General features: G+C 40.3%; 3 protein-coding genes across 12 annotated transcripts in view; 2 read left to right on the forward strand and 1 right to left on the reverse strand.

Annotated features, from left to right (window-relative positions):
• Positions 1-158, forward strand: part of c2h7orf57 (chromosome 2 C7orf57 homolog) — a 14,480-nt gene extending 14,322 nt beyond the window's left edge. Inside the window, exon 8 of the mRNA XM_057857106.1 lies at positions 1-158. This exon is cut by the window's left edge and continues 1,041 nt beyond it. The gene's annotated coding sequence lies outside the window, so the exon portion shown is untranslated.
• A 41,670-nt stretch (positions 159-41,828) lies between these two features.
• LOC130911866 (plakophilin-4-like) lies at positions 41,829-87,539 on the forward strand. 7 transcript variants are annotated; one of them, XM_057829478.1, is made up of 22 exons: positions 41,830-42,307; positions 42,836-43,000; positions 51,184-51,296; positions 53,816-53,850; positions 53,968-54,075; positions 56,654-56,808; positions 61,908-62,343; positions 64,235-64,405; positions 68,196-68,397; positions 68,662-68,794; positions 71,481-71,694; positions 74,032-74,215; positions 77,136-77,253; positions 79,815-80,006; positions 80,089-80,265; positions 81,700-81,850; positions 83,232-83,424; positions 83,501-83,585; positions 83,679-83,796; positions 83,876-84,007; positions 84,099-84,172; positions 86,199-87,539. In XM_057829478.1, exons 2-22 carry the CDS (start codon positions 42,890-42,892, stop codon positions 86,448-86,450), a joined length of 3,354 nt encoding a protein of 1,117 aa, XP_057685461.1. In that variant the 5' UTR covers positions 41,830-42,307; positions 42,836-42,889; the 3' UTR covers positions 86,451-87,539. The 7 variants fall into 7 exon arrangements, with proteins under 7 accessions (XP_057685468.1, XP_057685461.1, XP_057685465.1 ...); XM_057829482.1 differs by having other exon boundaries at positions 64,235-64,399; XM_057829483.1 differs by having other exon boundaries at positions 64,235-64,399; positions 80,092-80,265.
• A 1,567-nt stretch (positions 87,540-89,106) lies between these two features.
• Positions 89,107-120,270, reverse strand: LOC130912101 (methyl-CpG-binding domain protein 5-like). 4 transcript variants are annotated; one of them, XM_057829920.1, is made up of 11 exons: positions 120,046-120,193; positions 115,512-115,743; positions 115,210-115,344; positions 112,365-112,467; positions 106,928-107,099; positions 104,451-106,745; positions 97,697-97,893; positions 96,488-97,612; positions 91,886-91,959; positions 91,710-91,785; positions 89,107-91,622 (listed from the first exon to the last, which is right to left on the reverse strand). In XM_057829920.1, exons 3-11 carry the CDS (start codon positions 115,317-115,319, stop codon positions 91,560-91,562), a joined length of 4,215 nt encoding a protein of 1,404 aa, XP_057685903.1. In that variant the 5' UTR covers positions 115,320-115,344; positions 115,512-115,743; positions 120,046-120,193; the 3' UTR covers positions 89,107-91,559. The 4 variants fall into 4 exon arrangements, with proteins under 4 accessions (XP_057685903.1, XP_057685900.1, XP_057685899.1 ...); XM_057829917.1 differs by having other exon boundaries at positions 89,108-91,622; positions 115,210-115,743; positions 120,141-120,270; XM_057829916.1 differs by having other exon boundaries at positions 89,108-91,622; positions 115,210-115,743.
• Positions 120,271-121,896: the final 1,626 nt, after the last annotated feature.

Here is a 121,896-nt window from a genome sequence, read left to right on the forward strand (position 1 = left end):
ATTTCATCTGTCTGGCACACGTTAAGGAGGTGGGGGAGGCAGTGCTTATATAATACACGTGTTTTGAAGTGATACCACCAGATGTGATAGTCTCCATACAAACCTTTTATTTCAATAAATGAGCATGTGCATGTTCTGATTTCATCTTTCTTTGGCTTTTATTTCACAGACATTTGTAGGGGTAATTTGTTTCATTTTGTGTTAACATTATTTATGCAATGCTAAATTATTGTGATTTGATATATATGGCAGAAAACACAGACAAGACTGAAAAAGCAGTTTCTGCTCTTGCACCCCTCTTTAAAAGAAACGTCTGTATTTTAAGCCAAAAGAACTGTTGTCTAGATGCTGCCATAGCAGATTCATGGCTCATTAAGCTCACGAACTATTTTTAATTTGTCTGTCTCACCCTGAAAACCCCTGTTTACAGACGTCGCACAACCGCTTTTGTTTCAGCCCAGCCAAAAAATGAAGGTAATTAATATTATTCAAAATGTCATTTTTAGCTTAGAATCATTATTTGATGTCTAATATTTCGTTTAAAAAAAAAAAAAAAAAGATTTTAAAAAATTGACGTCACAATGAAAAAAATGGTGTCTGTAAAAAGTCACAGATATCATAACTATCGCTTATTTTTTTATTTTATTTTTTTTACTGTCGCATTTTTTCCGATATGTTAGATGATAAATAATTGATCCAAACAAAGAAAAATTGGGAAAAAAAACATTTAAAAGGGTAAATATCTGAAAAAAAAATCTCGACCACTTCTTGATGTCTGCGATTTCTGCATCGCGACCCTTCTTATATTACCACGTTTGACCCATAAAATCCCCCCAAAAATCCAGCTGTGGCCATTCACAGCTGTGTCATGACACTCGGTGATACATGCTACATGGAGTTTTTGGATCGAAACAAGTACGCGATAATATCTCATTAAAGTCATGGCGTCTGTAATTCTGCTCTCGCGTGCTCTCAACTCCAGATAGGGTTTTGCTGTTTAATTTTTTTTTTTTTTTTTTTTTTAAATGCCCTCTTGTTCAAAAATTTTCTTCCCCCAGAAAATTGAGATTTTAAGCTTTCCAATGATATCACACATGCATATTGGACAATTCTGAAATACGGCCAAATTGTGGGTCTCAGAGCGGAACTTCAAGTCAACTGAGTGTTTTCCGCCGTATATATATATTTTTAAGTCTGTATATAGCTGCCACTTAAAAATAGACCAAAAGTAACAATTTGTGGCAAAATAATCCCTATTCTGCTATGTGACGCACTGCACTGCTCCTGAAGTGCTCCAATACAGAGGTACCTCTACATCCAGAATTTTCAAATCAAGACACGCCTCAACGGGAAAATATGACTCTTGTTACGAAAGAAATTTTAGGATATGAGAGGCAAAAACAGTATAGCTGGTACTTTCAGCTCCCAGTTTACTGAACGTAACATACTTGTAGCTGCTCTGCCATTGGCTATTCCCCTAGCATTCCTGGCATTCAGTTGGCTAAGAGGGACCTCTACGGTATGTGTACAGTATGTGTGTATCACAGAGTCCTCTTCATGCGCCCCTCATGTTCCGGCAACTTTAGCTTTTAAACAAGAATAAAGTAGAAAAATGATTGTCTTTATTAAAGGGTTCATTGAGTGAGTCCACTCAAATCAGCTCAAGCTGCTCACTTACACAATATGAGTTGTCACAGCAACTGTTTAACAAGCTAAACGATGGTTGACGCATGCAGCACGTTGAAGTTTAGGCTTCCAAGCATCTCTGTCAAGATCAAACCTTAACTAGCCCTGCAAGCAGGACTGACGGGCCCTCGCGTATGGCGCAACTCGGACGTCAAACAAAGTCGGAGGGCAGGCAGGTCGGGGCGGTGGCAGTCGACAACAGACAGATATCCAGGCAGATATATTGCATGTCTGAATGTTTGGAATAAGTGGGGAGAGAAAATGGCGACGGTCATTACGACTTTCCTATCGGACCCCTCTGCTTTAACAAAACAAAATTTATTATTAGGCATCTGAACACGTTCATTATGACTTTCCTATTGGACCCCTCTTTTTTAACGAAACAAAATTGTTGATCAGGCACCTGAACACATGTCTTAAGGCTCCGCTGATTCAGGTTTGAGGTCAATAGATTTTTGACCCAGAGAATGAATGAAAGAAGCAGGAGCCTTTCTATTTAATTAAAAGGGTGTTTCCTGTTCCCACTAGGGGGCGCCATGCGTAACGGGTAATATTTCAATAAAGTCATGTGCAGGCTGAAATACTTCACATTCATGCCAAATATGAAAAAGATTGCACCTTCAATCAGGAAGTTATTACCGTATTTTTGGGACTACAAGTCGTACCTGAGTATAAGTCGCACAAGCCATAAAATGCCCAACAAAGAGAAAAAAAACATATATAGGTCGCACCGGAGTATAAGTCGCATTTTTGGGGGAAATCTACAAACAATTAGCAAACAGGTTCACATCAACGTAAATAAATGATAATTAGGTACTATTACAGCAATAACGTAACAGATTAGCATGTGTTCGCTAGCATTAGCACACCATTCAAACAACCACACAACTGGCTGTAAGTGTCCGCTCGCGGGTGGAAAACACACAACAACAACAGAAAAGATGATACACGCAGGCGTTGCCTCTGTAGAGATATTTTACAAGCATAAACAATGAACGTAGGTTCGCAGCCGTCTTTCCCTCTCGCTAACTCGCCCACTCACGCACTCACTCACTCACTCACTCACTCACTCACTCACTCACTCACTCACTCACTCACTCACTCACTCACTCACTCACTCAGAGCTACGTAGCTGTCTGTCTTCTTCTGGTGTGCGAGCGCTCTTCTTCACGTAAAGAAGTGCGAGTGCGCTCCCAGGTGGGCGTAAAAGCGCCACAAACTAAATGCATCCATTTCAATATAAAAAAGTCAATTATACAATTGAACATACATTGCCAAAGGCAGAACGCGAACGTGGCCATAGCTATTAAGAGTTATTCAGATAACTATAGCATGCTAACAAGTTTACAAAACCATTTGTCCAAAACACCAAAATAACATGGGAAATTTTATCATAATGTGTTAATAATTTCACACATAAGTCGCTGCTGAGTATAAGTCGCACCCCAAACCAAAATATGAAAAAAAACGCGACTTATAGTCTGAAAAACTACAGTAGTCATTTACTGAATGGTATTGTCAAAAATAAGACACATTTGCTCCCCTGCCCAGGAAAGGGCCGTCAATGAAATGTCACCATTTTGATAACCTAACATCTCATATGTGTCATGAACAATCTGACCAATTTTGAGGAGCGTTTAACTTACTGCCTCGGCGTAATCGTCTCAAACGTGCACGCAGGTTTTTGACAAAAAATGCCATGTTCTGCAAGATTCAATCCATAATACCTGATTTCCTGTTGGGTTTGGAATATGGGTGCAAGAGACTTTTTGGAGCAGTTTGGCACAACGTATCCACTCCCCAAATTTCATCACTCTATGTCGAAAAAAACGAATATGACAGGCCTTTTTTAAAAATTGAAGGGGGCGCCACTGAGCCATTTTATTACATCTTTTGGCAATGTTGCTAAATTCTTGAAATTTACATGAAGCCGCATGTATGTGCACATTTTGGTGAGTTTTCGACCATGTTCAGACCTTGAAATTGGCCATTTTGAGACAAAATGCCGAGGGTCTTTTCACTTTCCTGTTTGGGTACTGCTACATCAACGAAAACTCAATATTTTTCATCAGATACCTAAAGACATGTCTTAATGCTCCCCTGATGCAGGTTTGAGGTCAATTGATGTTTTTCACCAGGAGGAGGAGCCTTTTTAGTAAAAAAGGGTGTTTCCTCTTCCCACAAGGGGGCGCCAGGCCTAATGGAAAATATTTCAATGCAGTGGTGTTCAGGTTAAGACACCTTACATGCATGCCAAATATGAAAAAGATTGGACCTTATATCAGGAAGTTATTAATCATTTACTGAAATTGGCGCGTTGCCAAAAAAACACCCGACTTTGGTACCCCGCCCAGGTCAGGCCCGTGGACGAAAACTCACCATTTTCACAACTTAGTATCTCATATGTCTCATGAACACTTACACCAATTTTGAGGAAGATCCAACGTACTGGCTCGGCGCAACGGTCTGAAACGTGCATGCTGGTTTTCGCCCAAAATGCTATGTTTTTCAACATTCAATCCAGAATATCCCATTTCCTGTTGGGTTTGGAATATGGGTGCTTTAGACTTTTTGAAGCGGTTCTGGACAACGTATCCACTCCCCAAATTTCATCGCCCTACGTTGAAATACATCAAAGCAAAGGGCATTTTGAAAATTGCAAGGGGGCGCCACTGAGCCATTTTAAAATGTTTTTTGTAAACGTTGCCAAATTGTCGAAATTTTCGCGAAGCCGGATGTATGTGCAAATTTTGGTGAGTTTTTGAGCATGTTCAGGCCTTCAAATTGGCCATTTTCATTTGCCATGAAAAAAAAAAAATAATAATAACTAGCCCTGCAAGCAGGACTGACGGGCCCTCGCGTATGGCGCAACTCGGACGTCAAACAAAGTCGGAGGGCAGGCAGGTCGGGGCGGTGGCAGTCGACAACAGACAGATATCCAGGCAGATATATTGCATGTCTGAATGTTCAGAATTAGTGGGGAGAGAAAATGGCGACGGTCATGATGACTTTCTTATCGGACCCCTCTGCTTTAACAAAACAAAATTGTTTATTAGGCACCTGAACACGGTCATTATGACTTTCCTATTGGACCCCTCTGCTTTAAGGAAACAAAAGTCTTACCCGAGTATAAGTCGCATTTGTGGGTGAAATTTACTTGATAAAATCCAACACGTAGAACAGATATGTCATCTTGAAAGGCAATTTAATATAAAGATACAATAGAGAACAACATGCTGAATAAATGTACAGTGTACAGTGCATAAACAACGAAATGCGAATATACTGTCCTCACCAGGACGCTACCGCTCAGTCCTGGCTATAGACAGCGAACTCCAAAAAGACAATTCTGGATGTCCGCATAATTTGTTGAATCAATTTGGTCCTCGATAGCAAACAGGTTCACATCACCGTAAATAAATGATAATTACGTACTATTACAGCAATAATGTAACAGATTAGCATGCGTTCGCTAGCATTAGCACACCATTCAAACAACCACACAACTGGCTGTAAGTGTCCGCTCGCGGGTGGAAAACACACAACAACAGAAAAGATGATACACGCAGGCGTTGCCTCTGTAGAGATATTTTAAAGGCATAAACAATGAACGTAGGTTCGCAGCCGTCTTTCTCTCTCGCTAACTAGTCCACTCACTCACTCTCACTCACTCACTCACTCACTCACTCACTCACTCACTCACTCACTCACTCACTCACTCACTCACTCACTCACTCACTCACTCACTCACTCACTCACTCACTCACTCACTCACTCACTCACTCACTCACTCACTCAGAGCTACGTGGCTGTCTGTCTTCTTCTGGTGTGCGAGCGCTTATTCACGTAAACAAGTGCGAGTGCGCTCCCAGGTGGGCGTGAAAGCGCCACAAACTAAATGCATCCATTTCAATATAAAAAAGTCAATTATACAATTGAACATACATTGCCAAAGGCAGAACGCGAACGTGGCCATAGCTATTAACAGTTATTCAGATAACTATAGCATGCTAAAAAGTTAACAAAACCATCAGTCCAAAACACCAAAATAACACGGGAAATTATATCATAATGTGTTAATAATTTCACTCACCAGGGGGCACCAGGCCTAATGGTTTTGTAAACCTGTTAGCATGCTATAGTAATCTGAATAACTGTTAATAGCTATGGCCACGTTCGCGTTCTGCCTTTGGCAATGTATGTTCAATTGTATAATTGACTTTTTTATATTGAAATGGATGCATTTAGTTTGTGGCGCTTTCACGCCCAACTGGGAGCGCACTCATTATTATTTTTTCATGGCAAATGAAAATGGCCATAGCTATTAAGAGTTATTCAGATAACTATAGCATGCTAACAAGTTTACAAAACCATTAGTCCAAAACACCTAAATAACATGGGAAATGTTATCATAATGTGTTAATAATTTCACACATAAGTCACTGCTGAGTATAAGTCGCACCCCAAACCAAAATATGAAGAAAAAAAAACACAACTTATAGTCGGAAAAATACAGTAGTCTTTTACTGAATTGTATTGTCAAAAATAAGACACATTTGCTCCCCTGCCCAGGAAAGGGCCGTGAATGAAATGTCACCATTTTGATAACCTAACATCTCATATGTGTCATGAACATTCATTCATTCATTCATTTTCCATGCCGCTTTTCCTCACGAGGGTCGCGGAGGTGCTGGAGCCTATCCCAGCTAACTCGGGGCAGGAGGCAGGGGACACCCTGCACTGGTTGCCAGCCAATTGCAGGGCACAAGGAGACATACAACCATTCACGCGCACACTCATACCTACGGACAATTTAGAGTGCTCAATCAGCCTACCATGCATGTTTTTGGGATGTCTGACCAATTTTGAGAAGCATTCAACTTACTGCTTCGGCGTAATGGTCTCAAACGTGCATGCAGGTTTTTGACAAAAATGCAAGATTCAATCCATAATACCCGATTTCCTGTTGGGTTTGGAATATGGGTGCAAGAGACTTTTTGGAGCAGTTTTACACAACGTATCCACTCCCCAAATTTCATCACTCTACGTCGAAAAAAACTAATAGGACAGGCCTTTTTTAAAAATTGAAGGGGGCGCCACTGAGCCATTTTATTACATCTTTTGGCAATGTTGCTAAATTCATGAAATCTACATGAAGCCACATGTATGTGCACATTTTGGTGAGTTTTCGAGCATGTTCAGACCTTGAAATTTGCCATTTTGAGAGAAAATGCCGAGGGTCTTTTCACTTTCCTGTTTGGATACTGCAACATCAACGAAAACTCAATATTTTTCATCAGATACCTAAAGACATGTCTTAAGGCTCCCCTGATGCAGGTTTGAGATCAATTGATGTTTTTCACCAGGAGGAGGAGCCTTTTTCGTAAAAAAGGGTGTTTCCTCTTCCCACAAGGGGGCGCCAGGCCTAATGGAAAATATTTCAATGCAGTCGTGTTCAGGTTAAAACACCTTACATGCATGCCAAATATGAAAAAGATTGGACCTTGTATCAGGAAGTTATTAATAATTTACTGAAATTGGCGCGTTGCCAAAAAAACACCCGACTTTGGTACCCCGCCCAGGTCAGGCCCGTGGACGAAAACTCACCATTTTCACAACTTAGTATCTCCTATGTCTCATGAACACTTACACCAATTTTGAGGAAGATCCAACGTACTGGCTCGGCGCAACGGTCTGAAACGTGCATGCTGGTTTTCGCCCAAAATGCTATGTTTTTCAACATTCAATCCAGAATATCCCATTTCCTGTTGGGTTTGGAATATGGGTGCTTTAGACTTTTTGAAGCGGTTCTGGACAACGTATCCACTCCCCAAATTTCATCGCCCTACGTTGAAATACATCAAAGCAAAGGGCATTTTGAAAATTGCAAGGGGGCGCCACTGAGCCATTTTTTTATTTTTTTTGTAAACGTTGCCAAATTGTCGAAATTTTCGCGAAGCCGGATGTATGTGCAAATTTTGGTGAGTTTTTGAGCATGTTCAGGCCTTCAAATTGGCCATTTTCATTTGCCATGAAAAAAAAATAATAATAATAATAATAATCCTTCGAAGAACAATAGGGCCTCGCACGCTGAGAGTGCTCGGGCCCTAATAATAATAATAATAATAATCCTTCGAAGAACAATAGGGCCTCGCACGCTGAGAGTGCTCGGGCCCTAAATATAGGTCGCACCGGAGTATAAGTCGCATTTTTGGGGGAAATTTACTTGATAAAATCCAACACATAGAACAGATATGTCATTTTGAAAGGCAATTTAATATAAAAATACAATAGAGAACAACATGCTGAATAAATGTACAGTGTACAGTGCATAAACAACGAAATGCGAATATACTGTCCTCACCAGGACGCTACCGCTCTATATTGCATGTCTGAATGTTCAGAATTAGTGGGGAGAGAAAATGGCGACGGTCATTATGACTTTCCTATGGGACCCCTCTGCTTTAACCAAACAAAATTGTTTATTAGGCACCTGAACACGGTCATTATGACTTTCCTTTTGGACCCCTCTGCTTTAACGAAACAAAATTGTTGATCAGGCACCTGAACACATGTCTTAAGGCTCCCCTGATTCAGGTTTGAGGTCAATTGATTTTTGTCCCTGAGAAGCAGGAGCCTTTCTCTTTAATTAAAAGTGTGTTTCCTTTTCCCACTAGGGGGCGCCAGGCGTAATGAGTAATATTTCAATAAAGTCATGTGCAGGCTGAAATACTTCACATTCATACCAAATATGAAAAAGATTGCACCTTCAATCAGGAAGTTATTACCGTATTTTTCGGACTACAAGTGGCACCTGAGTATAAGTCGCACAAGCCAGAAAATGCCCAACAAAGAGAAAAAAAAACTTTTATAAGTCTTACCGGAGTATAAGTCGCAATTTTGGGGGAAATTTACTTGATAAAATCTAACACATAGAACAGATATGTCATCTTGAAAGGCAGTTTAATATAAAAATACAATAGAGAACAACATGCTGAATAAATGTACAGTGTACAGTGCATAAACAACGAAATGCGAATATACTGTCCTCACCAGGACGCTACCGCTCGGTCCTGGCTATATACAGCGAACTCCAAAAAGACAATGCTGGACGTCCGCATAATTTGTTGAATCGATTTGGTCCTCGATAGCAAACAGGTTCACATCAACGTAAATAAATGATAATTAGGTACTTTTGCAGCAATAACGTAACAGATTAGCATGCGTTCGCTAGCATTAGCACACCATTCAAACAACCACACAACTGGCTGTAAGTGTCCGCTCGCGGGTGGAAAACACACAACAACAACAGAAAAGATGATACACGCAGGCGTTGCCTCTGTAGAGATATTTTAAAAGCATAAACAATGAACGTAGGTTCGCAGCCGTCTTTCCCTCTCGCTAACTCACTCACTCACTCACTCACTCACTCACTCACTCACTCACTCACTCACTCACTCACTCACTCACTCACTCACTCACTCACTCACTCACTCACTCACTCACTCACTCACTCACTCACTCACTCACTCACTCACTCACTCACTCACTCACTCACTCAGAGCTACGTAGCTGTCTGTCTTCTTCTGGTGTGCGAGTGCGCTCCCAGGTGGGCATGAAAGCGCCACAAACTAAATGCATCCATTTCAATATAAAAAAGTCAATTATACAATTGAACATACATTGCCAAAGGCAGAATGCGAACGTGGCCATAGCTATTAAGAGTTATTCAGATAACTATAGCATGCTAACAAGTTTACAAAACCATTAGTCCAAAACACCAAAATAACATGGGAAATTTTATCATAATGTGTTAATAATTTCACACATAAGTCGCTGCTGAGTATAAGTCGCACCCCAAAGCAAAATATGAAAAAAACCGCGACTTATAGTCATTTACTGAATTGTATTGTCAAAAATAAGACACATTTGCTCCCCTGGCCAGGAAAGGGCCGTGAATGAAATGTCACCATTTTGATAACCTAACATCTCATATGTGTCATGAATCGTCTGACCAATTTTGAGGAGCATTCAACTTACTGCCTCGGCGTAATGGTGTCAAACGTGCATGCTGGTTTTAGACAAAAATGCCATGTTGTGCAAGATTCAATCCCTAATACCCGATTTCCTGTTGGGTTTGGAATATGGGTGCAAGAGACTTTTTGGAGCAGTTTTGCACAACGTATCCACTCCCCAAATTTCATCACTCTACGTCGAAAAAAACTAATAGGACAGGCCTTTTTTAAAAATTGAAGGGGGCGCCACTGAGCCATTTTATTACATCTTTTGGCAATGTTGCTAAATTCATGAAATTTACATGAAGCCGCATGTATGTGCAAATTTAGGTGAGTTTTCGAGCATGTTCAGACCTCGAAATTGGCCATTTTGTGACAAAATGCCGAGGGTCTTTTCACTTTCCTGTTTGGGTACTGCTACATCAACGAAAACTCAATATTTTTCATCAGATACCTAAAGACATGTCTTAAGGCTCCCCTGATGCAGGTTTGAGGTCAATTGATGTTTTTCACCAGGAGGAGGAGCCTTTCTCGTAAAAAAGGGTGTTTCCTCTTCCCACAAGGGGGCGCCAGGCCTAATGGAAAATATTTCAATGCAGTCGTGTTCAGGTTAAGACACCTTACACGCATGCCAAATATGAAAAAGATTGGACCTTGTATCAGGAAGTTATTAATCATTTACTGAAATTGGCGCGTTGCCAAAAAAACACCCGACTTTGGTACCCCGCCCAGGTTAGGCCCGTGGACGAAAACTCACCATTTTCACAACTTAATATCTCATATGTCTCATGAAGACGTACACCAATTTTGAGGAAGATCCAACGTACTGGCTCGGCGCAATGGTCTGAAACGTGCATGCTGGTTTTCGCCCAAAATGCTATGTTTTTCAACATTCAATCCAAAATATCCGATTTCCTGTTGGGTTTGGAATATGGGTGCTGCAGACTTTTTGAAGCGTCTCTGGACAACGTATCCACTCCCCAAATTTCATCGCTCTACGTTGAAAAACATCAAAGCAAAGGGCATTTTTAAAATTTCAAGGGGGCGCCACTGAGCCATTTTTTGATTTTTTTTAAAAACGTTGCTAAATTTTCGAAATTTTCGCGAAGCCGGATGTATGTGCAAATTTTGGTGAGTTTTTGAGCATGTTCAGGCCTTCAAATTGGCCATTTTCATTTGCCATGAAAAAATAATAATAATAATAATAATAATAATAATAACTAGGCCTGCAAGCAGGACTGAACGGGCCCTCGCGATCTAGCGCAACTCGGACGTCACGCAACTCGGACTGTGTGCAGGTCAGGGCGGTGGCAGATCCTCCTCTCTAATCATCTCATTAGAACCTAACATGCTCGAAAGTCGCCTATTTACATTCCCACACCCAAGAGATAAAAACCCCTATTGGAGAAAGTACTACAAAAAAGGAGCCACTACTGAGCTGTGCAGCCAAGCCCTTATTCAAAACTAAAATTAATCTTCTAACTGGGCCAATTCGACCAAGTGTGCCAACTATTGTGGCTCTATAAGCTGCCTGAGTCTCTGAAAAAAAATATTTCCTTTAAATGGCGAACAAAGGGTCGTCACGGCAACAGACAGAGACACGTGGACATGGGCCGTAAATAAGTATTTTAATAGGTCTTGAAACTACAATGACCAACCTGAAAAGAACTGGACATGTATTGGAAAAACGAGTGACTTTCTATTGCCACTAGTTGGCGCTGTAGGGTTGATGCAAATGACCCCTACAAGGCCCTTCAGGGTATGACTCTCAACAAGCACGGGAAGTTTGGCGCAGATATGTTGTATATCTGCCGAGTTATGACTGTTCAAAGTTTTTGGAGAGAAAAATTGTTGACAGTCATTTTCACTTTCCTGTTTGGACCCCTCCGCTTCAACGAAACTTCAATATTTTTCATCAGGCACCTGAACACAGGTCTTAAGGCTTCCCTTTTGCAGGTTTGAGGTAGATTGATTTTTTCCCTTTAGAGGAGGAGTGTGTCCCGTAAAAAAGGGCATTTCCTGTTCCCACTAGGAGGCGCCAGGCACAAATGGTAAATTTTCAATCCAGTCCTGCTCAGGCTAGTATACCTCACACACATGCCAGATTTAAAATAGATTGAACGTTGTATGAGGGAGTTATCAGTCATTTTCCGAATTCGGTGTTTTGGCGAAAAAATGGCCGACTTTGGCACCCCGCCCAGGTCAGGCCCGTGAATGAAAACACACCATTTTTATAACTTAAGATTTCATATGCCTCATGAACAGGCTCGCCAATTTTGAGAATGATCAAACTAATTCCCTAGGTGCCAAGGTGTAAAATGTGCACACTGTAAATCGATAAAAATTTCACATTCAATCCAAAATACCCGATTTCCTGTAGGATTTGGAATGTGTGTGCAAGAGACTTTTTGGAGCAGTTTTGCACAAAGTTTTGACTCTCCAAATTTCATCACTCTATGTTAGAAAAACCTAAATGGAGAGGCCTTTTTGAAAATTTCAAGGGGGCGCCACTGAGCCATTTTGTTAAATTTTTTCGTAACGTTGCAAGATTATCGAACGTTATCCAAAGCCGCATGTATGTGCAAATTTTGGTGAGTTTTTATGCATATTCAAGCCTCCAAATGTAAACTCTTACTGTGAACCCATGAAAATTTCACATTCGATCCAAAATACCCAATTTCCTGTTGGATTTGGAATATGGGTGCAAGAGACTTTTTGGAGCAGTTTTGCATAAGGTATCTACTCCCCAAATTTCCTTGCTCTATGTTGAAAAAACCCAATAGGAAAGGCCTTTTTTAAAACTTCTTTCTGTCGCCACTAGTTGGCACTGTAGAGTTGATGCAAATGACCCCTACAAGAACCTTCAGGGTATGACTCTCAACAAACACGGAAAGTTTGGCGCAGATATGTTGCATATCTGCCGAGTTATGACTGTTCAAAATTTTTGGCGAGACAAATTGTTGACGGTCATTTTCACTTCCAGTTTGGACCTCTCCGCTTCAACGAAACCTCAATATTTTTTATCAGGGACCTGAACACATGTCTTGAGGCTCCCCTGAAACAGGTTTGAGGTCAATAGATTTTTTTCCCTTGGAGGAGGAGCCTGTCTCGTAAAGAAGGCCATTTCCTGTTCCCACTAGGGGGCGCCAGGCCTAATGGGTAATATTTCAATGCAGTCGTGTTCAGGCTGGGATATCTCATATACATGCTAGAAATGAAAAAGATTGAACGTTGTATCACGGAGTTTTTAATCATTTTCTGAATTTGGTATTTTGCCCAAAAATGGCCGACTTTGGGACCACGCCCAGGCCCGACCCTTGAGTGAAAACACACCATTTTGAAAACTTAAGATCTCATATGTCTCCTGAATACTCTGACCAATTTTGAAGACGATCCAACTATTTTCTTCAGCGACAAGGTCTCAAATGTAAATCGATAAAATTTCACATTTGATCCAAAATTTCTGACTTCCTGTTGGATTTGGAATATGGGTGCAAGAGACTTTTTGGAGCAGGTTTGCACAATGTATCGACTCGCCAAATTTCATCGTTCTACGTTGAAAAAACCTAATAGGAAAGGCCTTTTTGAAAATTTCAAGGGGGCGCCACTGAGCGATTTTGTTAAATTTTTTTGTAGATTATCAAAATTTACGCAAAGTTGCATGTATGTGCAAATTTTGGTGAGTTTTCGTGCATGTTCAGGCCTCCAAATGTAAACCCCAACTGTGAACCGATAAAAATTTCACATTTGATCCAAAATATCCGATTTCCTGTTGGATTTGGAATATGGGTGCAAGAGGCTTTTTTGAACAGTTAGGCATAAGGTATCTACTCCCCAAATTTCATTGCTCTACGTTGAAAACCTGAGAGGAGAGGCCTTTTTGAAAATTTTAAGGGTAAAGGGGGCGCCACTGAGCCATTTTTTGACATTTTTTCAAAACGACACAAGATTATCGAAATTTACGCGAAGCGGCACGTATGTGCAAATTTTGGTGACTTTTCGTGCATGTTCAGGCCTCCAAATTGGCCATTTTCATTTGCCCTGAAAAAAGAAGAATAATAATAACTAGGCCTGCAAGCAGGACTAAACGGGCCCTCGCAATCTAGCGCAACTCGGACGTCACGCAACTCGGACTGTGTGCAGGTCAGGCTGGTGGCAGATCCTCCTCTCTAATTATCTCATTAGAACCTAACATGCTCGAAAGTCGCCTATTTACATTCCCACACCCAAGAGATAAAAACCCCTATTGGAGAGAGTACTACAAAAAAGGAGCCACTACTGAGCTGTGCAGCCAAGCCCTTATTCAAAACCCAAAATTAATCTTCTAACTCGGCCAATTCGACCAAGTGTGCCAAATACTGTGGCTCTATAAGCTGCCTGAGTCTCTGAAAAAAAATATTTCCTTTAAATGGCGAACAAAGGGTCGTCACGGCAACAGACAGAGACACGTGGACATGGGCCGTAAATAAGTATTTTAATAGGTCTTGAAACTACAATGACCAACCTGAAAAGAACTGAACATGTATTGGAAAAACGAGTGACTTTCTATTGCCACTAGTTGGCGCTGTAGGTTTGATGCAAATGACCCCTACAAGGCCCTTCAGGGTATGACTCTCAACAAGCACGGGAAGTTTGCCGCAGATATGTTGTATATCTGCCGAGTTATGACTGTTCAAAATTTTTGGAGAGAAAAATTATTGACAGTCATTTTCACTTTCCTGTTTGGACCCCTCCGCTTCAACGAAACTTCAATATTTTTCATCAGGCACCTGAAGACAGGTCTTAAGGCTTCCCTTATGCAGGTTTGAGGTCGATTAATTTTTTCCCTTGGAGGAGGAGTGTGTCACCGTAAAAAAGGGCATTTCCTGTTCCCACTAGGAGGCGCCAGGCACAAATGGTAAATTTTCAATCCACTCGTGCTCAGGCTGGTATACCTCACACACATGGCAGATTTAAAATAGATTGAACGTTGTATGAGGGAGTTATCAGTCATTTTCCGAATTCGGTGTTTTGGCGAAAAAATGGCCGACTTTGGCACCCCGCCCAGGTCAGGCCCGTGAATGAAAACACACCATTTTGATAACTTAAGATTTCATATGCCTCATGAACAGTCTCGCCAATTTTGAGAATGATCAAACTAATTCCCTAGGTGCCAAGGTGTAAAATGTGCACACTGTAAATCGATAAAAAATTCACATTCAATCCAAAATACCCGATTTCCTGTTGGGTTTGGAATACGCATGCAAGAGACTTTTTGGAGCAGTTTTGTACAAGGTATTGACTCTCCGAATTTCATCCATCTACGTTGAAAAAACCTAAATGGAGAGGCCTTTTTGAAAATTTCAAGGGGGCGCCACTGAGCCATTTTGTTACATTTTTTCGTAACGTTGCAAGATTATTGAACGTTATGCAAAGCCGCATGTATGTCGAAATTTTTGTGAGTTTTCGTGCATGTTCAAGCCTCCAAATGTAAACTCCTACTGTTAACCGATAAAAATTTCACATTTGATCCAAAATACCCGATTTCCTGTTGGATTTGGAAAATGGGTGCAAGAGACTTTTTGGAGCAGTTTTGCACAAGGTATCAACTCCCCAAATTTCCTCACTCTATGTTGGAAAAACCCAATAGGAAAGGCCTTTTTTAAAACTTCTTTCTGTCGCCACTAGTTGGCACTGTAGAGTTGATGCAAATGACCCCTACACGAACCTTCAGGGTATGACTCTCAACAAACACGGGAAGTTTGGCGCAGATATGTTGTATATCTGCCGAGTTATGACTGTTCAAAGTTTTTGGCGAGACAAATTGTTGACGGTCATTTTCACTTCCAGTTTGTACCTCTCCGCTTCTACAAAACCTCAATATTTTTCATTAGGCACCTGAACACATGTCTTGAGGCTCCCCTGAAACAGGTTTGAGGTCAATAGATTTTTTTCCCTTGGAGGAGGAGCCTGTCTCGTAAAGAAGGCCATTTCCTGTTCCCACTAGGGGGCGCCAAGCCTAATGGGTAAAATTTAAATGCAGTCGTGTTCAGGCTGGGATATCTCATATACTTGCTAGAAATGAAAAAGATTGAACGTTTTATCACGGAGTTTTTAATCATTTTCTGAATTTGGTGTTTTGCCCAAAAATGGCCAACTTTGGGACTACGCCCAGGCCAGACCCTTGGATGAAAACTCACCATTTTGAAAACTTAAGATCTCATATGTCTCCTGTATAGTCTGACCAATTTTGAAGACGATCCAACTATTTTCTTCAGCGACAAGGTCTCAAATGTAAATCGATAAAATTTCGCATTTGATCCAAAATTTCCGACTTCCTGTTGGATTTGGAATATAGGTGCAAGAGACTTTTTGGAGCAGTTTTACGCAATGTATCGACTCACCAAATTTCATCATTCTACGTTGAAAAAACCTAATAGGAAAGGCCTTTTTGAAAATTTCAAGGGGGCGCCACTGAGCGATTTTGTTAAATTTTTTTGTAGATTATCAAAATTTACGCAAAGTTGCATGTATGTGCAAATTTTGGTGAGTTTTCGTGCATGTTCAGGCCTCCAAACGTAAACTCCAACTGTGAACCGAAAAAATTTCACATTTGATCCAAAATATCCGATTTCCTGTCGGATTTGGAATATGGGTGCAAGAGGCTTTTTTGAACAGTTAGGCATAAGGTATCTACTCCCCAAATTTCATCGCTCTACGTTGAAAACCTGAGAGGAGAGGCCTTTTTGAAAATTTTAAGGGTCAAGGGGGCGCCACTGAGCCATTTTTAAAAAATTTTTCAAAACGACGCAAGATTATCAAATTTTACGCGAATCTGCACGTATGTGCAAATTTTGGTGACTTTTCGTGCATGTTCAGGCCTCCAAATTGGCCATTTTCATTTGCCATGAAGAAAGAAGAATAATAATAATAATAATAATAATAATCCTTTGCATTACAATAGGGCCTTCGCACGCCTAGTGCTCGGGCCCTAATAACTAGGCCTGCAAGCAGGACTAAACGGGCCCTCGCAATCTAGCGCAACTCGGACGTCACGCAACTCGGACTGTGTGCGGGTCAGGCTGGTGGCAGATCCTCCTCTCTAATTATCTCATTAGAACCTAACATGCTCGAAAGTCGCCTATTTACATTCCCACACCCAAGAGATAAAAACCCCTATTGGAGAGAGTACTACAAAAAAGGAGCCACTACTGAGCTGTGCAGCCAAGCCCTTATTCAAAACCCAAAATTAATCTTCTAACTCGGCCAATTCGACCAAGTGTGCCAAATACTGTGGCTCTATAAGCTGCCTGAGTCTCTGAAAAAAAATATTTCCTTTAAATGGCGAACAAAGGGTCGTCACGGCAACAGACAGAGACACGTGGACATGGGCCGTAAATAAGTATTTTAATAGGTCTTGAAACTACAATGACCAACCTGAAAAGAACTGAACATGTATTGGAAAAACGAGTGACTTTCTATTGCCACTAGTTGGCGCTGTAGGTTTGATGCAAATGACCCCTACAAGGCCCTTCAGGGTATGACTCTCAACAAGCACGGGAAGTTTGCCGCAGATATGTTGTATATCTGCCGAGTTATGACTGTTCAAAATTTTTGGAGAGAAAAATTATTGACAGTCATTTTCACTTTCCTGTTTGGACCCCTCCGCTTCAACGAAACTTCAATATTTTTCATCAGGCACCTGAAGACAGGTCTTAAGGCTTCCCTTATGCAGGTTTGAGGTCGATTAATTTTTTCCCTTGGAGGAGGAGTGTGTCACCGTAAAAAAGGGCATTTCCTGTTCCCACTAGGAGGCGCCAGGCACAAATGGTAAATTTTCAATCCAGTCGTGCTCAGGCTGGTATACCTCACACACATGGCAGATTTAAAATAGATTGAACGTTGTATGAGGGAGTTATCAGTCATTTTCCGAATTCGGTGTTTTGGCGAAAAAATGGCCGACTTTGGCACCCCGCCCAGGTCAGGCCCGTGAATGAAAACACACCATTTTGATAACTTAAGATTTCATATGCCTCATGAACAGTCTCGCCAATTTTGAGAATGATCAAACTAATTCCCTAGGTGCCAAGGTGTAAAATGTGCACACTGTAAATCAATAAAAAATTCACATTCAATCCAAAATACCCGATTTCCTGTTGGGTTTGGAATACGCATGCAAGAGACTTTTTGGAGCAGTTTTGTACAAGGTATTGACTCTCCGAATTTCATCCATCTACGTTGAAAAAACCTAAATGGAGAGGCCTTTTTGAAAATTTCAAGGGGGCGCCACTGAGCCATTTTGTTACATTTTTTCGTAACGTTGCAAGATTATTGAACGTTATGCAAAGCCGCATGTATGTCGAAATTTTTGTGAGTTTTCGTGCATGTTCAAGCCTCCAAATGTAAACTCCTACTGTTAACCGATAAAAATTTCACATTTGATCCAAAATACCCGATTTCCTGTTGGATTTGGAAAATGGGTGCAAGAGACTTTTTGGAGCAGTTTTGCACAAGGTATCAACTCCCCAAATTTCCTCACTCTATGTTGGAAAAACCCAATAGGAAAGGCCTTTTTTAAAACTTCTTTCTGTCGCCACTAGTTGGCACTGTAGAGTTGATGCAAATGACCCCTACACGAACCTTCAGGGTATGACTCTCAACAAACACGGGAAGTTTGGCGCAGATATGTTGTATATCTGCCGAGTTATGACTGTTCAAAGTTTTTGGCGAGACAAATTGTTGACGGTCATTTTCACTTCCAGTTTGTACCTCTCCGCTTCTACAAAACCTCAATATTTTTCATTAGGCACCTGAACACATGTCTTGAGGCTCCCCTGAAACAGGTTTGAGGTCAATAGATTTTTTTCCCTTGGAGGAGGAGCCTGTCTCGTAAAGAAGGCCATTTCCTGTTCCCACTAGGGGGCGCCAAGCCTAATGGGTAAAATTTAAATGCAGTCGTGTTCAGGCTGGGATATCTCATATACTTGCTAGAAATGAAAAAGATTGAACGTTGTATCACGGAGTTTTTAATCATTTTCTGAATTTGGTGTTTTGCCCAAAAATGGCCAACTTTGGGACTACGCCCAGGCCAGACCCTTGGATGAAAACTCACCATTTTGAAAACTTAAGATCTCATATGTCTCCTGTATAGTCTGACCAATTTTGAAGACGATCCAACTATTTTCTTCAGCGACAAGGTCTCAAATGTAAATCGATAAAATTTCGCATTTGATCCAAAATTTCCGACTTCCTGTTGGATTTGGAATATAGGTGCAAGAGACTTTTTGGAGCAGTTTTACGCAATGTATCGACTCACCAAATTTCATCATTCTACGTTGAAAAAACCTAATAGGAAAGGCCTTTTTGAAAATTTCAAGGGGGCGCCACTGAGCGATTTTGTTAAATTTTTTTGTAGATTATCAAAATTTACGCAAAGTTGCATGTATGTGCAAATTTTGGTGAGTTTTCGTGCATGTTCAGGCCTCCAAACGTAAACTCCAACTGTGAACCGAAAAAATTTCACATTTGATCCAAAATATCCGATTTGCTGTCGGATTTGGAATATGGGTGCAAGAGGCTTTTTTGAACAGTTAGGCATAAGGTATCTACTCCCCAAATTTCATCGCTCTACGTTGAAAACCTGAGAGGAGAGGCCTTTTTGAAAATTTTAAGGGTCAAGGGGGCGCCACTGAGCCATTTTTAAAAATTTTTTCAAAACGACGCAAGATTATCAAATTTTACGCGAATCTGCACGTATGTGCAAATTTTGGTGACTTTTCGTGCATGTTCAGGCCTCCAAATTGGCCATTTTCATTTGCCATGAAGAAAGAAGAATAATAATAATAATAATAATAATAACTAGGCCTGCAAGCAGGACTGAACGGGCCCTCGCAATCTAGCGCAACTCGGACGTCACGCAACTTGGACTGTGTGCAGGTCAGGGTGGTGGCAGATCATCCTCTCTAATCATCTCATTAGAACCTAACATGCTCGAAAGTCGCCTATTTACATTCCCACACCCAAGAGATAAAAACCCCTATTGGAGAGAGTACTACAAAAAAGGAGCCACTACTGAGCTGTGCAGCCAAGCCCTTATTCAAAACCAAAATTAATCTTCTAACTGGGCCAATTCGACCAAGTGTGCCAACTATTGTGGCTCTATAAGCTCCCTGAGTCTCTGAAAAAAAATATTTCCTTTAAATGGCGAACAAAGGGTCGTCACGGCAACAGACAGAGACACGTGGACATGGGCCGTAAAAAAGTATTTTAATAGGTCTTGAAACTACAATGACCAACATGAAAAGAACTGGACATGTTTTGGAAAAACGAGTGACTTTCTATCGCCACTAGTTGGCGCTGTAGGGTTGATGCAAATGACCCCTACAAGGCCCTTCAGGGTATGACTCTCAACAAGCACGGGAAGTTTGGCGCAGATATCTTGTATATCTGCCGAGTTATGACTGTTCAAAGTTTTTGGAGAGAAAAATTGTTGACAGTCATTTTCACTTTCCTGTTTGGACCCCTCCGCTTCAACGAAACTTCAATATTTTTCATCAGGCACCTGAAGACAGGTCTTAAGGTTTCCCTTATGCAGGTTTGAGGTCGATTGATTTTTTCCCTTTAGAGGAGGAGTGTGTCCCGTAAAAAAGGGCATTTCCTGTTCCCACTAGGAGGCGCCAGGCACAAATGGTAAATTTTCAATCCAGTCCTGCTCAGGCTGGTATACCTCACACACATGCCAGATTTAAAATAGATTGAACGTTGTATGAGGGAGTTATCAGTCATTTTCCGAATTCGGTGTTTTGGCGAAAAAATGGAAGAATTTGGCGCCCCGCCCAGGTCAGGCCCTTGAATGAAAACACACCATTTTTATAACTTAAGATTTCATATGCCTCATGAACAGTCTCACCAATTTTGAGAATGATCAAACTAATTCCCTAGGTGCCAAGGTGTAAAATGTGCACACTGTAAATCGATAAAAAGTTCACATTCAATCCAAAATACCCGATTTCCTGTTGGGTTTGGAATACGCATGCAAGAGACTTTTTGGAGCAGTTTTGTACAAGGTATTGACTCTCCGAATTTCATCCATCTACGTTGAAAAAACCTAAATGGAGAGGCCTTTTTGAAAATTTCAAGGGGGCGCCACTGAGCCATTTTGTTACATTTTTTCGTAACGTTGCAAGATTATTGAACGTTATGCAAAGCCGCATGTATGTCGAAATTTTTGTGAGTTTTCGTGCATGTTCAAGCCTCCAAATGTAAACTCCTACTGTTAACCGATAAAAATTTCACATTTGATCCAAAATACCCGATTTCCTGTTGGATTTGGAAAATGGGTGCAAGAGACTTTTTGGAGCAGTTTTGCATAAGGTATCAACTCCCCAAATTTCCTCACTCTATGTTGGAAAAACCCAATAGGAAAGGCCTTTTTTAAAACTTCTTTCTGTCGCCACTAGTTGGCACTGTAGAGTTGATGCAAATGACCCCTACACGAACCTTCAGGGTATGACTCTCAAAAAACACGGGAAGTTTGGCGCAGATATGTTGTATATCTGCCGAGTTATGACTGTTCAAAGTTTTTGGCGAGACAAATTGTTGACGGTCATTTTCACTTCCAGTTTGGACCTCTCCGCTTCTACAAAACCTCAATATTTTTCATTAGGCACCTGAACACATGTCTTGAGGCTCCCCTGAAACAGGTTTGAGGTCAATAGATTTTTTTCCCTTGGAGGAGGAGCCTGTCTCGTAAAGAAGGCCATTTCCTGTTCCCACTAGGGGGCGCCAAGCCTAATGGGTAATATTTCAATGCAGTCGTGTTCAGGCTGGGATATCTCATATACTTGCTAGAAATGAAAAAGACTGAACGTTGTATCACGGAGTTTTTAATCATTTTCTGAATTTGGTGTTTTGCCCAAAAATGGCCAATTTTGGGACTACGCCCAGGCCAGACCGTTGGATGAAAACTCACCATTTTGAAAACTTAAGATCTCATATGTCTCCTGTATAGTCTGACCAATTTTGAAGACGATCCAACTATTTTCTTCAGCGACAAGGTCTCAAATGTAAATCGATAAAATTTCACATTTGATCCAAAATTTCCGACTTCCTGTTGGATTTGGAATATAGGTGCAAGAGACTTTTTGGAGCAGTTTTACGCAATGTATCGACTCACCAAATTTCATCGTTCTACGTTGAAAAAACCTAATAGGAGAGGCCTTTTTGAAAATTTCAAGGGGGCGCCACTGAGCGATTTTGTTAAATTTTTTTGTAGATTATCAAAATTTACGCAAAGTTGCATGTATGTGCAAATTTTGGTGAGTTTTCGTGCATGTTCAGGCCTCCAAACGTAAACTCCAACTGTGAACCGAAAAAATTTCACATTTGATCCAAAATATCCGATTTCCTGTCGGATTTGGAATATGGGTGCAAGAGGCTTTTTTGAACAGTTAGGCATAAGGTATCTACTCCCCAAATTTCATCGCTCTACGTTGAAAACCTAAGAGGAGAGGCCTTTTTGAAAATTTTAAGGGTCAAGGGGGCGCCACTGAGCCATTTTTTGAAATTTTTTGAAAACGACGCTAGATTATCAAATTTTACGCGAACCTGCACGTATGTGCAAATTTTGGTGACTTTTCGTGCATGTTCAGGCCTCCAAATTGGCCATTTTCATTTGCCATGAAAAAAGAAGAATAATAATAATAATAATAATAATAATAATAATAATAATAATCCTTTGCATTACAATAGGGCCTTCGCACGCCTAGTGCTCGGGCCCTAATAATCCTTTGCATTACAATAGGGCCTTCGCACGCCTAGTGCTCGGGCCCTAATAATAATAATAATAATCCTTTGCAAAACAATAGGGCCTTCGCACGTCTAGTGCTCGGGCCCTAATAATAATAATAATCCTTCGAAGAACAATAGGGCCTCGCACGCTGAGAGTGCTCGGGCCCTAACTAGCCCTGCAAGCAGGACTGAACGGGCCCTCGCGTATGGCGCAACTCGGACGTCAAACAAAGTCGGAGGGCAGGCAGGTCGGGGCGGTGGCAGTTGACAACAGAAAGATATCCAGGCAGATATATTGCATGTCTGAATGTTCAGAATTAGTGGGGAGAGAAAATGGCGACGGTCATTACGACTTTCCTATCGGACTCCTCTGCTTGAACAAAACAAAATTGTTTATTAGGCACCTGAACACGGTCATTATGACTTTCCTATTGGACCCCTCTGCTTCAACGAAACAAAATTGTTGATCAGGCACCTGAACACATGTGTTAAGGCTACCCTGATTCAGGTTTGATGTCAATTGATTTTTGTCCCTGAGAAGCAGGAGCCTTTCTCTTTAATTAAAAGGGTGTTTCCTGTTCCCACTAGGGGGCGCAAGGCGTAATGGGTAATATGTCAATAAAGTCATGTGTAGGCTGAAATACTTCACATTCATGCCAAATATGAAAAAGATTGCACCTTAAATCAGGAAGTTATTACCGTATTTTTGGGACTACAAGTCGCACCTGAGTATAAGTCGCACAAGCCATAAAATGCCCAGCAAAGAGAAAAAAAACATATCTAAGTCTTACCGGAGTATAAGTCGCATTTTTGGGGGACATTTACCAGATAAAATCCAACACATAGAACAGCTATGTCATCTTGAAAGGCAATTTAATATAAAAATACAATAGAGAACAACATGCTGAATAAATGTACAGTGTACAGTGCATAAACAACGAAATGCGAATATACTGTCCTCACCAGGACGCTACCGCTCGGTCCTGGCTATATACATCGAACTCCAAAAAGACAATGCTGGACGTCCGCATAATTTGTTGAATCGATTTGGTCCTCGATAGCAAACAGGTTCACATCAACATAAATAAATGATAATTAGGTACTATTACAGCAATAACGTAACAGATTAGCATGTGTTCGCTAGCATTAGCGCACCATTCAAACAACCACACAACTGGCTGTAAGTGTCCGCTCGCGGGTGGAAAACACACAACAACAACAGAAAAGATGATACACGCAGGCGTTGCCTCTGTAGAGATATTTTAAAAGCATAAACAATGAACGTAGGTTCGCAGCCGTCTTTCCCTCTCGCTAACTCGCCCACTCACTCACTCACTCACTCACTCACTCACTCACTCACTCACTCACTCACTCACTCACTCACTCACTCACTCACTCACTCACTCACTCACTCACTCACTCACTCACTCACTCACTCAGAGCTACGTAGCTGTCTGTCTTCTTCTGGTGTGCGAGCGCTCTTCTTCACGTAAACAAGTGCGAGTGCGCTCCCAGGTGGGCGTAAAAGCGCCACAAACTAAATGCATCCATTTCAATATAAAAAAGTCAATTATACAATTGAACATACATTGCCAAAGGCAGAACGCGAACGTGGCCATAGCTATTAAGAGTTATTCAGATAACTATAGCATGCTAACAAGTTTACAAAACCATTAGTCCAAAACACCAAAAAAACATGGGAAATTTTATCATAATGTGTTAATAATTTCACACATAAGTCGCTGCTGAGTATAAGTCGCACCCCAAACTAAAATATGAAAAAAAACGTGACTTATAGTCTGAAAAATACAGTAGTCATTTACTGAATTGTATTGTCAAAAATAAGACACATTTGCTCCCCTGCCCAGGAAAGGGTCGTGAATGAAATGTCACCATTTTGATAACCTAACATCTCATATGTGTCATGAACAGTCTGACCAATTTTGAGGAGCGTTCAACTTACTGCCTCGGCGTAATGGTCTCAAACGTGCACGCAGGTTTTTGACAAAAAATGCCATGTTCTGCAAGATTCAATCCATAATACCTGATTTCCTGTTGGGTTTGGAATATGGGTGCAAGAGACTTTTTGGAGCAGTTTTGCACAACGTATCCACTCCCCAAATTTCATCACTCTACGTCGAAAAAAACAAATAGGACAGGCCTTTTTTAAAAATTGAAGGGGGCGCCACTGAGCCATTTTATTACATCTTTTGGCAATGTTGCTAAATTCATGAAATTTACATGAAGCCGCATGTATGTGCAAATTTTGGTGAGTTTTCGAGCATGTTCAGACCTTGAAATTGGCCATTTTGAGACAAAATGCCGAGGGTCTTTTCACTTTCCTGTTTGGGTACTGCTACATCAACGAAAACTCAATATTTTTCATCAGATACCTAAAGACATGTCTTAATGCTCCCCTGATGCAGGTTTGAGGTCAATTGATGTTTTCCACCAGGAGGAGGAGCCTTTTTAGTAAGAAAGGGTGTTTCCTCTTCCCACAAGTGGGCGCCAGGCCTAATGGAAAATATTTCAATGCAGTCGTGTTCAGGTTAAGACACCTTACATGCATGCCAAATATGAAAAAGATTGGACCTTGTATCAGAAAGTTATTAATCATTTACTGAAATTGGCGCGTTGCCAAAAAACACCCGACTTTGGTACCCCGCCCAGGTCAGGCCCGTGGACGAAAACTCACCATTTTCACAACTTAGTATCTCATATGTCTCATGAAGCCTTACACCAATTTTGAGGAAGATCCAACGTACTGGCTCGGCGCAACGGTCTGAAACGTGCATGCTGGTTTTCGCCCAAAATGCTATGTTTTTCAACATTCAATCCAGAATATCCGATTTCCTGTTGGGTTTGGAATATGGGTGCTTTAGACTTTTTGAAGCGGTTCTGGACAACGTATCCACTCCCCAAATTTCATCGCCCTACGTTGAAATACATCAAAGCAAAGGGCATTTTGAAAATTGCAAGGGGGCGCCACTGAGCCATTTTTTTATTTTTTTTGTAAACGTTGCCAAATTGTCGAAATTTTCGCGAAGCCGGATGTATGTGCAAATTTTGGTGAGTTTTTGAGCATGTTCAGGCCTTCAAATTGGCCATTTTCATTTGCCATGAAAAAAAAATAATAATAATAATAATCCTTCGAAGAACAATAGGGCCTCGCACGCTGAGAGTGCTCGGGCCCTAATAATAATCCTTCGAAGAACAATAGGGCCTCGCACGCTGAGAGTGCTCGGGCCCTAACTAGCCCTGCAAGCAGGACTGAACGGGCCCTCGCGTATGGCGCAACTCGGACGTCAAACAAAGTCGAAGGGCAGGCAGGTCGGGGCGGTGGCAGTCGACAACAGACAGATATCCAGGCAGATATATTGCATGTCTGAATGTTCAGAATTAGTGGGGAGAGAAAATGGCGACGGTCATTATGACTTTCCTATGGGACCCCTCTGCTTTAACGAAACAAAATTGTTGATCAGGCACCTGAACACATGTCTTAAGGATCCGCTGATTCAGGTTTGAGTTCAATTGATTTTTGACCCTGAGAAGCAGGAGCCTTTCTATTTAATTAAAAGTGTGTTTCCTGTTCCCACTAGGGGGCGCCAGGCGTAATGAGTAATATTTCAATAAAGTCATGTGCAGGCTGAAATACTTCACATTCATGCCAAATATGAAAAAGATTGCACCTTCAATCAGGAAGTTATTACCGTATTTTTCGGACTACAAGTCGCACCTGAGTATAAGTCGCACAAGCCAGAAAATGCCCAACAAAGAGAAAAAAAACATATAGAAGTCTTACCGGAGTATAAGTCGCAATTTTGGGGGAAATTTACTTGATAAAATCCAACACATAGAACAGATATGTCATCTTGAAAGGCAGTTTAATATAAAAATACAATAGAGAACAACATGCTGAATAAATCTACAGTGTACAGTGCATAAACAACGAAATGCGAATATACTGTCCTCACCAGGACGGTACCGCTCGGTCCTGGCTATATACAGCGAACTCCAAAAAGACAATGCTGGACGTCCGCATAATTTGTTGAATCGATTTGGTCCTCGATAGCAAACAGGTTCACATCAACGTAAATAAATGATAATTAGGTACTATTGCAGCAATAACGTGACAGATTAGCATGCGTTCGCTAGCATTAGCACACCATTCAAACAACCACACAACTGGCTGTAAGTGTCCGCTCGCGGGTGGAAAACACACAACAACAACAGAAAAGATGATACACGCAGGCGTTGCCTCTGTAGAGATATTTTAAAAGCATAAACAATGAACGTAGCTTCGCAGCCATCTTTCCCTCTCGCTAACTCGCCCACTCACTCACTCACTCACTCACTCACTCACTCACTCACTCAGAGCTACGTAGCTGTCTGTCTTCTTCTGGTGTGCGAGCGCTCTTCTTCACGTAAACAAGTGCGAGTGCGCTCCCAGGTGGGCGTGAAAGCGCCACAAACTAAATGCATCCATTTCAATATAAAAAAAGTCAATTATACATTTGAACATACATTGCCAAAGGCAGAACGCGAACGTGGCCATAGCTATTAAGAGTTATTCAGATAACTATAGCATGCTAACAAGTTCACAAAACCATTAGTCCAAAACACCAAAATAAAATGGGAAATTTTATCATAATGTGTTAATAATTTCACACATAAGTCGCTGCTGAGTATAAGTCGCACCCCAAAGCAAAATATGAAAAAAACCGCGACTTATAGTCATTGACTGAATTGTATTGTCAAAAATAAGACACATTTGCTCCCCTGGCCAGGAAAGGGCCGTGAATGAAATGTCACCATTTTGATAACCTAACATCTCATATGTGTCATGAATAGTCTGACCAATTTTGAGGAGCATTCAACTTACTGCCTCGGCGTAATGGTGTCAAACGTGCATGCTGGTTTTAGACAAAAATGCCATGTTGTGCAAGATTCAATCCCTAATACCCGATTTCCTGTTGGGTTTGGAATATGGGTGCAAGAGACTTTTTGGAGCAGTTTTGCACAACGTATCCACTCCCCAAATTTCATCACTCTACGTCGAAAAAAACTAATAGGACAGGCCTTTTTTAAAAATTGAAGGGGGCGCCACTGAGCCATTTTATTACATCTTTTGGCAATGTTGCTAAATTCATGAAATTTACATGAAGCCGCATGTATGTGCAAATTTAGGTGAGTTTTCGAGCATGTTCAGACCTCGAAATTGGCCATTTTGTGACAAAATGCCGAGGGTCTTTTCACTTTCCTGTTTGGGTACTGCTACATCAACGAAAACTCAATATTTTTCATCATATACCTAAAGACATGTCTTAAGGCTCCCCTGATGCAGGTTTGAGGTCAATTGATGTTTTTCACCAGGAGGAGGAGCCTTTCTCGTAAAAATGGGTGTTTCCTCTTCCCACAAGGGGGCGCCAGGCCTAATGGAAAATATTTCAATGCAGTCGTGTTCAGGTGAAGACACCTTACACGCATGCCAAATATGAAAAAGATTGGACCTTGTATCAGGAAGTTATTAATCATTTACTGAAATTGGCGCGTTGCCAAAAAAACACCCGACTTTGGTACCCCGCCCAGGTTAGGCCCGTGGACGAAAACTCACCATTTTCACAACTTAATATCTCATATGTCTCATGAAGACGTACACCAATTTTGAGGAAGATCCAACGTACTGGCTCGGCGCAATGGTCTGAAACGTGCATGCTGGTTTTCGCCCAAAATGCTATGTTTTTCAACATTCAATCCAAAATATCCGATTTCCTGTTGGGTTTGGAATATGGGTGCTGCAGACTTTTTGAAGCATCTCTGGACAACGTATCCACTCCCCAAATTTCATCGCTCTACGTTGAAAAACATCAAAGCAAAGGGCATTTTTAAAATTTCAAGGGGGCGCCACTGAGCCATTTTTTGATTTTTTAAAAAAACGTTGCTAAATTTTCGAAATTTTCGCGAAGCCGGATGTATATGCAAATTTTGGTGAGTTTTTGAGCATGTTCAGGCCTTCAAATTGGCCATTTTCATTTGCCATGAAAAAATAATAATAACTAGGCCTGCAAGCAGGACTGAACGGGCCCTCGCAATCTAGCGCAACTCGGACGTCACGCAACTCGGACTGTGTGCAGGTCAGGGTGGTGGCAGATCCTCCTCTCTAATCATCTCATTAGAACCTAACATGCTCGAAAGTCGCCTAATTACATTCCCACACCCAAGAGATAAAAACCCCTATTGGAGAGAGTACTACAAAAAAGGAGCCACTACTGAGCTGTGCAGCCAAGCCCTTATTCAAAACCAAAATTAATCTTCTAACTTGGCCAATTCGACCAAGTGTGCCAAATATTGTGGCTCTATAAGCTGCCTGAGTCTCTGAAAAAAAATATTTCCTTTAAATGGCGAACAAAGGGTCGTCATGGCAACAGACAGAGACACGTGGACATGGGCCGTAAAAAAGTATTTTAATAGGTCTTGAAACTACAATGACCAACATGAAAAGAACTGGACATGTTTTGGAAAAACGAGTGACTTCCTATCGCCACTAGTTGGCGCTGTAGGGTTGATGCAAATGACCCCTACAAGTTCCTTCAGGGTATGACTCTCAACAAGCACGGGAAGTTTGGCGCAGATATGTTCTATATCTGCCGAGTTATGATTGTTCAAAGTTTTTGGAGAGAAAAATTGTTGACAGTCATTTTCACTTTCCTGTTTGGACCCCTCCGCTTCAACGAAACTTCAATATTTTTCATCAGGCACCTGAAGACAGGTCTTAAGGCTTCCCTTATGCAGGTTTGAGGTAGATTGGTTTTTTCCCTTTAGAGGAGGAGTGTGTCCCGTAAAAAAGGGCATTTCCTGTTTCCACTAGGAGGCGCCAGGCACAAATGGTAAATTTTCAATCCAGTCCTGCTCAGGCTGGTATACCTCACACACATGCCAGATTTAAAATAGATTTAACATTGTATGAGGGTGTTATCAGTCATTTTCCGAATTTGGTGTTTTGGCGAAAAAATGGAAGAATTTGGCGCCCCGCCCAGGTCAGGCCCGTGAATGAAAACACACCATTTTTATAACTTAAGATTTCATATGCCTCATGAACAGTCTCGCCAATTTTGAGAATGATCAAACTAATTCCCTAGGTGCCAAGGTGTAAAATGTGCACACTGTAAATCGATAAAAAGTTCACATTCAATCCAAAATACCCGATTTCCTGTAGGATTTGGAATGTGTGTGCAAGAGACTTTTTGGAGCAGTTTTGCACAAAGTTTTGACTCTCCAAATTTCATCACTCTATGTTAGAAAAACCTAAATGGAGAGGCCTTTTTGAAAATTTCAAGGGGGCGCCACTGAGCCATTTTGTTAAATTGTTTCGTAACGTTGCAAGATTATCGAACGTTATCCAAAGCCGCATGTATGTGCAAATTTTGGTGAGTTTTTATGCATATTCAAGCCTCCAAATGTAAACTCTTACTGTGAACCCATGAAAATTTCACATTCGATCCAAAATACCCGATTTCCTGTTGGATTTGGAATATGGGTGCAAGAGACTTTTTGGAGCAGTTTTGCATAAGGTATCTACTCCCCAAATTTCCTTGCTCTATGTTGAAAAAACCCAATAGGAAAGGCCTTTTTTAAAACTTCTTTCTGTCGCCACTAGTTGGCACTGTAGAGTTGATGCAAATGACCCCTACAAGAACCTTCAGGGTATGACTCTCAACAAACACGGAAAGTTTGGCGCAGATATGTTGCATATCTGCCGAGTTATGACTGTTCAAAATTTTTGGCGAGACAAATTGTTGACGGTCATTTTCACTTCCAGTTTGGACCTCTCCGCTTCAACGAAACCTCAATATTTTTCATCAGGGACCTGAACACATGTCTTGAGGCTCCCCTGAAACAGGTTTGAGGTCAATAGATTTTTTTCCCTTGGAGGAGGAGCCTGTCTCGTAAAGAAGGCCATTTCCTGTTCCCACTAGGGGGCGCCAGGCCTAATGGGTAATATTTCAATGCAGTCGTGTTCAGGCTGGGATATCTCATATACATGCTAGAAATGAAAAAGATTGAACGTTGTATCACGGAGTTTTTAATCATTTTCTGAATTTGGTATTTTGCCCAAAAATGGCCGACTTTGGGACCACGCCCAGGTCAGACCCTTGAGTGAAAACTCCCCATTTTGAAAACTTAAGATCTCATATGTCTCCTGAATAGTCTGACCAATTTTGAAGACTATCCAACTATTTTCTTCAGCGACAAGGTCTCAAATGTAAATCGATAAAATTTCACATTTGATCCAAAATTTCCGGCTTCCTGTTGGGTTTGGAATATGGGTGCAAGAGACTTTTTGGAGCAGTTTTGCACAATGTATCGACTTGCCAAATTTCATCGTTCTACGTTGAAAAAACCTAATAGGAAAGGCCTTTTTGAAAATTTCAAGGGGGCGCCACTGAGCCATTTTGTTAAATTTTTTTGTAGATTATCAAAATTTACGCAAAGTTGCATGTATGTGCAAATTTTGGTGAGTTTTCGTGCATGTTCAGGCCTCCAAATGTAAACTCAAACTGTGAACCGATAAAAATTTCACATTTGATCCAAAATATCCGATTTCCTGTTGGATTTGGAATATGGGTGCAAGAGGCTTTTTTGAACAGTTAGGCATAAGGTATCTACTCCCCAAATTTCATTGCTCTACGTTGAAAACCTGAGAGGAGAGGCCTTTTTGAAAATTTTAAGGGTCAAGGGGGCGCCACTGAGCCATTTTTTGACATTTTTTCAAAACGACACAAGATTATCGAAATTTACGCAAAGCCGCACGTTTGTGCAAATTTTGGTGACTTTTCGTGCATGTTCAGGCCTCCAAATTGGCCATTTTCATTTGCCCTGAAAAAAGAATAATAATAATAATAATAATAATAATCCTTTGCAAAACAATAGGGCCTTCGCACGCTTAGTGCTCGGGCCCTAATAATAATAATAACTAGGCCTGCAAGCAGGACTGAACGGGCCCTCGCAATCTAGCGCAAATTCGGACTGTGTGCAGGTCAGGGTGGTGGCAGATCCTCCTCTCTAATCATCTCATTAGAACCTAACATGCTCGAAAGTCGCCTATTTACATTCCCACACCCAAGAGATAAAAACCCCTATTGGAGAGAGTACTACAAAAAAGGAGCCACTTCTGAGCTGTGCGGCCAGGCCCTTATTCAAAACCAAAATTAATCTTCTAACTGGGCCAATTCGACCAAGTGTGCCAACTATTGTGGCTCTATAAGCTCCCTGAGTCTCTGAAAAAAAATATTTCCTTTAAATGGCGAACAAAGGGTCGTCACGGCAACAGACAGAGACACGTGGACATGGGCCGTAAAAAAGTATTTTAATAGGTCTTGAAACTACAATGACCAACCTGAAAAGAACTGGACATGTTTTGGAAAAACGAGTGACTTTCTATCGCCACTAGTTGGCGCTGTAGGGTTGATGCAAATGACCCCTACAAGGCCCTTCAGGGTATGACTCTCAACAAGCACGGGAAGTTTGGCGCAGATATCTTGTATATCTGCCGAGTTATGACTGTTCAAAGTTTTTGGAGAGAAAAATTGTTGACAGTCATTTTCACTTTCCTGTTTGGACCCCTCCGCTTCAACGAAACTTCAATATTTTTCATCAGGCACCTGAAGACAGGTCTTAAGGTTTCCCTTATGCAGGTTTGAGGTAGATTGATTTTTTCCCTTTAGAGGAGGAGTGTGTCCCGTAAAAAAGGGCATTTCCTGTTCCCACTAGGAGGCGCCAGGCACAAATGGTAAATTTTCAATCCAGTCCTGCTCAGGCTGGTATACCTCACACACATGCCAGATTTAAAATAGATTGAACGTTGTATGAGGGAGTTATCAGTCATTTTCCGAATTCGGTGTTTTGGCGAAAAAATGGAAGAATTTGGCGCCCCGCCCAGGTCAGGCCCGTGAATGAAAACACACCATTTTTATAACTTAAGATTTCATATGCCTCATGAACAGTCTCACCAATTTTGAGAATGATCAAACTAATTCCCTAGGTGCCAAGGTGTAAAATGTGCACACTGTAAATCGATAAAAATTTCACATTCAATCCAAAATACCCGATTTCCTGTTGGGTTTGGAATATGCATGCAAGAGACTTTTTGGAGCAGTTTTGTACAAGGTATCGACTCTCCGAATTTCATCCCTCTACGTTGAAAAAACCTAAATGGAGAGGCCTTTTTGAAAATTTCAAGGGGGCGCCACTGAGCCATTTTGTTACATGTTTTCGTAACGTTGCAAGATTATCGAACGTTATCCAAAGCCGCATGTATGTGCAAATTTTGGTGAGTTTTTATGCATATTCAAGCCTCCAAATGTAAACTCTTACTGTGAACCCATGAAAATTTCACATTCGATCCAAAATACCCGATTTCCTGTTGGATTTGGAATATGGGTGCAAGAGACTTTTTGGAGCAGTTTTGCATAAGGTATCTACTCCCCAAATTTCCTTGCTCTATGTTGAAAAAACCCAATAGGAAAGGCCTTTTTTAAAACTTCTTTCTGTCGCCACTAGTTGGCACTGTAGAGTTGATGCAAATGACCCCTACAAGAACCTTCAGGGTATGACTCTCAACAAACACGGAAAGTTTGGCGCAGATATGTTGCATATCTGCCGAGTTATGACTGTTCAAAGTTTTTGGCGAGACAAATTGTTGACGGTCATTTTCACTTCCAGTTTGGACCTCTCCGCTTCAACGAAACCTCAATATTTTTCATCAGGGACCTGAACACATGTCTTGAGGCTCCCCTGAAACAGGTTTGAGGTCAATAGATTTTTTTCCCTTGGAGGAGGAGCCTGTCTCGTAAAGAAGGCCATTTCCTGTTTCCACTAGGGGGCGCCAGGCCTAATGGGTAATATTTCAATGCAGTCGTGTTCAGGCTGGGATATCTCATATACATGCTAGAAATGAAAAAGATTGAACGTTGTATCACCGAGTTTTTAATCATATTCTGAATTTGGTATTTTGCCCAAAAATGGCCGACTTTGGGACCACGCCCAGGTCAGACCCTTGAGTGAAAACTCACCATTTTGAAAACTTAAGATCTCATATGTCTCCTGAATAGTCTGACCAATTTTGAAGACGATCCAACTATTTTCTTCAGCGACAAGGTCTCAAATGTAAATCGATAAAATTTCACATTTGATCCAAAATTTCCGGCTTCCTGTTGGGTTTGGAATATTGGTGCAAGAGACTTTTTGGAGCAGTTTTACACAATGTATCGACTCACCAAATTTCATCATTCTACGTTGAAAAAACCTAATAGGACAGGCCTTTTTGAAAATTTCAAGGGGGCGCCACTGAGCGATTTTGTTAAATTTTTTTGTAGATTATCAAAATTTACGCAAAGTTGCATGTATGTGCAAATTTTGGTGAGTTTTCGTGCATGTTCAGGCCTCCAAACGTAAACTCCAACTGTGAACCGAAAAAATTTCACATTTGATCCAAAATATCCGATTTCCTGTCAGATTTGGAATATGGGTGCAAGAGGCTTTTTTGAACAGTTAGGCATAAGGTATCTACTCCCCAAATTTCATCGCTCTACGTTGAAAACCTGAGAGGAAAGGCCTTTTTGAAAATTTTAAGGGTCAAGGGGGCGCCACTGAGCCATTTTTTGACATTTTTTCAAAACGACGCTAGATTATCAAATTTTACGCGAATCTGCACGTATGTGCAAATTTTGGTGACTTTTCGTGCATGTTCAGGCCTCCAAATTGGCCATTTTCATTTGCCATGAAGAAAGAAGAATAATAATAATAATAATAATAATAATCCTTTGCATTACAATAGGGCCTTCGCACGCCTAGTGCTCGGGCCCTAACTAGCCCTGCAAGCAGGACTGAACGGGCCCTCGCGTATGGCGCAACTCGGACGTCAAACAAAGTCGAAGGGCAGGCAGGTCGGGGCGGTGGCAGTCGACAACAGACAGATATCCAGGCAGATATATTGCATGTCTGAATGTTCAAAATTAGTGGGGAGAGAAAATGGCGACGGTCATTATGACTTTCCTATGGGACCCCTCTGCTTTAACAAAACAAAATTGTTTATTAGGCACCTGAACACGGTCATTATGACTTTCCTTTTGGACCCCTCTGCTTTAACGAAACAAAATTGTTGATCAGGCACCTGAACACATGTCTTAAGGCTCCGCTGATTCAGGTTTGAGGTCAAATGATTTTTGACCCTGAGAAGCAGGAGCCTTTCTATTTAATTAAAAGTGTGTTTCCTGTTCCCACTAGGGGGCGCCAGGCGTAATGAGTAATATTTCAATAAAGTCATGTGCAGGCTGAAATACTTCACATTCATGCCAAATATGAAAAAGATTGCACCTTCAATCAGGAAGTTATTACCGTATTTTTCGGACTACAAGTCGCACCTGAGTATAAGTCGCACAAGCCAGAAAATGCCCAACAAAGAGAAAAAAAACATATATAAGTCTTACCGGAGTATAAGTCGCAATTTTGGGGGAAATTTACTTGATAAAATCCAACACATAGAACAGATATGTCATCTTGAAAGGCAGTTTAATATAAAAATACAATAGAGAACAACATGCTGAATAAATGTACAGTGTACAGTGCATAAACAACGAAATGCGAATATACTGTCCTCACCAGGACGCTACCGCTCGGTCCTGGCTATATACAGCGAACTCCAAAAAGACAATGCTGGACGTCCGCATAATTTGTTGAATCAATTTGGTCCTCGATAGCAAACAGGTTCACATCAACGTAAATAAATGATAATTAGGTACTATTGCAGCAATAACATAACAGATTAGCATGCGTTCGCTAGCATTAGCACACCATTCAAACAACCACACAACTGGCTGTAAGTGTCCGCTCGCGGGTGGAAAACACACAACAACAACAGAAAAGATGATACACGCAGGCGTTGCCTCTGTAGAGATATTTTAAAAGCATAAACAATGAACGTAGCTTCGCAGCCGTCTTTCCCTCTCGCTAACTCGCCCACTCACTCACTCACTCACTCACTCACTCACTCACTCACTCACTCACTCACTCACTCACTCACTCACTCACTCACTCACTCACTCACTCACTCACTCACTCACTCACTCACTCAGAGCTACGTAGCTGTCTGTCTTCTTCTGGTGTGCGAGCGCTCTTCTTCACGTAAACAAGTGCGAGTGCGCTCCCAGGTGGGCGTGAAAGCGCCACAAACTAAATGCATCCATTTCAATATAAAAAAAGTCAATTATACATTTGAACATACATTGCCAAAGGGAGAACGCGAACGTGGCCATAGCTATTAAGAGTTATTCAGATAACTATAGCATGCTAACAAGTTCACAAAACCATTAGTCCAAAACACCAAAATAAAATGGGAAATTTTATCATAATGTGTTAATAATTTCACACATAAGTCGCTGCTGAGTATAAGTCGCACCCCAAAGCAAAATATGAAAAAAACCGCGACTTATAGTCATTGACTGAATTGTATTGTCAAAAATAAGACACATTTGCTCCCCTGGCCAGGAAAGGGCCGTGAATGAAATGTCACCATTTTGATAGCCTAACATCTCATATGTGTCATGAATAGTCTGACCAATTTTGAGGAGCATTCAACTTACTGCCTCGGCGTAATGGTGTCAAACGTGCATGCTGTTTTTAGACAAAAATGCCATGTTGTGCAAGATTCAATCCCTAATACCCGATTTCCTGTTGGGTTTGGAATATGGGTGCAAGAGACTTTTTGGAGCAGTTTTGCACAACGTATCCACTCCCCAAATTTCATCACTCTACGTCGAAAAAAACTAATAGGACAGGCCTTTTTTAAAAATTGAAGGGGGCGCCACTGAGCCATTTTATTACATCTTTTGGCAATGTTGCTAAATTCATGAAATTTACATGAAGCCGCATGTATGTGCAAATTTAGGTGAGTTTTCGAGCATGTTCAGACCTGGAAATTGGCCATTTTGTGACAAAATGCCGAGGGTCTTTTCACTTTCCTGTTTGGGTACTGCTACATCAACGAAAACTCAATATTTTTCATCATATACCTAAAGACATGTCTTAAGGCTCCCCTGATGCAGGTTTGAGGTCAATTGATGTTTTTCACCAGGAGGAGGAGCCTTTCTCGTAAAAATGGGTGTTTCCTCTTCCCACAAGGGGGCGCCAGGCCTAATGGAAAATATTTCAATGCAGTCGTGTTCAGGTTAAGACACCTTACACGCATGCCAAATATGAAAAAGATTGGACCTTGTATCAGGAAGTTATTAAACATTTACTGAAATTGGCGCGTTGCCAAAAAAACACCCGACTTTGGTACCCCGCCCAGGTTAGGCCCGTGGACGAAAACTCACCATTTTCACAACTTAATATCTCATATGTCTCATGAAGACGTACACCAATTTTGAGGAAGATCCAACGTACTGGCTCGGCGCAATGGTCTGAAACGTGCATGCTGGTTTTCGCCCAAAATGCTATGTTTTTCAACATTCAATCCAAAATATCCGATTTCCTGTTGGGTTTGGAATATGGGTGCTGCAGACTTTTTGAAGCGTCTCTGGACAACGTATCCACTCCCCAAATTTCATCGCTCTACGTTGAAAAACATCAAAGCAAAGGGCATTTTTAAAATTTCAAGGGGGCGCCACTGAGCCATTTTTTGATTTTTTTAAAAAACGTTGCTAAATTTTCGAAATTTTCGCGAAGCCGGATGTATATGCAAATTTTGGTGAGTTTTTGAGCATGTTCAGGCCTTCAAATTGGCCATTTTCATTTGCCATGAAAAAATAATAATAATAATAATAATAATAATAATAATAATAATCCTTCGAAGAACAATAGGGCCTCGCACGCTGAGAGTGCTCGGGCCCTAATAATAATCCTTCGAAGAACAATAGGGCCTCGCACGCTGAGAGTGCTCGGGCCCTAATAATCCTTCGAAGAACAATAGGGCCTCGCACGCTGAGAGTGCTCGGGCCCTAATAATAAAGAAAAGCAGCAGGAGGTTGAGTGAGACTACGTGATCGGATCAGGACAGCTCATCTGTATTCATTTAGTTTTTTATTGAAAAAAAATCGCAATGGACTGAGGGCGTAAAGTTTGAAGCGCGAAGTAGCGGGGGATCACTGTACATGCGTCTCTACTTTAAAGAATTCTCAAGATCCGAAACTACTTCCAGAACCAATTTTGTAAGTAGATGCATGTGAAAATCAGTCAAGTATGACAAGCTAATGTTGACAATGATTCAGAAAAATGTACGTAACTATTTATAGGACCAAGTTAAACTGGCATTGGATAAAGGATATGAAGAATCTGTATAAAATACCTTTAATACAGGGCTGTCAGAACTTTGTTCTTCAAGGGCCCCTTTCAGAAAAATCAAACGATGCGAGGGCCAACTTGAAATCTTTCTACTTTAATTTGTTGAATTGAGGATTGGAATTGGGCATAAAATATCAGGTCATAAAAATGTATTTAATTTTTAACTCATTGGTTGCCATTGACGGCGGAAGACGTCCAATCCATTTTGACTGGGAGTTCTGACAGTGATCAAACGATTGCTGCCAGGCCCCCAGTCAAATTCCAGTAGACGTCTGTTGCCGTCAGTGGCAGAGAAACATAATCACTCAATGCCAGCCTTACAAATTGCAATTGATTTGATGTCGATAACTGTCAATGGCAGTGAATGAATTAAGGACTACGAGCAAGAAAATAACCCAGGGGTATAAGAATATTACTATATATAAAAATATATGGCGGTAAACACAGACAAAACTGAAAAACCAGTTTCTGCTCTTGCACCCCTCTTTAAAATAAACAGCTGTATTTTAAGCCAAAAGAACTGTTCTGTTTGATAGAACAATATGTCTATATGCTGCCATAGCAGATTCTTGGCGCATTCCCCGAACTATTTTTAACTTGTCTGTTTTACCCTGGAAACCCCCGTTTACAGACGTCGCGCAACCGTTTTTGTTTCAACCCAGCCATAAAAAGAAGGTAAGTAATTATATTTCTTATTGAAAGACATTTCTTAAAATGTCTTTCATTTTTAGCTTAGAATCATTAACTGTTGTCTAATATTGTGTTTAAAAAAAAAAAAGACTTTAAAAAAATGATTCACTCGCATATTTTAAACTTTTAAAGAAATTACGTCACAATGAGAAAAATGGCGTCTGTAAATAAGTCATGGATATCAACCTCATAACTGTGGCTTAATTTTTTTTTTTTTTTTTTTTTAATTATTACTGTCGCATTTTCCCCGTTATGTTAGATGATAAATAATCAATCCAAACAAAGAAAATCTGAAAATTTTTAAAAGGGTAAAGATATAAAAAAAGAACATCTCGACCACTCTTTTATGTCTGATTTCTGCTTTGCGACCCATGTTATATTATCATGTTTCACCCATAAAATCCCCCCAAAATCCGGCTCACTCAATGATTGACACTCAATGATACATGCTACACGGAGTTTTTGGATCGAAACAAAGACAGCATATCCAGTGACAGCAAAAAAAGTCCAAAATCATAACCAAGATAAGTAAGTTTATCACATTAGATTATTTTTTTATTTCGCTTTATTATGTGAAACCAAATACTGAAATTCTACACAGTTTCCTACATTGATTTCAATGTCAGGTTATGACGCCTGAGTTCATGAAGAGGACCTGTTTAAGGGACTAGCTGTAGTATTAAAATTGAGAAGTGCAACAGCATGTAGGCTGAATTTAAGCTTCTTGTGCAACCAGTTCAGGGTGTACCCTGCCTCTTGCCCATTGCTGGCTGGGATGGTCTCCTGCACCCCCCGCGACCCTTGTGAGGATAAGCGGTTCAGATGATGAATGAATATATAATTGCTAAGGCCAATAAAAACAGGGCTGCTGGCTGCAGTTGGCTTGCGGACGGTAGTTCAAAAAGTGCTGCACTAATGAGAAAATAAATAATGCCGATTTAATGAAAACTAGAGCATACAGAAAAAACAGGTGGCAGATTTAAAATCAGCGACCAACAATTGAATAGGATCAGTGAAAAAATTGTGCAACAGACAATGAAAAAAAATGTTGGCCAGTGTAATGTTTATGAAAAGAAATATTTCCATAGTTTAACTATAATATTTACAACAAGGCAATGAAAAATCAAAAATGATGCTACAATGCTCAAGTAGGTCGAAATCCAGCGTAGGGCTACTGCACCTTAAAACATGTTTTGTTTTCTCCTTGAGATCACTGTTGTTGTGATTTGGTCTTAACAAATAAAAGTTGATTTGATTTTATTTGATTTAGGACACATCCATAACTGAACAGTATGGACATGCAGGTGACAATGTTTTTTTTAGGTAACCTATTGTGGTTCCTCGGTTTTATTATTATTTTTATAGTTACTCTTTGTTCCGCAGCCCCTTTGAGCTCAATTTGACCCCCTTAGAATGCTTCCAAATGCACCAAAATCGGCAGGCAGGTCAAGACAGGTGCAATCTTTGATACCGTGTAAAGATAAATTCCAAATACACTATGTAGCGCCCTCTAGCAGTCATTCTTTGTCCCGCTGACGCTTTGAGCTCTACTTTGAGCCCCTCAGAATGCTTCAATACTCACCAAACTCAACAGCCAGGTGAACACTGGTGAAAACTTTGATAAAATGTTAAAAAAAAAAAAAAAAAAATCTAAATATGCGTAAATGTGTGTAGCGCCCCCTAGGAACAAAAACAAACATTACATAAACTAGTGATAAGAAAGATAAGACACAAGACGGATATATACATACAACATACTGTACATAAGTGCTGTATTTTTTTATTATAACAATAAATCCACAAATGGCATTATTAACATTCTTTCTGTTTAAGTGATCCACGGATAGTAAGACTTGTAGTTCATAAAAGATAAATGTTATAGTTACAAGTTATAGTAATTTTATATTAAAACCCCTCTTCATATTTTCGGTTTAATAAAATTTGTACAATTTTCTATCAAAAGTAGAGTTAATATAATAATAAGAAGAATAAAAATAACAATAACAAGAATTGAGTGACCAAACTCTGAGTAATGCCAGTTCACTTTGCATTGTTGTTTAGCTGTTTGAGAATAGGGCCTCATTACTACAGACTGAAGTGCTTTTCTTTTTGTGAACATTGTTTTTTTTTTGAGAAATATCAATATTATTTTTGTTGTGCTTTCACTAAATGATACTTCTGTTTGTTGTGAAGGAGTTGCAGAAGCTTATGCCAATAAACGGCGCAGCCCAAAGAACGCCAGTGTCCACTCACCTTTATAACAGATATATCTCTGTGCATATCTTACCCAAAATACAACAAGAGACACATAATTGCCACTAAAAGAAAGCAAACTTACCAAAATATGTGTGGAGCACGAAGCAACAGCATAAACGTCTCACAACTACTAATTCTCCCACTATTAGAAGGAATAACATTAGTATGGAACGGCGCTGTGCTGCCCCCAAGCGGCTGATGGTATTCTCTTCACTCTTAATGTCCATAAACGGCGTCATTGAAATCTGTTTGAGGCAATGCGAGAGCGGCTCATTCAGTGCATGCGTTAATTGCGTCAAATATTTTAACGAGATTAATTTAAAAAATTAATTAACGCCCGTTAACGCGATAATTTTGACAGCCCTTATATATATATATATATATATATATATATATATATATATATATTTTTTTTTTTTTTTAAGTTGAAAGAGGAGGGAACAACGCAAAGGTTAAAACTTAGAACGCATCAGTACTATATGAATGGGATACCATACGCGGTGCTCAGACTGCCGTTAGTAGTTAGTACTACATCCAATTTTCTATGGGTGGGCAGAGCGTGTCTGTGGGTGGGCACTGCCCCCCCACCCCCCAGTAACGCCCCTGGGCCAAACCGTAAAAAAATATCTTCTTTTTGCCAAATACCCTGCTACATGTGGACATGGCCTAAAAACCTGTACGTGATCGAATGAGACATTGCTATAAAATCCTGCATTTTTTTTTAATTGGGAAAAAAAAAAATGAAGCGAAGGATCACTGTATTTAAGATTCAATTTAGTAACTGGGGGACGGGACAAGAAGAAAATGAAATGTTGGAATTATTTGGTGTTTATTCAACCATTTTCTAGCATTATCTTTTAATTTTGCTCTCAGGACAAGGAAATTGTCTCCGGCAAGTTTTAGTATTTTGCATGTGGATTATTCCTAATTTGCATGAGTGAGATGAAAAATACCCTCCAATTCTGGAATGACCCATATCACGTCTCCTTGAAAAAAACAATTATTATTTCCCAATGTAATATCAAAAGCACTCTATCAAACGCGCGGGCGCGCGTCCCCTGCAGGCACGAATCGGCTCGCAATCGACCCTCGGATAAGAAAACAATCCATCGCCGCATGGTGACGTCACGCCGTTGATCGGTAACACTGGCTCGGCGGTTGGTGGGCGGGCGGCAGATTTTCGCGTGGACGCGCCGCCAGAGGTTGAAGTGCATACATCATTATTCATGGTTAAAACCCAAGCACACGCAGTCAGTCACACTATCGCGAGCAAACCCAATAAGGCACGGGGAGCGTGCGTCCGTATTTTTTTTTCATTTTGGAAATGCGGCCGCTGTCACGGATAAGGAGCATGAGGAGGAGGATGGATGCCTAACAGGACGGAGCGTGCCAGGTGTGGCCTGCTTCCAACAGCGACATCTGGCCGGTGAGTCGCACCGACAGCACCCGCTTTGCCAGGCGCACACCTCGGCGTGTGCAAACAAACGCGGGGAGGAAGAGGAGGAGGAGGGAGGCTCCGTTTCACCGCAGCCGCCTTCCTCGTGCCGGCCCCGGTGAGTCGGCGCCGACCTCGTCCTTGCATCGCCGGAGGACGCTCCGTCAAATAAAATGCCCTCTGTGCAGTATGCAGACACCGCTGCACATATAACAGTCAGTGCATAGATTATCATGGTTTGCGTTGCATTTCATATCGCCTTACTCGCATGCACAGCTCTGGAAAAATGAACAGACCACTGCAAGATTAAACTAACAAAAGAGCAATAAGAAGGATGGACTTTAAGGCCAATTTTTCCTGCTGCATGTCACATTTACAAGGAATGACTGTCATTTTAAGTTCTTTCAAATTTTTGCATGAAAATTGTCAGCATAAACTGATCATTTTGGTCTGTTCATTTTTCTCAGTGCTTCCTGATTTAAAATCTACATTGCATGTTTGGACATTCAATGAGGTTCAGTTCAGCCACCAATTTATTTCTGGAACGGGTCCAAGTAATTCCCAGCACAGTGGGATTATGACAAACACAAAATGGTCCCTGCTCTGTGTAAATACAAATATGACAATGTCCACACGTTCTTCACAGACGCCAGCTCAGCAGCAGCCCAACTCTGGACTCTTTAGCGCCAAGGTAGCAGAGATGGAGGAAGTGGACTCACATGCAGAAGGTCCGATGGCGAGCGGCCGTGGAAAATCATCGGACGCCAACTCAAACACCACCACCAACCTGCTGGCTTCTGTCAAAGAACAGGTGGGATGGTGACACACCTCTGCTTGTGAATTTCCTCCATGTCACTGCCTCATTAAATTTATTTGCATGTCCACGCTGCCATTTTTATCTCAGTGAAGAAGTTGCACATTGCACATAAAATTTATAAAGCAAATCCTACCGCTCCTCTCAAAATAAAACATTTTTGGGGGATGAGTCGGATCCCTATAAAACTGCTTACTATAAGGCTGACAGTTTAGTTGTTGCCTCAATAATTGGAAAAATAGATTTTCCACTGTTCCTAATTGAGGGTTTGGCACTTTTTCTGAAAAGGTAAAGATATTTGAAATGTGATTACAATTGATGATATGCTCTTCAAATTGGAGGAAATTCACAATAAAAGAGAGAAAATGGACTATGAGATGACTTTCAAAACCCATAGCAACCTTGCTTTATTCAAATGAGTAGACATCTTACCCTCATTTTGATCATTTAAGAAAAATTGGCGCTAGTATCCAACATTTAGCAGCTGATATCTGTGACATTGCGGACACCATGAGAAAACAGGTAACTTTGTGGTACAGTGGTACCTCTACTTATGAAATAATTGGTTCTGGAAGTAATTTCTTAAGAAAATTCTGTAATTAGAGACGCGTTTTCCATGTAATTGCCCTAATCCGTTCCAAGCCCCCCAAAATTCAGTCATAAATCTTAAAACTCGTAAATCTTAAAATTCCGACATAAATCTTAAAACCTACGAAAACATACAAAATTAATCGGTTCTGGAAGTAATTTCTTAAGAAAATTCTGTAAGTAGAGACGCGTTTTCCATCTAAATGCCCTAGGGCCTAATCCGTTCCAAGCCCTCCAAAATTCAGACATAAATAAATCTTAAAACTCAGACATAAATCTTAAAACTTATGAAAACTTACGAAATGTATTGGTTCTGGAAGTAATTTCTTTAAAAAATTCTGTAAGCAGGGACGCGTTTTCCATGTAAATGCCCTAATCCGTTCCAAACCCCCCAAAATTCAGACATAAATCTTAAAACTCTTAAATCTTAAAACTCAGACATAAATCTAAAAACTTAGGAAAACTTAAGAAATTACTTAACCAATTAATTTCATAAGAAAATTCTGTAAGTAGAGACGCGTTTTCCATGTAAATGCCCTAGGGCCTAATCCGTTCCAAGCCCTCCAAAATTCAGACATGAATCTTAAAACTCTTAAATCTTAAAACTCAGACATAAATCTTAAAACTTATGAAAACTTACGAAATTAATTGGTTCTGGAAGTAATTTCTTAAGAAAATTCTGTAAGTAGAGACGTGTTTCCCATGTAAATGCCCTAATCCGTTCCAAGCTCCCCAAAATTCAGACATAAATCTTAAAACTCTTAAATCTTAAAACTCAGACATAAATCTAAAAACGTACGAAAACTTACGAAATTAATTGGTTCTGGAAGTAATTTCTTAAGAAAATTCTGTAGGCAGAGACGCGTTTTCATGTAAATGCCCTAATCCATTCCAAGCCCTCCCAAATTCAGACATAAATCTTTTGTAATGCATAAAAATGCATCAAAACATGTTATAGATACATGTTACGATTAGATTATTGCACAATAAACATAAAATCTGAGCTGTGCATAATATAAAAAAACAAGAATAGAGTAAAGAATAAAAGTTAAAACCCTCATGTAAAGCTGTCAGAACACGAGGGGCGAATGAAGAGGATGCTGGGATATGCACATACACATACAGTAGAGCAGTGTTTTTCACCTTTTCTGAGTCATGGTACGTTTTTACATTCGAAACAACCAACAAGTTCAGCAACAATGTAACTGGCTTTGAGGGCTTTCTTATTTACCTTTATAGTTTTTCTCAAAAAAGTTTGCCTTTGTGAAAACACAGAAATACAGCAAACAAAATAGTCCATCAACTTGTTTTGAAGCGACAGGTGTTTAGTTTGGAGATGACATTTAAGTTTGCTTGGCACCATGGCGCTGTTTGATAGCATTCAAGAACTGCTCGGATTTCTAGCCATCAGCCACCTTGCTGTCTTTGACAATGTGTTGCAATAAAAGCGCCTGGCATCCCGGGCGTCCTCCCGGTTGTTCTGCTCGGTCGTCCGCCGCCTGGCATCCTGGACGTCCTTTCGGTCGTCTTCCGCCGGCGCCCCGGCCGTTCGTTCCGTTGAATCAGGTTGCGGGTCTTACCAAATGCGCTACTTCCCTCCAGTGGCCAGTTTTATTGCTTTAAAATTGATTTTCAGCTTTGTGTTTTGGAGCTAAGTTGAATCAGAACCCAGAGATGTCTCATGTGAAAAAAAATGTAAAAAGGAGCAAATGAGTTAATAACGGCGTCAGAGAATAACAGTGTTTCTAACGGCATGATTTTTTTCAGTCGTGAGTAATCTAATTACAGTAATTACTTTTCACATCTTTCCAACGCCGTTACCATTGCGGAGAATGGGAAGGAGCGCGTTACTACAATTTGGTTGAATGAAACGAGAGCTCTCTGATTTTGTCTCAGCTTCCTTGGAGGGCAGAGCGGGTGGGGGAAGAAGGGAAGAGGCTGGTGACGCCGTTGCAAACGCAATGATGATTGGCTAGATGGCTCAGAGCATTAGCATAGCATTAACGTTCTCATCAGCGTTAGCATTTAGCGTGGCAAGCATGGTCTTAAACTCTTGGGCAACTTTTTCTTACATACATTTTGTGACGTCCAGGTGCGTACAATTAATTGAAAATTATGTACTATTTTCTTCCTGAGTGTGCATTATCATCACCAAGTTGGCGTTGGCCTTGTCGACACTACAATAAATAATTTCTTAATCATATATGTATACTGTATTTTTTTTTTTTCACCAAAAACAGTCACATGCCCCAAACATTTCTTGAATGACGTATCCATGAACCTTGTGTGATGTTTTTTTATTCATTTATTTTTTAATATCAAAACAGCTAGAACAAAGATAGGGTTTGGGCAGGAGATTCAGAGCCTCACCTACATATTGAAAAATATATGTATAAATATATTAGGGGTGTGATGATACACACAAGTCACGGTTTAGTACGTACCCCGGTACGGGGTCACGGTTAGGTGCGGGTTCAGTACAACAGGAAACACAAACAGGCTTTTTTTTCCTCACAGCATTTGAAAGTTAAAGTTTGTATACCATTATGCTCTTATTTAGGTGAAATTAAAAAAAAAAAAGTAACTAATTACTCACAATAATGTAATTTAGTTACTAACTCAATTACTTATTGGGTAAAGTAATCAATTTTTTAAAGCAAGATTAACAGCACTGGTCTTAACATGAACATTCTGTATGTAGAGAAGTTCGTAAGTAGAGGTACCACTGTATTTTCAAGCTGTTTTCTCAATGGATGCTCATACACAACTTTAGGCTGCAAAATAATTTGAGGTTAATGTTCCTGACGTGAGAGTATATTTTGGAAATTATCATCATTATTGGCCGCAACATTATATCAAAAAAAAAAATGAAACACTGTACACACATTGCATTTAGGGGGCCTCATATATCATTTTGACATTGTCTGAGAAGCATCTAATTATGGAATGGCTTACGTTGCCACAGCTATTATTGTGCCGATTGTTGTTATCATGGGTGTAGGTTTGCATAGGGATGGTAGGGACATAAAACTAGCAACTTTTCAGGATGCTCAAATTGTCCTCACCAACTTTTAAGCAACCTTATTTGCATTATGTACAGTGTATAGGTCATTTAGACTGCCTTGCCATATGTTGTAAGGATAGAATTGACCCTACCAGTATGAAGTGAATTATTTTCATGATGTTCAGACTGAGATTTACCTCTTTTCACTTGCTGGTCCATTTTTTCCCCTCAAACGCACGTGTCATTGGCTCATGACTTGCATTTATTTAAAATGTATTGATTTATATTATACATTATTTTATTGAAAAAAATATTCTTATTTGCAGCCTATACAGACATTTTTTCAGATAATCATACATTAATCATAAAGTGAAAAGGTTTCAATTTTTGTTGAGTTTGGCTGTGCTTGTGGACAAAAGCAGTACTGTTTTAACTGAAGGAAGGCCCCATTTTTATTTATCTTTGTTATAGCCTGACTAAGAAGTTTTTTCAGTTCTATTTATTTTTTCCTGTTTATTTCAACAAATGTTGAGTGGTCTAAAGCAGGGGTCCCCAACCTTTTTTGCACCACGGAGCGGTGTGATTTGGGTCTTTTTGTCACGGACCGGTGTTCTGTCAAATTTTGCACCCTCATAAAATTTTGCTCCCAAAGCTTTTGTGGCGGTGAAAAGCCCTCTTTTATATTCAGTTGGACTCTCAATGTTATCCAACTGTGCAAAAAAAAAACAAAAAAAAACAAGTTGCATCATAAACATACATGTGCAACACGAAAATGGCGTAAATGAATGCTTAACGACACGGCGAAGTCGTTAAGTAAGGAAGTGGCGTGCAGTTGTTGTGTGCAGCTAACATGGCAGGATGTGTCTGAGGAAAACTTTTTACATGTCCGTCCATATCAAACGTACATTAATATTCCTTTCTTTAAAGAAAGTTTGTAGTGTTTACTTTGGTGTTTACATTTGCGGCAATTTTTAACGTTACGCGCATGCAAAATTTTTCAGAATACCGGTAATGTGCGGCAGAAAAACACAGGAAATATAAAATAACAAGACAGAGCTAAAAACAAATGTTAAGTGCAGGGAAAATATAACTCACCTGCTGAATCAGTGGGAGGCCTGAGCTTGTTTCGTTGAGACGAGATGGTCCCGTCTAGATGTGATGGGGGAGTGAGAGAAGCCCGCTTCACAAAGATACGATGTTGAAAATTGTAGCACGTTTTCAGGGCTCTCGTAGCGATGTCAGGAAATTCCTGAATGACTTTAATCCAGAACCTCGGTAGAATTGTTGTCTCAAATGTATGTTTAAGGTCGCCGTCATTTGCGATCTCTACAAGCTGATCCTCCTGTTGCACAGACATGCTCGAGTCACTCGGTTTATTCACAAACGGGTCGCGAATCCACTCCTTCACAGTTCGTGGGTCTTTAGTAATCGGGAAGTAGCGTAGATTTTGTTTTCTTCGAGGTTGTAGGCTCATTTTCTGGCTTGTCAGGTGCCCTTTTCCCCGTATAAAATCTGTCCAAAGACGTCTGTTTTTCAGTCGTTCTAGTGTGGGGGCAAACTATTTCCGGGAACAAATGTGATGCGCCCGCCTTACATCATACGTTATTATCGAGGACTAGTGCACATAGATATACAAAAGACGATGTACTGCTAGCAGTCCAATTAATGGATTTCTATGACGACATTAGTTCCTGTAGTATTATATCTAGAGTAGACAGGGTTTTGGTGTCTTAAGGGGCACAGGCCAAAGTTCATTCGGCCAAAATGCAGGCGTTAATAAATTATTATTTCTGTGCGGCCCGGTAGCAAATGCGCCAAGGACCGGTACCGGTCCGCGGCCCGGCGCTTGGGGACCCCTGGTCTAAAGAAAAATGTTTATGTTTTGCATTCCTGGATGGTTAAGAGATTATAAACAAGTTTGTATTTTTTATGTATGTTAATGTATCACTAGATAACTTTTCAACCTATATAAAAAAAAATTCATAACATTTGTGATGATATGGCAACTGAAAACTATTTGAATGACACCTCTTTTATATCTTGATGGGGTCTTTATCGCTTTCACCGGCACTAATTAACTTTGAGGATGGTGGCAGGAACCCTGCCACACAAGAAAAAAAAACTAAAAATGTGCTGACTGCTTTACAGCCTACGTCACTTCCTCCTTTCCCCATTCATTATAAAGACGGAAGTCGATGCTAACACTTTCACGTGAATTCTGCAAAGATGGCAGAGCAACAGAGACAAAAAGTTTTGTCTAAGGAGGGAAAAGAAAGGGAGTCTACAAGGATGTACACAATAAACATTGGCCCGGCTTTCACTCGCTGGTGTGACACCAGCCTCTCTCCCACACATACACTAAACTCGTCAGCAATGACGAGCTCGGGTGGGGTGGGGGGTTAGCCACACTAAGCAACACGGTTGCTAACCGTCATGTTATTGTTTAGCCACAATTCGATTCATTACCGTAGTACTTTTCATCCTTCACACAGCCACTGGAAACAGAAATGTCTAATCCATCTGCAGGCGACCATCATGATTTTACGATACTGTAGTTGTGCGGTGGTTTTCATGGGAAACGCAGCGCTGGTCCTAATGGGAAACACAGTCTTCTTTAAGGGAAAACACTACCGCTTAAGTCCACCAGCGTCGCTAACGTCGACCAATATCGAAAAGTTACCAAGTGTTGCTTTAAGTTACATTCAAATATTGCAATTAAAATTTGCTTATAAAATCCAGACATTTATTCTGAAACTTTCCAAAATGTTTCTTTAAAGTTTTTGAGAACAAAGGTTTGAATCGAATGGTGTTTCACTTGAACCAATACACATGAAAGTAAGTTTAAGTCAATACAGATTTATTTTGCATTGTTCATTTAGCCTATCAATTAATTAGGTCCATATTCGTGAGAAATGAACCCCCGTTCACCCAATTTGTTTGGTCTTATTAATGTCCTGTCCCCAGCAAAAAGTGTACATGCAGGTTATGCTGTTATATCGTCTACCAATGTTGAGACCAAAATCTACGCTCTTGGTTGTTTTTGTCCATTTCTCATTTGTAATAATGTAACGATACATCAATCTGGATTAGGCCTGCACAATATATCGTTTAAACATCGCAATCGCGATATGTGCATGCGCAATAGTCCTATCGCAGGATGTGCAATTGTTTTTTGTTTTTCTTTAACACGTAAACTTCTGATTTGCTTCATAAGCGTGCAAAGACAATGCCTCCTGTACCCCTTTTATATACATCAATCTTCATAATTCACAGATGAATCCCCTTAGCTTTCAGTAAACTGTATCATATGATTACAATGTGGTCATGGTGAGTCAACCAAAGACTTCCCAAACAAAGCCATTCAAGTCATCTGGTGAAAATTCTTCCACTTTTAATATTGCAACATATATCGCAAACCCCCCAAAAGTCGCAATGTAAGTTTTTTCGAATATCGTTCAGCCATAATCTGGATCGATATATTGATAGAAGGGGTCTAATGTTAGCATCTTGTTTAAACTAGGGGTGGAACGATACATCGATCTGGATTGATACATTATTTGGTAAAGCAATGATCCAATCCATTCAATCGAAATGCAAAACATTGATCATTATAGTCATCTGTCTGAAATGTTTTTTCAGCAACAAAATTGTCTAAAACATCAAAATTGCTTTGTATTTTATATTTAGGAGAGGTATAAATGTGTGTATACTTATTGTGTGAAATCGATTATAGCCGACTTTGTAATTCTGGCAAATATTGCATCGGTGTTCAAAGATGGATGTCAAATCTTCATGAAATTGGTAACTTACACTCCAAGTTAATACAGGTATAGAGAAGATAGGTATATCTGCTGACACAATTATTGATGAATTAAACATTGTATCAAGTTTTTTCATCTACTATGCTTAAGCCCGATGGATTCAAAAGTAGCAGGGATGGGACCTGAATAAATATCACTCCTTCAGAGAATGTTGGCAGTATGATCAAACACAAAGCTGATGTTGAATCTGGCTGACGTTTCTGGGTTGTTAATGTATTATTATGTATTACCAGGAGCTTCAAAGTCCCAAAGATTGCTGCTGCGTCTCGGGTTATTATCACGAGGTATAAGCAGCCATTCCAGGCTGCATTCAATCAATGGCACAATATCGCCATCATTCTCTCTAGTCAATATTTCACTCAGCTCGGATAAAGTAAAGCCAGTAATCTTTGATGTGACGGAAATGAACATGATGGTCAGCACGGTGCTCCAAAAAACAACATGCAAACTCAGCAAAACTCTTGAGGGGGTTCAATAGACCAATACCGGGGTCACGTCAGCGCTCACATCCTTGACCTTATTTGAACTGAGCTGGATGATTGGGTCTGACGTCCCGCTATAAGTGATGGGTTCTTGCTGACTTGAGGTCACATTGAAAGAACATTGCCATATGGTGAGCCATAACGGTACAAAAAAAACTAACATAAACAAAGTAACATTTGGCTGCCATGACGGTGATAGACGGCCTTTTCATTTGAACTGGGAGGTCTGACAGTGAATAATCTCCTCAAAGTTGATTAAATGGTAAAATGGTGATTTCAAAACAGGAGCTGCAGTTTGAACGGCTGACCCGGGAGTTGGAGGAGGAGCGTCAGATTGTGGCGAGCCAATTAGAAAGGTGTATGCTAGGAGCCGAGTCGCCAGTGGCCGACAGCAGCAGGTAAGTACTTACTGGAAGAAGTCCATTAGAACCTTTAAAGCAGGGGTCCCCAAACTACGGCCCGTGGGCCGGATACGGCCCGCATCCACATTTGGTCTGGCCCCCTGAACAATACCACAGAGCATTTTTTTTTTTTTTTTTCAATAGTGTTATTCATTTCCTGGCTTTTTTCTGTGAAGAACCCAGAGAGGGTTATTTGGTTATTATCTATTTAATTAATAGCGTTATTATATTATATTATATTATAATTTTTATTTTATTTACTTTTGTTCCGTGAAGAATCCCAAAAGGGTTATTTGATTATGGCTTTCTGAAAAACAATAAATCTTTACATTTAGGCGCTCCTGCAATCATCACACTTTTTCTGTTACAAACTGACCCCGGCCCCTCATCAGAGAGGGGAAAAGTTATGTGGCCCTCACAGGAAAAAGTTTGGGGACCCCTGCTTTAAAGTGAAACAAAATCCATTTTCGGGATGCTGATGAATTTGCATATGGCGGAAAACAGACAAGACTGAAAAAGCAGTTTCTGCTCTTGCACTCCTCTTTTAAAGAAACTGCTGTATTTTAAGCCGAAACAACTGTTGTGTTGATAAAACAATATGTCTATATGCTGCCATAGCAGATTCATGGCGCATTAAGCCCCCAAAATATTTTTAATTTGTCCGTTTTACCCTGAAAACCCCCGTTTACAGACGTCGCGCAACCGCTTTGGTTTCAACCCAGCCATAAAACAAAGGTAACTAATTATATTTATTCTTCAAAAGGTCTGTCGTTTTTAGCTTAGACTCATTAATTGATGTCTCATATTTCGTTTAGAAAAAAAAAAAAACGACTTTAAAAAGTTATTCATTCACATATTTTAAACTTTTAAACTAATTATGTCACAATGAAAAAAATGGCGTCTGTAAAAAAAGTCAGGGATATCTACCTCATAACTATTGCTAAATTATATTTTTTTGTTACTGTCGCATTTTCTCCGATATTTTGGATGATAAATAATAGATCCAAACAAAACAAAAAAAATGAAAAAAAAAAAACTTTTAAAAGGGTAACTATAAAAAAGAAAATCTCGACCACTCCTTGATGTCTGTGATTTCTGCATCGCGACCCTTGTTATATTACCATATTTCACCCATAAAATCCCCCAAAAATCCAGCAGTAGCCATTCACAGCTGTGTCTTGGCACTCAGTGATACATGGAGTTTTTGGATCGAAACAAGGTAAGTACTCGATAATATCTCGTTAAAGTCAAGGCGCTTGCAATTCTGCTCTCGCGTGCTCTCACCTGCATACAGGGTGACCCAAAAAAGTTTACACTGCCATAATACAACTTAAATGCCATGTTTATTCAGTTTAGAATTAGAATTTAATCACAAATTATACATTATTGTAAAGAACATGTACAGTACACTCTATTTTTCAATGTGTCCTCCCTTAAGTGTCACAACAGCCTCCAGGCGCCTGCGGAACGCTTGACAGGTCTTCTTTATGTAGGATGCTGTCATCTTTTCCCAAGATCTAACAATGGACCTCTCCAAGGCTGCCACAGAAGTTTGTGGCTTCTTACAGGCACTTTCCTCCACAGTTGCCCATATGCTATAATCCGGGGGATTGAGATCTGGACTCTGGGGTGGCCACATATCACCTTGTCAATCAACTTTTTGGTCCGCACAGATCGGGTTTTCCAGACCCAGGTTTTCATGAGGCTGTTCCAGTATCTTTCAGCTTCTTTTTAACTTTGTAGACTGCACATCTGGATATTCTCAGATTTGCTGCAATCTCAGTAGGTGTCAGACCGGCACGCAGCAATTCAGGTACAGCTAAAGTTTTCTTCATTTTCAGAAGAAGCACAGGAATTGTAGAGACGAGAGATTACCAGCTGCATTGACTGACCTTAATGAATCACTTAAGCATGACAACCTATTTAGATATGTTTCAATGGCTTTTAAACAAGCAGTCAACTGAGTGTAAACTTTTTTGGGTCACCCTGTATAGGGTTTTGCTGTTTAAAAAACAAACATTTTTTTTAAAATGCCCTCCTGTTTAAGATTTTTCTTCCCCCAGAAAATTGAGATTTTAAGCTTTCCAATGATGTATCACACATGCATATCGGACAATTTTGCAAGTTGGCCAAATTGGGGGTCTCAGAGTGGATCTTCAAGTCACCTGAGTGTTTTCCGCCATATGTTGATATTTCTCATCTTTTTCCCCCCATTAAACTAGTAATGAAAATAATGTATACACACCAAGTCTGTGGCAGTATTGGGAATAAAACATTTTCTATTTAAGAATGAAAACTAATTTTCTGCAAGAAACACATTCTGATTTCATAGTATTAAATCATGTTTTGTACTGTCATGGGTTTGTGACACATTTTAAGGACTTCATTGGGCAATTTTTTGTGGTGTGTGCTTATTTAAGCTAAGGATTTATTTATTTAGCTTTTTTGTTTTTGATTAACAGATGAATAATGCATATTGATGCACACTGACAGCATTCTCTGATTTCTTACTTAAGCTCATCCGAGAAGTCTTTTGCTTGGAGGACAGCAGGTATGATGATACACAATCATTACATTTGTCCGATTCAGACATTTTAAAGAGAAACAATGACAAGTACACTTTTATGCAATAAAGTGTCTTTTTGACCTTGAATGAATGCTTTTGCAGGAGACCCACAGGGCATAGCTGCATCTGCATGTCAAGGTCATCGCATGGAGGCAGAGGAGGGGGTCTACCCGCCTGAAGCGGACCGCGCATCCCTGCATGACAGTGAGGGTCTGTTGCTTGTGCACACACGGTCACGCTAGGGGAGAAATCTGGATTCTGAAATATGAATCTCAAATTCAAACGATTCCCATTTTGGTGTATATGTGTCATCACAATGCAGGTGGAAGACACCTTAAACTGGTGAAAAACCCATATGAAGCCACCACATGATTTTGTGTGACCTGTTACAGCAAATCATACACATCAAGTTCATGGTATCGCTAACATAGCAAAATTGTTTTTCTTGATTTGATTTGGTTTTTGTCACTTACTAAACATTGAGATGTTGTTGTTTTTTTTAATCAATGGCCTTTTTGAAATTATTGGAATATTATCTAACGTATAGAATGTGTCAAATGGCTTCTAATTTTAAATAACAAAACTGAAAAAAAAAAACAGTTATCAGGTCTCCAGACTACTCCTAAATGTGGGTATTTTGCTGCTAAAATTTGACACGATGCAATCCAGTTTCATATTCTTGCGCCTCTGGGACCAATAATTTTGCTTTTATGCAGTACAGGCCAAACATTTGAACATATCTCATTCAATGCAACAAATGAAGGTCCCAACCTCATTGATAAAGCAATAAATTCCACTAATCAACCCTGAAAAGGCATACTTGTGAAGCCCCAAAAAATTTTGGGTGGCTCCCTCATGAAGCTCATAGAGAACATGGCAAGAGTGTGCAAAAAAGTAATCAGAGCAAAGGGTGGCTATTTTAAAGATACTTGAATATTATACACGTTTTTAGTTATTTCACATTTTTTGCTCATTACATAATTCCACACGTGTTCATTCATAGTTTTATTACCTTCAGTGAGAATTTACAATGTAAATAGTCATGAAAATAAAGAAAACGCACAAATGAGAACGTGTGTCCAAACTTTTAGCTAGTAATATATACTGGACTGTCTCAGGAAATTAGAATACACAATATTCTAATTTTTTGAGACAGTCCTGTGTATATATACAGGACTGTCTCAGGAAATTAGAATACACAATATTCTAATTTCCTGAGACAGTCAGGAAATTAGAATATTGTGTATTATCTAATTTTTATGCAGCAATATGAGAAATTCCAAAAGGTTCAGATACTTTTTCATACCACTGAACACAACAGTTTTCTTCTTGAAATGCTCAAGTTTCAGGTTATTTGTTTAGTTCTTGCAGGAAAAGAATCGTTTGGAGGCCTGGCAATCATTCAATTTGTTTTGTACATGCAATCAGGGCCGGCCCAGCCTATATGCAGACAATGCAGCTGCTTAGGGCCCCTAACTAGTAGGGGGCCCCCAATCTGGCAATTTTAAAATTTATATTCTATTTTGTTTACTACAGTTTGCTTTATTTGACTTTTGTGAGTTTTGATACTTGATTATAAGCTTAAAAAAAATAAAAGTTCTTCCTTAACTTCTTTCTTTCCTCTTTTAGAAAAAGGTTTGGCACTATCTACTGTAAGTACTGACAATCATTTGGGGAGAGAAGTTTGAAGTATGCAGTGCAAGAAAATCTTGATTAATATACAAAATATGGAAGTATGGGTTGGATTGCATGTATGGGTTTCACAGTACACTGTGAAAAAATGGTGGGCCAAAAGTATGGGCCCCTTTGCATTATTTTGCTTAGGGCCCCCAAATTGTCTGGGCCGGCCCTGCATGCAATAATACTGTATGTGACCATCATACTTTACATTTGTATGGTAGAATATAGAGGTGCTTTGGGGGATGGTGTGGCTCAGTGGTAGAGTAGTTGTCCCCCAACCCAGAGGTTGTGGGCTTGATTCTCTGCCCTGATGAACTTGCCTAAGTATCCCTGAGCAAGATACTGATCCTGCTGCTTGCTCCTGTTGCTGCGTCACCAGTAGGTAGATGGCAAAGTAGTGTAAAGCGGTTTGAGCACCTTGAAAGGTGGAAAAGCGCTATACAAGTATAACACCATTTACCATTTGGTTCACCAAAGTTTTCGAAAAAAGACAATTTGAAAAAGAGTAAGGCCTGTATACTAAATGACCATAAAAGGAGGAGTTGATGGAAAGTTAAGCCAGGGCCAAGACAACATTAGGTTGTGGATAGATGGAATGTCAATTGGCATGAGAAAGCAGAAGGTTCCTTGAGGATGACAGCAAAACAGCAGCAGCAGTGACATCTTTTGTTTGGAGTCCTCTGACTGTAAATTTTAGGATAGCCTTTGAAGAGCCTAAAAAAAGTGATAAACTAATTTTTCAATACTATTATCACATTCACGCATCACGGGACCCTCATAAGTTGATACCTAATCACACAACACACCGAGTAAAGCTTTGATAGCACATTTGCTCTGATTTATACTCCTTCTTCGGTCTGAAAATAAAAACATCCCCCGCAAGCTTACTCCAGTAGAAAGTAGGCCAGCCATGAAGCTGTGTGCACAGTGCACATTGTTCCCGTAGAAGCATCATGGCTTAAATGCAGATAATCATGATGTGTCTTTCCACTCAAAAAGTCCTGTTACAACTTTAAAGCTATGTGAGATCAAGTGCAAATGACTTAAAACGCAGTGACTGTTGACTGATACGCACTGATCGGGGCGATGTTTCCCCATCTTTTTATAGGCTCGGGGGGCCACTCGGCTCATATGACTTCCTATTCAGACAGTGGCTACCAGGACAGCAGCGTTAGTTACTACAGCAACCAGAACATCGTGCGTTCTGAGCCACGTGCCTCGGTGTCGAGAAGCCCAAGAGCTGAGGGTCAAGCGTCTGTGCAGGTAGGATAACTGCTTTTAGACATTGTACCATTTGACGACCCATTTGCCTTGTTCGTGGCCATTTTTGGCTATTTCTACAGGCGTTCATTGGTCCTTTGAAAATCATATATTCATACATTAGCAGCGGGTTTCAGTTAAGAAGTTAAAAAAGAAGGGTTTCAGATAAGGCACACAGTATGAGTGGCATGCAACTGATTGATGAACTGTTCAGGGTGTAGCCTACTTATTGCCTAAAGTCAGTTGGGATAAGTGCTGGTACCCTGCAAACTTGGGCAGGATAAGTGGTGTAGAGATTGGTTGGGCGGATGAATCGTTCGTTTACTCCGCTCGACTCCAGTGTGCAATTAACTCATTCGCTGCTGTTGTATGAAATTTCAGGTTCGCGGTGAATCAGTAACGGGCACACTTTTGCTCAATAGACAATGTTTATATATGACAATTGCAGAATATATGTGATTTATTGATTACAATCCCACAAGAGCAAGCAAACAGGTATCAAAAACAAGCACAGCAAGTAGTAACCTCATGCTAAGTCTGAGTTTGCCAACCTCACACCCCCGCGTTACTGTTACAGCACATCAGAGTGTCCCTTAGAAATGAAAATCGCTTACCGTGACAAACGAGTGGGAAGCCAACAACACTCCAGTAAAGCGGCAAAGGGACAAAGGCCAGGCGATCCGTACGTGACCCTCTGATAGACCTCACTGGTCGCCCGGAAATGTTCGGCTTTTATAGGGACGCACCCCCTGGAGGCGGAGAGACCAACTTCCGCCCCCGAGTGGCGCGGCCCCGTCCAATCTCAAACATTTAAGCTACTTTTGGTTCAGCCCCCTTGAAAAAGGGCTTTTCACATGGGACAAATGAGCTGTGCTGCAACAGATGCCAACAAGTGGTAAATATTATGGGTGCAAAACAAGTTATCTCTATGGGACCCAGGCGTGTAGTAAAACAATACTATGGTGGAAAACAAGTTATCTCGTGAGATTCTCAAGCGCGTCTCCTAACTATGGGAACAAGGTGAAAAACAATAGAAGTTGTTACAATCTATGTCACAGAAGCAATCATACATTACAAAAGCATAATGTAATATTTTCCCGCATCAGCTGCCATTGACAGCGAAAAAGGTTCAGTCCATTTTAATATAATTACTGGTATATTTTTATATTCTCGCAGTCGGCGTGATGTCACGATGACGTCATCTCGCATAGCAACGTGTCGCCATTTTGAGATGGGGCATGCACAGGTAAACATCCGTAGACAAACATTGTCTGACATTCATATATTTCAGCCGTGTTTTGCTTCTTTTTTTCATAAAAACGTCTTAAACATGACTTATTATTATCACGAGACACAGACGCGAGGAGGCGATAGAACTTAAAATGAACATTTATTGGCTTGCGAATCTGCCCAAACAAAGTCGCAGCTGATAGCTGGATAAACAATACAAAGGAATGGCCTGCAGTGGAGTTCCGAAACATCGACAACTACCTCATAAAGTCACACAGTAAGTTGACCTTTGTTAATTCTAGGCATTTTTTTGTTTCTAAACAAATTAAAATAAATGGGAAGGCATTCCAATTAATGGATGCAATCTGGGTGCTTCTCCATGTTGACCTTAGCACCTAGAAAAAAGTAACTATTTTTAATTGGGGACCACAACAATGACTTGCAATAATATGTGGGATATGTACTGTGTGGAACTGAGTAAATTGGTAGTATATACGAAGTGATTATTTCTGCCTTAACCGGTAATTTGCCTCCAAGCGTTATTTAGCCATGAACCATCATAATAGACCTAAATGGGGTGTCACGAGGCAAGAACGCAGTGCATGAGTCGCGTCACGGCAAAATAACCTATTCCCACCAGGCCAATAATATACTGATTGAGCAATCAGAGCAGTTCACGGCAAAAAAAAAACGCTTTGCAAGTTTTCGGTTACGGCAATAATAACCACTGCATAGTCTATTGAATCGTAGCAGCTAATTAGGGCAAAAAAAAATCTATTAAAGTTTACTCACCAGTAATAAAATGTCTGCTGCAAACGTAAATGTGCCTGGATTTAGGTTCCCACAGGCGAGAATGATCCACGGAACCGTCTTCTTTTACTGTTCCTCGATTAATTGCTTTCAGCCATTTGCTTCTTTTCTTCTCACGAGGAAGAATGAAGAACTTCAAATGCGGCTCCGAACTCTTCCTTGTGTTACAACCCGCAACACAGCAACTTTTAGTCATTCCGACGGAAAAAAAGATCGCAAATAGGACAAAACTTCAACGCATTTGTACTACAATGCACGACAGAGCAACTGCTCGTGTTTTGCCCCCTTTTCAATATGGCGACGCTTTGTTGTGGCTGGTGACGTCATTAATGCCCGCATGTCTGACTGCGAGAATAGTATAATTATATTACACCTTTGTGATTTTATCTGGTAGGGAGACAAAAAAATAAATAAAACATTTTTAAATGTTTTATAGTTGGGGTGTAAATCACCATTTTTATGATGGTACAATACGATGCTGATTCTTTGAACAATAATAATTTGCCAATATTACAAAGTCTGCCACAATTCGACGTGATTCAAGGACCTTTGATCAATTTAATGTGAAATTATTTCGACATTTAACACAATCAGTTAAATTTCATTTATTTAAAAAAAGTAAGCAATTTTGAAATTTGACAACTTATTGCTCTCTTAAGAGCAATAGGTTTAGCATTAAGAGCTCTCTTTTCTCTCTCTTTTTTTTTTTTTTTTTAAAACAAAACAGCTTGTCTAACATATAGATTTTGTTTGATTGTGTCATTTGATAAATTGATCCAAATCTATTATTATACCCCTAGTGTCCAGATTTTTTTTGTAAGGGAACATGGAGACAGGTGAGGCAGAAAGGGATGATGCAGAACTCAAAAGTATTTATTTCACGAAATCTCAAACAAAACTATTTGGAACAACAGAAAAAGGTAAAGTAAAAAAAAATCAACAATCACAATAGGAAAAGGAACTTACTCAAACAAGGGAACATGAAGAATGTGGCGAGAACAGGAAATGGCACATTCAAAGACGATGACCTGACAAGGACTGAACTAAAGCTAAATACGCAGGCAGGCAAGGAGAAAAGACAATGAGAAACAGGTGGGTGACACAAGAGGCAGGGGGACAGTGATTGGTCAGATGCTCAAGGAGGTGGCAGACAACAGTTGGCATGAATCGGATTGCGAGGATTAAAAAAAAAGTAGATATCATTGCTTTGGTTGTGTCAAATGTACGATAGAGATAAAAGATACAATTTCATGTAAAGCATATACAGTGGAGCAAATAAGTATTTAGTCAACCACTAATTCTCCCACTAAAGTTTTCCCACTTGAAAATATTTGAGAGGCCTGTAATTGTCAACATGGGTAAACCTCAACCATGACAGACAGAATGTGGAGGAAAAAAAACCAGAAAACACAATGTTTGATTTTTAAAGAATTAATTTGCAAATCATGGTAAATAATAAGTATTTGGTCAATACCAAAAATTCATCTCAATACTTTGTTTTGTACCCTTTGTTGTCAATAACGGAGGCCAAACGTTTTCGGTCACTCTTCACAAGCTTTTCACACACTGTTGCTGGTATTTTGGCCCATTCCTCCGTGCAGATCTCCTCTAGAGCAGTGATGTTTTGGGGCTGTCGTTGGGCAACACAGACTTTCAACTCCCTCCACAGATTTTCTATGGGGTTGAGATCTGGAGACTGGCTAGGCCAATCCAGAACCTTGAAATGTTTCTTACGAAGCCACTCCTTTGTTGCCCTGGATGTGTGTTTGGGATCATTGTCATTCTGAAAGACCCAGCCACGTCTCATCTTCAATGCCCTTGCTGATGAAAGGAGATTTTCACTCAAAATCTCTTGATACATGGCCCCATTCATTCTTTCCTTTACACAGATCAGTTGTCCTGGTCCCTTTGCAGAAAAGCAGCCCCAAAGCATGATGTTTCCACCCCCATGCTTCACAGTGGGTATGGTGTTCTTCGGACGCTATTCAGTATTCTTTCTCCTCCAAACATGAGAACCTGTGTTTCTACCAAAAAGTTCTATTTTGGTTTCATCTACCATAACACATTCTCCCAGTCCTCTTCAGGATCATCCAAATGCTCTCTAACGAACCGCAGACGGGCCTGGACGTGTACTGGCTTCAGCAGGGGGACACGTCTGGCAGTGCAAGATTTGAGTCCCTGGCGACGCATTGTGTTACTGATAGTAGCCTTTGTTACTGTGGTCCCAGCTCTCTGTAGGTCATTCACTAGGTCCCCCGTGTGGTTCTGGGATTTTTGCTCACCGTTCTTATCATTTTGACGCCACGGGGTGAGATCTTGCATGGAGCCCCAGATCGAGGGAGATTATCAGTGGTCTTGTTTGTCTTCCATTTTCTAATAATTTCTCCCACAGTTGATTTCTTTACACCAAGCGTTTTACCTATTGCAGACTCAGTCTTCCCAGCCTGGTGCAGGTCTACAATTTTGTCTCTGGTGTCCATCGACAGCTCTTTGGTCTTGGCCATAGTGGAGTTTGGAGTGTGACTGACTGAGATTGTGGACAGGTGTCTTTTATACCGATAATAAAGCAGGTGCCATTAATACAGGTAACGAGTGGAGCCTCGTTAGAAGAAGTTAGACCTCTTTGACAGCCAGAAATCTTGCTTGTTTGTAGGTGACCAAATACTTATTTTCCACTCTAATTTTGAAATAAATTCTTTAAAAAACAAACAATGGGATTTTCTGTTTTTTTTCCACATTCTGTCTCTCATGGTTGAGGTTTACCCATGTTGACAATTACAGGCCTCTCTAATCTTTTCAAGTAGGAGAGAACTTGCACAATTGGTGGTTGACTAAATACTCATTTGCCCCACTGTATGTATTTAAAAGAGCTAAAGGTGGAAATTAAAACATCAGAAAGAAGCCCCACCTTTGCGAGGTTTCAGTCCATCAAATTTACCTTTAAAATCACCTTACAAATGGTTATAAATGGTTCAGAAGTGATATGGACACAAAAGACCAGCATAGATCCAAAGTCTTCAGTAAATGTAGCTTTGAATATCTGGTGTCTTTACTTCTCTCAGCCAACAGGCCGAATGCTGCGAAGGATGGCATCCCTTCCTTCCAGGAGCCAGTCTCCCGGTTGCACCGCTGCCGGCACCGTCTCCCCCTCCCGCATTTCATTACGGACATCCCAAGGTAGCACCTACGACTCCCCCATCCTTTCCGAGCCCAAACCACTGGCCACGGTCTTCCCCGGAACCAGCATGCCACCCTCCTGCCCGTCACCCTCCTCCCCGGGCGAGGACAGAGGTGTTAGCAGCGTCGGCCGTCTTGGCTCCACTCTCTCCCTTATTGAGGGGAGGGGTTTGTTGGGGTCACCCCTCCGCTCCGGGATGACCGCGGTACCCCAGCATTACGGAGCCACGCTGCCTAGACAGAGTCAGTCACTGGCCTACGGAGCTGACCCGTATGGCTTGTACCAAAGGAGTGCCCTGCCACGCCCTGACAGCCTTATAGGTCAGTTATGTTTCCTTATTTCCATCAGAAGAAGCAATGGGTTAACACTGACTGTCATTGACGACTACAGACGTTCAGATGATTGCTGCCACCCCTTCCCAGTCAGAATATATTGGACGTCTATCTCTGTCAATGGCAGACAATGAGTTAAACTGATTCACAGCGATTCAAATGTTTTTTTTCCCCAATCATAAAAAAACAATCAGATTATCATGACAACAAAGTTGTCCTTTTTAAGCATACAACCAACATCTGGTGGAGATTTACAGTAGTCGTAGCATTGCGGATGTTGCAACATCACCCTTTGGTCACATCACTAAGCCTCTCCCAGTGACCCACATAGCGAGGTCTCTATCACAAAGCCATCAGCTGATTATCATCTGGCAAAAGCAAAAGGCTTTAGACTGCCATCAGCATCTGCTTTATACTCGATTCTCAACTGAAGCACTCTTTCTTCTGTTTTTTTCACGGTGCGGCTATCATTGACGAGTGCACACGCACTCCTGCACACTTTGTATGCATTTGTTGTGCTTGAGCGTGCGAGGACAGCAGAAAGATGCACAAGAGTGCGTTTGAGAGGCAGTGAACTACAAAGAAAAGCCTCCTGTTCTCCAGCTGAGTGGTTTTCCTTCTAAGTGACCTAATACGTCACCCAAGTCTTTAACCACAATAATCTACCTCGAACAATCCAGCAATCTACCAATCATCCTAGATTAGATATACAAGAATAGCAATTAACTGGTGCGGCTAATTAGGATGCTGTTGCCCAGCACTGCCGCAGTCAATTAGTTAACAAGCTGGTAAATTGCCCCAAAAATTTAGCATCAGAAGCACATTAAAAAAAGTTTAGAGAGCAGAATTCCAAAGCATTTTTACCCATAGGCAGAGTTGACTTTTTTTTTGGGGGGGGGGGGGGGGGGGGGCAAAACATGCTGATGAACCCGAAACGCAGTGACGGCAATAAAATTAACTTCCAAGATATATGTTCGGTTAGTAGCTTAGCCCATACTTAAGTACATATGTAAATACAGGCATCCCAGCTGTGTGTGGGGGTGTGAGCGCGCGCCTTTTTTGTCTTACTTCGTGGAGAAGTAGATGCCGATTTTTGCGTTCCGAGTAGATATCCAATTTACTGCCAAGTTTTTTCCAGTCACTCACACTCTTGCGAAACGAATCCTCACCATGGTCAGCTTGAAAATGGCAGCAAGCAAAACAGAAGGCTGCATACTTTTTGAATGAATATTCCAGGCAGGAATATTTATAATAATACGTTGAAAATGAACTTTTTTTTTTTTGTTTCACATCATTTTTTAGGGGAATTCTTAATCAGGCTGCTTAAAAGCTATGCTTTTAGCCAAGATCGTCCTCCATTGAATATGGTACACCCGGTAGTGATTCTGATGTAAATTTAGCATCTTTAGTCGGGAAACTGAAACTTCGCTCACCATTTTGGCAGTGCTCTCCAGCTTTTCATGGTCCACATCTTCAATCATTGGTTCCCATTCAGTAATTGTCGCTTTTGAAAGCTTAGGTCTGATAAAAATTACATCATTATCCATCTTGCCTCTTCTGTCCTCAGGTGGTTATGGCTAAGTAAAGCAAATGAACGTCTCTAAGGTGCTAGTCATATGATCTGTTTGAAAATTTATTTTTGACTCATAATAATTTTTTGTTGTTGTTCATTTCATGCATTTTTTGTTTTGTTTTATTACTTTGCAATTTTTATAAACGTTTTACCGGCAAAATCTTAATTTTAAAAATTCATATACACTGTATAGGAAAGTCAATTACATGCAATTATATTTTTCGGCCACAAGGCCCCCCCCGCCTACCCTTGATCTCCGCGTATGTTTTTACCTCAACAAGAATATCTTTGCGTGTATATCTGTAGGCCTTCACAGTTCATACGCCAGTCAGTCTGGCCAGATTGACCCGGAGCTGAGGGCAGCGTTGTCTCCAGATTCTCACATGACGCCAGTTTTCGATGACCACACTTTCCACAGCCCCTTGTATCACAGCCCCACCCAAGAACTACAAGGCTCGGTCTACGGGACAGGTGCAGGTACTGCAATATCTAATAATATTGTTGGACCTTCAAATTCCACTGTGATAATTTTTCACATTAAAAAATTGAATCTTGTTGAAAGGTATTCAAAAAGAAATTTTAAAGACATCGCGGGAAGTATGAAAACCGACAGGATTGACACAACCATTTGTTGAACTTGGCATTGTTGGTTACAAATTATACAGGGTTTTCCAAAATGGTTGACCCCATTCCAAATGGCCATATCTCAGAAACGACTTGATGGGTCTTAATGAAACAAAATACACTTTATGTTTTAGGTCATAAGTTGTATTGGTTAAATTTACAAAGAAAAGTACAAATATTTGTTGGTCCTATGACAGATTTTCATAAATGTTTAAAATGAGCGTCGCCTGTGACTCTGCACACTTCGAGTTGGTATTCGGCTCGTGCCAAACTCGCTGAAATTTTTTTAGATTTTAGGTGCCAAGTCCTAATTTGTTTTGTAGTTGGTGCCTTCTTTGCAAAATTTGTGAATAGGGCACGTTGCACTGTCTTCGGTGACTGAGTACGAGCATACTCTAACAGGCAAATGCCAAACGTCACACACAAAAACCTGAAACGTTTCTACACAGGCTGTGAAAATTTGAGGTCATTCCAACGAAAATTGTCAAAATTATTGGCCTACGAAATCGGGTCAAACATTTTGGAACACCCTGTAGTAACTTCTCACTTGTTGATTTAATGCTGCGAATACAAAGATGAAAGTGTCTTAAAAGGATCTACGGATGGAAAGACTTCTTAAAAGAAATGTTATTATGAGTTAAAATAATTTGATATTGAAACCCCACTTGATGTTTTCGTTTTTATACAATTTGTAAAATTAGTCTAACTAGTAGGTCCCCATTGTTGTTGACATTGCAGGGCGGTGGTGTCACATGGTTACGCTGCCGGGCTTCCAGAGTATGACTCTTGCGACATAAACATGTCATCTGTTCAACCCTTTCAATTTGAACCCGAGAGGAACATTAATGAGCATGACAGTGCTGTCGATATTTCACAAATCGAGCAGCAACAACAAAATGAACAGGAAACACGGAATGAGACGAGACAAGAGTAGGTAAAAAAAAAAAAAAAATGGTGTTCTGCCCAAATGTGGTACACCGGCGAAACGTCCTACAAGGGGCGAATTTGACAGTCATTGTAGTACCGTGCGCTTTCAGCTTGTTTTGTTTAGCTGCATACAGACAGAACATTTTAAAGATGCCTTAAGAAAATACTTAAACGTAGTAATATCAAATAAGGTTGGTTTGAATATGCTACGTGACTAATGTGGTCAACAGATCAAAAATCTGCTTTAAACCCATCACAAGAAAACACAATGCTTAAAAGTATGGGAGGGAAACACATGCAAAAAGTACCTTGAGGCAATGAAAAGGTAATAAAAGACTCCATAAAAACACAAATAGTAAGTACTCGCCGCTTTTAACCGATGAGCGTATGTGTTGGACGTCTCGCAGCTTAGAAGGAATTGCAGTAACCCTATACAGGTCCGTCTAAAGAAATTAGCATATTGTGATAAAGTTCATTATTTTCTGTTATGTACTGATAAACATTAGACTTTCATATATTTTAGATTCATTTCCCACAACTAAAGTAGTTCAAGCCTGTTATTGTTTTAATATTGATTATTTTGGCAAAAAAGTCAAGAAAACCCAAAAATCCCTATCTCAAAAAATTAGCATATTTCATCCGACCAATGCAAAAAAGTGTTTTTCAATACAAAAAAAGTCAACCTTCAATTAATTATATCAGCTATGCACTCAATACTTGGTCGGGAATCCTTTTGCCGAAATGATTGCTTCAATGCGGCGTGGCATGGAGGCAATCAGCCTGTGGCACTGCTGAGGTGTTATGGAGGCCTAGGATGCTTCGATAGCGGCCTTAAGCCTTAAGCATCCACAGTGTTGAGTCTGGTGTCTTTCAACCTTTTCTTCACTATATCCCACAGATTCTCTTTGGGGTTCAGGTCAGGAGAGTTGGCAGGCCAATTGAGCACAGTAATGCCATGGTCAGTAAACCATTTACCAGTGGTTTTGGCACTGTGAGCAGGTGCCAGGTCGTGCTGAAAAATGAAATCTTCTCCATCTCCATAAAGCTTTTCAGCAGATGGAAGCATGAAGTGCTCCAAAATCTCCTGATAGCTAGCTGTATTGACCCTGCCCTTGATAAAACACAGTATACCAACACTAACACCTGACATGGCACCCCAGAGCATCACTGAGTGTGGGTACTTGACACTGGACTTCAGGCATTTTGGCATTTCCTTCTCCCCAGTCTTCCTGCAAACTCTCGCACCTTGATTTCTGAATGACATGCAAAATTTGCTTTCATCTGAGAAAAGTACTTTGGACCACTGGGCAACAGTCCAGTGCTGCTTCTCTGTAGCCCAGGTCAGGCGCTTCTGCCGCTGTTTCAGGTTCAAAAGTGGCTTGACCTGGGGAATGCGGCACCTGTGCACGGTGGGTCTGGATATTTCTACTCCATATTCAGTCCACTGTTTCTGCAGGTCCCCCAAGGTCTGGAATCGGCCCTTCTCCACAATCTTTCTCAGGGTGCGGTCACCTCTTTTGGTTGTGTAACGTTTCCTGCCACACTTTTTCCCTTCCCACAGACTTCCATCTGAGGTGCCTTGTTACAGCACTCTGGGGAAGCCTATTCGCTCAGAAATTTCTGTGTCTTAGCCTCTTGCTTGTGGGTGTCAATGATGGCCTTCTGGACAGCAGTCAGGTCGGCAGTCTCTGCCATGATTGCGGTTTTGAGCAATGAACAAGGCTGAGAGTTTTTAAAAGCCTCAGGAATCTTTCGCAGGTGTTTGAAGTTAATTCGTTGATTCAGACAATTGGGTTGTTAGCTTCTTTAGAGTACCTTTTCATGATATGCAAATTTTTTGAGATAGGGATTTTTGGGTTTTCATGACTTTTTTGCCAAAATCATCAATATTAAAAGAATAAAAGGCTTGAACTAAAGGCTTGAACTACTTTAGTTGTGTGTAATGAACCTAAAATATATGGATAATGTTTATCAGTACATTACAGAAAATAATGAACTTGATCACGTATGTTAATTTTTTGAGAAGGACCTGTAGTAGTGTAGTGTTCGTCGAGTGACAGTGACAGCGACAATCTACGCCATCACCCTGAGCGTCCATTGCACACTTAAAACATGGTGCCCTCCGTAGGTCAAAACATATATATGTATATATGTATATACATATATTTTAAACAATGGCAATATTTTATGTGTTTCTAATAACATATTTTGGTAAAAGAGAACAAATTTGGCTTATTAGAGACTACAAGTCTAAGTCCGATGTTCCTTTTAAGAGGAAGAATTTTTTGTTAAAATGTGCTTTTTTAATTGAAATTCTCAATTTCAAAAGCCATCAGTCAAGCTAATGGTTGTGCACTTTATTGGCGTGTTGGAAATTTCTGGACTTAAGATTCCATGATTGGAACGTAACCTGCGATTAAAATGCGTTATGTTTTAAAAATTAATCGTAATTAATGCGTTAAGTCCCACCTATAGTTATGTCATGAATTACCTTGGCTATCATTGATAGCGAAAGATGTCCATTCCATTTTGACTGGGAGAGGCTGGCAGCGATAGAACGATTTGCCTTTCCCCCAAGTCAAAATAGGTTGGACGCCGTCAATGGCACTTAAACATGCCAACGATGACAGGTTTTAGTGGATTTGGTGTCTCTTGCTGTTAATTTCAGTGAATGATTTAAATCCAGATAATTTATGTCGTTTCCTTAATTTACTAGGTGTGGGGACACTCCGTCGAGCCACAAGCCACTGCAGCACTCTGCCGTACCAAAGAAGCAGCTACGGGCTAAACAATGCCACCGTATACGTCGACTCCTTCAGGATCCCCGGCGAGCCGCTCTACTCGCATCAGCACTCTGAGCTGGTTGAGCGGATGGTCACCCGCACTCCATCCATTGAAAGCATCCACAAAGACCCCAGGTGCACCGAAAAAAATATGTAATTAGATTTTCAACAGTTTTGTTTGGAGTTGAAAACAGGTACTTGGCATCAATTAAAAAAAAAAAAAAAAAACACAGTAGTGAGGAATTGCTTAGTCACTTTCTGCTTAGTTTTGTTTTAGAAACACATTCCAATTTTTGTCTGTTTTTGCTTGGTTTCTGAAAATAATTTACATAATCAACATCACAGGTGTAGAACAAAGATAAAGAACTCAATTTGTCTTTTCGCTTCTTTGCCATCAAGGGAATTTGCGTGGCGAGACCCTGAGCTGCCAGAGGTCATCCACATGCTACAGCACCATTTCCCATCCGTGCAGGCCAATGCAGCCGCTTATTTACAGCACCTTTGTTTTGGAGATAACAGGGTCAAAGTGGAGGTGAGGTCACGGTGGCATGTGGTACAAGTGATGGCGAAAACGTTTCACATTCAACTTTTACTTCCAGCGCATACTCTTGTGAAAGCACCCATAGCAAAAATTCGCTACTCATCTGTTGCTTAATCTCGTCTCGTGAGATGAATTTGATCATCTCAAATTTATCTCATTCTCTGCTTATTAGTCAAAATGAGCAAAGACATCACTGAGACAAAGGAGATTGATTCGAGAAAAACAGACGAGCAATATTTGAGAAGAGAAATTCTCTTAATTAAAAATTGAGTTATACTTGTACAGCACCTTTCAGGCACTCAAAGCACTTTGATACTATATCCTCATCTACCTGCTGTTGACCTAACAACGTGGGGTTCAGTGTCTTGCTCAAGGATACTTAGATGAACTCATCAGGACAGATAGTTGAACTCACAACCTCTAGGTTCTCTACCACTGAGCCACGCACACTGTGCTCTATGTGATGCGGCACATCAATGGAAAGCAACTTCAGAAAGCGTGTATCACCGATGAAGAAAATGTATTATATTTTGGTTCATTTAATAATTTATACTGTATATTTCTGTGATATTAAAAAAAAAAAAAACTTCCAAACTGCAGACATGTTGCCTGTGAGCCAGTAGTTTTAGCGAGACATCATATGCCAGAGTGTTGCCCCTTTTTTGATTACGTCATCAAATAAGAGGACTAAGGTTCTTCACACTCTTTTGTGGTAAACTTTTGGTCTTCAAACCCAAAAACCGATAATGTATTTGAGCGGCCGATAGTTTTCATCGCCGAATTTTCGGTCACATCTCTAATTTTTACATTGAACAAGTTGAACCAAATGAACCAGATGTTATTTAATTATTTGACCAATTATAATATTTTTTCGGATTTTGGCAAGAGATGAATTATGATGTGATTGGACATGTCAGAGCATACACTACTCTTTCTTACAATGAAAGAAACCTTGAAAACCCAAAATGAGCAATTGCAGACTGGAAGAAGATCAAATTGAGGAATATTTGTGACTGGCACAATATAAGGTTGCTCCACGGGATCACTAAAAGAGGCTGCTTTGAGGCAAGTTGAAGAAATAAAATACTTTGCTCATCCATAGCTTTTACTGAGACATTACTGAGATCGTGACTCCAAGTAAGGAGATAAAATTGAGATGCATTTCAGATCGACACAAGTACTCATAGTTGTCTCTTGGTGAGATCTTAAAAGGAGACAACTGTGAGACTGTATTGAAAAATTGTGCCAGTACAACTATTCTCAAGACCTTCTCATGAAATTCTCACTATGAGACTTACTTCTCATGAGACAAATTTGAGAAACCTGAGAAAACCACTCTGGTCTCGATTACTGCTGATTCATTTCTCAGAGATGTAAATGAGACATGAGCAAGATCTCATCTTCAGTTTTGCTTTGCTATGGGCAGTATCCAAAATCTGGTGCGAGGGCTATTTGTGGCTTGTCACCTCTCTATTGTTTTTTTTTTTTTTTTTTTTTTTTAACCTGCACATAGGCCTGTGAGATTTTTTTCCCAAAACAGATGTAAGAATATTTCATTCCAACCAGTACTGAATGTGAGATTTAAATAATAGCTTCATAGTGTTGTTTATTATTACATAGTTTTTGTTTGTTTGTAAAAAGTAGTTGTTAAATTAGCCTTTGCATACCCCCTCAAGTTACGTAACCGTTCAATTAGTATCAACAAGTTAATATTAATGACTGAAAAGTAATAATAGTTTAAATGTGCAATGTAATAGAATATGCCAACGGAATGGCGCGTGCATCATAACATTCTAGTCTGTTGTCCCAAAAGTACATTCTCGGTTTAATCTTTTTACTTTTGTGAAATGCTGGCAGGCAAACTGAGCCAAAGCACCATCTGCTCCAACTCAAATGTAGAAAATATTGGTGCCAAACTCTTCTCTTCTGTCACTGGACTTCTAATTCCTGTGCAATAAATAACTGCAGCACAACAAAGTTATGTGATGGGAAACATTTGTCCGTCTGATGTGTCCTTGGTTGCCCTCTGGGCACAAAGCGCTTCACGTAGGCAAAGAAAAGTTTTTAAACATTATGGAATACTGAATTAAGATTTGTTCTATGTTTTAAGATGGCTTTACTTTGAGTCATTGTTTTTTTCTGTTTTTATTTTTTATTTTTAATCTGTTTAATCAGGGCCGGCCCAGGCCATTTGGGGGCCCTAAGCAAAATAATGCAAAGGGGCCCGTATTTTTGGCCCACCATTTCGTCACAGTGTACTGTGAAACCCATACATGTAATCCAACCCATACGTCCATATTTTGTAAATTCATCAGATTTTGTTGCACTGCATACGTCAAATTTCTCACCCCAAATGATTGTCAGTACTTACAGTAGATAGCGCCAAACCTTTTTCTAAAAGAGGAAAGAAAGAAGTTAAGGAAGAAGTTTTATTTTTTTTAAGCTTGTAATCAAGTATCAAAACTCACAAAAGTCAAATAAAGCAAACTGTAGTAAACAAAATAGAATATAAATTAAACAACTGCCAGATTAGGGGCCCCCTAGTGATCAGGGGCCCTAAACAGCTGCATAGTCTGCGTATAGGCTTGGCCGGCCCTGTGTTTAATCCAAGTTATGCCTGTCAACAGATTTGAGTGAATCAGAGGTGGGGGTAGTTAAACCATTTGTTTTTCTGCAGGTCTGTCACCTAGGAGGTATCCAGCACCTGGTGGATTTGCTGGACAACAAGGCAGCAGAAGTACAGAAAAGTGCCTGTGGGGCCTTGAGGAACCTTGTGTATGGGAAAGCCACAGACAACAACAAGGTGGCGTTGAGGAACTGTGGTGGAGTCCCTGCGCTGCTCCGCCTCCTCAGAAAGACAACAGACAACGAAGTCCGTGAACTGGTGACTGGTAGGTTTGGAACATCAGTCTGGCTTCATCATCAGAACATTTGGAAAATGCTTGACTGGTCCGGCTGTCTTATCAGATATACAATCACTCTGGATGAAAAATGTCCAGACTGGCAGTGCATTGTTGTGTGTGGGTGGAGAAGTGCCTGCTGTGTTTTGACTGAGTGCGGGTCAGGAAGGATGCGAGATAATGTGTTGCTGAAACAGAGTGCCAGCGACAGCTCTTCAGCCGCGCCGCACATACTGTTTGATACCAGGAGACACCAGATGGCTCTTAGTCTCCAAACGATTCTCAGCACTATTTTAAAACACAGGAAAAATTCATTTTCAAATTTTTAACCCTTTACAGAGCACTCTTTTATCTCATTGCTGTCACTGACAATGTCAGACGTCCAATGCATTTTAAATGGGAAGGCTAGCAGTGAATAATCGAGGATGATCATCATAACGATCAAGGTTTTGTCTATCCATTTAAATACTTTGAAATTTTAAAAATGAATAAATGAATAACTTTATAGCGGTATTGGGGGCCATAACCTGTATATTTCTGTTTATACTGTATATTATACAGTGGGGCAAACAAGTATTTAGTCAACCACTAATTGTGCAAGTTCTCCCACTTGAAAATATTAGAGAGGCCTGTAATTGTCAACATGGGTAAACCTCAACCATGAGAGACAGAATGTGTGTGTGTGTGTGGGGGGGGGGGTGATGGGACAGAAAATCACATTGTTTGATTTAAAAAAAAAAATTATTTGCAAATCATGTTGGAAAATAAGTATTTGGGCAATACCAAAGTTCATCGTTATGTACCCTTTGTTGGCAATAACGGAGGCCAAACGTTTTCTGTAACTCTTCACAAGTTTTTCACACACTGTTGCTGGTATTTTGGCCCATTCCTCCATGCAGATCTCCTCTAGAGCAGTGATGTTTTGTGGCTGTCGTTGGGCAACACGGACTTTCAACTCCTTCCACAGCTTTTCTATGGGGTTGAGATCTGGAGACTGGCTAGGCCACTCCAGGACCTTGAAATGCTTCTTCCTAAGCCACTCCTTTGTTGCCCTAGCTGTGTGTTTGGGATCATTGTCAAGCTGAAAGACCCAGCCACATCTCATCTTCAATGCCCTTGCTGATGGAAGGAGATTTTAACTCAAAATCTCTCGATACATTGCCCCATTCATTCTTTCCTTTACACAGATCAGTCGTCCTGTTCCCTTTGCAGAAAAACAGCCCCAAAGCATGATGTTTGCACCCCCATGCTTCACAATGTGTATGGTGTTCTTCGGATACAATTCAGTATTCTTTCTGCTCCAAACAAGAGAACCTTTGTTTCTACCAAAAAGTTCTATTTTGGTTTCATCTGACCATAACACATTCTCCCAGTCCTCTTCTGGATCATCCAAATGCTCTCTAGCGAACCGCAGATGGGCCTGGACGTGTACTGGCTTCAGCAGGGGGACACGTCTGGATTTGAGTCCCTGGCTGCGCATTGTGTTACTGATAGTAGCCTTTGTTAATGTGGTCCCAGCTCTCTGTAGGTCAATTACTAAGTCTCCCAGTGTGGTTCTGAGATTTTTGCTCACCATTCTTGTTATCATTTTGACGCCACAGGGTGAGATCTTGCATGGAGCCCCAGATCGAGGGAGATTATCAGTGGTCTTGTACGTCTTCCATTTTCTAATAATTGCTTCCACAGATGATTTCTTTACACCAAGCGTTTTACCTATTGCAGATTCAGTCTTCCCAGCCTGGTGCAGGTCTACAATTTTGTCTCTGGTGTCCTTCGACAGCTCTTTGGTCTTGGCCATTGTGGAGTTCGGAGTGTGACTGACTGAGAGTTGTGGACACGTGTCTTTTATACCGATTAGTTAAAACAGGTGCCATTAATACAGGTAATGAGTGGAGCCTCGTTAGACCTCGTTAGAAGAAGTTAGACCTTTTTGACAGCCAGAAATCTTGCTTGTTTGTAGGTGACCAAATACTTATTTTCCACTCAAATTTGGAAATAAATTCTTTAAAAATCAAACAATGTGATTTTCTGCTTTTTTTCACATTCTGTCTCTCATGGTTGAGGTTTACCCATATTGACAACTACAGGCCTCTCTAATCTTTCCAAGTCTGAGAACTTGCACAAATGGTGGTTGACTAAATACTTATTTGCCCCACTGTATTAATGTTATTAACGTAGTTTTAATAACTGTATACAAATGGTATTATTGCAGCCCACATGACCCAAAATGTGATGTCTGCGTTTGTGGATACTAGGTCTCTGTAGGGTTATTTTTTTTCTAAATATAAAGGGTTGAAGATTGAAACTCACCCATACTCGTTCCTGTAGGGGTCCTCTGGAACCTCTCCTCTTGCGACGCGGTGAAGATGACCATCATTCGGGATGCTTTGACCACACTGACCAACACGGTGGTCATCCCCCACTCAGGGTGGAGTAGCTTGTCACACCGTGAACAACACAAGATCAAGTTTCAATCCTCTCTACTGCTACGGAACACCACCGGATGTCTGAGGTGAGCTCTATCAGGGTGATACAGGACCAGATTGTTTCTGGTGCGCACCACATACTGTCTGGTGCACACCTGATTGTTTCTGGTGCGCACCAGATAGTTTCTAGAGTGCACCACATACTATCTGGCATGTTTCCCTCCTTTAACACGCCGGACCAAATGATCAGCTCATCAGCAAGCTCTGCAGGAGCCTGATAACGATCTTGATTATTTGAGTCAGGTGTGCTGGAGGAGGGAGACATGTAAAAAAAAGCTGGATAGAGGCTCTCGAGGACCGGAGTAGGATACCCCTGCTTTAGGGGCTCTGTAGTACGGAACCCGTACTTGTACAATCCTCGCAATCACCCGAAAGATTAACCCAGGGTTAATAGTGGCTAGATTTTGTTGCCGGAACTCCCTGACATAAATGCCAGGTTTTTTTTTTTTTTTTTTTTTTTTTTTTTGTCAAACCCCCTAAAACCACAGAAATGCAAAGAAAACTGCTTTCGGCTGTTATACCTATGAAACACAACAGGTTTTACACATGTATTAGGCTACTGCATTATACTTACAAGGCATACTGTACATGAGAAACTTATTTTCATTCAAAAATGTTATTTTATTTTTTTAATGATGTTCAAAATAACAGTTAACAACAACACCATACAGTAACCCCAACTTCCGTAATGTAATGTAATGATTATGGTGATAATGATAATAATGGTAATGTAAACAATGACTAACATTACTATCATTTTTCAAAAAGTAACATACATTAACAAAAATAGGTACAAATGACTTACATTATGCACAGTGAAATGGAATATATTTTGTAGATAATGCAAACATTTTTTTCAACATATTATAAGGAAATACATATGTAGCCTAACATAGGTAAATGAACAAAAATAAATCCAAAGTGCAAATTAACTATATTCCCAAATGTATCACATTTGAGACATGCATTTCTGGACCTTATTGCAAAGGGGAAAAAATGGTTTTAAAACCTTTTTGTGTTTGATCTCTCTTTATTATTTATATTAGTTTTATTAAAACAACTGCATGTAATGCTTAGTGTATCATTCATTATATAAATTAGAAAACATATATACAAATTGATGTTTAAAAAATGTTTAAAATGTTTTATTATATTATGTTTAAGGACCATATAAAGCTTTCAAAAAAAAAAAAAAAAAATCAAAAATTTTCTGTTCATTATTTCTGGGGTCAGGCATAACATGGAAGATGATCTGGACCTCCCCGATCAGAGCAAATAAAATAAAATATGCCTCTTCAACTCTTTCCTTTCTCTTAAAGATCTGATCAATTCTCCGTTGCATTGCCCTTTTTTATTGCATGAATTCAACAAGTTTTTTCTATTTTTCTTTTTGCCCCAAAGCATATACATTTGAACCAATCATAGCTGACTATCCATGCTGATCCCATGTCAGTATGTCGCCAATTGTTTGGACAACTAGAGGCCAGGCAGGGTGGTTTTCCTCGATGCAAGTCGGGTGTCTTGTCGGACTCAGATTCACACGCTGGGAGAACTCTTTGGAATAAATGAATTACAAATATCAGTGGAAACGGATGACACTTCACAAGCACTTTATTAGGCTTGTTGTTAACATTTGTGTACTGTATGTAAATCTGACGTTTGTAGATTGTTTTCTTCTTGGAGATGGGTGTGTGGCACCCTGGGAGTTTTGTTTTTAACATAGAGGTTTGATTGTTGCCGTCATATTTTCGGGATCAAAGCCACCGCCCAAAGCCCCAAATTTTATACTGGAACGGCGTTCCAGACCGTTACGGCCCACTTTCACCCCTGGCTAAATGTTAAACCAACTGTAATACGTATGTAAAATCCTAATGTAAAATAAGTCAAGTGTTGTCTTGATGGTGTGCACTGAAGCACCATTGTCTGAGGTCTCATTTTCTTGTCAGTTTTGTGCGGCTCTTCTGCTGCTGTATCCAGACAGTTTTGAAGCCTCCATGTGGGGAAAGTCGCTTATTGCGCCTCAAAGCAAGTTGGCATGATAACATAAAATCATCTCTTTTTTATGCCCAGAGGCCAAATTCAGACTTTGCTGTAATAGCTGCAGCACCAGGGGTGGAAAAAGTACCAAAAAGTCTATTCCAGTAAAAGTACTGTTACAGTTATGAAATTTTACTCAACTAAAAGTAGTGGTGTAGAAATCTACTCAAATAAAACAAAAAGTAGCGTTTTTAAAATTTACTCAAAGTTTTGTAGTTACTTTTTATGAAAGGGGTGTGAGTGGGACAATGACATTTTTTTTTAAATTCAGTGGTTTTCTCATGTAAATTATGTTAGCCATGCTAATTAGCAACATCATGTCCCTCAGTAGCATCAATAACGTTTGTTTCATTAATGCTAGACACATTCACTCACTCATAGTTGGTTGCAATTACTATTTGAAGACAGTGCTATTTTAAGATTGTAATGTATCCTGACTTTTACGTTTACAAAGTCTGTGCCGATGAGGAACCCCATCCAACATGGTAGCGAATCGGCGATGCAGATGGCCTTTCTTTATATAATGGAGTTTGTGTTGCTGTCTGGCCCTGCAGTTATTAGAGAAAATCAGAAAGATTCTCCCTGTTGGCACAAATCCCTCCCTCCCGCTCATTTCAATTGATTTTTTTGGTTTTTTTTTTTACTTCGTAACAAAAGCGTTTTAAAATGTAATCACGTAAATTAATTCCAACAAAAGGTACTTCAGTAAAAGTAAAATTACAGATTTTACAAGAAAGATTAAAAAAAAACAAAAAAAAACCCGACTTATTTACAGCAACAAGAGAAAATATCATGCGTAACTTTCCACACCTGCACAGCACAAAAGAGAATTGAAAAATGAATAAAAATACAAATAATTAAAAACCACCTTGTTCAAGTTTCTTAATTTTGTCCGTGTGAATGTGTCAGGAACCTGAGCTCGGCTGGAGAGGAGGCCAGAGGTCAGTTGCGTTGCTGTGAGGGTCTGGTGGACTCACTGCTCCACATTCTCAAAGCCTGTGTCAATACCTCGGACTATGACAGCAAGGTGACACAAACACACACACACACATGGCAGTTGTATTTACTCAAATAAAACCTGAAAATATAAGAAAGCAAAGACTTAAACAAATGGAAAATCAGCATGACATTACAAAAAGTATCTCAACATTTTGGAATCTCTCACATTTCTTCATAAAATCATTAAATGTGATCTGATCTTTCAAAATCACACATATGTAAAAACAGTGTCTGCTTTAACTAAAACCCCCCAAACATTTATAGGTTTTCATATTTAAATGACGATAGCATGCAAACAATGACAGAAGGAGGAAAAAGTAAGGGAACCCTCTGCCTAAGGAGACTTTTTTTTTTTTTTTTTTTTTTTTTTTTTACAATTTTTAAATTTTATTTATTTATTTCTAATTTTCCACACAAAAACACAAACACAACATTCCCCTCCACTTAATAACACCAACACCAAACATAATGAAAAATATTACTAATGAGCACCAAACGGGCATGTGTTCTCCTCTATCATGATGAGCCAGAGATCCATATTATACCCCTTTTTCCCTGTAAGTCAGCCACTTCCCCTAGTATTTCCAAAACAAATATTCTTTTATCTTTAGCCTATATGTTAGCCGTTCCATATCGAGTATTTCATCCACTATTAGCAGCCATTGTTCATATGTTGGAGATTTAGTTCTTAACCAATTCTTTGTTATGGCCTTCTTTGCAGCCACAAGGAGAATTTTCACAATATACTGGTCCTCTTTATGTATTACATCCTCTAAAAGTCCCAGATATAATACCTGACAGGATTTCGGAATTGTGTATCCCAACATATCACAGAGAGCTGAGTGAACCTTCTCCAAGAATGATTGAATATTAATGCATGTCCAAAATATATGTATATGGTCTGGATTCAAGTCGTTGCATCGTCTCCAGCAAGATTGTTGGCTGCTTGTTTGTTTACTTTTAATTTTGGGTGTGATGAAGTATCGAATTAAGTTTTTCCAATTGAATTCCTTCCATTTAGGTGATTGTGATGTTGATAAGTGTGACCGCCACATGTTGTTCCATTTCTCCTCTGGTATCAGTTCGCCTAAGGAGACTTAAAGAGCAATTGAAACAATTTTTTTCCCAAACAATTTAAGTCAGATGTGTGCTGAATCACTAATGAGTGGTTTAAAGCTGCCCTGCCCACTGTAAAACACATACCTGGTAAGAATTGTCTTGATGAGAAGCATTGTCTGATGTGCATCATGGCTCGGTAAAAAGAGCTGTCTGAAGACCTGCGATCAAGGATGGTTGATCTGTATTGAGCTGGGAAAGGATACAAAACCATCTCTAAAATTCTGGATGTTCATCAATCGACAGTCAAAGAAGTTGCCTACAATTGGAGAGAGTTTGGCATTGTTGCTTCTCCCCCAAGTAGTGGCCATCCTCCAAAGATGACGAGTTCAGTGCAGAATATTCAGAGAGGTAAAAAAGAACCCTAAAGTGTCTGCTAATGACTTACAGAAATCACTGGCGCAGTCCAATATCTCTGTGGTGTTCATGAGAGGACTCCACGGAGGAAGCCTAAAAAAAGTCTAAAAATATTGTTGCTCATTTAATGTTCGTAAAAAGGCACTAGGACACTCCACAGAAGTTTTGGCAAAAATATTTTCTGGACTGATGAAACCAGTTGAGTTGAAATGTTTGGGAGTAACACACAACGTCATGTGTGGGCTAAAAATGGAACAGCTCACCAACATCAACACCTCATCCCCATCATGAAGCATGGTGCAGGGAATATCATGTTTTGGGGCTTTTTTGCTGCTTCAGGGCCTGGACAACTTGCGATCATTAATGGAAGAATGAATTCAAATGTTTATCAGGATGTTTTGCAGAAAAAGCTGAGGCTGTCTCTCAGACAGTTGAAGCTAAAAAGAGGATGGATGCTGCAACAAGACAATGATCCAAAAACCACAAAGTAACTCAATTTCAGAATGGTTTCAAAAGAACAAAATACAAGTTCTTGAGTGGCCAAGTCAAAGTCCAGACTTGAACCCCATTGAGATGCTGTGGCATGACCTAAAGACAGTGATTCATACCAGGCATCCCAGGAATCTGACTGAACTACAGCAGTTTTGGAGAGAAGAATGGGCCAAGATTAGTCCTGATCGATGTGCCAGAATGATCTGCAGCTACAGGAAGCGTCTGGTTGAAGTTATTGCTGCCGGGGGGGGGCACAAATATTAAATGTGATGGTTCACTTACTTGCTTTTTTTACCCCTTCTGTCATTGTTTGCCTACTATCCTCATTAAAATATGAAAAGCTATAAATATTTGAGTGGTTTTAGTTCAGGCAGACAGTTTGTTTTATCTGTGTGATTTTCACAAAGATCAGATCATATTTTATGGTGATTTTATGTAGAAATGTGAGAAATTCCACAAGGTTCAGATACTTTTTCATCCCACTGTACTTGTAGGTGGGAAAGTTTTCAACATGTTAACATATCTTTCTGTGTCATTTTACCAAAACAGAGAAATTGAAATCAAAAACAGGGAAATGACTACTAGTTACAGTCCCAATGGAAATGTTGACATAACCCTCCTCAGATTGTAGAGAACAGCGTGTGCACACTGAGGAACCTTTCATATCGGCTGGAGGTAGAGATGCCATCCTCTCGGCTCCTTGGCAACCAGGAGCTCGACACCCTCCTGGGGTTCTCCACAGCTAAGGAACTGGACTACATCTGCTGGGGGAAGAGGAGGCGTGGGAGGAAGAGGACAGACTGGCCAGATGAAAAAGTAAACTAAAAAAAGGGAAAAAACCCCAATGCTAAGACAAGTTCTTTATCTTGTTGTGTTTATCTTCTGCTTGTAATGTGAGCAGTGGGACGCCAGCGGACCCATTCCAGGCTTTTCCCAGGCTCTGAGGGGTGCCGAGCTACTGTGGCACCCATTGGTGGTCAAACCATACCTCAACTTGCTGGCTGAAAGCTCAAACTCTGCCACGCTCGAGGGGGCTGCGGGATCACTCCAAAATCTATCTGCAGGAAATTGGAAGGTCTCTGGGCATGATCATGTTATCTGAATTATCAACTTTATCCTATGTATTAGTCATAAAACTATTAGTTATAAAACCTATCGGTATTACATTCATGTGCATGTACTGTATATTAGGGTTGTTCCAATATTCGCAATGTTTACGTTGTTGCTTAGAATTTAGTTTTAAGTTGGCTATATACAGTATGTAGGCATTCTCTTAGCTAAGCTGCAGTAGCACAAAAATAACAATTTGGAGGTAATTATTAAATTAGATTGACAGGGATAGAACTGTCAATATCATTTTTTAAATATATAAATCTGAGGGAAAATACAGGAGGACTTGAAGGACTTGGGCAGTTAGAAAACCTTTCTGCAAAACCATGAGCTTTTCCCCTAATACTGCCGCGATACAACGTCACAATATCGAACTGTGAGAATCAAATAACGCTTCCCTAATACTTTATATGTAAAATGTTGCCATTCAGCCAATTATCCCTAACATTTTGTGACTATTTACAGTGTATCACAAAAGTGAGTACACCCCTCGCATTCCTGCAGATATTTGAGTATATCTTTTCATGGGACAACACTGACAAAAATGACACTTTGACACTATGAAAAGTAGTCTGTGTGCAGCTTATATAATAGAGGTAATTTAATTTACCCCTCAAAATAACACAAAATATAGCCATTAATATCCAAACCCCTGGCAACAAAAGTGAGCACACCCCTTAGAAACTACGTACATCCCAAAGTGTCCAAATTGAGTACTGCTTGTCATTTTCCCTCCAAAATGTCATGTGACTCGTTACAGGAGTGATGTCAGCATTGCTGCGGAGATTGATGAGGTGGATGGTCAGCCTGTTAGTGCTCAGACCATACGCAGCACTCTACATCAAATTGGTATGCATGCCTGTCACCCCAGGAGGAAGCCTCTTCTGAAGACGGTACACAAGAAAGCCCACAAACAGTTTGCTGAAGACATATCAACAAAGCACATGGATTACTGGAACCATGTCCTATGGTCTGATGAGACGGGCGGGCTTTCTCACTCCTGTAACAAGTCACATGACATTTTGGAGGGAAAATGACAAGCAGTACTCAATTTGGACATTTAGGGATGCACGTAGTTTCTAAGGGGTGTACTCACGTTTGTTGCCAGGGGTTTAGATATTAATGGCTATATTTTTAGTTATTTTGAGAGGAAAATGAATTAACTCTATTATATCAGCTGCACACAGACTACTTTTCATCGTGTCAAAGTGTCATTTTGTCAATGTTGTCAATGTTGTCCCATGAAAAGATATACTTAAATATTTGCAAAAATGCGAGGGGTGTGCTCACTTTTGTGATAGATACACTGTAAGTCAACATATAAAAAGTGTTGAAAGAGCCCTATTAGGGCATGAAAAGATCAGTGACTATGTAACTTCGTGTTGTTGCTTATGTCCAGTTCTCAACCTACATCCGAGCAGCGGTGCGCAAGGAGAAAGGTTTGCCCATCCTGGTAGAGCTGCTGAGGATGGACAACGACCGTGTCGTCTGCTCTGTCGCCACTGCCCTGCGCAACATGGCGCTCGACGGACGCAACAAGGAGCTTATAGGTACGCTACCAGTGTTTGCCCTGCCCGCCAAAAACAAATCATAGACTTCACTATCACTTGATGGGACACAGTAGTCACAGCCGATCCGTAGGGCCCTATTTTAAAAAACTTAAAATTCAAAACCAAAGCCGCTAGCGAGGTAAAACAGCCAAAACAGGCACCTGCCTTTAGGCATGCATGAGTCTCCATGAGCAGCGACATGAGAAAATTCAAAGTCGTTCCCTAATAAAATCCTGATTAATTATTGTTTTATACAAGTATAACAAAACTTAAAATAGATATAAAATTCTCAAATTTTTTATCAAGTTTTTGCCCAAAATAGCAACTAAATTTTTTTTTAATTTGGTGGATGTTTTCAACAGCTAATAAATCATTCAATCTTCACATCAGAAACTTAATACTTGAGGAAAGCATACAGAATCATCTTAATCTTACTCAACAAAAGCAAAATTTGCATTTTTCTATATACAATCACAACTTATTTAGGTTGAACTCATCTATTCTGTAGAAATACAAAATCCAACATGGCGGCCGTCAGAAAACAAAAAGCTTTTTAAGTTGAAAATTCTTGTGAATAAATGCTTAAATCACAGAATTTTATAGATATGAACGTAAAACAGTCTAGATTCTTGGTTAAAAGCAAAAAACGGGAAGTTATCATTTATTTTACGTAAACATTTCAAGCCAAGGTTACGGTATTGTGTCATCCAACATGGCGGCCGTCACAAAACAAAGGCCTTTTTAAGTTGAAAATTCATGTAAATAAATGTTTAAATTGCGGAATTTCAATAGATGTGAATGTAAAAAAGTCTAGATTCTTGGTTAAAAGCAAAAAAACGGGCAGTTATCATTCATTTTACGTAAATATTTCAAGCCAAAGTTACGGTATTGTGTAATCCAACATGGCAGCCGTCACAAAACAAAGAGCTTTTTAAGTTGAAAATTCTTGTGAACAAATGCTAAATTGTCGACGCGGAATTTCTGTGGATATGAACGTAAAACAGTCTAGATTCTTGGTTAAATGCAAAAAATGGGCAGTTATCGTTCATTTTTCATAAATGTTTCAAGCCAAAGTAACACTTATTTTATTCATTGATTTTTTTGTCACAACATTTCAAAGTGCATGCATGGCGCTATTTAATAATTACATTGAATCCTCAACCAAATCACACTTTACATACTCCTGCCTGCTTCTATGAAGTAAAGCTTTTGTCCAATTTCCACTTAAATCCGGCGTTAGAACGCAGCGTGTGTTTGAGTTTATCACATTGATAGCCAACTCAACGTCCCCCCCTACGGGACGCCGTGGTGCAATGTCTGTGGGAGCTGTCTTATCAACTGATGGCGGAATCTATGAACAAATCATTGTGTACTTCAACAGGAAAGTACGCCATGCGGGATCTGATAAACCGGCTGCCTGGCGGAAATCCATCTGTGTTGTCGGACGACACAGTGGCGTCCGTTTGTTGCACCCTGCACGAGGTCACCAGCCGCAACATGGAGAACGCCAAAGCTCTGGCTGACAGCGGCGGCATCGAGAAACTGGTGGAAATCAGCAAAGGGAGAGGCAAAGGGTGCGACACATGGGTTGTTATAATGCTCTTATGGAGTGAACAATCTGATTTTGTGAGTTTGCCATCCTTTTTGCAGGTATTCAATGAAGGTTATGAAAGCAGCTGCTCAGGTGTTGAACACACTGTGGCAGTACCGAGAGCTGAGGAGCCTCTACAAACAGGTCAGAATGACACAAACATGTTTTGTAGACATTTTAGGACAGGGAATTTACCTATGAAATTCACCGCGTGTCTTTGGAATGGGTGTGAACCAGGACGGCTGGAACTACACTCACTTTGTCACACCGGTCTCCACTTTGGAGCGAGACCGCTACCGCTCGCAGCCGACACTCCCCACCAGCCCCATACACATGCCTCCGGTCATCCAGTCTGGTGAGAGAACCGCCCCTCTGCTTCAGAAAGTTTGTTTTAGTCAGGACATCATCATATCCGTCTTCATATTCTTCTTTAGGTGGGAGCGCGACATCCTCACCGGCGATGCTCGGGATCAGGAGGCACAGCTCAAACTACCCTAGAGCGCAGTCGTCTATGCAACTCGACACTTACTACGGGGATAACAGTTTACACAAACATCAGTACACAGGTTTGTGTGAATTTGTGCAAACATGACTAGTCTAACACATTATGTGGTTTCATCAAGGGTCATATAAAGTTTTGTTTTTGTCATAATTTAGGCTCAGAGAAGAAAAGTGCTTATTTCATCGGCACGTACAGCTCACATTCTGGAGACGAGCTGAGAAGGACCCAGGTAAGGAAACTTGAGTAGCACAATAATGTTCTTATGAAAACTATTATTTCGATTGATTGCCATAGTCGCCGGTTTGGTTTGGTTTGTAACAGTTTACTGAGTTAGCTGAAGAAGTTGTTCTAAACACACTAAATATTTGTATGAAAAACTCTTTCTTCTATAAATGTAAATCCAATAAATGAAAAAACAGGAGGTATGGTGATAATTGAGTGTTCTTTTGATGATATACAGTACAGCGCTGACTTGAAATATGAGCAGTGTTGTTAATCTTACTTTAAAAAAGTAATTAACTACAGTTACAAATTACTTCTCCCAAAAAGTAATTGAGTAAGTAACTCAGTTACCTGACTGTATGAATAATAAGTTACCTGGCAAAGTAACTGGTATTACTTTTCATGTTTTTTTATTTCATTAAAAAAAAAAAAAACATAGGTCACACTATTTGAAGAACTCAACTAGATACAAGAGTATTGCGGATATTGCGATACCTAGGTAGTAACCTTTGCTATGTTTGAAAGTCATTTCATGTTGTGAATCAACCGTTAAAGTTGTTAAAATTGCTACCGTTACTGAATTACTTCCCTTCTGTCTACTTTCGACATTTGAAAGTTTTAAAACAGTTTAATCATTTAAAGATAGATTCAAGTCAAGATTTTGCCGATTTAGGAGTATTTTAAATAAAAAGTTACTTAGGTTCGCTAGGAAGGTTCTCTACAACAGAGCCTTCCTGAGAATAGAATGGAATAAAATAGAATAGAATAGAACGCCTTTATTGTCATTACACAAAGTGTCATGTCTACTGCTTTAACATAGCGGCTGTTTACTAATGCTGGTGAGTCTATCATTTCGCAACGAGTTCTACACAGGTGATATCTACTTCATGTGGGCGTAGTTTGTAGCATGGCCCTGGTTTGTAGGCTATCGGCTATAGTCAGGTAATATTACAGCTACCTATAGCATTGCGTTTGCAACGGCGTCACAACTCTTGTCTCCGTGAGTCCATGTCCCTCAGACTTTTCTTGCGTCATTCAACCAACGTAGTAACACATAGTAACGCACGACTTTACATCCTCAGTAACGGCGTTGCCAAGATGAGAAAAGTACTGTAATTAATTAGATTACTCACTACTGGAAAAAATAAATAACGCCGTTAGTAACGCCGTTATATTCTTAACGCCGTTATAATACGTAATATGAGTGACCCAATTCGTAATTTGTAAGTTTTGAGACACAAGTTTTCATGTTTTTTATTTGTCTTATGAGTAGGGTTGCCACCTTTCAGAAATAAATACGCGACGCCCCCCTCGCGCCCAAAGCTGTACAGGCAGAGAAAAAAAGGTACATCCCAAAAACTCCTAAAATGCATAGAAATGTATCTATTCATTTATATTCCGTATTAGCTCAATAGGGAACACAACATTTAATTCCCAATTTCGGATTGTTCCTTATTTTAAGGGACAGGTGGCAACCCTACTTGTGAGTGCAACTAGGTGGCACTAAACTCACCCTGCTTTACAAAATGCTGTGTTGTTTTTCATAAGTTTGTTTCAAGCTGTTGCCTGTCAAACTACACATTATAAATAATGTTTTGTTGTCTTCAAAAATACCACATAGCCTTCAAGCCTGTGAGCTAAATTCCAATGCTAAAACAAATTGGGGAATGCCATAACAAAGGCTAACCATATCACCCAAGTGGCAGTGTTTATAACCATTAAAGAAACTATGTAGAAAGATAATATTCACAATCACAAGCAAGCTGTGGAGAAAAAAATGTCTGTCTCTATGCATAGCCAATAGATGCTGTACTGCCCCCGACTGGCCAAACCTGTATGCAAGGAACCGCTTAATGGCCATTGAAATGCAGGAAAAAGTGTGACAAAAGTTTCATTCTTTACATTCAGTCAACTTAAATTTGGACTATAGAGAATATGAGTACAGTATCTTTGAAGGTGTGAAATGCCCGATAACTTCTCTTGTGAAACTGCACAATATAAATAAGACTCAAAACTTATGTTTGCTTCGTCAGCACCCGGAGCCATTCTACGATGAACCAGATAGGAAAAACTACAACAGACTTTACCTTTCGTCGCCACAAGGCTATGGAACAGACCAGTACGATGACGACCCGGTCCACTTGACCCCGTCTTCACCAGATGGCTACGTCAGCCAGCCGATCTCGTTCAAAAGCAACACCAACTATGTGGACTTCTACTCCACCACACGGAGGCCTTCCAACAGGGCCAACAAGTTCACAGGATCTCCCGACTCATGGGTGTGAAAATATACACAGTAGTTGACCGTGAACAATTGTGGGTGAGAAGGCAATGGCGCATATGAGTGCTCAGAGATCCACACCACCACATATGCTTAGACTAGTCCTAAAAGATGAACCAAAATGGCATCAGGTAACATCTGTCTTATGCTGGTGAGCTTTTCATGGATGAAATCAGTGACCAGCCAAAAAGCTTACTTCTCTTAAGTCATTATTAGGGTCCAAAGACGGATGCTGAGGAAGCCTACACTGATGTTGTGTTTACTAAATGCAATTTGTTTTCTCTGAAGTACATGTGTGCAGTCTGTTGGCTTCATAATGTAATAAAAACAGAACGAGAAACAGTTTATGTTGGTCATACTAGCAGCATAAACTTTTTTTCCTAATACTGTTGGGTTCAAAACTATTTAACCCCCCACTTCAGTATAGTGTTGTAGTACGATATATCATCTATTTTATTCATAATCAGATTAAGTTAAGACTATTAAAATCGACAAGTACGTTTGTCTATATTATACTTAAATCCTTATTTGATCTGTTTATGAATGAGATGAAAACATAAAAACCTGTCAGACTTACTAAAACACTATTCAGGAGTGGGGGGTGAAAATTTTGAACACAACTGTATATGTTAACAGGATAAGTATGTATAACAGGGATGCGAAATTCTGATAGCACCAAACATGTCGTCCAAAAACATAGGTTTCAAGATTTTCTTGCCCAAGTCGGAAAAGAGCAGGCTCACTGGTGTGTGTTCCCATATTTTTGAGCCTTAAAAAGGAGAACTTGTTGCTGTTCTATGTCGGACAAAGGTGCAGTAGTTGACCATGAAGTATGTGGAAAAATATCTATTTGTACAGATAAAATGTTGGAACTGTCCTGTTGAACTGTTGTATTCAATCTGTAAAACTTTATATGTGAAAATGTGAGGAAACGTTTTATATTATTTATGAATTATTTATTCTGTGACCTGACCAACCTGACAAAGCTGTCTGTTCTGTCCAAAACTGCTGAAGATTATGTGCAATGTTACAAATGGGAATACTGTATATGAGTAGGGGGAGGGGGGAATTGTGATGAAAAGGTATAATAAAAACTTGGAAATTATGTATTTGTTTGAAACAATCACTTACAGACATCAGGAGCAGACATGTGCCGATTACCGGTTTCAAGGTATACCATGGTATGAAAACGTTGCGGTTTCAAAACTGAAAAAAACAAAATCCGCCATATTGCCCCTAATGTATTACCTATTTTTTATGTTGCAAAAATGCATGAAGAAATCCCTCGCTTGCAGCTGCAAGGCTCAACCCTCCCCCACCGGTTGTTGCTCAGTGTCAGTGAGTGAACTGTGCTACACGACAGCTGAAGGAAGTGAAACTCCTGAACTTTTCCCTCTATCTATGAAAACGAAATCGCTGGTATGGGAATACTTTGGCGACAGAGAAGTTACAGTTGGGCGCAGCTTAGAGGAGGAGGGCCAACCGACATGTAAAACACATTTGCGGAGAGTAGCTGCCGAGGAGGCAATACCTCCAATATGATTTCGCATTTATACATATTAAACACTGGCATGAATGTTTCCCACCAGCTACAAGAGTTAACTTGTGTTTAGTGTGTCCAGCAGTGGTAAAACCTGTTTTTTTTTCTCTCTGGCCACTGTGTGTTGACAAAGTGTGTGTATAATGTAAAGATGACATGAGTCATACAAACGTGCTCTTAATGGAAAATAATTATTTTTGTTCTGATGATAATAATGTTCACATAAAGGACTGCATTTATTTTAATTTTATTTAGAATATTTTAAATTTATTTTAACTTAACATTATACTTATGTTCCAATTTGGTAATGTGTTTTGAAAAATAAGAATTCTGTGGATCAATGGAAAAAAGTTTTTTTTTTTTTAAACCCAGATATCTCAAAGTAACACATTTCAGAGCTGTAATTGCAATACCCTGATATTTTGGCCTAAGGTTATCAATACCGTCACAATATCATACCGGCACATGCCTAATCAGGAGATGCTGTTTGTCGACATTTTTAGTCTACCAACAGTCAGAGCATAATTTTTTTTTGCTTCCTGTGTAGTTCATCATCAGCTGTTGTCATTCATGTCCAATATCTATATTTTCAACCCTCAAAATTTCAGGTGGCACTCTGCACACGTTGTAAAACATTACACCTCTAATAGTACGGCCAGCAGAGGGGGTTTCCACTTCAAATATCAAACTGTCTATGGTCGCCTCGCCACTTCAAATAATCCAAATGGCATCATTTATTTCCTCCATTTGAATGAAAAAATACATCCATTCATTTTGCAAAAACTAAGACAACTACATGACCCCCCCCCCCTTTTTTTTTTTCTGTCATGATCTGCTAATGACAATCGAAATCCAATTCATTTGAACTGGGAGGGCAGTGATTCACTGCCTATCCAAACAACACTACTTAATTCCAATTAGTCAACAAAATCAGATTAGGGGAGAAAAACAACATACAAAATCATAAATTTTAATATGGTCCGAGGACTCAAAATATGGGGTATACTCAGTGACTATAGTAATTTTGTCCCTCATATTTGAGTAGGACTCCAACTCTGTGCACCTGGTCAAAATATGCACAAGAGTGGTCATTCCACAACTGTTACAAGGCAGAGTACAAACACCGGTTACCTCTTCCATGTTTACAGGTATCTCAACCGTTTTCTGCAGTGCCTACAAGTCACAGTACCATATATTGTGACTGAGGTTTCACTTTCATACCTTGCAACTCACTACATTGAGAGCGACAACTTCATTCACAGTACAGTGAGAAGAAAATCATGTTCAAGTAAGAGTGACCAGTTTTTAATATCTTAAGACATCTGTGCAACATTGTTCCAAATGTTACATCACTGCATGATCTGTAATGTGTCTTAATATTTACAAAAACACTGCGTACATCAACTCATTAAAAAAAAAAAAAAGTCCAAACAATATCAAAATAATGGACTCTGACAAACTATACTGTATATCTAGGCCACATTAATTCAGAAAACAAATTGGAGAAATCAAGTGCACATCAGATTTCACACAAAACTCATCTGTTAAGTATATATTAGTGTAGCAATATATACTCACAGGTTGAAAAATAAAATACTGACAATGGGAGGTTGGAAGAGGATGTTTCAAAGTTCAAATCAAACAAAACAGACAAAAAGCATCAACACACACCTCCACGCTCAAGTTTGAGCTGGAGCACCAATAAGGCTCCTGCACGTCAACACAAAAAAGTTGACAGAATGAACTTTACCCAGAGTAGCAAAGCAGCTGCAGGATTTCCTCGACATCGATTACTGGGCTGTGTCTTGGAGCAGCCACTTAGAAGACATCCCTTGGTTGGTGCAAGCTGCATGTTTTGATTTAAGCCACAAGGCTGCAATACAATGTCTTCAAGTTGCACAGGATGTCTTTCGTACAGTATAGTTACTCAAAGCGTGCATTCTGCGGAAATTCAGTCAAACTTCGAGGCTCTTCTGCAGTTTTGCTCCGGAAGGAACGTAAATGCCTTAGCTCAGGTGAATGGAAGTCAAAGTGTGGAAGCATTCATGTACAACACTTAGAAAAGAATGTTACGTACTAATGTTTAAGTTTTTTTGTTGCTGTTGCCACCAACACAGTATCAGAAAAATGACATTCTTGAATGGAAAGGACATGACTCTTGTGAGCATCTTGAGCAGCAAAACACTTGGCATCGGTATAAGCTAACTTTTGAACTCTACTCATTGGTTTTATTGCACTTGTTTCATTCTAGTTTTTTTCAACTTGTTGGCCATAACGGGACTGAACGAGCCATGACGTCTACTTGGAAGCTTTAAGTAGTGTAAAAGGACATTTATTACGAACACAGAGCAACCGCCTTCTTTCGCACATAAGCAATTTTATAAATAAAACACTATGGAACAAAAAAAAGTAGCCTTGCCGTCAAAGCATCTTCTCTTATGCTCACTTAAATAAAACATGGGACCATATCAATGAATATGTGATCTATTCTTCTGTTAAAACAAAACATACATATACACATATAAGGCTTGAGTTTTAAACTCTTGGTAGTGTTATTGCCATCTAGGATACTTGTAAAGCTTAAAATAAATATGTAGAACTGTACAGGAATAATTTACAACAAGCAAACTGAAGAAAACTAAAACAAGGCCCCAAAATGTAAGAATATTTCACCCCGCAAGTGTTAATTTTGATCATTAACTGACAAAGGGGAAAAACATGACATTCGAATGACAATAGTTTGGACATGACGGAACACTCAACAACAAAATCCATTATAAAAAAACACCGTCATCCAAGTTAGAAAAAAACAAAAATCATGACACCCCAGAAATGCAAGAAAGGTCACAAAAATAACCTTTGCGATGAAGATTTTGCAACATTCGCGCTTGCAGAAAGGCTGAACACTCTGCTGGTAAAGTTCATTCTGTGTGTGTTTTTTTTTTTTCTCCATGAACACTTTCAGGTATGAAGTAACAGAACATTTTCCGAGGCCGTTGTACAAAAACCAACTCAAAGCAACGCTCGTAGTGCTTGTCATATAAAAGCTGTTTTTGTATTTCTTGCGCGTGTGCGAGCCGATGCAAACGCACGTATGAATAGAAACCAATACATTGGTACAATTCTGCTTTGTTTTTGTACAACAAAAGATAAAATGTGCATTAGGTACGCTTGTACATTACACTTTACAATATTTACATACATTTCTTAATATGACATTTCAGGATTACCTATATACATCATGAAAATGTATCAGAAATATTTGGACTGTCTATTTGTCTTAAATATGTAAGGTAATGTTCATTGCCTTTTTTTTGTCTTTTTAATCCTTTATACTAGAAAAAAATAGTTAATTCAGTAAGCTGTAGACAAATTGCAACCTTTTTGATGCTTCTTTCCATTTCTTTCTTCTTACTACAGTACAAACGGTGATTGGAAGTTCCAGCACCTCAAAAGTCAGCAAGTCAAGTCTATAATGACGTCACGGAACGGCGAGGGAACACGCAGCGTCGATGTGTAGCACCTGGGACAGCTCAGACGGCAGCGAGGAGGAGGAGGGTGACACATTCATTGCTATCTGGAGATCTTCCTCCTTTTGGGTTTGGGCATTTTCACCTGTCGATCTCTTGACGGGATCTGATGAAAGCAAGGAAAGAATATGACAATCGACATCGCAGCAAAGGACACAATCCAATAAAACAGTAGGTCAGCCAGTGGACTCACCGTGCCCGACATCTTGTCCAGTTCGCTCATGGCCTCGTGGATAGCAGCTTCCAAGTGATTATTTAGTTTCCCAGGCCTAGTAAGCCAACATCGAGTAAGGATATTGCAGTCAGCTCAGCTGATATTTGATATTTTGCGGTTTCAAATAGAATAAATAAAAAATGAATGCTACTTACTTCAAGCCTCTTTTGGCAGCTCGGTCAAGTGCCTCCAAATCGTGTGTTAACGTTTTTAGCTTCTCTGGCTCTACCTGGGTGAACACAAGATGAAACTTTGTGAGCTTGTTCACTACCAAAGACGTGTTTCATGATGTTGAACGACTCATATCTGAGGAACGAAAAAGAGTAAAAACAACTTTTTTGATGATGAAAATGGGAATATTTCTTTATGTAAATTCTGAAAGAGCACTTGGCACTTGAAAGAAGGCGATGTTTTGTGACATAATGTTTGGTTCTCAATGAGTTAATTACTTGTCCTAAAGCGTTACTATCGTTTTTTTCCATTTGCAGTCGATCCATGTTTAACGTATGTAAAGTGCCCTCCATCATTATTGGATTTATAATAATTATGTTTTTTTTTAGCTTCTAATATGTTTTTTTTTTTTTTTTTAAATAATATGGGACCTTAATGGAAAAAGAGAGAAAAATCCAACCTTCAATACAAGTGCATTTATTCAGTGGGGAAAAAAATCCCACATAAAGAAATCATTATTTGACATCAAATAATGTGTGTCACAATTATTAGCACCCCAGGTGTTAATACTTTGTACAACCCTCTTTTGCCAACAAAACAGCATCTAATCTTCTCCCATAATGTTTCACAAGATGGGAAAAGACAGAAAGAGGGATCTTCAGCCATTCCTCTTTGCAGAATCTCTCTAAATCATCCAGAGACCTGGGTCCTCTCCTGTGTATTCTCCTCTTCAGCTCACCCCACAGGTTTTCAATGGGGTTGAGGTCTGGGAACTGAGATGGCCATGGGAGGAGCTTGATTTTGTGTCTGGATAACAATTTCTGTGTAGATTTGGCCGTATGTTAAGGGTCATTGTCTTGCTGAAAGACCCAGTGAAGACCCATCTTCAGCTTTCGGGCAGAGGGCAAACGATTTTGATTTAAAATGTCCTGGTATTTCAAAGCATTCATGATGCCATGTACCGTAACAACCCTAACAAGGTTCCCAGGGCCTTTGGAAGCGAAACAGCCCCACAGCATCACTGACCCACCCCCATACTTCACAGTGGGTTTGAGGTGCTTTTCAGCATGCACATCTTTTGTGGCACGCCAGACCCACTTAGAGTGTTTGTTGCCAAAAATCTCAATCTTAGTCTCGTCTGACGGAAGCACACAGTCCCAGTTGAAGCCCCAATACCGCTTGGCGAACTCCAGACGTTTGCGTTTATGATTGTGAGTGAGGAAAGGTTTTCTCCGTGCATGCCTCCCAAACAGCTTGTTGGCGTGTAGACAGCACCTCATACCCACTGTGAAGTATGGGGGCGGGTCAGTGATGCTGTGGGGCTGTTTCGCTTCCAAAGGCCCTGGGAACCTTGTTAGGGTGCATGGCATCATGAATGCTTTGAAATACCAGGACATTTTAAATCAAAATCTGTTGCCCTCTGCCCGAAAGCTGAAGATGGGTTGTCACTGGGTCTTTCAGCAAGACAACGACCCTAAACATATGGCCAAATCTACACAGAAATTGTTCACCAGACACAAAATCAAGCTCCTCCCATGGCCATCTCAGTCCCCAGACCTCAACCCCATTGAAAACCTGTGGGGTGAGCTGAAGAGGAGAGTACAGAGGAGATGACCCAGGTCTCTGGATGATTTAGAGAGATTCTGCAAAGAGGAATGGCTGAAGATCCCTCTTTCTGTCTTTTCCCATCTTGTGAAACATTATAGAATTATTTCTTTATGTGGGATTTTTTCCCCTCTGAATAAATGCACTTGTATTGAAGGTTGGATTTTTCTCTTTTTTCGCCATTAAGGTCCCATATTATTTAGAGAAAAAAAAATTAGAAGCTAAAAAACACATTATACATCCAATAATTATGGAGGGTACTGTATGTATTAACTATGAAATCACAGGAGTGCCAAAATTAAAAAATGAATAAATATAAAGAGAAATAAATGAAGAGTACTTATACAGCACATTTTTATCTACATGTTTACCATGCCCAAAGCGCTTTACTTTAGCACACATTTCCCCCTTTCATGCACACATTCACACAACAATTGCGCTGCTGCTATGCAAGGAGCTGCCAACCCTTTTACGGGCAAATTAGGGTTCAGTGCCTTGCCCAGGGGCACTTCAACAGTGGGCAGTCGTACCCGGGAATCGAACCGCTGACCCTTCAGTCCCAGGACAATTCAAGCTACCAACTGCGCCACGGCCGCCCATACTAATAAATATAAAAATAAATGAAAATATGAAAAAGTGGTACGGTGGCTTGAGTGGTTAGCACATCTGCGTCCTTCCTGTGTGGAGTTTGCATCTTCTCCCCGTGCCTGCGTGGGTTTCCTCCGGGAACTCCGGTTTCCTCCCACATCCCAACAACATGCATGGTAGGCTGATTGAACACTCTAAATTGTCCGTAGGTATGAGTGTGTGCGTGAATGGTTGTATGTCTCCTTGTGCCCTGCAATTGGCTGGCTACCAGTTCAGGGTGTCCCCTGCCTACTGCCCATAGTTAGCTGGGATAGACTCCAGCACCTCTGCGACCCTCGTGAGAAAAAGCGGCATGGAAAATGAATGAATGAAAATATAAAAGTATATTTTGTCATCGACTTTCACTTTTTGTCATTGAGAAATTCCATACAAAAAAAACTGACCATTTTTGTCATTGACGTTTACAGTTTTCTCATTGAACAACAAAAAAACAATGGTCTTATGGTCATCGACTTTTACTTTTTGTCATTGAAAAACACAAACAGAAAAAAACAATGGCAACAATTTTTTTCTTTGCCTTTCTTATTTCTCTTGTCTTTGTCTATACCTTTGCTTTTAGGGAAAGGAATGGTCTGTCAATCAAATGGCGTTGGGAGGGACTTTACAAACAGGAATAGTAATTGATAGCTGTTTACTCCTAGTTTACCTGAAGGAAAGTGACATCTCGGACCAACGGGGGAAAATCTGTATCATGTGTGAATTTTGATTCATCATTTATTTGGAGCGATATGAAAAAAATCCTTTTCACAACTGCTTAGAGGCGCAGCTGACAGGCTGGATGGGTCACCTCTGCCAACTACTCCGTCACCAACACAATCAAATCTAATTTCGTCGATAACTAACCTTTTCCTGTTTGGGAAGCCCCTCTCAATGCCAATTGATTGACAGACCAGTCCTTTTGGTAAAAGCAAAAGGAAAGGAAAAGGCAACGACAAGGGAAATAGAAAAGGCAAAGACAAAGAAATAAAAATTGCCAATGTTTTTTCCATTTATTTTTCATTGACAAAAAGTTAAAAGTCAGTGACAAAAATTGCCATCATTTTTTTTCGTTTGCGTTTCTCAATGAATAAGTCAATGACAAAAGTAATCATTGGCTTTTCCGTTTGAGATTTTTAATGATAAAAAGTAAAAGTCAGTATAAAAATATATTTTCATGTTTTCATTTATTTATTGATTCATTTGTCTTTATATTTATTTTATTCATTAATACATATATATATAACACATTTATTTATTTTCAAATTTTGGCACTCCTGTGATTCCATGATTAAAGAACATTTAGGAGAAAATAGAAACATATATGGAAATAGTCGATATTAAAGAGTAAGGATGTCCCAATTGCAATTGTTGCACCCGAGTCACCTGATTTTGAGAATCCCAATCCCAATCAGAAACCAAAATATATATTTTTTTAAACATGAACCATAACTGTACCATAACAAACATGTTCCAGTACTGTACTGTTTACAGTATTTCCTCTTTTCCCTAAAATGTATACATTTTTTGTTTCTTTTGGCAATTCCATTATATTTCAGAATTAATTTTGTTACTTTTTAGCCCATATATTTTTGTCCCCTTTTTTTCTTTTGTTAAAAACCCGATCCTCTGAAAAATGGCCCGATTGGCCCGATTTCTGATCGCGTAATCGGATTGGGGACATCTATATTAAAAAACCTAAAATTTAGATGTTCTAGTTGGCTTCCAGTGCAAGCCATGGTCTACATAGTTCAATGCATTTGGGCCATGGAGCCAAGGTAAAACATTTAAAACCAGCTATAGTTTGCAAAAACGTTATTTCATGAAAAGATAGGTTTACTTTTTGGTACCCCAATATGACAGATTCGCAGCAAATTTTGTACAGAGAAAATGACAACTATTGCCACAAAAATATGTGCTACACTTATCGACTCAGACAAAAAATACTGAGTCCTTTTGTGAAAACTTGACCTCACCAGGTTATTGTACAAATATATTCATAATCGCACTTAAAAGCTTTCAGTTAGTATTTTTGTGGAGTTGTACAGTGTTATGTCATGTTAAAGATAAAATTAAAATAAAAAAAATCATGATTTTTCTTGGTGTACAAACTGTACGAACAGGAGTTCAGAGGGTACTGATGTTTTGGGGACACAATTTCCAGTTTGACAGTAGATTAACTAGGTTCTAATGTCTAGTGTCCTCCTCATAATTGGTCAGGGTTCTACATTCTTCGAACACGGACATAGTGAGGAAAGAAAAAGGTATTGAAGTAGGATTTCTGCAACCTGTTGTTTTTTTCCCATATAAAAAAAAAAAACAGAAGTCACTAAGATACAATTGTGCAGTTGTCTCACCTTGGCCTGATCTCGCAGTTGCATGGCAGCACTGTGCACATGTTCATCCCCAGCCAGCTTGGCTGGCCAGGGGGGGAAGCCCTTTAGCTGGCCCCACACTAGCTCTCCCATATTGAAGGTCCTGGAACGATAGTGAAGTAGCTCCGATGAAGGCGAGTCCGGCTGCCGCAGGTCTTCTTCGCTGCTCAGACTCTTGGTGTCCGAAGGGCTGGGCGCCATCCCGTTGAAGTGGCCGTTGTAGTGACTGTAGTCTTTGGAGCTGGCTAGAGGTCCTTCAAGGCTCGTGGACGAGCTGGGAGACTGGTCGTCAGCAGTTAGTTCCTGTCGGGGGGGTCCGAGAACCTCGCCGTAAGTCCGGGTGTTGAAGAGAGGCGTAGTGCCATTAATGTGAGCACAACGTTCCGCAGTCTGCTCTAGACGCTCCTTGTAGTTAGCGGGTGTCCTGCTGCAGTTGTTGACGCGGTAGCCATCGTCAAGAAAGGTCTTTCCATGACCCGGCACTACATTGTGATCGATGGAGCCATTAGTGGAGCAGGGTGGGGCGGGGTGCAAAGGAGCAGGTCGCTCCATGCAGGGACTACTTCTAACCTTGGTGGAGCACTCCAGGAACTCCTCACCGCACCAGACACCACTGTTGCCATGTGTATCGAAGCCACCACTATGGATTTCCCCATCCCACTGCGCCCTGGGAGTTCCACGGCCAGGGGACCTGAAGTAGTCATCGACCTCTGAGCCATCGGTCATGTTCTTCCCTGAATCCACGTTCTTTTGACCTCCAGTTTGCCTCACCTGTCGGGTTCGGGCTTGCTGAGCTAAAACCTCCCCATCCCCATGCAAAACTGCACTGACCACCTGGGGGAGGTTGGCGGGCTCCCCAATGGAGGCAGTAAAGGCACTCATGGCGCTGAGGGCGGGCATGGGGCTTGCCTGTGTGGTCCCACTTACTGTGGTGGTGATGGTTACTTGCATCCCTTTGCTGGCGGCATCGACCACAGCTCTGTAGATGGCATCCACGGTCTCAGAGCCTCTGCCAGGGGCCCTGTCAGAGCCAGGTGTTCCAGCTCGAAAGCCTTCGCCTTGGTGGGGCTGTCCTTCAGTAAACTGGGGGTGTAGCATCATCCCTTGCTGCATGTAACAAAACAACATTTACCATTACAGTTTTGCAGAGGCGGAAAAACAACATTTCTCAATGCAATTCAATCATCCCACCTGGTAATTCGGGTAGAGGCAAACCATGGAGTCCCCGTTAGTGTTGCTGCTGTCTGTGTACGGTGGGTTGTCCGAGAAGTGCTGCTGACCCGGGTAAGCAGGCTGGGACACCCCACTCTGCTGCATGACTTGGTGTTTGTACATCCGTCCTCTGCCAGTGTTGACATGAGGCTGCAGGCCATGGGAAGCGAGGTTCCCTAAAGAGTAACGAGGAAAAGTACCACATTCAGACAAAAAGGATTCAACTGGTTTTAGACTATATGAATTAGATGAAAACCAGTAAGAAAGAAATATTATTTAGTGAAAAGATAAAGACATAAATAGAATTAAATACTAGTGGTGTGAGATATGGGAAAAATCCACTACCACAATATGGGCTATTTTAGAACACGATAGCAATATGCCATGAGTTTGAATGACAATTGATTGAATGACCTGAAATATTTTTGTCTGTCTGAGGTGAATGTAATGTTTTAAGTGAGGCTGCTATAACTAATCAATCAGATTAATAAATTGGTTGCCAATTCATTTGATAATCGATTTTTGCCCCATTTGGGTCCCTGTCTGTGTGTAATGCAGTGCTTCTCAATTATTTTGTTACGCCCCCACAAGGAAGACGCAAATGTTTCGCGCCCCCCCAAACTCTCTGCCGCCACTGTAAATAGTATCATTTGTCTGTAAAATTACTATTATAAATATGCATCTGCCTATTTCTGTGTGTGCTGAGTGCTCTTCCTTAGTTCAAAAATACTGCATGCACTCTGAAAATGAGAGCGCCACTGCCACCCACTGAGTGGATGTGCAAGTACACTTTATTCCAGTACGGAAAAAAAAAAAAAAAAAAAAAAAAAAAAAAAAAAGCATCTTCCCTGAGGTCACATGCGCCCCCCCTGGCATCGCTCTGCGCCCCCCCAGGGGGGCGCGCCCCACTATTTGAGAAGTACTGGTGTAATGTGAGGCTGCGTGTGCCAGTGATTAAAGCAAGAGAGAGACTTCACTGCTGCTACAGGGTTGCTGAATCAATAATATTACGAAGTGTCGAGTGTTAGATGGTCTTTTGTGTTGTTAGATCCAGTGTGTGTCCTTCAGAGGTGAGTATATGAAGCCAAATGTATTGTATTCTTTGTTGATGAGGCGTTACTACTTAGCAAGGAGCACTAAGATAGTTAGCGATTATGCTAATTAGTGTTATAAGTGTCCGTTTGTATTGTTTTGGAGAACTATATTAGCACTTGGGTTATTGTTACATAGTAATGTCTAATTTCTTTTTATAAAGAAACCATACACTACTACCAATAACTACTTCATATAACATTTTAGTCTTTCAACACAAACTCAAAACTAAATTGCCATAAAAGTCTGCTTTGAAATTGGATTTGGGTCGTATTTAGGGAGAACTGTCTGATAACGAAAACTGATTCATTAGTCTGCCCTGTCCTAATTTGATTTTGTTTGTGTAAAGAAAATAAATGAGTCATTGACAAAATTTATATCAGCGCTTCGCCCACAAGAATAAAAGGGAAAAAAATTATTTGAATGATCAGGACTTTTGTCTGATTTGTGTATTGAGAAATTTTAGTCTTTTATAGATTTATTAAAAGACTCAAGGTCCAGATAGCAACTATACAGTGTATATACTGTATATGGCGGAAAACACGGACAAGACTGAAAAAGCAGTTTCTGCTCTTGCACTCCTTTTTAAAATAAACTGCTGTATTTTAAGCCAAAAGAACTGTTGTGTTTGATAGAACAATGTCTTTATGTTGCCATAGCAGATTCATGGCGCATTAAGCCCCCGAAATATTTTAAATGTATCTTTATTAATCAAAATGTCTGTCATTTCTATCTTAGAATCATTAATTGATGTCTAATATTTTGTTTAAAAAAAAAAAAAAAAGACTACAGTTTTTACTTGCGTATTTTAAACTTTAAACAAATTACGTCACAATGAAAAAAAATAGCGTCTGTAAAAAAGTCACGGATATCTACCGCATAACTATTGATTAATTGTATTTTTTGTTACCGTCCAATTTTCCCCAATATGTTAGATGATAAATAATCGATCCAAACAAAGAAAAAAAAAAGAAAAAAAAAAAGGTTTAAAAGGGTAAATATATGAAAATCTCGACCACTTCTTGATGCCTGCGATTTCTGCATCACGACCCCTTGTTATATTACCGCGTTTCACCCATAAAATCCTCCAAATATCCGGCTGTGGCTATTCACATCTGTGTCTTGACACTCAATGATACATGCTACATGGAGTTTTTGGATCGAAACGAGGTAAGTACGCGATAATATCTCGTGAAAATCATGGTGTCTTTATTTCTGCTCTGGCGTGCTCTTGCCTCCAGTTAGGGTTTTGCTTTTTTTTTTTTTTTTTTAAAAAGCCCTCCTGTTCAAAATGTTTCTTCCCCCAGAAAATAGACATTTAAAGCTTTACAATGATGTATCAATTTTGAAATGTGGTCAAATCTGGGGTTTCAGAGCGAAACTTCAGGTCACCTGAAGCTGTAATAAACATTTTTTGAAGGAAATGGTTACCCATTTTGTCGTCATTGTTACTTACAACATGCCTAAAACTTCCAGATAAATTGTAGAGCTAATTGAAAAAAGTTACCTTTATCCAATTGTTTAATTAATCATCCGATTAATCGATTATAATCGTGAGTTGCAGCCCCACTTTTGAGACATCTAGAGATCACTTTAAGCATAGCTTATGTGCTAAACTGTGATCGGTAAGTGCATAAGGATTGCAGGCTTGTACATTTACTTTCTGCCCAGTAACTGTATATCACGATATTGGCGATGTGAGATCCTCATGATAATATGTCATTTTATATCGTTTTTACAATGATATAGTCATATGATACATCACTAATTACTACATTGAGTTATGAGCACTAAACTGTACAAATACAATTTGTGAGACTTTGCTGGAATGAGCAAAGCTTAATTCATGCCAGAGGCTGTGGATATATTAACTGACAATTTGGATAGAGTTAGCCTATGGATGTGAAGTTTTTCAATGGTAACAATTTCAAGTACGAAACAGGCTATATACAGTAAGTGATGAAACGAAATCCCCCAACACGCGACTTCATTACATATATTCATTCATGTGAAAAATACATAGTTACTTGTAACCGAAGTAGAGTCCAGTCAGATCAACACCAAGTCTTCAACACAGAACGTTTTGCCAACTAATTTCTGGTATATCATCCAAGCACTTTGGCTAATCAAGCTGAGCATAACAATGTGAGATGGGAAATGAAATTCAAGAGAGTGAAAATGTTTATTTTGGGGTTATTTTTACTCTCAGTACCTGGACTAAAAGCTAGCAAGGGGAGGGACAGTAATTTTATGTGCTCAATAAAAATAGAATTAGGTGATGGGGCATGAATCTCCTAATTGTGAATCGCATATCCCTCTGATTGTAATAGTACGGGGGAATTTCCAGCCCACACTTTCTGACCAGTGAAAGGAATACTGGTCCTTCTAAAAAAAAATAGTATATTGTGATAAAGTCCATTATTTTCTGTAATGTACTCATAAACATTACTTCTATATTTTAGATTCATTACACACAACTGAAGTAGTTCAAGCCTTTTATTGTTTTAATATTGAATATTTTGGCAAAAAAGTCAAGAAAAAACAAAAATCCCTACCTTAAAAAATTATCATGAAAAGGTACTCTAAAGAAGCTAATAACCTAATCATCTGAATCAACGAATTAACTCAAAACCCATGCGAAAGATTCCTGAGGCTTTTAAAAACTCCCAACCAGAAGAGGTGACCGCACCCTGAGAAAGATTGTGGAGAAGGGCAGATTCCAGACCTTGGGGGACCTGCAGAAACGGTGGACTGAGTCTGGAGTAGAAACATCCAGAGCCACCGTGCACAGGCGTGTGCTGGAAATGGGCCGCATTCCCCAGGCCAAGCCACTTTTGAACCTTAAACAGCGGCAGAAGAGCTTGACCTGGGCTACAGAGAAGCAGCACTGGACTGATGCTCAGTGGTCCAAAGTACTTTTTTCAGATGAAAGCAAATTTTGCATGTCATTCGGAAATCAAGGTGCCAGAGTTTGGAGGAAGACTAGGGAGAAGGAAATGCCAAAATGCCTGAAGTCCAGTGTCAAGTACCACAGTCAGTGATGGTCTGGGGTGCCATGTCAGCTGCTTGTGTTGGTCTACTGTGTTTTATCAAGGGCAGGGGCAATGCAGCTAGCTATCTGGAGATTTTGGGGCACTTCATGCTTCCATCTGCTGAAAAGCTTTATGGAGATGGAGAAGATTTCACTTTTCAGCACGACCTGGCACCTGCTCACAGTGCCAAAACTAATGGTAAATGGTTTACTAACCATGACATTACTGTGCTCAATTGGCCTGCCAACTCTCCTGACCTAAACCCAATAGAGAATCTGTGGGATATCATAAAGAGGAAGTTGAGAGATACCAGACCCAACACTGTGGATGAGCCGCTATCGAAGCATCCTGGGCCTCCATAACATCTCAGCAGTGCCTTAGGCTAACTGTGTCCATGCCACGCCGCATTGAAGCAGTCATTTCTGCAAAAGGATTCCCAACCAAGTATTGAGTGCATAGCTGATACCATTAATTGAAGGTTGACTTTTTTTGTATTAAAAAACACTTTTTTGTATTGGTTGGATGAAATATGCTAATTTTTGGGGATAGGGATTTTTGTTTTTTCTGGACTTTTTTGCCAAAATGATCAATATTAAAAGAATAAAAGGCTTGAACTACTTCATTTGTGTGTAATGAATCTAAAATATATGAAAGTCGAATGTTTATCAGTACATAACAGAAAATAATGGAACTTTATCAGAATATGCAAATTTTTTTTAAGAAGGACTAGTATATAGTTCAATTGCTCCCAAGCCATTGTTTAAGGTGAAAGTTCCACAGACTCTCCAAGGGATGTGTCATAAAAATCACATCATTTACATACAAAGTTATGGCAATTTTCATTTTTTATATACCACATATGCATTTATGGATAGAGTGAACCGATTCTATTTAATCAAGGAAAATTTAAGGAAAAGGCAGTAATGGTGGCTAAGCATCTTTTCCAGTCTAACACACACAGTACAACTCGTAAGCATGGGAAAAAAATGCATCACGCATATATGAATGAACTCAATGGAGCAGCAGTGTTACGCAGACAAAGACAGACAAGGTTCTATGTGTGTGTGTGTAAGTGTGTGTGTATGAGTGTGGTGGCGAGAGCAGCTGGTATGATACTGCGTAGCTGAAGGGCAGCTGTGTGTGTTAATTTTTTTCTCTCCTCTTTTCTTCTTTCCTTCCCGACGCTGAGAGCAACGACACAGCCGACCCCCTTCCCCCTTCCTCCACGACTGCTATGATATAGTGACGGCTGTTGCCGGGGGATGTTACCATGGGAACCGAGTGATGATTGGTGGTGCTGTCCTCTGCCAGGAAGCTTGTCGGGGGAGTTTGCTGGGTGGATTGGGAGGTGGGTGGGGGTCAGGCAGTGTGATTTTAGTCTGCTGGGGGATGTGGGCTGGTCAGCTAGGTGGCAGGGTGTCTGTGACTGGGGGTTTACAATGTTCATTGTAAACCTCCAGTTCTTTGGGGTATTTGTTGATGACTGTGTGGTGGGGGATTCCGAGTAGACACAGATGGCTAGAAGCTAATGCTAAAAAGCTACAAGCTTTTGCTGCTTTTATACAGTACTCTCACAAATCATCTGAATTGGCTAAATGAGCTATATTAGAGCACCTATTTGGTAAACAGTAAAAGTCCATGTTACCCAAGCCCTAAAAAATATTGGCCATGATTTATTTTATTTATTTATATCGTCCTCTTTTTTAATATTTAGTTTCGAACTGGTTTCTACAATGTTGAGTGTTAATTAACATAAGCTTACCCCCTTTTGATGTAAAAAGATGCCATTTTTTGCAATGCACTTTCACATGCCAAATATCCTGTGAACAAGTACATTATTTTCTCGAACCTAACAGGAGCACCTGAATTTCTATAAATTGACTGTAAAACTGGCTATATTTGGTCAGCAGGAGACCTCTGATACAGTTTCTGTTACAATACCCTCCTAGACCAAGCAGATGCACAATGAATACATTAGATTGCCTAGTCTTATGTTCGGCAGGGAAAAAAAAAAAAAGATTTTTAACAGTTCTGTCAAAACAAATTTAAAGATTCAAATCACATAAGATCAGGTTGTGCTCACGATGTCATTCAAACGCATACTGTATATGCCTAAACCCTCGTCAAGGCCTCACCCTGCTCTCTATTCGGGGTCTATTGTTACTATAGCGACAAGCTACGAGGAGCTCTTTAGAGCGGCCTATTAGGGCCATTTTCCTTAAAGCACGATGTTGGTCTTACTCCCATCGTTTTACACCATTGTGTCCTTGTGATCAAGCATACAAATAACAACTAAGCTAAACACTGACAATTAGCCCCCAGTGAGGTCAGGCCAACTCATTAGCTCAGATTTACTGACAGATCTAAGTCTTTAGGGTTAACTTACCTCACAAACTGGAGAAACCCATTCACCCTAATGACAAATAACCATGAGGAGGGGAGTGGACAAGTGGAATAATAACTAAAATCTACCATCATATATTTAACTGTTCATGATCATGCAGATGTACTTACCAGTAAGTTGTTATGTAACAAAGCCATGATGTGAGCACGTCGGTATTGTGACAATAATATGAAATATTAATGCTTCCCTTACTGTTGCTTCTCACCTGTGTCACAAATGTTCTTGGTACAGCTCCCATCTCCGCCCGGCATCACCACCATATCAGTCTGCCCAACATTCTGATGGAGGTTGTGCTGCGAGGGATGAGGTCCAGAATGCGATAGTGGTGGGGGATTAGTGTGCGGGCGTCCGATTGGCATGCCATCAGGGCCTACTAGTCCAGTCCTACTAGTGTTAGTGTTAACCATAGGCCCACAGTTATTCAAGGTAGGGGGCTTAATCTGACCCATGAAATCAGGGAATTGACCTGCTCGTGTCCCCAAGTGACCCCCAGCGGAATCGATGTTCTGACAGTTTTGCAAGCCATCGACCCTAAGCCTCTGTTGGCTTATAAGGTTCTGTTGGGAACCACCAGGGACTTTGGATGTAGAGTCACTGAAGTGAAGCGGAGGTCCTGGGCTGAGGCCAGGGTGGTGGCTGTTGGCGCCAATGTTGTGGGAGCTCTGATTGCTCATAGACTGGAGGAGTTGGGCCATGGAAGTGTTTGGTGGGAGGTTTCCGAGACGACTAACCTTCCGCATTTGCTCTGCACCAGGAGCTAACATTTGCTGTCCTCCCATACTAGGTTTGTTTATCACGTGATAGACCATGTTGTTGTTGTTGTTGCTGCCGTCGTGGTTGACTGGTGTGCCACCTGCCGATTGCTTTCGTTTGCGTATGGGGTCCCTCTGCTGAGCCATTAGCTTGTCTCTCAGAGCCGCTCGACCGCTCTGACCCTCAGGGCAGTTGAGCAGCATGTTGAAATTTGGCGGGAGCATAGGGTTTAAAGTGCTGTGTCCTTCCATGTCTGGATGACTGCTTATTGAGCCAGAGTGAGCGCCACCCCCCCCATTTCCTCCAGCCCCTGCTATACCAGCAGCAGCCACACCAGTAGTGCTGTGTTTGTTTTGATGTGCTAGCTGTGCTTTGGCTGCTGCTGACAGGAGACTGCTGGCTGGGAAGGAGGCAGCATTCTGTTGGTTGAGAATCTGGTTTATAGGCATTCTCAACAGCCCTGCCTGGCCCTTGTGGGAAGCGCTCGGCGTAGGCAAAGAGGAAGAGGAGGATGAGGTGGGCGAGTACATGGAGTTGTTGTGCTGAAGTGTGCCTATTGAGGAAAGCAGCTGGGGATCTCTGTACTGGTGTATTATGTCATTTTTGTTGGTGGAGGGGCTGGAGGGCATTGCTGGCCTGGGAGAGCCCATGGCCGATCTGGGGGACCGAGGTGGGATCTTCATAGTGCTGCACGTGGCCTGATGCCCTGATGGCATTGCAAAGTTCCCGTGGTCAGAAGAGGTTGAAGAAGAGCGTGAGCGATGGGGTGAGGCTTCCACTCTTCCAACCATGTGAACAGGAGAGGTGACTGGGGATGGCGACATTGAGGAAGCTGGACCGCTCTGTTGAGTCCTTTGAACTTGGCCAGCGTGTCCCACGGGCCCGGGCTTCACCGTAGGCAAAGGTAAATTACTTGGCAAGGGAACAATGGCAGGAGGGGGGATGTTTACATTCATCATTGATACCTGAGTGTGGATGTTAGGCTGGAAGTTGGGGGCGTTGGCTGGGGACTGGCTCATAGGCTTGCTGGGGATAGGGTCCAGGATGCCTAAGGGATCTTTTTCAGATGTCAACTGTCTTTTTTGCAGGACACAGGGTGGCACAGAAGGAGGTTGCGGTGGTACAGGATGCACAGGTGCCTGTGGTTTATGGTAGAAAGCTGCAGTGGGCATGTCCATACCATAGGGGAAGTTTCCACGAGGCATATTGTTCATGACAGGGCTTTTGGCAGTGGCTGTGGGTGACAGCGGTGTGCTAGTCCTTCCTGTCATGGCACAGACTGCTTGACTCACAGGAGAGCCATGGAGCATTATGCTAGGTGGAGAAAGAGGTGTTCTGGAGTTTCCATGGATGGAAGGTGTGCTGGGACTACCAGCTCCTGGAAATGCACAGGAATTTGTTCTTTGAAAGCCTTCCGGACTACTCAGAGTGTCTGTACAGGGTGATTGTGAGCCATCTGCACAAAGTTTAGAGTTGGAGATAGGTGGGCTCAACATGCCTCCATATCCAACCCGATAAGGGGATTTGGGGCCAGGATCACAACTCTGTAACCTCTGTGGCCTTGAGTACCCAGCACAGAGCTCTGGTTGCTGGCCTCCACCAATCTCCTGAGGTGGATAAATCTGCTGTTGGTGGCCAGCTGTCATCCCCATCTTGTCCGGGCTGGCAGCATTGAGAAGGACATCATGGGGTTTTGTCCTTATTGCTCGATGAGTAGCGGAATGTGACACAACCACAGATGATGTACCTTTAAAGCAAACAAAACACATTTCATGAGGCAAGATTCTGAAATCAAGACACACAACTATTAACAAACACAAGTTAACATTACACGTTTTAACTCTGTATCAATAACCGAGAGAACTTGTAAAATGCTGGTTGTGGTTAATCTTTCAGCAAAAATATTCTACACTTGGATCAACAACGTACCTCCAACAGGACTTGATAGTGTGAGAGGAGGGTGACTCTCCATGCTCTTGTGCAGTGTAGCCACGGCCAGAAGTTTCCTTTTGTGTATACAGAGTTTGGTGACATCTTCATCTGATTTCACATCCTCCGCTGTCCTCTGCTTGACCACCGCCCCCGGATCAAAGTTAAACACCTGAGATATCAGATGAGTGATTTGTGAATAAATAAAATATAATGTAATAAGATACTATTACTTCATAAGAGTGGTATATGTTTTTGTGCCCAGTTTTGGGAAAATCCCCCTAGTCCCTTGATTAAAGTTAAAAAATAAATAAATAAATAAAAATAAAAAAGACTTATAATACGATACAATAATTTAATTAGGCACACCTGTACAATTGCTTGTTAATGCAAATTGCAATGCAATCAAATGGCCGCAACTCAATGCATTTAGCAAGTAAACCATCTCTAGGAGTTACACAGTATCGGCCCATAAAGTGAAAACATTTGAGTGAGGCTAGTGAGCTGCAGTTCCATTGGCGAAAATACCTTGTTAAATCTAGACATCAGAGGAGAATGGCCAGACTCAAATAACTCAAACAACTGCTTTTTACAACCAAAGTACACAGAAGAGCATCTCTGAATCCATCACAGGTCTAACCTCCAGGTAGCTGGGCTGCAGCAGCAGAAGACCACGCCGGGTGCCCCACCTGTCAGCTGAAACTGATGCTACATTCGCATAGGCTCACCAAGATTGGACAACAGAAAATTGGAAAACCGTTGCGTGGTCTGTTGGATCCCTATTTCTGCTACAACATTTGGATGGTAGGGTCATTATTTGGTGTCAACAATATAAACCCATGAATCCATCCTGCCTTTTATCAATGGTGTTGGTGAAATATCCCCAAGAAAATATTCTTGGCACACTTTGGGCCCCTAAGTACCAATTGAGTATCATTGCAATACCACATCCTACCTGAGTATTGTTGCTTACCAGTAATGTTTTTGGTAGCCCTTTTAAATTTTCATCTTAGTCTTTGGACGAAAATACTTGTCTTACTCATTGATTAAAAATGTGTCTGTGATCGTCTAGTTTTCGTCTGAAAAACTCAAAAGTGTTCGTCCAAAAATAAGAGGATTCCAACAATTTCTAATGAACATTGACCGACGAGTACCGTATTTTTCGGACTATATGTCACCGTTTTTTTTCATAGTTTGGCAGAGGGTCCATCTTATACTCTGGAGCGACTTACGTGTGATTATTTACGGCCGGGTGGGGCCGACTTCTCTCTCGCTAACTTTTTTTTTTGAATGAATATATATTCATATATTTATACCAAAACGATGTACGGATGTAAAATAAAATAAAGAATTTGGATAAAACAGAGAAGGCGCTGTGCATGCCTGCGCACGTGAACGCAGTGGCTCTCTTTTCAATCTTCCTCTCCCAGCGCCCTGCGGCGCCCTCCGCGGGCATCCTGTTATTTTCTTTTCGATATGGAGAAGCTATAGGAGTCAAACTAAAGACAGGGGAATTGAAAAGCAAACAACTGCGCTAGGAGTGGTGTATGGAAAGGATTCAAATTGATTGTTGAAGGTGCAATACGGAAACCTCTGTCGGCTTCGCTGAATGTAAACGAATGTGGTGCTTTGGCCTCATACGAGAAATATAACAAACTTTTCCAGGGTTATTGCGTTGTGTAAATGCATTTACAATGACCATAAAAATATGTAGACTATTTAAACATTGAGAAAACTTACCTAACCCTAACCCAACTCGAGGAGATTAAAATAAATGTCTAATCCACTATCCGCCTGTTAGAACAGACACACAAATATAAAAGATATAAATGTTTATTGAATAGGCATCTTACAGTCTTGTTTAGCTGGGAGAACTTGTTACAAAAGGCAGGCTTTAATTTGTTATTATTATGCATATATGCACTTCATCATCACAAATGTGATCACACAAAATGCAACCACGCATCGCATCCCCACACTTCCACCTTCTCCTGAGTCCTCACAAATAAAACATAAAATTTTGGGGGGGTTTTCTCGGCCTTGTGCCTACAAATAAAACATAAAATATTGAGTTTTTTCGGGCTCTGGCAAGCAAATCAAGTTAATTGATCGGGCTCGGGGCACGTCAGGCTTTAATACCCGAGGGTCGGTCGAGTCGGGCTGAATTTCTTTAGGCCCGATCTAACTTCTAGCGTCATGTAATGCTAGCATACCGTACACCTATTCAGCCTGTTGTTCTCTATTATATTTTAAATTGCCTTTCTAGATGACATGTCTGTTCTTGGTGCTGGAATCTATCAAATAAATTTCCCCCCCAAAAATGCGACTAATATTCCGGTGCGACTAATACAGTGGGGAGAACAAGTATTTCATACACTGCCGATTTTGCTGGTTTTCACACTTGCAAGCCAAGTAGAGGTCTGTAATTTGTATCATAAGTTCTCTTCAACTGTGAGGGACGGAATCTAATACAAAAATCCAGAAAATCACATTGTATAATTTTTAAATAATAAATTTGTATTTAACTGCATGAAATAAGTATTTGATACATTACCAACTAGTAAATATTTCGGCTCTTAGTTCTTTTTTAAGAACCCCTCCTGTTCTCCACTCATTACCGGAAGTAACTGCACCTGTTTGAATTTGTTACCTGTATAAAAGACACCTGTTCAAATGCTCAAACAATCTCCAACCTCTCCACAATGGCCAAGACCAAAGAGCTGTGTAAGGACATCAGGGATGAAATAATAGACCTGCACAAGGCTGGGATGGGCTACAGGAAAATAAGCAAGCAGCTTGGTGAGAAGGTAACAACTGTTGGAGCGATTATTAGAAAATGTTAGAAGTTCAAGTTGACGGTCAGTCTGCCTCGTTCAGGGGCTCCATGCAAGATCTCACCTCATGGGGCATCACTGATCATGAGGAAGTTGAGGGATCAGCCCAGAACGACACGGCAGGACCGGGTCAATGACCTGAAGAGAGCTGGAGCCACAGTCTTGAAGAAAACCATCGGAAACACATTACGCCGTCATGGATTAAAATCCTACAGCGCACGCAAGGTCCCGCTGCTGAAGCCAGTGCATGTCCAGACACGTCTGAAGTTTGCCACTGACCATCTGGATGATCCAGAGGAGCAATGGGAGAAGGTCATGTGGTCGGATGAGACCAAAATTGAACTTTTTGGTCTAAACTCGGCTCGTTGTGTTTGGAGGAAAAAGAAGGATGAGTACAACCCCAAGAACAACATCCCATCCGTGAAACATGGAGGAGGAAACATCATTTTTTGGGGCTGCTTCTCTGCCAAGGGTACAGGACGACTGCACCGTATTGACGGGAGGATGGATGGGGCTATGTATTGCCAGATCTTGGCTGACAACCTCTTTCCTTCAGTGAGAGCCCTGAAGATGGGTCGTGGCTGGGTCTTCCAGCATGACAACGACCCAAAGCACACAGCCAAGGCAACTAAAGAGTGGCTCCGTAAGAAGCATCTTAAGGTCCTGGAGTGGCCTAGCCAGTCACCAGATCTGAACCCGATAGAAAATCTATGGAGGGAGCTGAAAGTCTGTGTTGCCCGGCAGCAGCCTTGAAACCTGAAGGCTCTGGAGAAGATCTTCATGGAGGAGTGGGCCAAAATCCCTGCTGCAGTGTGTGCAAACCTTGTCAAGGACTACAGGAAACATTCGGTATCTGTAATAGCAAACAAAGGTTTCTGTACCAAATATTAAGTTCGATTTTTGTGATGTATCAAATACTTATTTCATGCAAATAACCTCTACGTGCTTTGCAAGTGGGAAAACCAGCAAAATCGGCAGTGTATCAAATACTTGTTCTCCCCACTGTATATGTTTTTTTCCTTTTCAATGCGCATTTTTTGGCTGGTGCGACTTATAGTCAGAAAAATACGGTACATATTAAATCGTACACAAGGACAACACCAACTATATGATGACACATAGACTTCATAACCTATTGACATGACCCTGGAAACGGGGCTGATCCGTAGGGGACCCATTTTCAAGGTTTTGTAAACCCAAGCTGCTACCACCCTAAAACATAAACAGGCATCCAACCTTAGCCATATATAAGTCTCCATGACCAGCGGCATCAAAAAAATTAAAGTCGTTCCCTTATAAAATCCCGATTAATCATTTTTCATATAAGTATAACAAAACTTAATGACTATAAAATTCTTAAGATTTTACACTAGATGCACAAAAATCACCAAATGCAGAGATAATCACCTATATTTTAAGGATCAAAAGCAATATTTAACATACTAGTATCATATACGTAGGTTTTTGACCAAAATAGAAAATTGATTTTTTTGTTGAAGTTTTCAACAGCTAATAAATCACTCAATTTAACATCAGAAACTTAATACTTGAGGAAAACATGCAGAATCAATTATAAATAATATGTAAATATAGGTTATGAAGTCTGTGGATGATAATACACATTCAGCAGGAAAACAGTACATTACTAGTATTTTCAATGAATTTTACCCTCCTGACCGCCACAAACTGTCTGTAATAAAAGGTGTCTGAGGGTTTAAGTCTTAAACCCTCGGACACCTGAGCTTACACTTAAACTTTAAGAGGAAGCTTACGATGCCTAAACTAATGCTAACGCAAATGCTATGCTAACACTACAAGTTAAGTTTAGTGTGTGATGATCACTCATCACAGGCATTTAAAGGCTAAAGCAAGAACAAAGCGAATCTTACTGTGTGTTTCAAAACAAAGCGAATCTTACTGTGTGTTTCAAAACAAGCAAGCCTGGATAGGACACGGGTGAGTGTGTGTATGGGGGCGGGGGGTGCAGTACGTCTCATGAGTGACAAAACCAAACAGTGCTCCAATGCAGGCTAACTACACATACAATAAGAAAATGTTATATTGTCAACATGTAAGGCAAACTATGGTGCATTTTCATCTCGTCAGACCAAAACTGGCATTCGTCTCGTTAAGTTTTCGTCTACCAGGGCACGTTTTTAGCTTGTCATATCATCGTCATGAAAAAATTGTTCATTAACGAAATATTTTCGTGATTGTCATTATTGATGAAAACAACATTGCTGACAGTGTCCATCCCTTTATGATCACAGTGTACCCATGTTCCAGCGTGCATAAAGCTCGAATCATCTTAGACTGCTTTCTTGAACAGGATAATGAGTTCACTGTACTCAAATGGCCTCCACAGTCACCAGATCTCAATCCAATAGAGCACCTTTGAGGTGTGGTAGAAACCATTTGTATCATGAATGTGCATTTAGCATTACTGCAATATGGGTTGGATTACCCTTTGCATATTTTATTGTAGATTTTCCATTAAAGCACTACAAATGTTCCCCCCATAAAATTAATTTTTGGGCTACTAGGATGGATGCTTTTGATTGAGATTTCTTATTTAATATCAATAAGAGGTTGCAGTAGACTACCTTGTGGAGGATAAGTGGGCATTCCAGACCACATTTGCAGGTTCCATCTGTTAGAAGATAGTTCTTCACCTGATCCATACTGGAGAGCACGGAGCCACTGGGACTGCACACAGGAAAACATGCTTTAAAACACAACAGTCAATGTTGGTACAGAAAGCTAATGAAAATGAATTGTCTTGACTGATAGAAATAAACATGAGAAGAATGACCAAAACATAAGAAGAATGACCATCCATTTTTACATCTATTGCAAATAATATCCATTTTGTTGCATCTTGACAAAGCAATCAAGAGGCTTCAACTCAAAACTTGTCACTGTTTATTTTTTTTATAACAAGGTCTTTATATGTGACACATAAGTACAGGAGAGAGTGTGTGCCTGTGCAATTGACAGTTTCAGGCCATGGTCAGTGTTGCAAATGGGATTCTTTCCAAAACCAAAAATAACTTGACACTGGCCAACTGTTTAACTCATTGTGATTAGTACTCTGTGTGTGTGTTGAGCAAGACTTGAGACCTGCTCCACAACTCCACACCGTGAGTCCATGTCCGAGCAGAGTGAATTATGACTGTGGGCAAAAGTTTGCGATTGTGCAATTTTTAAATTTCAAATGAAGCTTCCAACAAAAATGTAAATGCTGATATGCACAATCTGACACAAAGTAACAAGTAATTTACTCAACAGCGGAGAAGTAAGACAATATTTTGCACAAATTCCTTCCTACTTTTTTCCCCCCAGAGTCATTCACTGCCATAGACAGTGATTGACATCCAAGAGGCAGGACTGCAAAGACTAGGGTATGACTGAGCAACATTTTAAATCACTGGCTGCAATTGAGAGCAATAGACATCCAACCCATTTCAATAGTCAAAACGGACAATGGCAGTGAATGATTTTTTGTTGTTGTTAATACATTACAATGTGAGTTTTAGTGCGAAATGTCTGTCACTCAAATATTTTGAGTGACTATTTTGGGAAATTTTAAAAAAGACAAGCTCGTAAAAACCTGGTGTCCATGTACTTTAACATTACATTTTAGCAGACAACAGTGAACGCTGGTTCTCAAATTATATATTATGATTAATCGTTATTGTATTTCTATTTATTTTTGTTAGGCATAAAATAGAAATTCGCTCTTTATACTCACCAACAACACTTTAAAGTTGCATTACTAATTTGTTAAATTGCAAAGTATTCGACGCATTGTCTGCCATTGCAGGGTTTCCCCTAAATATAACAGATTGTGGCGCACCACCACACCAAAATAAAAGCCGCCACGCCTTGCAAATGAGATGCTTTTTTGTTTTTAAATTTTTAAAGGCCGTTTCAAACTAGCGGCAGCCGAGTATGAAGGGTTCGGCGGCAACCTATTCATTGTGCATTGTAATGTCTGTAAATACACGGGGCCCCCTTAAGAGACGATCTGACTGGGGAGCTGTGCTGTGACGCAGGGGGAAGGCGAGTAGGAAGAATGGGAGAACGAGTGAGATAGCGAGAGATACTACTTTTTCTGTGCTATCAGGCTGTTTCAGCGGACGGATATACGCAGTCACAGCTGACCAAACTTTGATGAGCGCGTTTTTTATTTAAAGTGTCGAAAGCTCTGGGACGCTGAAAAAATGACTCTCATACCTCTCTTTGCAACGTCAATGATACCTCGATGTGCGTTTGTGTGGAAATGTAGTTCACGAACAACAACAACAAAAATTCTCACCAAAACTAGTAAAACTCTTGACACGGCTATTAGAATTTTCCCCCTACTCCTTAAAATGGGTCTGTTAACAGAAGGATTATTATTGTTGTGGTAATCTACAGTAGTACGTATCAGGACCAAATAAAAGGAAAAAGAAGGACTACGACGGGGGTCTGCAACCTGCGGCTCTAGCGGCTCTTTAGTGCTGCTATAGTCGCTCCCGGGAGCTTTTTCAAAGATTCTGAAAATGGAAAAAGATTGGAGGGGAAGGGATATATTTTTTGTTTTAATATGGTTTATGTAGGAGGACAAACATGACCCAAACATTCTTTCAATTCATTAATATTGTAATGAAGTTAAACCTGAAGTGGCATCGTACCACAGAGTAGTCACGTGGTGCGTCATTCTCTATAGGATCCACTGCAGGGAAAATAAACATTTAATCATGAAGGCTAATTATGCATTTGTAGCCATCTTAGTCATTTTGATAGTAGGCTAATATAGCTAATATCGATACATACAGCCGATGTTGCTTTCATTATAAGGCTTACACAAGGCTTTAAATTTTTGCGGCTCCAGACATACTGTATCAGCCTATTTTTTTTGTCAAATATAGCTCTTTCAACATTTTGGGTGGCCGACCCCTGGACTACATGATGTAAGTCTTACTATTGCTACCAGAAAAAAGTCGTATTATTACGTAGGGTAAAGTAGCTCTATTCTAATGAAATATTTCAAATATATTTTTGTTAGGGTTCTTCTTGGGGAAAAAGAACGTGATTTTTTTTTTTTTTTGCCGTGGCACGACATGGTGAGGCTGTCCGACACAGATGCAGCGCACCACCACAGCTTAAAAAAATCCTAGGGGAAACCCTGCGACAATGATACACATCAAATTCATTAAAACTGGGAGGACTGGATGTGAATGCTCATCTTTCAGTGTTACTGACACGCTCGACATCCAATCAGTTTTGACTGGGTCACTATCAGCCCTCCCAGTCAAAACAGATTGGACGTCTTGAGCTTTCCTGGGCACCCAATGAGCTAAATGAGAGTCTTATAAAGAGATGTCATATATTAATTGATTTATATATTGATTTTATAGATTGATTCAATGCCTGTTTAAAAAATGAACAGGATAAATGACCTACCTGACATACTGGACAGCACCGTGCTCCCTCTTGCGCTGCCAGCCAATGGGGACTTGGACAGGGACAGCCTGCCTCTCATCTCCCGCCTCACAGTCCTTTCCGCCATTCATTGCTCAAGTGGATTTGCGCTCACACCTCAGAGGTAAACATCAAACGTTCATGGTCAAACATCCACCAGAGTCTCTGTGACGCACACCATGTTCGTCTTCCAATAGTCAGCACGGTGGGTTCTGTAAAGGACTCTGAGGACGGGTTGGGGAAGGGTAGGAGGGGGTGGCAATGGTCGGGTAGGTTGACCCTACCCTTTTAGCTGCTTCATGGTTGCAGTGCTGATTGCCACACAGACCTCCATTACTCCCGCTTGTCATTCAGTGCCATCCCCCTCAGGAAGATGATCACGAAAGGGTGTGCTCCACACGGCCCCCCAGGCACACACCTCTACCTTAACTTTTAAGTACCATTTGTCCGTGTTGTCAGCGTGAATTCAACATGTTGCATCCCAGAGGCAGCTGGGTTGTTGTATTCCCAAGGTTCCTGCATGGGTCAAAAAATTGTGCAACAATTTTAAGAGAGGAAAAAATATGCAACACTTTGAATTACAATATAAGGAGAATGTAAACAGTGTTAATGTTTTTTTCTTGCTATACTGAGCTGCTGGATTGAGTCTGTGAGTGACAAGGCATCCCTGCAACCGCTAGTGTTGCTGACTCATAACTGGAGAGGCTAGCAGGGGAGCCAGATACACAACTACAGAAGGACTGTGTGTGTGTGTGTGTTGGCTTGTAACTTGTGATAAGAAATGTTGCAGAAACGGTGAAAGACAAGAAACCGCCACTGTGTTAAAAGTCTCATTTTGAGCTTTTACAAGGCAAAACAAAAAGATTTATGGTTTAGTTCATCCCAGTGGAAATACAGTACATTCAATAATTGGAAAATCTTTTAGCGGGAAATAATATGGCATCTAAAAATGGCACAGGGGTGGCACTGGGAAAAAAACAACATCAGAAATTGAGAACCACCATAAATCAATGCGTGGAATTTTTCTTTGAAAAAAAAATTGAAACCAATTGTGTGTGTGTGTATATATATTAGAGCTGAAACGAATACTCGAGTAACTCGAGTTTAAAAACTGATCCGAGTAATTTTATTCACCTCGAGTAATCCTTTATTTTGACAGCTCTAAGCATCACGTTTTGCTCAGACTACTTTTAATGCGGTACAACGCGCTGATGTCACGTGCGTAGAGGAAGAAGCAAAAAAAGCGTGCGTAGAGGAAGAAGCAAAAAAAAAAAAAAAAACTTACTGCAGCCGACAACGGCTACAAACGACGCCGACGTTGCTAAATACTAGCCCGCACATGCTAGTTAGTTGCAGGTAGCGTCTGATGAGTCTCATAGAGATCACATGTATGTTGAACTAGATGCACAATGACAGACTAGGCCGCGTCTGGGCAGCGTTAGCAAACAGCCGCCATCTTAAAGCAGTAGAGCGCTAAGCGCTAATAAAGAGCGCTAAGCGCTAATATATAAGATTAACGTTACTGTCACTACTAGCTCACCTTACGTTAGCCCTGCGGAGGGCTAGGTTTCAATTAATTAAGACCACTTTCGATGCGTGGCTAACGTGTCTTACATACAGGCTTTAACATAACATAGCGTTGTGGAGTGATGAGGGTGTCAAATAAAAACTCAATAATGCTAACTATCAATTTTAGCTCAGTAGTCATTGCTGGATAAAACACCAAGTAGCACTAGTCCCTAAAGTGCTCCAATACAGCCTGTATCATACATTTATTTTGAACAGTGCAAAAACTCAAAATCCTATCAGGACTTACAGTTTAGACTAACTTAAAACTTAACTAGAACTTAAAAATGGCTTGACACAAATAGAAATTCAATTGAAAAACGTGGGAAAAAATCCGAACTTTTAAGTGATGTGTGTTATCAAGCGTAAAGGCATTTTTAGGTGTATATATTCTATATATATATATATATATATACATACATATATATATATATATATACACTTTTTAAAAATAAGATCTAAAGGTTTTTTGAGTGAAAGCAGTGAATTAGTCTTTTTTTTTTTTTTTTTTTAATTCTAGTTACATCTGAGATGCAATTGTTGGCTGTTTCCAACAATATCCATCAAAAATAAAGACATTGACTGAAAATGATAAAATGTCTTGTTTTCTCATGTATATCTATAATTGCTCTTCACCTAAAAATATATTTGTTTTATCCGATTACTCGATTAATCGATAGAATTTTCAGTCGATTACTAAAATATTCTATATCTGCAGCCCTAATATATATATATATATATACATAAATTATTAAACTACGGGACTTATTGAACTGCCTACATTGCTATTCTCATAATGTTACATTTGAGCACTACAAGAAGTCCAGTTTTAGAATGTCACATAGTTTTTGATGTGTCATGTCGCGTACAACCAACATTTTTTGCATGTTTTAGCCTACTGGTGGATATTCTTATGTTAAATTTGTCAAAATGGAAATGGTGCTTGGTTCAGAACGGACGCGTACCGAATGAGTTTCTGACGTAATATAACCCTTACTTTTCGAGGCTGTGAGTCGATCGGGTTACAGTTTCTTTGTGTAGATCATATTTACTCCGTCTTCTCTACTATAATGAGCACCAACACGGTAGGACAGTATAACCCAGAAACGTCAACGGCGCGACAACGTGGCCGCCGCGAGGACGCAGTGAAACGCGGGCGTTAGAGTCAATCAGCCAATGCACACCAGTCGCAGTGCGGCCGCGTGTTAATGCATCCCAGAAGCGGCTCAACGCGAAAAGAACGGCAGAGTTTATTATTTGACGCGAGACGCGGCCCTCCTGCGTCAATACTACTACTGGTAGCTAGGATCGGGCAGGAAGTCAATCGTGTAAAAATACGGTGGATCTGGTCGATTTTCACACTAATATGCAATCGTAACCTACTTCTTGAGTCCATCAGATCTCTTGAGTGGTAGATTAGGGCACAGTTGACTTGTCTTTGTTGATTTACTGCTGTCTTCTCTGCTATTATAATAACCAACATGGCCCCGTGTTCAATACAAAACCCTCCTACCACAACAAAACAAGCAGGAACTAATATTCACATAGGAACTAAAGTTATACAACATTAAATATACAATAAGAATGAATACTACATCACATTTGTAAAATATAAACACATAATAAAATAAATAATAGCACATTTGAATAAAAAAATTGAAATGAGCTAAAACACCTGTAATTAAATAATAAGAATAAAACACAGATCCTGCTTACACAATTAAATGTATTAATTTCTGTGTGGCGCTTTAACTTGAGAAAATCCACCAATAAAGCTTTTGAAAACTGTTAATAAGAAAACAAAATATTTCATTGAGGCATTTCATTTGTAAAATACATGTTAAAATCTTTGTCATTGGGATTGCTTCTCTTTAGCACAGGACTTCTTTTTGCTTCTTTCTTTCAGAAAGAAAGCTGACCAATACGCGGGGTCTGAAAGGCAAATTGTTGTTGGATTATTATCTTTAAATACCCGCTACTTTTTAAGCAGAATTCTGGCTTTGTATAGGCTAATGTCCCTGTTGTTGCAAGCACAAAAGTGTGTAATAAACAACTAGCACATTTATATTTTGCATTTTTTCTTACTGTACCGAAAATGAACGAACCGTGACCTCAAAACCGAGGTACATACCGAACCGAGATTTTTGTGTACCGTTACATCCCTAATTGGTGCTTTAAAAACAAACAAAAAAAAAAAACTATCTCTGTTCCATTGCCGATTACTAAAAACAAATGGAAGAATGAGACTTTTTTTTTCTTCTGGTGAAAGAAATATATTCTTTCATGTGGCAGATTTGGCGTTTATTTAATAATAGAACAACATGTTGTGTGGGTCTTACTATTTAGAAATTAGCTGGCTTTGAATGAGTTAAAATGATGGAACAGTGACTGATGGCATTTATTAGCATTGCATAGTAGCATTACGCCAGTTTCATAGCATTAACAAACCATGCAATCTGACATGAAAGGCCTGATAGTAATGGTCTTTGTTTTAGATTTGGTTTGACAAAAACCTTTAGACATCTTGAAGCCCCTTTTGTAGGAATTACTCACTATCTGCCAAAGTGCTGGTTGTTGTGAAGTGAATTGACTGCCTCCATGGAGTATTTATATCTGAATTTCTTAGCACTCAAATCAATGCTCACTCATAAGTCAATTCACCACTGTCTTGATTGTTAAAGAGTTAACCAACAATTGGAATCAAAAGGTTTCTTTCCTATTTAGCAATTTAGCATTTGCTAGCCTGGCGTTGCCACGAACAGCAAATTGAGAGTTTGTGACGCCTGTAAATTTGTTCTGAGGACAATTACCCGTTTAACGCCTGATCCGGAGAAGAAGTGACGATGTCAACAAAACTAGAGCAAGCTCGTCTAGGACGCGGTGGTCACTAGTCGGCTAGCGGGAGGGTTAGCATGCCAAGCGTCAGCTGTCTCGTCGTTAGCCAGTTAGCTTGTGGAGGGAAAGGCACCGCGAGCCAGTTGTACAACCTCCGCGATGTTACGCATGCCGAGTCGTCGCCGGGCTTGAGACGGAAGACGCAAGGCCCAGATTTCGATGTGAAAATGTCGAGGTGAAGCGCAGCCGGGCCCGCAACGGGCTCGGAGGCAAGGGGCCAAAGCAAGGCCACGGCTAGGCCCGAGTCTACACACACAAACACGCACGCACACATACACACATGCACACTAGAGAGACGCTTTCAAAGCTATAGCGTTCATGCCCTCGTCAAATCCACACATAACAGCCCGTTCTTACCCGTGGACTACAGTGAATGCACATTGGCGATACTACAGAGGATAGTCCAACCAAGCGTTGTTTCTGATCTTAAGCTGGGAGAAAAGAAAACGTACCCATTAGTTATCTGCTTCTGCTGGTTCTCCTACACTGGGATATTGGAAATGATGGAGAGCGTGACTGCGCATGCGCGGTGGCAACAGCCAGCAGTTGGGAGGTGATGCTCCCCCAAAGCACTGTCTGTCTGTCTGTCTGTCTATCATCTGCCTACCTACATCTATCTATAATCTACCTACCTACCTACCTACCTACCTACCTACCTACCTACCTACCTACCTACCTACCTACCTACCTACCTACCTACCTACCTACCTACCTACCTACCTACCTACCTACCTACCTACCTACCTACCTACCTACCTACCTACCTACCTACCTACCTACCTAGAAGAAGAAGAACTTGTAAATAGTTTCAGTTCCAGCGTGATGACTGTAATTGTCACTATTACAATTAAGACAATTAAGCCAAAAATTTTCTCAAGAAAGAAGAGGTCACCCTGGAGAAATGCCTCACTAGCTCTAATACAAAAGCAAGATTGCAGACGAGCAGAACGCAGATGGCGAAAAAACAAACTCCTGGTTTTTTATTATATCTACAAAGAGAGCCTTTGCAAATACAACCAGGAACTGAAAAATGCTAGACAGTCATATTTTTCAGAAGTCATTAGTAGAAACTAGGGCTGTCAAACGATTAAAATTTTTAATCGAGTTAATCAGTTTAAAAATTAATTAATCGTAATTAATCGCAATTCAAACCATCTATATAATATGCCATATTTTTCCTGTAAATTTTTGTTGGAATGGAAAGATCTGACACAAGACGGATGTATACATTCAACATACTGCTGTATTTGTTTATTATAACAATAAATCCACAAGCTGGCATTAACATTATTAACATTCTGGTAAAGCGATCCATGGAAAGAAAGACTTGTAATTCTTAAAAGATAATTGTTAGTACAAGTTATAGAAATTTTATATTAAAACCCCACTTAATGTTTTCGTTTTAATAAAATTTGTAAAAATGTTCAAACAAAAAATAAACTAGTAGCTCGCCATTGTTGATGTCAATAATTACACAATGCTCATGGTGCTGAAACCCTTAAAATCAGTCGCACCCAAGCGCCAGCAGAGGGCAACAAAACACCAAAAAACACAAGTAACAAATGGACATGACACTGTGCTGTCATTTTAATCTGTTTGAGTGGGGCGTGTGCGTTAAATGCGTCAAATATTTTAACGTGATTTATTAGAAAAATTAATTACTGCCCGTTAACATCAACAATACCCGCACACTATTTTCTGTTGTTGACAAACTGACAAACCCACAAGCATCAGTACCTCAGGAAGTGGCATCTGAGGTGTCTTGTAATGATTTCGCAGCATTCTTTACACACAAAGTACTAACGATTAGACAGACTGTGTGCAACTCCAGATTACAAGTCGTTACACTGAATGCCTCCCAAAATTTTCCCCATGTCGATCTTAGACAGTTTAGCCTCTTGGACTATGCCACTTTAACAGAAATTGTGTCAAAATTAAAGCCCACAACATGCTGCCTTGAAATCCTTCCTTCAAACTTTTTCAAAACGGTTTTTCATTGCATAGCCCCAGACATATGTACTAAAGATTATAATTACTTCTCTCCAAACAGGAGAGTTTCCACAGACTTTAAAAACTGCAGTAATAAAACCTCTTCTAAAAAAAACCAATCTGGATGCGTCAACCAAATATTGGGGCCAATAATTATTGGCGAATATCAAATATGACATGCCTGGGGAAAATTATCGAGAGGGTTGTGTTCGAAGGTTT

Source organism: Corythoichthys intestinalis, chromosome 2, assembly GCF_030265065.1.
Source record: "Corythoichthys intestinalis isolate RoL2023-P3 chromosome 2, ASM3026506v1, whole genome shotgun sequence".
NCBI lineage: Eukaryota > Metazoa > Chordata > Actinopteri > Syngnathiformes > Syngnathidae > Corythoichthys > Corythoichthys intestinalis.

Excerpts from the sequence above, each read along its gene's own strand:
- LOC130911866 (XM_057829478.1), top strand. The coding sequence starts at position 42,890 with ATGGAGGAAGTGGACTCACATGCAGAAGGTCCGATGGCGAGCGGCCGT. Across the intron at positions 54,076-56,653 it reads ATCCCTGCATGACAGTGAGG|GCTCGGGGGGCCACTCGGCT; the intron begins GTCTGTTGCTTG and ends ATCTTTTTATAG. Across the intron at positions 68,795-71,480 it reads ATAACAGGGTCAAAGTGGAG|GTCTGTCACCTAGGAGGTAT; the intron begins GTGAGGTCACGG and ends GTTTTTCTGCAG.
- LOC130912101 (XM_057829920.1), bottom strand. The coding sequence starts at position 115,319 with ATGAATGGCGGAAAGGACTGTGAGGCGGGAGATGAGAGGCAGGCTGTC. Across the intron at positions 107,100-112,364 it reads GCCCACTTATCCTCCACAAG|GTGTTTAACTTTGATCCGGG; the intron begins GTAGTCTACTGC and ends CTGATATCTCAG. Across the intron at positions 106,746-106,927 it reads ACTATCAAGTCCTGTTGGAG|GTACATCATCTGTGGTTGTG; the intron begins GTACGTTGTTGA and ends TTTGCTTTAAAG.